Source organism: Scomber scombrus, chromosome 1 (genome assembly GCF_963691925.1).
Source record: "Scomber scombrus chromosome 1, fScoSco1.1, whole genome shotgun sequence".
NCBI lineage: Eukaryota > Metazoa > Chordata > Actinopteri > Scombriformes > Scombridae > Scomber > Scomber scombrus.
Genome location: NC_084970.1, coordinates 4,045,273 through 4,169,375, shown reverse-complemented (window position 1 = coordinate 4,169,375; position 124,103 = coordinate 4,045,273). Strand labels below are relative to the sequence as shown.

General features: G+C 39.2%; 7 protein-coding genes across 9 annotated transcripts; 2 read left to right on the top strand and 5 right to left on the bottom strand.

The window, feature by feature from the left end:
- The first annotated feature begins 4,215 nt into the window (after positions 1 to 4,215).
- LOC133980689 (plakophilin-3-like) lies at positions 4,216 to 39,835 on the top strand. 2 transcript variants are annotated; one of them, XR_009925182.1, is made up of 14 exons: positions 4,216 to 4,493; positions 15,552 to 15,640; positions 19,214 to 19,827; positions 20,615 to 20,738; positions 20,872 to 21,076; positions 21,161 to 21,320; positions 22,335 to 22,443; positions 24,100 to 24,264; positions 27,222 to 27,404; positions 27,637 to 27,790; positions 29,098 to 29,293; positions 29,671 to 29,758; positions 35,716 to 37,380; positions 37,438 to 39,835. XR_009925182.1 is itself a non-coding variant. In XM_062419465.1 (13 exons), the coding sequence occupies exons 1-13, from the start codon at positions 4,289 to 4,291 to the stop codon at positions 35,755 to 35,757; spliced, it is 2,334 nt and encodes a 777-aa protein (XP_062275449.1). In that variant the 5' UTR covers positions 4,216 to 4,288; the 3' UTR covers positions 35,758 to 39,835. The 2 variants fall into 2 exon arrangements, 1 of the variants encoding a protein (XP_062275449.1); XM_062419465.1 differs by having other exon boundaries at positions 35,716 to 39,835.
- Positions 39,836 to 43,389: 3,554 nt separating this feature from the next.
- Positions 43,390 to 65,417, bottom strand: LOC133979381 (anoctamin-9-like). Its single transcript, XM_062417897.1, has 23 exons — positions 65,400 to 65,417; positions 59,454 to 59,579; positions 59,236 to 59,375; positions 56,924 to 56,973; positions 56,717 to 56,775; positions 55,957 to 56,036; positions 53,970 to 54,104; positions 53,546 to 53,639; positions 51,743 to 51,803; positions 51,575 to 51,657; positions 51,243 to 51,347; positions 50,482 to 50,646; positions 49,627 to 49,663; positions 49,344 to 49,455; positions 47,422 to 47,476; positions 47,226 to 47,323; positions 46,881 to 47,050; positions 46,316 to 46,468; positions 45,643 to 45,796; positions 45,415 to 45,537; positions 45,213 to 45,306; positions 44,990 to 45,102; positions 43,390 to 43,423 (listed from the first exon to the last, which is right to left on the bottom strand). The coding sequence occupies exons 1-23, from the start codon at positions 65,415 to 65,417 to the stop codon at positions 43,390 to 43,392; spliced, it is 2,259 nt and encodes a 752-aa protein (XP_062273881.1).
- Positions 65,418 to 70,315: 4,898 nt separating this feature from the next.
- Positions 70,316 to 88,781, bottom strand: LOC133979370 (anoctamin-9-like). The gene is made up of 22 exons (XM_062417885.1): positions 88,761 to 88,781; positions 83,012 to 83,134; positions 82,736 to 82,875; positions 80,334 to 80,383; positions 80,190 to 80,248; positions 79,628 to 79,707; positions 78,106 to 78,240; positions 77,708 to 77,801; positions 76,383 to 76,443; positions 76,222 to 76,304; positions 75,966 to 76,070; positions 74,507 to 74,671; positions 73,565 to 73,601; positions 73,309 to 73,420; positions 72,782 to 72,836; positions 72,558 to 72,655; positions 72,183 to 72,379; positions 71,542 to 71,694; positions 70,980 to 71,124; positions 70,743 to 70,865; positions 70,542 to 70,635; positions 70,316 to 70,432 (listed from the first exon to the last, which is right to left on the bottom strand). The coding sequence occupies exons 1-22, from the start codon at positions 88,779 to 88,781 to the stop codon at positions 70,316 to 70,318; spliced, it is 2,247 nt and encodes a 748-aa protein (XP_062273869.1).
- Positions 88,782 to 93,149: 4,368 nt separating this feature from the next.
- On the bottom strand, positions 93,150 to 95,329 carry LOC133979359 (piggyBac transposable element-derived protein 4-like). Its single transcript, XM_062417874.1, has 2 exons — positions 95,307 to 95,329; positions 93,150 to 94,734 (listed from the first exon to the last, which is right to left on the bottom strand). The coding sequence occupies exons 1-2, from the start codon at positions 95,327 to 95,329 to the stop codon at positions 93,150 to 93,152; spliced, it is 1,608 nt and encodes a 535-aa protein (XP_062273858.1).
- On the bottom strand, positions 94,854 to 101,210 carry tssc4 (tumor suppressing subtransferable candidate 4). Its single transcript, XM_062415784.1, has 3 exons — positions 101,140 to 101,210; positions 99,759 to 99,873; positions 94,854 to 96,432 (listed from the first exon to the last, which is right to left on the bottom strand). The coding sequence occupies exons 2-3, from the start codon at positions 99,759 to 99,761 to the stop codon at positions 95,404 to 95,406; spliced, it is 1,032 nt and encodes a 343-aa protein (XP_062271768.1). The 5' UTR covers positions 99,762 to 99,873; positions 101,140 to 101,210; the 3' UTR covers positions 94,854 to 95,403.
- A 1,520-nt stretch (positions 101,211 to 102,730) lies between these two features.
- shcbp1 (SHC SH2-domain binding protein 1) lies at positions 102,731 to 110,711 on the top strand. Its single transcript, XM_062417015.1, has 13 exons — positions 102,731 to 102,856; positions 106,164 to 106,382; positions 106,468 to 106,583; positions 106,690 to 106,898; positions 106,997 to 107,092; positions 107,181 to 107,411; positions 107,501 to 107,678; positions 108,467 to 108,587; positions 108,682 to 108,813; positions 108,894 to 109,012; positions 109,613 to 109,699; positions 109,867 to 110,005; positions 110,106 to 110,711. Exons 1-13 carry the CDS (start codon positions 102,757 to 102,759, stop codon positions 110,402 to 110,404), a joined length of 2,046 nt encoding a protein of 681 aa, XP_062272999.1. The 5' UTR covers positions 102,731 to 102,756; the 3' UTR covers positions 110,405 to 110,711.
- A 1,415-nt stretch (positions 110,712 to 112,126) lies between these two features.
- Positions 112,127 to 123,390, bottom strand: spg21 (SPG21 abhydrolase domain containing, maspardin). Of its 2 annotated transcripts, none has more exons than XM_062415575.1 (9): positions 123,192 to 123,390; positions 122,839 to 122,901; positions 118,091 to 118,252; positions 116,337 to 116,417; positions 116,112 to 116,257; positions 115,915 to 116,023; positions 114,540 to 114,647; positions 114,312 to 114,452; positions 112,127 to 113,129 (listed from the first exon to the last, which is right to left on the bottom strand). In XM_062415575.1, the coding sequence occupies exons 2-9, from the start codon at positions 122,899 to 122,901 to the stop codon at positions 113,004 to 113,006; spliced, it is 936 nt and encodes a 311-aa protein (XP_062271559.1). In that variant the 5' UTR covers positions 123,192 to 123,390; the 3' UTR covers positions 112,127 to 113,003. The 2 variants fall into 2 exon arrangements, with proteins under 2 accessions (XP_062271559.1, XP_062271568.1); XM_062415584.1 differs by having other exon boundaries at positions 123,216 to 123,390.
- Positions 123,391 to 124,103: the final 713 nt, after the last annotated feature.

The following is a 124,103-nucleotide window of genomic DNA, read 5'->3' as shown; positions in this document are numbered from 1 at the left end:
GTATGTATGGTTTTATTATTATTATTATTATTATTATTATTATTATTATTATTATTATTATTATTATTATTATTATCATCATTAGTAGTAGTAGTAGTAGTAGTAGTAGTAGTGTTACACACTTTATTTCTATAGCACAAATCATGTATAAAATTCAACCATAAAGCAAAGTATTATAACATTCACAATGAAACAAGAATAAATACTTATAAATAGTATAAAGTTAAATTAAAAAAACAAGATAAAATAATAATAATAACGATGATTTCATGTCAAAGTGATATTACAGATTTAGAACTTTAGACTTTATGAGTTTTTGCTTACTTATGCTCAAATTACCTTTTCCATCTTATATATATATATATATTTATTTTTTAATGTAATATTTTTGTTGTTAGGTAAATAAAGTTATTATCATTATTATTATTGTTATTATTATGACTTTTCCAACCAGTTGCAATGTAGTTGTCTTTCCAGGTTTCCACATGGAGCATTGACGTATCTGAGACAGACCTGTTGACCTACCTTTGCTCTTTATAACCATGGACAATATGATCCAGATGAGCTTCTACAATGCATCTGGTGATAGGAATGCCTTTGAAGTCACACACCCTAACAACCATTCTTTGGTGAACACACTGATCTTTCAAATACATTATACTGACTTCTGTACAAGCAGGGCAAGATAATGACTTTTCATTCTTCTATGATGTAAATCAACATCTTGATAGTTGTAATTGCAGTTGTGTCTGTGCCAAGTATTTGGCTGAGTTCAGAGCCAGCACAGCATTATCTTTCCAGAATCATTAGGGATATCCTCTTGTATTGTTTTTCTTTCCATAGGCCTATGCAGCCACATTTCACACTGTCCCTCCCCCTAGCCCCACCCTCTCTGTCTGCTGCAAGTTTATCTCGACACATACACGCTAATTTCTCACTGCCTGTCTGTGTGATTCATTGCTGACTGTGGTAGTTCTGGAGTCTCTGAATTCCAACACAATAACTCTCTAACCCACTCACTCTCTAACCTATTAGCAGTGAAAACAAAAACAAGATGTTTAAAACTAATCTGAAAAGATTGCCTTACAAAAATACTTTTTTTTATAAATAAAGACTGTAATTACTCAAAAAAATAAAAGCCATATACTGTAAGTTGCTGCTTATTTTTCCCTGCAAGGAAATCTCTGTTTTAAAAGGACTCATAACGTCAGGTAATATCCATACATCGCTATAACTGCTGGTGAATAACCGGCCATGTCACCCTTTATCAAAAAATCTGAACTATCCCTTTGATTTGTCTTTCCTGATCTGTTGATCTGTTGATCTGCTATTGTTGCAGAAGTATATGGAAGTCTGTGACTGCCACATTTAAAATTAAATCGCTTAACCAGTTTTAAAAAATGTTTCATATGTTTGATGTATGTGTATGAGTATGATGACAAAGAGGAAGTTAACATTGCAGTTTTATAATCAAATAATTATTTTGTTATTTTTTTCATTATGTTAAAAATACTTTCAATTTGAACTAAAACTGTTAACAGAAAAAATGATAAAACTCTGTTCTCCAGAGTGTAACACTGCTGTAATGATTATCAATCAATTAATCAATCAATCAATCAAACTTATATAGCAACTTTCATAATGCTTTACAGATGATTGACAAGCTGATAATAAGACAGAGCAAGTGACAACATAAAAAAGGAATAAAAATGATGAGGAAACAGAGACAAACAACAAAATAAAAGATACAAACTGAGAGTAAGGAAGTAAGGAAAAGTACATTTTACATTTAATTTGGCATTGTTATGCTTGGGAGTATACTGATCTTTTCATTTTCATACATATAGTTTTTTTTACATCAAAACAACATTTACTAAACATTAATTCTACAAAACAATTTTATATTGGCAGCCACAGACTTCCATACAAAAAGGCATAAAGCAAAAATTAAAAGATGGTTGCATTTAGTGTATGTGTCAAAACTAATTCTTGGACACCCAAGAACTCAAGAACATAAGATCAAAACCATATAAGGAAGTTGTAATTTGTGGCCTACTGATAATTAAAACACTGCCTGTAATTAGTCCAATAAGTACTCATCATTGGAAATTCAGCTGCACTGAATTTTCTCGACATTTTTATGTAGCTTAATGATACATGAGAACAAAATCATCTAAGTTTGACTTCCATACCAGACCACAGACCCTTTAGCACACATTCCTGGGTTCACGTAGTAACAATAAGAGGTCTTGACCCCTGTGTTAGTAAGAATGTGTGTGTGCAGTTGCTAAAAACTCCAGTTACACGTACTCCTCCTCACATCCACACCCTAACTGAGAGTCAGTGGTTTCTCTGTAGGTTTGTGTGTAAGCTTCTGCTCTGAGTACTGGCAGGATTGTTTCTGAGACAGGCTCTAAGAATCCCTCCCTGAGCCTCTCTGTTCCTGACATATTACTGCCCTCAGACTCAGGCTAAGCTTCCCAGACCTCCCCCAAGGACTTCTCATGTTAGCTTTGGAGTATGAGGTTATTTCCACATTCCTGGGCTTTTAAACAAGCAGCCCATCAACAGGAAAACTTGTGCTTATTTTGCAATCCTGTCATGAATTCTCATTTGAAATGTTGGTAATAAAACAAGAATCTGAAGCCAGAGGGAAGAACTTCACTATTTGTCTCATTCTATATTTGGAAACACGTATCTCTCCTTTCTAACAAACTTGTACTCACCTTGTGATTCACCTCTGTGAACTTTTGGGAGGACTGTGAGATGACATCAGGTCCTAGTTGTTTATCTGAAACGTCATTTCGAGCAGGGAGCGCTGGCTAAACTTAATCATCTGACCCTGACTCCACCTACCATCCCTGTCCCTCCTGCTGGCTCCACTCAGCAATACGGTTTTGCTGCTCACATTTGGTGTGCAGCATTCAAGATATTGCATAATATACAGGCCTACAAGATGACGCCACATTGATAATTAATACATGATTGTCTTACATCAGAATGGGTGAAGTATTCCTGGTACAGTGTTAGATATCTCCACACTACAGCTACAAGTAGACTCCCATAAAATCCCAATCAATATAGTATCTGTTGAGCAGGTGAACAGTATCTTCTGTGCTGCTGCACTCAAATTTCAATCAATTCACTGTTTTAAAACTATTTTATGACTCTTCCAGCATAAAGTGTCTTTACCAGTAACTTTAAATAGCTTTAAATAAGATGATAGTACTTATTTCTATGGATATCATCATGGATGATGGAGGAAATCAGCCAAAATGATCCTATTCCAATGCGTCAGTATACAATTGGTTTATTATGAAGTCTGTGATGGGCTGGGGACTCGTAGCAGGGGGTTTGGGTTGGGCTTTTTTTCTTTTTGTACACCACCTTGACTCATCATGTCAAGGGTGATTGAAGGGAAACTAAGGGTAAGGGGAGAAACATGATGATTTGTCCACTTTGCTATATGTCATATATATATCATAAATTATAAACAAATTAATTTTAAAAAATCATCACAAAAGAAATGTTTTTCTTATGGCACACACCTTCAGACCCTCTATCCATGACCTGTGTACAGTAGATACACAAAGCATGAAGATGATAAAAAAATTCATATCTATCATGGCTCCACTAACATCCACAAATTGACAATATTTCACTGGGACAAAGAACTGAATCATATCTATTCATTAGAGAATACTGTTACCACATGCAATACAGCCTTTATACTAAACTCTACTCTTTTGGAATCAAACTAAACAAACTACTGATAAAGGCAGAAATTGTATAAATATTGGGATCGATTTAAGCTTGTCCTTTAAAACATACACAGTCTAAATTGGAGGAGGTTTTCTTTTTATTTATTAAAACGTTACTCTTGTATTTATGAAGTAATAAGTTATTATTTTCATTTGTATCATGTGATTTGTGTTATGACCAGAACCAGTTAATTGTTACCATGGAATTGTTATCAGAGACAGAAATGAGACAGAAACTCTGGTGAGTTTTTTTATTCTACTTGAACTATTATCATATGGTATCTTCTGCTTCATGAGGTGATTCCTGTTTCTTTTATGAATCATGCTCTTCTTTCTGCTATTTGGTCCTGGTAGTAAGCAGGTGGATTGTGATGCCCCCCCCCCTCCACAATGCAGGACCCGCCTCCTGGCTGTGGGCTGTTCTCCATTTCGTAGCGGACCTTCAGTCACCGGACGAGCCGTGCATGCAGGCGGACTCACAGTCTTTCTCTCTGCCTGGTAAAGTGCTTGATTCCTCGCTGTGAGTTATGAGTGTCGCGGTGGTGGATGGCTGCTTTCTGTCCGCCCTACAGCCCAACTCTTCCTGCACTGCTTATTTGATCCCCTCGGATGACCTGTCTCCAGACCCTGTGGCTAAGGCCAGGAGGGTCCGGGAGCAGGTTCGGATGCGGTTGGCCGAGAAGAAATCCTCCTCCTTAACCAGACTGGACGACTCACAGCTGGGAGCAACAGGTGAGCCTCATCTCAGCCTCTCCACGGGCTCCAGGTGGCGCTGTGAAGACCTGACATTTACTTTTCTTCTCATTTTACACTGCAATTCATTTGAGTATTTTTTATTACGAAGTAAGAATTGTGATTCATTGAAAGAAAGTAAACATATCATACTTATAAAGCCAAAGTCAAGTCAGTTCTATTTAGTCTAGATAACCTAAAATCATGAGTTTGCTTCAGAGGACTTTGCAGTGTGTGGAGCATAGGGTGGATTAGGGTAATGTGGGACACTTTTTGCAATTCTGACTTGTTCACCATATTTAAATATGAATCCAATACATTATATCAACACCTAATATCATTATGAAAACCCTGAGATGTTTCCTTGTTTAATCAGAGGACCGTTTGGCATATATATTAATGTTCCTTGTGTCAAATCGTTTCAGAATCAGTAGATGTTGTAATCTGGGACACTATGTTTTAGGCTTAGAAATACTTTAGCCGTATCTGACAAAACTTTCTGATTTTGAACTTTTATACCTGTGTGTTGTTTTTTTTCTCATCAGAAAGGTTAAAAAAAACTAGTAGCCTGTATGTTTGTATGAAAAAGTGATAAATGCACTGGAGTCTGTTTGTCCCACATTAGTCAGTGTCCCACATTACCCTAATCCACCCTATGTAGACCTCCTGATTCAGATAAAGAAAGTTAACCTAAAATAACATAGTACAGCCCAGCCTACACTATAGCGTATAGACTAATTAATGAATAAATCAATATATATTCTATATTCTAAAACAATCTAATGAGGTCAGCCAGAGGTCTGTTTTGTGTGTCAGTCATGTGTAAGTGTGTGCACAAGTTGCTGTGACACTAATAGAGATACATGTTCCAGTTGATAAACTAAACAGGTTCAAGGACCAACTGCTGCTGTGACACTGTTAAATGAATGTTACGCAATAACATTGGAAGGGTCAATACAAAAAAAGACGTACTGATTAGACACGAATAGGCAGAGTTAACTGTGCATAGAGCTGGTTAAATAATAATCATGTTCACACCGGGTTGTGGAGTGTAGTGGAAATCGGAAAGTGTGTCAGTTTTTTCACGAGTGGGTTGTGGTTTTGTTTGTCTTTTGGACTATTCCATTGATCTACTGATTGTTAATGTAACTTTTTCTCATTTACAAGAAACCACCCTTAGGGCTGCAATTAATGATTATTGTCATCATTGATTAATCTGTCAATTGTTTTCTCAATTAATTGATTAGTTGTTTGGTCTTAAATGATAGAAGATGGTGAAAATGTCCACACTGTTTCCCAGAGCATGAAGTAAGTTGTCTCGTGAAGCAGCTGGATTCATAAGATCATGTGAGAATCCATTTTGTCAGAAAAGTTATGTGTTTGTGGACCAATCAGCATCATTCATCCAATCACCTGCCAAGTGTTTTTTTTTTTAAAGTGCCTGCCTTCTTCCAAACAGATGGTTCTGTGTAACAGACCATCTGGTGCGTCAGGACTATCAAAGAGGACTAAAGAAAACACAAAATATTTTGAGAAGCTGGAATCAATGAATTTGGACTTTTTTTTCCCGGAAAATGACTCAATTGAACAAATGGATTATCAAAATACTTGGCAATTGATTCAATAGTTGGAAACTATTAAGTGTTTTCAGGTCATTGCAACTATGTTTGAGTATTCAATCAGTTTCAGTGGTGGAATATAGGGTTAAATCTGCATTCATTGACATTTCTGGCCACTTGGGGACATAGGGTTAGGGTTAGGTGTTTCACTATGTTCACAAGCTAGTCATCTGCTTTGTCTGTCTGGTGTTTGGTGCTGGACAGTAGTGTGTGATGGGTTTATCAGGACTTTGTCACTGAAAATAGTTTCCTGTTGAGTGTGACTAAAAGGGTTGTTGTCATTGACTCATTTTTCTATCAGTCAATCTATCACTTACAAAATGAATTGTTAAGCACTAGTCCAGAATTAACGGATGGAGGTTTGGTGAACCAGCTTTATGCAATTTCTATTTCACATGACATCACCAGTGTTCCTGCATTGTCCCAGTACCTGATGGGATGTCACTATGCTTACCTGACACCTGAGTTCAATATAACCTTATACATGATAACATTGTTTAATATCCTGTAGATCTGGCTGTAATTCATACTGATCTCCTTACACTATAATGTGTGTGTGGCATGTTGATACATAGTGTAGATAGTGTTATTTATACAATGGGGTATTTTTAATCATAATGTCTTACATTCTTACATGTATGTTTTGGGGTCGTGGTTTGTTACAGCATGACTAAAAAAACCTGCACATTCGGCGAATACTCTCGGACTCACCGTGCACAATGAATTGAGCTTTGACAAACACCCCCACTGACATCCACAAACGCTGCCAGCAAAGATTCTTTGCCACCCGCAAAGTCAAAGCACTTTATGTTGCCCCCCCCCCCCCCCCCCCCCCCCACCTTCTGTTGTTGCTCTACAAAAGTGTAATTTAACCTATTCTCTTCTACTGTCCCGCCCCGTTTCTTCACCGTGTTAACTGCCTCCAATAGGAACAAACTCACACACACACACACTTCTTAAAATGCCACAAAATGATTGGCCTCCCCCACCCCAACCTCTCAGACCTCAGCAGCAAAGCCATTATACTCAGAACACGCACCATAGCACATGACCCCAGGCACCCCTCTACCCATTCCTCACACTGCTTCCATCCGGTCCCAAATACAGCTGGCCTGGAAACATGCAGGCGTTTTGTCCTCTCTGCCATAGCATCACTAAACAAAATACCCTGCTATCTATCTATATTGTAAACTTAAAAAAAAAAAAAAAAAAAAAAAGTTGTTATCTTTAAAGGGGCAGTCCACTCTTGAAGTTCATAAAGTTCAGTTTACTCATCGTGAGAGGTATTTCTCAGTCTGTGAAAACGGCTGTATAATGTTTTATATGTGGCTGTGGAGGAGGTTTCTAAAATTTGAAGAAATAACCCTGGTGATGTCATAAGGGGTTATCTCAGCTTGGACCCACCTGAGATGTAACATGTTTGACTGAAAGCCTGGGTTACAACCTGAAGTAGAGCAGCTTGTAGTGAGGGTAGACCTAGTTGAAGAGAATCTTTAGGGTGTCACAATTTTCATACTGGCCACCATCAGCCCAAAAACTGCTTATTGCTGATATATTCACACTGGTGTGCAACTCAGAAGTCAGACATTTCTCTATTCTCTGTTTAGTAGCAGCTGAGAGATTGTCATGAAAAATGAGAATAGCCAGTTCACCATAAAGGTCAGTCCACCTTAAGTGAGACTGCTCAGGTTAGGCCAGGGATGTCCATACTCTTCCATAAAGGGTCATGTGTCTGCACGTCTTCATTCCAACCAAGCAGGAGAACAGACAGTTCAGACAGTTCATTGGTCAAATTGTGTGCTCTTGATTGGTTGGAACAAAAACCTGCAGGCATGCAGCTCTTTATGGAATAGTTTGGACATGCCTGGGTTAAGCTAACCCATTGTCGCTGACTTCAGGGCTAACCCACGCCACGCTTTTAGAAGGTGGAAAGCAAGACACAGGAACTTGGCTTGGGTTTTGAGGAGTTGTAGCATTTATTCACTGACAAATAACCTAAACTGTTCACAGCTATACTGCTAGTGTCATGCTGTCTGTTCCGATCTCCAGCCGCACTATGCACTGAGCTATCACTTATAAAAGCTACACCACTCGTATAACACTATAGTAAGTAAAAAATCACTCAAAAATCTGCCAAAAAACAAGTCTCAGCCAATCGCCAACTGTCAATATATTCGTCCAATCACCCAAGCCTATATGGCACACTGAACTAAATAAAGTTGCACACCGAACTCTAATCTTATATCAGACAGATCAGAAAAAAATACACATAATTTTACACTGATATCAGTCCTACAGGCAGTTCTTTCAAAGCCTCAACACAAAACAATAAACAGATGTGAAACCAGGTTACTATGCAACCAAGATGGGAAATATGTAACACAAAATACATGCAGGAAATGGATTATGTGGAATTTTGAAACAGGATGACTTTTTTTCTGCTCTTACAGTCATTTGAATCCCTCAGCAGTCAAATAGAAACTGCCACGCATCATTTCAGTGACGCAGTAAAGGAGCTTTAGCATCCCTGTGTTAAAGCATGCAGATGGGTGTGTACTTGTTATTGTGATCCAGTTCTATCAAAGCCTGCTCAGAGGATTGATGTCAGAGGACTGTAATGGCCAGACCATGAAGTCATTTCTCCTGAATTTCAGCTTTATAAAAAACATTTCATTCACTATTTATTTAAACAGTAGATGACAGACGCATTAAAGTAACAAAACATAAAAAAAAAAGATGAATATGAAAATACAGGTGAATGAGAACAGAAAAGTTGTTTGTCTTGTATTGTTCTCCACTAATACACAGATTCCTATTAGTGCATTATGGGAAACTGTAAGGGTGTTATTTCCTGGTCATTTCCTGTTTTTTCTCTCACTATGGAAACTTTAAATCATGACATCACGGGATCCAGTTGGTATGTTTGAGAGTTGTAAATGCTCTTGGGTCGAACAATAGCTGCTTTTCATTTAATTAAGAAGTAGGAACCAAAAGTGATTATTAAGCATACAGATCCAAGACCACCTCAGGGGTTTTGTCTTGACATGTGCAAGTTTACAGTATTAGCCGCTCAGACCGGGAAGTCCCACATCTGTTTCATCACCGGCCGGTTACTGACCTTGCATCAGTCATTCCAGAAGGAAAGTACAGGAGAGGAAGGAGAAGTCCCTCCTCCTTTACTACTGCTACCCCCTCCTCCTGTCTGATAAGAGAGCAGGGCCTCTGTGTGGACGATGACGGGGGTCAGGATGTTGTTTGGGAGTTGCTCGTGTGAAACCCCTCTTCTAAGAGTATAATTACTGACTGCATATCTCAAAGTCAATACAGACCCTCCCTCATTAAACTGGATCATCTATTTTTGTCAGATAACAGTGAAATTTCAATTAAGCGTATATTATCAACATTTTTTGGCACTAGACACACATAGATTTACACCATTGATTTCCATGTTCTCTGTACAGTATTAAGGTCAGTTAGTGGACTTTGAAACTGAGCATCAACTTTGCATTCTTTTTTGTCAATGTTGTAGTCTCATTGTTTGGTAAGTCACTCTAATGGCAGAGGTATGTGAAAGGTGTGCACTGCATTGCATTTCTTCACAACCATAATGTAGTTTTAATGGAAATGAATGCAAATTTGACCCTACGATTGCCTGCTGGTTAAGAGCCACATTATCATGTTGTACCTATCTATCTCCACTCATTTCTCTGTCATTTACTATCATCTCTCTGTTTTCACCAGAATGAAGGTGCTGTACGTAATTGCTCCATAAAATATTTGAAAAGATATGAATACATGATCAATGTATCAATAAAAGCATAGAACAGTTAGACAACCCATTTCACTTTTTAACCTCAAAATGATGATTACCAAAGCACAACAGAGATTTCGCAAACCCAAACCAGTTAGATTGTTTTTTATTTCTTTATCCTCGTCAAACCTGAGGACCCGATGAGACCATTCTTTGCTATGTAAAGAAACAATAGCATTAGGATTTTAATTCTTTACTCAAAATGGAAACTTCTCAAATACTGCGCTAAATCTGATCCAAAATACACGATTGGACAACACAAACAACCCAACCCATAGAACAACAAGGGTGATGGAACAATCTGACGTCATCATGAAGAGAAAGTAGCTGTAACATTGTGAATGCAACTTTTGATTGTCAGGAAGCATTTTATATACATTCACATCATATTTTGGAACTTTGACCGTGTTTAACATAGATATCCAACATTATAACAGTGTCAAAATGACAGAAAATCACAAAAAGCATATTAGGTCCCCTTTAAAAAACATAGCAATGTATGGTTTGCAAGATGAAGCTAAGTTTATAAGATGCTTTATCTTCCATTTGGAGTTGAATGAGTCACAGAGGTTTGACAGAAACTGATAAAGTTCACCCACTGTGGCCTGAAATCAACATCATCCAGATGCAATCCAGCCACAGGCAAAATGCAAGCAGAGGAAACAGATGGAGGGGGGGGGGGGGGGGGGGGGGGGGGGGGGCTGAGCAAAATAATGCAGACTTGGATGGAAACAGGAGTTACAGGAGATGCGTAACAGCCATTATCATGCCAAGTGTGTTTGAATGGGGAGTTTGACTCCAGACTTTTAAGCCTGTTGAAAGAAAAATGTAATGTAGGTGATGTCTGGTTCAACACCCCATTAACCTGACTGACCACTAAGAGTGTGGAACATTCCTTTCCAATCTCCTCTTCACTGGATGTTATCACGGTCTATTTTAAACAGGCCTGTACGTGGTCAGCGAGGTTAGGCCTGCTCTCATACTTCATCTCTGATATTTGCCACTGAGCTATAACACTTCACGGCTAGATGTCTCATGCTGTACCTAATACATGAGTTATGTTCAGGTTTTTTTTCTTCTTTTCAAACATCGCACTAAATTGTATGTACCATATTCACTTCCAGCCTTTCAGATTTGTAGGTTGTATGAGACTAAAAATAAAATAAACTATATATCCAGCTAGAAACTCGAGCCTTGTCGTTTAACCATGTAGTCTAACTAACTAACTAACTCTCCAAATGATAGTCAAAAAATTTGGGTGAGTTTTTATTTCATCCCCTGAAGAAATACTGCAAAGTTGTTAAGACTGGGAAAACATTTAAACCATTACATCCACAACTGTCATTGTTAGACTTATAGTTAAGCAAGATAAGAAGAATAGATTGTGAGTAAGGAATCTAAAGCTGCCTCTAATCATTTCTGTAACTTTCTAAAACCAACAATCCAAGATTCACACTAGTGGTGAGGCCTTTGGATGCTGAGATTTGTTGGTATGTTAACCAGTGCTGACGATGTACGGACTGAGCCTGATTTTAGAAGATAGGAACTCTATTTAGAATTAGGATGAATTGTCTTTGACATTCAGTTTGAGGTCTGAATGATCAACAGCGATTGGTTGGACTTCTGACAGGTCATAAATTTGGGTTGGCTGTGTGCAGTTTGAGGAGTTCTATGGTCCGATTTCTCACGACTGGTTTCACGAGATGAGGTTCAAACTGCAGAGAGTCATCTTATCCCAATCACATTCTGTTCATTGTAAAATCTCATAAAGTAATGCTGCCTTTCTCTCTCTCTTTCTCTCTTTTCTCTCACAAGATACCTCGTTGTCTAGTAGACAGAAAGTTGCCCTGAAGGTTTCTTAGCACATTCATGCTCTCTGCTGTGTATTTGTCTTTATCACTGTAGTGTTTGTTTTGGCCTATAATTTAGTATTGTAAAAAAACAAAAAAAACAGAGGGCTTTAAGACTCTGGGCACTGGGAGTAGAGTTTGGAGGTAGGATAACGGGGTGTTGCTGGATATTATTGGATACAGCTGGAGCTTCCGTAGAAGATGGATTTATGGAAAAGATGGAGAGTATTGCAAAAAACACAGTGTTGAGAAAGGCTTGGCTATCTACTACTACATTTGTGGCTTATGGTGAAAGAGTGGAGCTGCACTTTCAGTCTCATTTTGGAGGATTGACTTAATTATAGTTATAAACCTTTGAGAGTAGAGCTGATTAAAAACATACTCAAACTTCAGATAGCAGCATTCCCGTACTCTGAATATCTCATGGAATGTGAGTGTGATTTTTCTCAGCAGCAACATTGCATTAACCTACTTCTATTTGTCTGTATGTCTTAGTTGTTTGTCTCTCCCCTTACAACACGATACACGTGGACATGTGATGCACATGCCTTCAGTGAAGAGCTACAGTCATATCTAGGGTAGAATAGAAACTATTTCACAGACCCTGACATCAAGGTGTGGATATTTGCAAGGCCATGGGATCAAGAAAGGAGAGTTGCAAAATATCCACCACTGGTACTCCCACTCTCCCTTATCATCACCAAGACAGATAAATAGCTAGTTCATGAACATGCACAGTAAATAGTCTACTGCTGTCTATCAACATTGGTTAATGTTCAGAGAACATACCCCACCACTACAATAGTGTGGGTAATTTAATTAGACAAAAAGAGGAGCTCTGCTACTGGTACTACCACTGTTTGGTGCCAGCAGCAGCTTTTTTCATCTCTGCCTTATCTTTTGACTTTAATAGCTGTTGGACTTCCCCGGCTGTTTGTCATTCTGACTGCTGGTACCAGTGATTAATTGGTTAGGTTAGCCTGCGCTGAAGATAAACAAAAGGTAACTAAGGCAGGCAGGAAGATGTGCATGGCTAACTCTGTTTCTGCAACCTAACACCAACCTAAACTTTAAGAGTTGCTGTCCAGTGTAAATTCACATTTGAAAGTGAACTATAGCCTACGAATACCCTTGATGTTCCTCAATATAGGAGTGGGACTCCTGGATGGCTTAACAATGGGTTATTTTACAGCAACAAAGTACCATGAGTCTAGAGTGAGTCATTTGTATGGTATAGAAACCAACCAGCAGTGCAAATCAGAACTATACTATAGCAAATTAGGAAGACTTGGGGTCGAGAACAAAATATTGCACCATAGCTGCAGACTGTTCAGAATTGTGTGAACTCATTGAAACTGCTGGTGATCAGCTGATTTTCTGATCAGGCTGAAATATACTGTAATTATCCTTTTAACTCTAACAGCACACAATTGTCGTAATGTCAAAAAATCTGTTAAATGCTATTTTACACTATGTTTAATGTAACGGTTCCGTTTTTGATCATTTACAGGGTTAGGGTTAGGTAGGATAAGTAAATCTGTGTTTGCGATTGTAAAAAACACAAACAAAAGAGTGATGTATGAGACATCTTATAGTTTCCTTTCATAAGCAGTGATTAAGGCAAACCGGCAGTTTGGCTGCTACAACAAAATCACCATACCTGTTCCTGTCCTGACTTGACTGGAATTTTAGATAAGCTTTATTGCTTTTTTGTTGAAAAGCAGAACCCTGTGTCCTGAGGCAGAGCAATTGGTCAATTAATTGATTAATCAATAGACAGAATTTTAATCTGCAACTATTTGGATAACGGATTAATTGCTTATGTCATTTTTTAAGCAAAAATTCCAAAGAATTGCTGGTTCCAGATGTGTTGTAATTGACAGTAAACGGCATAGGTTTGTATTTTGGACTGATGGTTTGGCAAAAGTGTTCACAATTTCATAGTCAAAAAGATTTGTTAATTAATCTATAAATTAAGGTAGATTAAGAAACAGTATAGACTGAATTTAAACCATGTATTAATCCCACTGTTGAATGAGATGAACACATGGTTTGAAAACAGTGCAGCATTCCTTTAAATATTGCATCATTGAAGCTGATAGATTGCAGATTGTGAGCTAAAAGGCTGGATGAGTGTAGATAGATAGAGGCTATGTATGTAATGGCTTTAGGAGTCTCTGTGGTTGTGTAGCTATGTATAGAAAGACCATATATTACTGATTATATGCTGTTGGGGCTCTGTCCACTATGGATTGTGGTGGTCTTGTATGAGCATACCTTCCCTGACATCTGACCTGGTGATGCTTACATTCAGGCATGCAGCCCAGCTCCCCTCCCGACAGCGTCTCCTCCCTCCTTCCTTCCGTCCTGCTGGAGTGGACGATGTGTGTTGTTTTCTTCAAGTCATTAAGTTCAGGCAAAGCGCCCCTTCCTCTCTCTGTTCAGCTCACTTCAAGTTTCTTAGGGTAGTCCGTCAGTACATAAAATGTTCATGCATGTGGTTACAGTGTGTATTAAATTCCTTCAATAAATGTCTCGATGTCTATGTACAATATTTCCATCTGTGAGGTTAAGTGAATCCATCTGCTATCCGCCCAACCCCCATTACACAAAGACCTTTAAATGTGTAGACTGTCCTGTTTACATGATAGTAATCTTTCATACTGCACGCTGATATTTCACAACAAATACAGCTATTTTTTACTATCCATTGTGTGGTAATTTGATTCAGTTCCAACACTGAACTGATCCCCCACTTTGGTTCAGACAGAAATATCTCAAAAACTATTAGATGGACAGACATAGAATTTTGTAGAGACATTCATGATCCCCCAAGGATGACCTGGACTTTGAACTGTAATAGATGAATTGCTGGAAACCTTTGTACAGACATTCACGGTTCCCCCGATGATGTGTTTTATGACTGTGGTAGATTCCCTGCCTTTTCCTTTAATGCTACTAGTACATTGAATTTGACAACTGCAATGGACTACCATGAAATTGGGTACACATGTTAAATAAGTCACAAAACTAATATGGTGAACTTGTAAACATTGGCATATTAGCATTGTAAAGATGCGCAATAGCATCCCAATGTTAGCTTTTAGCTCAAAGTGTTGTACGCTTAAGTACAGCTGCACAGTGCCACTAGTGTACTACCTCCGACAAAAATGGAAAGGCTTTCCGTGGATACAATTCAGCACACTCTGAACAATGGTTGAGAATGATGTTAAATAAACACTGATTATGGTTAGCACACACCCATCTCAATCTTAAGAGTTCTTTAAAAAGTCTGCCATACAAGCCGCATATATTTTACCACTAAAGGCAGAATCTCCAATAAATGATATACTGTATAATCTGCACTCCATTGCTTTTGTATTCTTTTTTTTCTTTAGACTAAAGCTTGGCTGTCAAATTGTTGATAGCAGTTACAATTTGCACAGTGTCATCACTGCTAGATGTTAGGATAATCTCAATCCATCAATTAAACATTTTCCAAACAACTCAGACTATCCCTGAATCACGCTTTGTTGCAGAATGTGTTGTATTTGTGTATCGTAAGACCCTCAACAACATTAAAATGCTTTATACAGGTGAATGATATCATACTGCAGATGATTATCTCCTGCTCAAATGCAATTAACTGCATTATTTATTGTTGCACTAAGCTAGGTTTCACAGCAGATTTTCATGAGGAGTGTTGTCCTTATCTGTCCCTGATTGTTGCTTGTCTCTTTCATCACACTAACATTTTATCTTTCTTCTCTTTGTCCAGAGTACAGTTTCCCTGCAGGAAAGAGCTACACTCACAGCCATGGCTTCAGTTCCAGATCCATGATACACACACCCAGCCGCATCATAGCGGTGAGCACAACAATTCTGCATTATATTATAATAAATGCTGATATATTTCAAGAAACAGCCTGTCACTGCACTGAGATTCTGTAGGTCCAGAATATGTTTAGTGAAGCCTAGCCCTAGCCTATAAGTCATCTGGTTCATAGATTGTAAGACCACCCATACAGTAGGCATGAGTCTGGACTGCATTATTATAAATTCATGAAATTACAAATCAATTACATCATTGAGTGTTATAAGATAATTCTGTTTTATTATACAATGTAATGTATTTTTTTGGTAGTTTTGGTCATCATTTGGGTCTGTAAAAATGACACTGATAATAGTTCATTGTTGAGATCAGGATCATCCTATCAAGAGGCCCTATAGTGGTTTCTTTCATTCAGGTAACTATTAATGGCTGGCCTGGCAATGCTGCTGCAACTATGTCCCCCAGCTGTGTTATCTAACTTGTATCAAATGTATTTCAAAGAAGCACATCTAAATGCTCTTTCAGAACCCTCAAAGTGCCAGGAATGAAATTCTGGTGAAGAAATAATGAGTCCTTCATTGAGCTGGTCAGCAAACCTCAATATCGTATTTTTTATTCCAGACCAAAATGTGTTTGTGGCACTAAATGATTATGGAAAGCTTTAGAGAAAATAGGCCACATATGTTTGTATTCACCAAAATAAGGTATCTTACAGGCACCAATACTGATAGCCATCTTAGGTCAATGTATTTGTTCTTGGCCTAAAAGAGTCTAAACATACATAATGAGATTCATGCGTTATTGTCCTCTGTAGAAGACAAGAAGACTCTGTCTGTACACAAGTAACAAGTTACAAAACAGGGTATAAACAGACGTGAACATCACATAACTACAAGTCGGTTACACTGTACACAAACTATTTTAAATAGGATAGCTGAAGGCACAAAACTATTCCCAAAGTGTGTTTTTTGGGTGAGTGGTTGTCTTTATCAGCAGCCAGAGGAGAGAAGGGCGAAGCATGTGGGTGAGGCTGTGGCAGGGATCATGTGCTATGGTCAGGTCTGCGAGTGGTTGCAGTGTCAATGAGGGCTGGCAAGTTGGGGATTATTTTAGAAGATATGATAGTGACTTTGAGGGGCTTGATTCTGTTGGTGTGGATGACCATGGTGAAATAGCAGGACGTGCAGTAGAGGGGGATAGGTTCAATAATGCCTTGGTACAGAAAAAGCAGGAGGTGTGGTTTGACCGAGAGAGTCCTACGTTTGCAGATAGCATACAGTCTTTGTTGGCGCCATTTATGGATGTCCGTGATGTGGTGATCAAAGTCAGTTTATTGTCCAGGATGGTCCTTAAAGTTCTCCACTATCTCCACTGGCTAGCCGCTGATAGAAGTTTGGTTGTAAGGGGTAGTGAGTCTATTGTGGGTGTTAAAGATGAGCTCTTTCATCTTGGTGACATTGATTTGGATGTAACTGCGTACCAATGGGTAAAGTGAACAACAGATTGTTGGTAGGTGTGACAGACTATCTGTCTGTGAGGAGGAGGGGCTGGTTTAGAGTGTGTATAGGAAGAATCTCAGAACACTGCCTTGAGAGGGTTCAGTGGTGACGGTGATGATGGGGGATGTAGTGGTACTCTGACTGCTGAGGGTCTGTCACTGAGGACACTGTGAATCCAACGGATAAGGAGAGGTGGAATATGGAGATTTAGGAGTCTGCTGATCATCAGATGCTATTGAATGGTGTTAAAGGTGGAGTTAAAATCTATAAAGAGTACCCTAGTATAGTGGCTGGGGAGTCCAGGTGTTGGAGGGGCCTCTTTTAGACCCGCTGAGTCCCACCTTCTGAAAGGCTGGCCTGGTATTCATGCTGCTAAGTCCTCTTCTAATTTGTCCTTATATGTGACTTTTGCTTTCTGGATTTCATGTCTCACAGAGAGGTTAACGGCTTTGAGGGAAAACAGTCCGTGTTTTATTTGAGGGATCATCCATTGTCTGGAGTTAGGGCATTTTTTAAACTTTGGCTTTAAGTTTTGGCTGGGATGGTAGTCGCTTTACAAAGCATGATGACCTCAACCCTCACATTCAAATTGCTTTAAAATACAGTCCAGTTGGTGCATTGCAAGGGATCCCTGTAGCTGTGCAGTTGCATCCTCCACTGGTAGATGCTGTAGGTGAGTGGTTTATGGCGTTTCAGTACTTGTGTGTATTGTGGAAGCAGAAGGACAATGTTATGGTGTGCTGAATCCAGCAGTGGTTTAAGAATTGTGTATATTCCCATAACACAAGTCAAAAACATTTTATTTCCTTGCAGAAGTATCAGAATTCTGTTTAAATGATGAGAACACATGGTCCAGCCTGTAACTGATAAAAAATTCCCTGTAATGAATACTGGAGCATCTGGGTATTTTCCTAGCATAGCATTGGCACTCTTGGCACAGTTTTGGTATTAACACCAGGCAGGATGTACGCACAGCTGATGACCATAGTGGGAAATTCCCACCATGGGCAGGAGTTTGACTGATGAACATGAATTCATTTCACGCTGCTTAAACAGCCACCTCACTGCTAGTGTTTCTTGCCCTGTCAGACATTGTTGTGGTGATGTTACCATGTCTCCAACTGGGATCTTGGGTGAGTGCAGGGTTTGAACATGAAATTTAATTCTTGATTTTGCATAACATGGTGATCAAAATGACACAGATAATGACCATGTTGAAATACACTAAATATATGAAACATTATTTTACAATTTCTAAAACTTTTGGACAGTGTTTGTCTCTGAACATTTCTTAACTGTAGACTTGTCTGCAGTGTGGGTGCTGGATACATGCGCACGCGCGCACACACACACACACACACACACACACACACACACACACACACACACACACACACACACACACACACTTGAAAGCAATGAGCCAGTATCTTGCATGAACATTGTTTCCTCCTGTTACTCCTGGTCTAATTGTCTATGAGAAGGAAAATGGAAGTCCTGCCGTGCTGACCGCATTCAGAACAATGACCAGACAAAAGATAAATATAAACAGGACATTTGTCTGTTTTTTTTTTTTAGTAAGCAATCCAATAGTGAGACGACCACAGTGAGCTTCCTGTAGCTTCCAGCAGTTTTTAATGAAGGAGGTGTTGAATATGGAAAAATGGATGAATTTCTCCAGCCTCAGCTATTGTTTCTTCTGTAAGCTGTGCCAATGTTTCTGCTTGCTTGTACTGTAAGATAAACCCTCAGTATTAAGGGAGTTATGTTGAAAATGTGCCTTTTCATACAAGAACTTTAGAAAAGTGTATTTATCTCTGCTTGCTGGGCTGTTTATCCATGACATTAAAAGGTGGTAGATGTGTGGTAGACGCACACATCCAGAACAAAAAACTAAAGAACCAAAAGTACAAAAGGACGAAGAAACTAGCTGCTCTTCTTCAGACCCAGAAGAAGAAGCAATTTGCCTGCAATGTCACTCACCTGGTTATCCCATAAAACCAGTATTTGCAAGCAGATTTTAATGTGTGTGGACTTTCTTCTTTCTTTTGAGCTGTTTAGCCAGCCATGTGTCTGCTAACCATTGATTTATCTCCACACTTCCTGCAGGTACCCACAGTGCCCCTGCGCTCCTCTGGCTACTCCTCTCGCTCTGCTGTGGAAAACACTTCCAAGCTGAACCATTCAGGAGCCAGCATGGTCCATAGCAGCTACCAGGCCACCCAATCACAGAGCAGAAGCAGACGATCGAAGTCGCTGTGCCAGGCAGACCAGGAGGCACTTCCTCTGACTGTGTTGGCTCCCCCAGAGAACACCTTCTACCCAGAGCCTTCCCCCGGTGCCCTAAGGCGCAGCCTCAGTGGAACACTGGCCCAGGGAAGAGGGTACTGGCAGGAAGAGGAGATACCAAACCAGTATACCTACAAAGGCCCCTCTCACCGTACCATCAGCCGCATCACCAACCGCCAGCAGCACTACCAGCAGCACAACTCTGGTTATGGCCAGGACTGCATGGTGGGGCCTGGCAGGGGGGTCCCCATGGCAGGGGATGGCTGGGGGACACAGTGGAAGCAGCATGTGTCCAGGGCCAGCCATGGTTTGGGGACAGGGCAGTACCAAGCCTCCCTGCACCGGGCAGCCTCACTGCGCAGTGTGAGGAGTGTTGGGAAAGGAGCGGATGTTTTGGATGGAGCATCGATACATAGCAACGACCCACTGGGAGGGTGAGACATAATTCACCAGTTAACCCTAACCCTAACCCTCCACTGAACTGAATCAGGCTTTTTTTATAACCACCAAATGTATGAATTTCTTAGAAAGGGTATGCTGCTGCCTGAGAATGTGAGTAGATCTCTTAAAAGTGTAAAGCACAGCTGTGAGAGTCTACTACAGAGACAGCACAAGCTCAAATCTGTAGTGGTGTGAAGATGGATTTATAGTATGTCTGGGGTTAACTAGAGTAAAAACGGAATCCATGACCTAGATTTAGATTTTTAGTTGACCGGTTGACAAACACTTGATGTGTGTTCATTGTACATGATATGGTCCACTTGGGCTTTAATTATTTTCCCTAAACTAACTGTGTGTACATTATTTAATTCACTATGTGCAACATTAGGAAGGTTCATGACTCAATATGAGATCATTTCTTGCAGTCAGCATGCATGCATTCTTTCATTCATAGTGAGAGACCTAACCATATGAGCATGTGTTTCAAAGGCATTTTAAGCTGCCTGAGTCAGAATAGAGTAAACATCAACTTTCCCTGCTGGAAAAGAAAGAAAAAACTAAAAGTAAATATTTGAAAGCCAGTCTAGCTCCCACAGCTTCCATATGACCAGCTGGCAGCACGTTATTGGTATGACATGTTTTTGTGTGACAGGATGTTATACCTAGACAATAAACACCCAATGTGTGTGTGTGTGTGTGTGTGTGTGTGTGTGTGTGTGTGTGTGTGTGTGTGTGTGTGTGTGTGTGTGTGTGTGTGTGTGTGTGTGTGTGTGTGTGTAGGATGCATGGTCTGGATATGCCTACAGCTGTCAGGTATCTGTCTGAGTCGGACACTGCCTTACAAGTTCTGGGAGCTGCATATATACAACACCAGTGTTACCATAGCAATGATGCTAAAAAACAGGTAACTATTTTACATTCGGTTATCTGTAATTATATGTATTTATTCGTTTTATGTGGTTATATACTCCCCATCAGCACATCTTATATGTGTGTATTAAGAGCATGTTGTGTTTCTTGTTTCTGTATCACCTCAGGTTCGGGTTCTACACGGTGTTCCAGCTCTGGTTGAGCTTTTCTCCAGTGACAACCAGGAAGTGCAACGCTTTGCCACTGGCGCCACGCGGAACCTCATCTATGAAAACGTTGACAACAAGGTGGCTCTCATAGAAGCCGGTGGAGTGGCACGTCTCGTCAGCATCCTGAGCGTACCCGACGATGAGCTTCGAAAGAACATCACTGGTAATAATAGTCTAACTTACAATTCAACCACATAATGCAGGTGTTGTTTATGACAACTTACTGACACTGCTGTTGTGGCTGCAGGTGTACTGTGGAATCTGTCCTCCAGAGACAACCTGAAGGAGAAGCTGTCCAAAGAAGCTTTATCGGATCTGACAGAGAAAGTACTGATTCCTCTGAGCGGCAGCATCCCACTCAGCCCGTCTGAGAGAGACATCTTTAACAACACCACTGGCTGCCTCAGGTAACACAACAGAAGACCCCACTCCTCCCTCTACCGTGTGTCTTTTTCTGGTTTTGATATTATGTATGAGTTAGACAGTTTGAATTGTCACAAATGTTCTGGAAATTCTTTTGGGATACCACAGAAAGCAAAAGAAGAGTACAGCCTACAACAACCATGCAAGCAGCTGTGTTTGGCTTCACCTCAGGGCCATAGTCAGGATTTTACAAATACTGAGGTCACCAGTCCAAATTTCCCCAGCAAAACCCCAACCACCAAGGACATCCTTTTACTGTTCAACTAAACCCTACAGAGTATTTTGAGTATTTGTTTAAGTTTGTATCTTCTGTACACTATACCATTTATCCATGACCACTGTACCCTCACTGGTAGCTTTGACCCTGCTCTATATGGGCACAGCGGCATTGTGAATGTAGCTAGCGTCAGCATGACAACATGGTCACAATTACATGTCAATATGCTAACTTTTGCTAATTAGCACTAAACACAGAAGTAGAGATGAGGCTGATTGGAATGTTACTTCCTCTGCAGAGTAGGAAACAGAAGATAGAAGCTGGTTGTGAGCAATGTTTCCTACTGTCTATAACCTGTTATGCTGGGGTCCTCTAGATAATTTCACTTTACATTTTGCTACTGCTAAATATTGCTACTCTCCTTACCTTTGGTTAAAGAGCAATTTGTTCCACACACCGGCATCCAAGTTACTTGTAGGTTACACCTCGTAAAGCTTGTCGGAGCCTCTCAGAGGTTTCAGATCAGAGGTACAGTTACATGCAAGTCTAATAAGCTTCCAAAAAACTGCTTTCAAGCTAGTAATTTGACACTGAGTTGAAGGTGCTACTGAAGCGACCTAACAGAGCTTCAAGTGTGTGTTAAAATCGCTGAATGGCCAGAGATTCCTTTTGGTAGAAAATGGTAAATAACATGCGCCTAAGACAGTTTCATTACCTTCTGCATTAGACCTGACTGGGTTTGACTCTATCTGTATGTTTGTGTGTGTGTATTTGTGTGTAGGAACTTGAGCTCAGTGAATGAGAGGACGAGACAGAAGATGAGAGATATGCGAGGCCTGGTGGACTCCTTGGTTTTATACATTCAACAAGAAGACAGGGCAGATGACAAGGTAACTCGATTGAACATCTCTATCATCAATTTGCTACGCTACATCGGGCAAGAAACTGGCAGACCCATTAAAACCTAAACAGCTGTGAGCTCTGATACCAAAGCTGGAGGTAACAAGACAAAAAGGCTTGTAAGGAGCTACACTAGTGGATGAATCACTTGGTAATGTTAGTGTGTTAACCAGTTCAGTACTTGGTACATGAGCTCTAAGATGTGTCACTTAGTATGCATCCCATGGCGTGAATATTTGCTCCTCCAACAGCAGCACCACAGCGATGGCTGCTTAGCACCAGCACACAACAGCAGAAAATGTTCAGCACCACAGCTGTAAATGACACATCAGTGACAGAATGCCAGCCTTGCAAACCAGCCCGCATTCTTCTTCACTTGTCTGGCACATCGCAACAGGGGCTATTTTCGAAAAAGGAGCTCTGCCAACAGACGACAGACTCAAATGACTTTTTAGACATGTGGATAAACCTTTAACCAACTGGTAAATGATTGACAAATGTACCGCTTCTCTGCTAGATCAACATGAACCCCTCCTGCATCTGATTGGACGGACATGCCTCACTTTCCTTGGTTTTCAGACGGAAAATATATAGTGACTGTGGTGGAAATGTCCCACTTGATCTAAGCCATCCACCAAAATCAGGTTCTGAATAAATGGTAGATCTTACTGTTAACATTTTGTGGCATTAAATGTCAAAATGATTTAAGAGCAGCAAAAATATCGGAAGGGACAATTCAGCAACATCTTGGTATTGGTAGGGACAAGTCCTTACCATGACTATGATTTTAGACAACACTGCTCATAGTTGTCAGCAGCTCCGTCTTGGCAGATCTACTTTCAATATCTTCACCTTAATTCCTCCATCAATTCCCAGGATATGTTTACAAATTTTACAAAATTGAGTTATCAATGCCCCCGATGCTGTATCCAGTTCACTTCATACATTCATGGGTTGTGGACTATTCATCCGCATTCAGGCTGACATTAACCCTGTGTGAAAAAACACCGCCTGTCCATTCATTTGTAACATGAAATGTTTACCTCATGTTGCTTTTGTTGTATTTCAACTCTAAAAACTAAGAAATGTTGTTTGGATGCCTTTTCTTTACTACCCATCTTTGACCCAATTTTGATTTATCTTTGCATATTACTGTACATTTTCCATTAATTAACTATAAAAGTTTCAATTGCTCAATGTATGAGTTTATTTTTTGGGTCACTGGGAGTATTGAACCCTCTCAGTTAGCATCCTTCCCCTCCACTCATTGAGCAATAGTGACCTTTGAGATTAATTCAGGATTCCATTACAAGTGTGTATTGCATACTGCTTTGTGTTTTTTATAAGTATCAAAAATGTTGCCATAGTTTTAGTTTGAGTTTGACAAAGCAAAAGTGAAAGCAGGGAGATGTCTCTGCACCTCAGGAACTTGTTAAATATTAAAAGACAACTGGCATTCAGATCAGGTTTCATATTATCATTGAATGAGCTTACCAGCTTATTTTACCCTGTGTAAATGTAATGCTGTGTACATGTGTCAGCCTCCACTCAGGATAGTTATTTACTACCAATTTTAATAGAAACTCTCCACTTTCTCTCTCTACTTCTTCTCAAACCTCCATTCATATCTCTCTCTCTGTGTGTAGGGTGTGGAGAACTCACTGTGTGTGTTGAGGAATCTGTCCTACCAGTTGTACTCGGAGCTTCCTCCCTCAGTACGACACCGCCTGGAGGGCCCGACAAGAGACTCTGCATCCAGGGACAGCGAGGCTATCGGCTGCTTCACCTTGTATAACAAAAAAAACAGCGAGGTAAAATTTATCACAAATGTTGCAAATCCTTCATCCCAGTTGTGTATATCCAGCCAGATAATGAATTCCAGGATATTACGCCCCACAATGTTACTGTTTTGGTTAGGTCTCCCAGCACTCAGCAGCCTTGTGTCCAGCAGCAGCAGGAAGCTGCTTGCTGTGTAAAAGGTCTTATAAACCTCCTGCCTGAGGCAAAGAAAGTCAGCAAAGCATTCGATCACTGTTGTTTAGCTCGTTGCTGAGTGTATTATTGAAGGCAGCTCATGAAGAGGACAATGTTCAGAGAGATTTTACTAAGGAAATCAAGCAGAGCTGTAGCGAGTGGGCTCGGGATTTGTCTTTGGCCTGGGTTTCATCTGTCAGGCATCATATGTGCTGCCCTATCCCTTTAGTGGTCCCCACCCCATTTGCATTTTCAGGCAAAAGACATCTGTTTTAATTTACAGACCATTCTCCTAAACAGATACAAAAATCGATGACAATACAGTAAAAGGCTTTATCTTTGTAGTAAAACTGTAAATAAAAAGTAAATAAATAATAAAAAGTAGTAAAAAGTTCATTTGAAATAGTCGTTTGAAAGTTTTGTTAAAATATTTTTTATATAAAATATTGTTTATCATAGTACCAGCTCTTCATTCAAGGAAACTATAGGTGATTGTATGGTTAATGCATTATTATACACTATAATTCACGTGTCTGTTAAATTATTTATGCTGTATATTTTATTCTGTTTTTAGGAGGATGTATTGTATGTCTGAGTTTGGATGCTGAGCCACTTCTAAGATAATTTTCTGTCACAACAGACAAAGTTTCTGAATCTGAATCTGCATGCACTGACATAAAATCATCACTTAGAACACTTAGTTTTCTATTGTTAATTTACCCAGTGTTAGTTCGGTAGTGGCCTAAATGTCAAGGATGCAGGTTTGTAACTGGAGGGTCAACTCTAGAATGCTTGAGACCAGCATTATAGACACACTAGAGTCCATTGATGTGACTTATGTTGATATAAAATATTGAAAACAGGAAGACTCTTTCCTGATGATTTTATATCATTTGATTCTTTTGGAGTCCTACAGACAACAACACCATCCATCCCTCCATTTTCCATCATGCTCTCAGTTGCTGGCTCAATAACATACTCATTGTTTAGAAGTCAAGGGAGCAACCCATTTTGCGGGTGGGTAGCTGCCTGTGTTGTATACAGGCTGTGTGTATCATATAATGACCTGCTTTGGATAAATGATACTGCCACTCACTGCAACTCACACAGTCAGATTCACCACCCTTATTTTGAAATTTTAATGCACATGAGTCATTTTTACACAAGGGATTTATGCTTTCACACAAAATGTTTTATTTATCAAGCCTCAAAAAGTCAATCTTTAGGTCATACTGTTGATATAGAACAGGTCAGGCTTCTCTCAGGTGTCTCAGTCAGAGCTGATAGACTGATAATAAGTGGCCAAGCAGATAGAAACTCTAGAAGCGGCCTCAGGTCCACAGGGAGGATCTGTTTTCAATACAACACATAGAAACCAGCAGATCACATTACTCTTTTCAATAGCAGGCACTGGAGACTAATGGAGACCCACAGTTTCATGTATGTTCACATAGCATCCTTTAGAGGGAGTTATATGATTTTTTTATACCTCTTTTCACATATGAAACCTCTTGCTTAGAGATCATCAGAAGAGTTACTTGAAGAGCAAACAGGGAGGATTTCCACCCAACTAATAGATGTCTCTGGACCACATTCATTCAACTCTGTGGTCCAGAGAAAGAGATATTTGACAACTCCTGCTTAGATTGCAATGTGATCCACATGAAAATTCAGGCTTTCCAAAGGATGATGCCTAATGACCCCTTGACCTTTTAAGTTAGTGCCACTGACAGGTTCAACTATTGGTCCAAAAGATGAATATCTTCAAAACCAATGACCACATTGTCATGACATCTTGGAGATGTTCATGGTCTCCAGAGGATGAATCATACAGTTTTTGGCGATAATTTGATCTGTGACACCACAATCAGCCAAATTCAGTTGTACCAAAAACTGAAAAAATACAGTATATTGGTCAGACTTGGCTTTAGACTTTATGATGTTTTGGTGGTAAACTGACAGTGATGGCCATTTAATTAACTAGTTTAAGTAGCTGCATTTGATTGTACGATATGGAAATACAACACGATGAATCAAGACTAAGGAAAACATGTCATAAACTTATAAATTCTATACTAATGACATGATATCATAGGATTACTTTGAAATATTATGGTGACATTGGAAATGACATCCAAGAATCAAAATATTGTAAAGGAATAGTTTGACATTTTTTGTAATAATTTGCTTTCTTGCTAACAGATGAGAACATAAATAGCACTCTTATGTCTGTGGGTCAAGTGAATGGTCAATGAACCAATGTAAGACATGTTAATTTTGCACTTTGACTTTGTGCTTTGGACAAAGGCAGGCAAACGCTCTCCAGTCTTTATTCTAAGGTCACACTCCAGCTTCATATTTAACAGAGAGTATTGTTGATCTTCTTAATAGGGAAAACAAATAAGTGTATTTCCCAAAAGTACTTGTTGATAGTGATTCCCATCCACATATTGCGTCTATGTTTTTTTGTCCAGGCTTAAAGAATAATAAGAACAGCTCCTGCTCATGTCATGAAATATTTTTGACATAATCAGTAACAAATCTTACATTTAGGCTTGTTATTTTAATGCACACACAATTGTAAGTAAGCTGTTTAGGAGGTGAGATACTATGGCAGTGTAGAGGAAAGGTCCTAATTTGTATAGAAATGTAATGTTTCTCTTCAGATTTCTGGAGGTAATAGTTCTAAAATTTCGTGATACAATACAAAGACATGATTAATGTTATCTCTGTCTTTCTACCAGTGTCACTAGCCCTCACCCAGACTTTTCTCTGTCTTTTACCTCCTCCACAGCAGCGAAACCAGAATCTGACCATACTTTCTGAGGTGTCCCGTCAGCCTAAGGGGGCTGAGTGGCTCTGGCACCCTAAGATAGTTACACTGTACAAGCTTGTTCTGCAAAACAGCGACAGCAGCTCCACCAGCCGCGAGGCCGCCATAGGGGCCCTGCAAAATATTACTGCAGGAGATGCCAGGGTAGGATCACACACACACACACACACACACACACACACACACACACACACACACACACACACACACACACACACACACACACACACAGAAATATAAACTATTCATGTATGTTCTTATTCCAAAATGCACTGGCTGTGTGCCTTTTGGTTGCTGTGGATTATTCAGCAAGAAAAACAACAGTTGCACATAATTGTGATTTGAGGCTCATGTGCTCTCTGCCTCTCTCTGTCAGTGGGCATCAGTGCTGGGTGGTGTGATTTTGGAGCAGGAGAGGATGCTGCCCATCCTGCTGGAACAGTTAGACAATGATAATGAAACTGAGCTGAAACCTCTGACTGGACTGCTGAGAAACCTGGCCAAACATTCCAACAACAAGGACCACATAGGTAAGACGCAAATTAGGACCCGTGACAGCCATGATGAAAATGCACTGAAGGTATTCTAGTCCTCTCAGGGCTGGGCTTTCTGTGTTTTAACTTATTTAAAGAGGTGCAGTAACAACCTGTGATGCTGTTGTCGTTTAGGAGTATGAGTACCTTATTGCATACATTACAATCACTTAATGCCACAGTAATGTTAAAAACATGCTTATGTACAGTGTCCCTGCTGGAAAGCATTGTCTGCTGCAGTGCCTTTATTGATATTACCACTGGGGGGTGCTAAAGTGAGAGTTTTGTATTATATTATCTATTTATTTATGTTAAGACAACACTTTAAAGAAGTTTAGTTGATATTAAGATATTTTAAAAAGTATTGGTATTGGTTCTTGTAATTTTGGGACTGATTCCAACCAGAAGGAGCAGTATGCTTAAACACACTTTATCCCAATTCAGTACAGGCTTTGGGGGCAGTTAGTAGGAGTAAGTCTTGGGAGCAAAAAAAATTTTGTAGGAAGTTGATAGGTAGCAAGGAAGCAGTCAAATAAGAATATATATACAAATAAGAATATGCCGATGGTTGCCAGCCAGCCCGAGCATACAACGAGCAATGGGGAGTAAGGTCTTTGACATTTGTAATAAAATTATTGTTAAGCACAGAAATAAAGGTGGCAGCAACAAGTCTCCTTTCTGGCCTCAAAGGAAAAGGAAGACTATTTGAAACACAATTTCAACTTTATTATATTTATTATAACATAATGATTTTTGTCTTGTCAGCATTCAAAACAAGTTTTATATTACACATACATACATTGTACAATGTTAAGTAACAATATTAAGCAAGTTGTAGAACCTGGTTTAATGTAAACACAGAGCAGTATATCACAGTATCATCAGCATATAGGTGGACATTTGCATTGGAAACATTTTGATCTGGTTTGTTCATTAAGACATCTTTGATTATTGATTATTGCATTAAGAGCTCAAAGACAACATTCTATAATATGTTAAATTGTTTTAATTTTCTTAATCTTTTATTTGCATACAACCCTCATTATGCAATTTTAAATTCACTCGTAGTTAAATTGGAAAATTCGTAGCACAGAGTAGTTTTGGAGTAGTCTAGTATTGGACTTCCATAAAATTGAAGTTAAAAAAAGGAATTTAAAATTGGCCAAATTCAGTGCAGCAGAGGTATAGATATCCAGACTTGTATTCCCTTGTATGGACCAAGTAAATCACTGCACAGTCAGAACATATACTTACTTTACACAAACTATTCTGTACGACATTCACTCTCATCTCGGTCCTTGCAGCTAAGAACATGGTGAACGTGCTGGTGGCCAAGCTGCCGAGTGATGGCCATCAGAAAACGCCATCCAGTGAGGTGGTGGTCAACATCTGTGGAGCCCTCAATCACCTAGTCACCTGTAGTTCCCTGGCAGCTCGTGACATTGCATACTTCAACGGCCTGCCCAAACTGATGGGCATCAAAACGTCCCACGATCATAGGTAGGATGAGCTTTCACTGGAATCGTCAACTATTAGCATAGAGCGAGGAAACAGAAAGCAGGATGAAGGCATTATCATTAACACAATAATAATGTTAAATCCATGAAAACAACTGTAGCCAAACATTTTCTTTATCAGTATTATCAATCAGACCAAAGCTGTGACCTCTCAGTGACTTTGTTTCCTGTTTATGGTTTCACTACATATTCTGGAGCTGTCACAACCTTCTCCATTGGCCAGTCTGAAATAGAACCTTTCATTTGCAGGTCATATTAAAGTGTTTATCACTGTGTTTCATCTTGTGGTGTTGCTCTGGTATTTCCTCCCTATTAGTCCTGCTTGTTTTTTAACAGTCTGTCTCTATATCTTGGGTTTAGCTCTGGGAGTCTAAAAGCTGCCAGAGCAGCATCAACTGTCCTCAGCAACATGTTCCAGTACAACAAACTGCACAGAGACTTCAAACAGGTGAGAAACACAACTGATGATACTTTGAGACATACAACATATACAATCATTAAAATCATCCAAATGTCCAGTCCAAAACTAACTAAACTAATTTACTCCAATTTAATCCTAGTCCAGTCTGAACACAGATTTCTACAAAAACTGGTCAGACTTCACTTCTGTCGGAGCTCTAATCTTGTCTGAAGAACTTTGATAGCCCTCTGAGCATTCATATAGTACCACCATACATATAATACCAAACCAACACTTTAAATATGAATTGGAACAAGTAAACAATAAGCTAAGTGTAAAACTTGTTCCACATTCATATATTTGTGGCCATTAGGGGCAGCAGATTAAGCTGAAAACACAATTTTGTAATGCTGTCATGTCATTCATGTGGAATGTTGTGTGCACATGACAAACTGAAGTATTATCTTCACTCTCCTTTTAGCTCTGTTTTGGTCAGAGAAATGTCTAAACTGGATTGAACTTTGTGGGCAGAAACTAAAACAATGAGCTGAAAGATACTGAAATGGATTGGTAGAGTTTGGAGATAATTCTGTGTAGGTTCTTCTCTGTGAGCTTCACCTTTCTCATTACACGTAGTTATTTGCCTCATTGTAAATATAGAAATATTGAATTGCTTTAACAAAGTCCTACTTCAACTCAACCCTTGAAAGGGAAGTTCAAACCATTACTCATTACAATCAACAGAACAAAATGTCATCATAACAAACCTTCCTTCATTTAGAGGCAGGGCTTCTTGCCATAGAACACCTGCAGCGTCCAATCCATGTGACCTCACACTGCAGGGAATTATTTGATGTCAGAAGTATTTTCTCTCTCTTTCTGACAATGAACCAACCACAGGAACTAACCAGCCTGAAGAGAACCGAAGGGTTCCTGTCAGGCAGCAGCAGGGAGGGTTGTTGGTTGCCTAAGTGCCTCCGTATCTCACACTAGAGATTTGACTGAGGTTTTCTTTTTTACAACATTTTGAGAAAAGGACTGCATTCTATCATCACTCAGTGTTCTTATCTTATCTCCACAGTGCTGTCACTGTCTGGTCCTGCTATCTCACTGTGCGGCTACACTTTAGTTTAGACTGAACAACTACTTCACACAAATCCCTTCAGTGTTTGCACTGTGGTTCAGGCTTTCAGGACACAAACTTCAGTGTGATATGCCAGGGCTCCTGTTTTTAATGTTTTTTCTTCCTTAGATTATGCCTCACTCTCACTTGTTCTATTTTCTACAGGGTGAAAGAATCTGATATTGTAGTCATTCAGGACATATGAGCATGAGCTCTCCTGACAGCTAAAATCCAGAGATGGTAAAAATAGTCAATTTTAGTTGTGGAGCCCAATATTACATATCATAACTTTACCTCAGAGTGTTTTACAGTCCGGACAGCCATACAACATCATCTGTCCTCGGACCCTTGTTTTGAATACGGAAACACTCCCTAAAAATGGGGCGGGGGAGTAGAAGAAACCTCAGGAAGAACAACAGAGGAGGAAAAATAGAAGACAGACAAATTACAAAAATACAGCATGGAACAGAATAACAACATTATAAGGGATTTATAATACATATGAAGATTGTGATGAAGAGGATGCCAAGTGCCACTAGAACAGAATAGGACTTGAGCGACCTCCATCACCATGGAGACCTGGCAGGACCAACTACCCATGTACACAAAAGAGACTTACATCAAACCACTCAAAAACAGGAGAAGAGACTTTATTCACACAGGAGACAGAGAAGGATAGAGACAAAGGCCAGAGATCTTTGAAAGGCTTTGCTGGTAAAGGTTCAAGTAAGCAAGTAGTTGGTTTAGAAGCTGGCATAAGCTTAGTTTCAGTTTTTGGATAACTGTGTTCCTTTGGGGCTGTTTCTTATGCTTTTTGGGGGGGGGGTGCCTTGAAATCCCAATGGGTCCAGAGCTTTTGTTCAAATACAAAAAGTGCAGACCTCATAAATCAGGATTACTGCCCATGAGAAGGGGGTGGGTCTAGGTATTACTCAGTACGGTTTTCCAGCCTCTTCATTAGTTCTGCTCTGTGAAACATTCCTTTTGAATTTGAGCTGTAAGATGGACAAATAGCTCATGTATAAGCTAAGTTATCTAAATTACAATCATGTTTAAAGGCAGTGTATGCTCACAAGGAATTGCAAGGGATCATAATGACAGGTGACTGCTCAGGGTGCTTACATGTAGTGAAAGAGCAAACATACAGAACATGACTGAGTGATATAGCAAAACATTTAATCAGGATAATTATTTGTCAAATCACTTAATATTGGTATATATGATTTCATATATTAAAGCACATGGTGATAATACAGTTTGTTTTGGAGTACACTTCCTGTTCTAGTGGGAAACTTTTAATTACCTGATGATGGATGATGGATGTTTCAAATTTTCTTATCAGGGATAAGGTTTTCTGCTGTTATGAATTGCAAAGTAAAGCCTGTAATGTGAGTAACAATGATACATGTTACAGTAAGTGGAGGTGTACAGGTCCTGGTGGGTGGAGCAGACTGACTGTTAATTATTTCCGGCTTCCTGATTTTCCACTGTAGTGTTCTTGTGCAGTGGGCAGGCTGTGATTTATGTGCAACAAGCAGTCTCAGTGATTGCCGTGAATAATAGTATCAGCTGCTCCTGAGTCAGGGTGAACTTCCTGAGCTGCTGCAGGAAATATCCTACATCCTCTGCTAAGTCTATGTTACTCTCTTACTTGAGGTCTTAGGATTCATTTTGAAGTTTGACAGGGGTGTGTTCAGGGACCCAGCTTCAGGTTGTCGTGACTGCACCACAAAGCCTATTGTTTACCCCCATCATATACTGGGCCATAAAGCTAAACATGCAAAAACTGCATATAAAGTCCAAAGTTGGACTTTTGAATTTTGTTTACCAAATAAAATATGAATATTAGCCATGAAAGCAGCATGAAACATTTCCAGTAACACCAAAAATAAAATGAAACAAACAAAGCCAAGCTGCAGTAACTTTCTGGCTTCTTCTCTTTTGCTTAGAAAGATACAGCTAAAGCAAGACCTTTATACCAAGTGCATACTAGCTGGAGAGATAGCTACATGCTAGCCTTAGCCGAATATAACTTAAATTACAAATACATTTAAGATGTAGAATGAAACACACTGTTACCATGGTATTTATATAACTGTATGTGTGTAAAGTCTGAAGACAAATGAAAGCAGAATGTGTGGGTGTTGGCTGACATTGTGCTTTCAACTTCTGTCTCCACCAGATGGTTTTCTAGTTTATATCTGCCCACATCCGCTTTTTATCCTACTTGACCTCCACTCCTCTCCTCCCATTGGTCTCCTCTTCCTCCACTCCTTTGCTCTGTTCTGAAATCTTGTTAGGCTCCCTTATCTGAGGGGAGTCAATTCTGCAAAATGTAATATTCTCTCTGTAGCTGACAGCAATTATTTCTGAGTTACGTTCCTCTCTGTGTGACTCAATCTTTTCTGTCATGTCACACATTGGGAAATCAACGGTGACACAATTTGTTCTTTAAACACTGATTTTTTTATTCATGACTATTATTTCTGCCAAAATACACATTAGAAACCCATGAGCATCCAGTTTGTCCAATATTCACTTTCTGGCTCTTCAGCTGCTAAATGATCCACTACATTCACCAGTGAGTTGCTAACTGCGTCTGTCTGCAGTTTGGTGTTGGGCAGGAGTAACTTAACAACCCCTGAACATCTTGTCTTTGTTGACCTCCAATAGTTTAACTTCAAATTCAGTTGGTTGCAATCTGCAACCTCACCACTAGATGTCATTAAATGCTACGCCCTGGTCCTTTAAGTTACAAAACAATTATGTTAGTGTGATATAATTACAAGAAAGACAATCAAATCATTAAACTCAACCTCAAATTGCTTTTAGAGAAAAAGCAAAAATCAAAATCAAACACAACTTTCTTTGGCTGATATTGCCACAGCAACACACAATTAGAACTTGGAAAATGTTTCACTGGGTCTTTAAGGCTTCTCACTGAAAACAGTGGCCTGGTACAGCTGGAAACAACACTGATAAGAGCAGTGAAACTGATCCAAAACAGTAAAGTCGCAGGCCAGAAAACCAGAAAAATTAGTGACTGTGCCACAGAGTTGAACAAATGCTTTCAGTTGATAATTCTCTGTGAGTGTGTCACTATGATTGACTCTTTTCACATAACAGGTTGAAATGTTTCCAGTTTAATGTTGCTACCTGAGTGCAATGTAGCTCTATAACTGTGTAGGATAGGCAACAATTTAGAGTTTATTATTTAGCTGTTAAGTTCATGAAGAAGACAAAACAACATGCTGTGCTTAATGATTTTGAAATCTGTTAAAATAACTATGAGAACAAACTGGATATCCTCAGTTTACGAAGTTGATAAAGATTCAAAGTGAGTGGCTAACAGGATTACAGGAGCCTGGGCACGAACAGGAGAAGCAGCTCCTTTTATAGATGGATCACTTTGCTGTGGAATGCTAAACTGATTCTATTGGATAACACCCTCTAATGCCTGCTGTGCATTAGAGGAATTATTATAACTGGAAATAACATGAGAAAACTTACTTCCTAACTACAGTTGAATAATTGTACAGGTCCTGAATTTCTTTGAGTTAAAAAAACAAAAACATTATAATTGTACTCCAACTTTCTACATTCTGCTATACCTCCTAAATACTTTACTTGTGTCTATCACTGCCGTTGTTTGGCCTGTGTATTGTTGAGTTCTAGCTCTTGAGTGATCCCTCTCAGCAAGAATGCAGAGAATCTGGCTGAGTGATTTTGGGTTTGTCTCCTTTGTGCCTTCTGGGATGAATAAAAGAGAGCTTGGTTAGGTGGACTTGGCAGCTGCTGAACTCTGTTATGTTCTTCCCGTATAACCCCCCCCCCCGCCCGCTGCCCCCAAACACACACACATACACCGGCCCCACCAAACTGAACTTGACACAGCAAACAAAAGCTGCATGTTTATCCATCTGCTGGGTGGCCATGGTGAAATTAGTACATTTGATAGATATCCTGTTGTGTGTGTGTGTCCTCAACCAATCTCATGCAGTTTGCACACAGCTTGTTGTACACGACAGGCTGTCCTCATGAGTTACAATAAAAACAAACTGACCCCAGCAGAGATATCTGGAAAACTGCTGAACAGATCAACATGTAATGTGCCTTAGTGTTTCTTGGTTCCCAGAGGGTGAAGATTTATACATTTGGACACCCCATGAGCTTTCCTCAGGACAAAATATGTGAGCACAACCAACTATGATGTACTACTATGCTTTTATAAAATATTAAGGCACAAATTCCCCACTAGATGGCAGTGCGAGAAAGAATTTTCAGGGTGTACTTACTTTTCAAAGTTGCACTAATGGATGTTTTACATTTACAATTCTTTTAATCACTGTGTTTAATGTGGAAGGTGTTGCTCAACTCACAGATAATGATCTCGCCTCAGCTCTACAAATCACTGTCGTGTCTTTCAACTCATTATTTTGGTTTTACAGTCTTACCACTTTAGTTTGGAATCCCTGCCAAAGAGCCAGATACAGTATTTTCCTCAGGAGTTGGTGGGGACCAAACCAGAGCTGTAAGGACAGTGAATATTGGACATGTCCACAAATATGACTCCAAAAAAAGTTAATGTTGCTACATGTCTGCTGAATGTGTAATCGATGACTGTTTGCTAACTTTATATGGACAGTATCTTGTTCAGCTTCCTCCAAGTGGCCAAAAAAATCAATGAATACTGCTCAGTCAATTAAAACAAAAACTGCCAGTAGAAAGAAATATAATGACAAAATTATTATTGCATTCAAAAGTTCATATGATAAAAGGATCACAACAAAATAATTGGAAGACACTGGTCCGACTGCAGACATTGTGAAAGTTATTATGGCATTTTTTCACACTGTTTCTATTGTGTCTTCATGTCTTTCAGAAAGGATTCACCCGTCGAGATTTCACAGATATCACCATCTAAGCTGCAGGACATTACATGATTAATTCCAAGCGTTGGACCTCAAGGGTCAATGTTGCTGTGAGGAATAGAAGAGGAACAAAAGGATATAATGTGCAGATGATCTTACTCTGATGGACTTCTAGGATGGAATGGAGCAAGTGGAGCGAAAGGTCCTATCTCTGGTGGTTTTGTGGTTAACCTGGCTTGACTTACAGCAAATAGACTGTGGTGAAGTGAATTCTCTGCTAATGCCCAAAGACACACAGTGGACTTAACCCTCCAAAAATTGTTACATGCTCTGTGTGTATATTTAGATTTTGACTGATGTTTTTCTTCTTACACTGACCCTATTTCCATTTATTTGGGACTTTTGCTGGTAGCTGATAAAATAAATTATGTTCTAAATTTCAGTTATATTTTAAAGTGTTGGGTGCAGAAAGCGGTGATTCTCCCCTGTTCACTTGGATTTGCCAGCAAGCCTCACAGGGAGGGTGTGATGTGTGCTGAAGTTGGTAGTACCCCTTCATACTTACCAATCAGGGAGATGATCCTTTACCGGCTTCCCACCCACAAACACCTCTGTGTTAGATGGACACAGCCATGTTAACTTCACCCTGTATATCAGCAAACTAATACATCAGCCTGACTATATTGTTTGTGTGCAATTGTGGCTGTGAATGTGGTGTAGTTTGTGTAGTCATAACATGTTATTAGGTGCTTTCGGACCAAACGGGTCTGGAGGCTCCCAGAGAGGAACTATTCACTAGGGAGCTCCCCCAAGAACTACATACCTTAAAGGGCTTTTTTTCTGTTTGCATTTGCACCGCCAAAGTAACGTAAGCTGGGTGGTTGATGGAATAGCAACGTCACTTCTTCACATGATACAACTATAAGAAGATCTTCACATATAGGCTCAATATAGCTTGGACTTCACTGTCGGTCGATTTGTCCATGTTTTGTTTCATATTTTAAGGCTAATGTTAAGAGCTGTTGTTTACATGGCTAATGTTTTACACAGGTTTTTAAAAATGGCGGTTGCTGATGCTGCAGTGGCTCATGTGTTCGACCAATGAATGTACATTTATGTCACTCGAGGTTCCTCTTGAAGTAGGGGCTTATAAAGTCCCTCAAAACAGCGTTCTAAGAACTACAATTGCTCCCAGTTGCTGCAGTGCGGACACAATAAAAAGGGGATAGTTCCTCCAACAGTTCTTAGAACTATAAAAAGTTCCTGCGGTCCGAAAGCACCTAGTCTTGTCTTTGTACAGAAAGCTTTCAAATCAAGCCAAGGTCGGAGATGGGGTGAAAAAGACTTATTATGATTAGAACAAGCCTGCAGTTATACAAATAGGAATAGAGCCAGAAGATCATGAGACTGTCCAACTTGGACCATAGGTCACTTGAAAAAATGTAGGTTTACTTAACTATCATGATACCATCTCTGGCTTCATTTCATTTTGCTTTGTAGCAAGAAAGTGTGATGTTGTGTTCATGTCACGTTAGATTTACTATAAATACAAGTCGTCATTAACATCAGCCTTATAGTTTTAAGTAAGTGTTTAGTCAGGGAAGACACAAGTGATGCAGCATACAGATTATAACAGTTTATGAAAACAGTTTTTCATTCTATAAAGGATATTTGGTGTTGATGAAATCTACTTGAGGAACTGTAGACAGGTTCTTGACAGCAGAACAGCAAAGATGTAGTTCAAATTTGCCTCAGCAAGCATGTTCATGTCCTGTACACATAATCCAGTTCATTTACTGGATGGTGTTTGTGAGGCAGAGACCTGGAGTTTTAAAATACATTTTGAAGAAAAAAACACAAAAAGCTTCAATAGGATGAAAGAATTTTTTTGTGTTTTATGTTGTCTGACATTTCTTGTCCATATGAATACCAAACATGGCGGAATGACGTAAAGGGATGGATATTAATAGTCTATGGTAATAAAAGTAAAAATTGACTTACTTGCTTATTAATAAAATCAAAACTATTGACACAGTTTGTCTGCATAGTGGAGTTTGTTGACTTTGTGATACTCCAATTTGGAGTTTAGAATGGCATGGTGTTGCAGGGAGGGGGATGGTTTTCTAAATCTGAATGATTTGTTCACGACTGTAACTTCATTTATATGCAATGCATCTATCTGACTGAGCTATCCACACACACTGATTGACTTTGGAATCACAAAAATGTTTAGCAAATAAATAATTGTATGGTAATTTCAGTAAGATTATAAAACATACTCACTATACTGTATATACTCGTATTTTCAACATGACAAACAAATTCAAAGGACATTACAACCAAACCTGTGGTGTAGTGTGTGTAGTTAGCTGTCCAACAAGACTAGAAGTCTACAGCTAAAGCTACAACTAGCAGCTCTGTGAGACTGTACACAGCTGTGCATTACGTTACATGTTGACATCAGTGTGCTAACATGCTCACAATAACAATGCTAACATGCTGATATTTAGCAGGTATAGGCTACTGTTAACCATGTTCACCAGGTTAGTTCAGCATGTAAGCATGGCCATACTGAGTTCAATTCAATTTTATTTTTATAGCGCCAAATCACAACGAAAGTTATCTTAAGGCACTTTTTACACAGACTGTACTCTTTAATTTAATTTAAAGACACCCAACATTCTCCACATATGCTAATTAGCACAGAACACAAAGTACGACCGACAAGAACATAGCAAAAAGTTTGTCCGATAGTTGTGGAGACATTTCACATAAACACAAAAATGTGGACCTCATGGTGGGTATCAGGTATCATCAAAGTCACCTAGATTTCATCCTTTAAATACAAAATGTTTGGTTTCGAGAGTATTGTCTGTCTGTTATGAAAGTTTAAAAAAAGCCACCATTGCAGACAAAGGAAGCAGACTTCACCAAACATCAGATGAGTTACGCATGTGATCTCAGGGGAGAGCTGTGGAGGAACACCAGCAGCACTAAATGCAGAGTTGAAATAAATTAGAAACAGGGAGCTCAGGGTGCAGCACCATAATGAAGCTTAGCACAAACCATAATATAACAGTGCCACAAATGAACCAAAACACAGCAATTAGCCTGTCTTCACGTGCACACAGTGAGGAAAATCACGGCCTTGAAAAATAAACAGTATGCGCTGTGTAGTCGAATATGATCAATGATGTCAGCATATAGTGTGTCATTAAAGAAAAAAATCTACTTTTGATTCTCTTACACAGTTCTTTATAATCACTGAAATCTTGCACAATGTAAGTGAAAGGCAAAGAAAACAAACCTCTCAAGTCTCAAGTGGAGTGACAGATGTGAAGGTTTTCTCTAAAAAGGCATGTGGGAGAAAGTGCTGTAACTTTCAATCCAGGTCTGGAGGATGATGCAGACCAGCAGGAACCTCGCAGCACTTATCTAGAAGTGGGAGGAAGGGAGGGGTCAGGTCTTATTGGGGAATGACAGGTCGTCTACAGTGGGAAAAACTGGAGAGAGGAGTTTCAGCATGAGCACAACAGAGCTTTAAAGGCTTTTAAATGTGTCATGTGGTATGCTGATGATTAATGAACATTCATTGGAAAAAAAATGTTGAAGTTCATATCAGTTTAAAAAAGCAATAATCCCAGAGAACTCAAATTAAAACAGGATCTGACTCAAAGCTCCACTCTTTTTAACAATCAATCAAATGACTAGATGTGTAATGTTAAAGTTTTTGCGAATAATGAGGCTACTGACTGCTGACTCTGATCATCCTCTCAACTATACAGAGACTTTTAAATGTTTTTCAGTCCACTGTTTTAGTTTTTCGGCCTGCTTCTTTACTGTTTTGGTTCAGTCTTACAGCTCTCATCAACCTTGTTTCCAGGCAGGAAGGAAGCTGACTTCAGCAAAACAACCCCAATAAACCAACTGTACACTACTAGCCCAGCACCAAACAGCAGACAGACAGAGTCAGGGACTAAATGGTGAACATAGTGGAACATTTAGCTGCTTAAGAGTCAGATATTTCCCTCAGGAGTTGAAGCAGAGCTCAACAGAGCTAAAAGACAACTAAACCTTCAATTTACATCTGTCAGGTCGCCTGAAACATAAATTAAATGAATGTTAACTTTGTTATGTGTCTGCTTGATGTGTAAATAAGAGCACTTTCGCCACAATGATATGACTGTGGAGTGTGGAGGTAAACTATGGTTGCAATGACCCAATCTCCACTCCAGGAGCTTCAAATTTTCACTCAGTTTAATCATAGAGGTTACAGAGCAGCCATGTGGACTCTTCTCTTTCCTCCAACCTCAAAAACCTCAACCTCAGACTGAGCATCCTGAGTTGACCTCAGTCACACATACCAGCAGGACTTCCAAACATGCTTTTGTCCTCTGTAAATTCTGCCCTAACTATGACTCATAAATGTAATCAATGATATCATATCTACACATAATCTAATTTAAATATCCTCACATTGCAGAGTTTACAGTTTGAAGTTATTCCAGAGTAAATATCTGACTTTTTCAAAGTGGATTTCAGGATGGGCGATTGATGCTACGTAGATGGAGCTTCACTGCCCTCTTGTGGCTGAACTGACCTACAGTGGATGATTCATATACTGTAGTTGTCCTGATGTTTCCTGGGGTTTAAGCCATGCAGCTGTAACATCCGCAGCTGACTTCAAGCCAGGATTTGGATCACTCATTGATTTAATATAATGCTGGTTGGTTCCACAGTAGATGAGGCTACAGGAAGCAAAAATAAAGAAAGGAAGGAAAAAGAAAAAACATCCTGAGGACAGTCCCCACTCTGAATGATGTGAGCAGATCACTAAAGTGTACATAAGCAAAGACGATCATGATCGGGATGATCCTGCATACATTAAGGAAACATTAAGATGCAGAAGCAGTGCTCATACCTCAATGCTAATTAAGGACTTACAAACAGTTGGGAATGATAATATTGGTAAGAATCAGACAATCTAACACAGTACAGAGAGGGGCTCCGGCTCCCTCTGTCAGATTGGCCATATAGCAGCCCTGGAAGAGCTGACATTCAGACTTATGAACAAAGTAGACCTGTACATGTTGAAATGGAATAATTGGGGCTTTCATTAGTTATGGGTTTACTCAATTTAATGTATTATTCTCATGTATTGTCTGACTTTGTAATGCATTGATTAAAATTCTAATTAAACTATAAATATAAAAAAAATGTAACCTAGACATAAACTTTCACTTTGCAACCAAAAAAAAAGATTGTTGTCTGTGACACCCTGACCTGAAGAGAAAACCTTTGTATTTTGTTAGATTTATTTCAAGTATTAGTTTAGTGTATGAAAGGTTTTTGTATTTCAGTTATGTTAGGTTGCCTTGTCTTACTTGCATGGTTACATGTACTGATTAATGGATATTATTATACCAACGTTTTGCTGTTGGGCAACAGCTCTGCATGGCTCAGATACAGTGTTGGGAATGTTTATGCAATAAAACCTGACTCATATGGGACTGTAAACATTTAACTTTCCATCTCCTAATAATGCTGCTGACATTACAGGATTTAGATGATCAAGACAATGGACTTTAAACATTTGATTTAGAGTCCTGGGATCTCTAATAAGAGTTCAGGAAATAGATCTGCATCAACAAAGATTCTGTATTTTACAGATCGCCAAAGTGTAGAAATACAGTACACTGAAGATGGAGTGTAAACTCCTGAAGCAGTTTGTAACATTGAATCAGTGAAATTAAATAACAAAAAAACAATAATGATCAAATGTTTCGGGCAACAGCTGGTGGAATCAACGAAACTAAAAGGTTTCCTTATGCTTGTTTCCTCCCTTCCCTTACCACCCCATGTCCTCTAACTTAGAGAAAACAGGAAAGGAAGGAGAGGACAGAAGGTTTTATTTATTTACATTACTTTAGGGGCATTTCTGTGTCTTTACTTGATAGCTGAAAGATGACAGCAAATGAGTGGAGAGAGAGGGCACCAGATGGCTTAAGACAGAGGCAAAGAGGTGAGACAGTAGTTTGTATAAACGTCCATAGTGGTTCAATCACAAACTGGAATCAAACAGCCAGTCATAAAACGTTACTCAAGTCATTTTCTTTCTCTTATTTGTTTCTGAATATGAAATGGCAGAATTGGTCTGAGCATTAAACTTTATCATTCTACCTTGAAGATAGAGAAGAAGACAGAGTGACGCCTGGATACTGTCAAATACTTTGATGCCCAGGACAAAGCTAACATACAGACACAACACATTTCATATGAACAATTTAAAGTCTCAGGAGATCATAGAAACAGGCAAACTCAATACCAGGAGGTGTCCCCTGAAAAGCTTTTGAAGATAAGATAGTGCTCATGTTGCTTATTTAACAGTACAAAATCACATGTATGAAAGATAATACAGGGGTTTCACAGATCAGTAAATGGTACAGATAGCCTATCCTGGTGTGGTGCTGAAAAGAAGCTCAATAACTTACTTAGTAAAACACAGAACAGCTGTTCTAGATCAATCCATGTTTCAGATTAAAAGTAATTCTAAGACAATTTAGAATAAAATACACTGGAAGTTAGCTGAAAAGATTGATACCCGTCTCATATTAGTGTCAAGTACAGAGCTGGTGCCAAGGCCAGGATGTTATTAGCTTATCTTAGCATCAAGACTGGAAACAGGAAGCAGCTAGCCTTACTCGTGGTCATCCCTATGTTCCCACAGCCCTATGTTCCCCCATTTCTAAGAAATGTTCCTCCCATCAAAATTAAGCCCTTTGTTTCCACATCCCTTTGTTCCCCCAGCCTTATGTTCCAAATTAGGCCTCATTTTTCCTCAGGCCTGCATTCCCACAGCACAGGTATGGCCATTCCCTAATGCACATTGTTGTTGCCCCCCCTTAACCTGTTTTGTCATTTATGAAAATGCTTGAAAGACAGGTGAAATTCTTTATTTTATTCCCGCCTTACTCTCTTCACAAGTTCAAAAATAAGCCTACCAACTCTCTCTAAAGTTGCAGCTCTAAAACTTACAAACATAAAATATCTTGTTTGTTTTATAAAACAAAATGTTAATTTGATAATTTTTCTTGCATGAGACTACTTTATTTGAGCAAGCAAAACTGCTCTAAAATACACTGCACACTAGCTGTGTCCTGTACTTAACAGCAGACAGGCTGTTTGCTAAAGAGACAAAAAAAAAAAAAATTCAGGATATGGTAGAAACACAACTACAAATGAATGCTAATGTTGCTCTGTATCCACTCAATATGAAAATGGGCTAACGTTTCCCCTCACTCCCAATGATAGCCTACCTTAGTTTAGCCAATCAAGATAGGCTAACCACTACTGGCTCAAGCTCCACACTTAATGTGCAGACATAGAATACTAAATTAATGCAACAACTTTTTAGTCTTCCAAAGTGGAAATGTATCTTTGGTCTATCTGGTGGTATATTAAAATATTAAAGCATAATATGTTCACAGCATACTGTAATAACGATAATGACACTATGAATACCCCCAAGTCATAAATACAATCAGAGTTGGTGACTTGACTTGGACATGCCCCTAAAGATATGAGACTTGACTCAAACTTGCCCTCAATGACTTTAGACTTGACTGTGACAAAGATTTGAGACCTGACTCTGATTTGCCTTCAAAGACTTCACTTGGACTTGCCCCTCAAAGACTTGAGACATGAGGCAGACTCTCAGATCTGAGGAACAGCAGATGTTAAGGTTCTTCTGTGATACACAGAACTTTCATGCTTAACCTCTGGTCGTAGTAGCTGGCGATATTGACAAACCTTGCCTCCATGCATCTGTATTTACTGTTCAGGTTGTTCAGCACTATGAATGGGAGATTTAAAGACTACTTGCACTAATTTGTGGGCTTACTCAATTGTTTAAACTAGTAGTATCAATCTTCTCACACATTTCTCAAACAATTCCTTTAAGGTTCTGCCTTATCTAGATAATTCATAGATTATGCTTCTTCAAACAGGTCCCAGACCATAACAACAACATTATCATTTGTTTGCAAAACTTCCATGTTAATGTATATTAATATAACAAATATATAATTTTTCTTATATTTCAATATAAATTATATAAAAATCACATTCATGTGGAATTCCCGTGGAGTTACTGTACAACAATATATATATATGTAGTGTTATGGTTGATCATGACATGCCAGTAGGACTAATTAAAAGTCCAATAATATTATTCCAGATAAATCTCACGACTTGAAAACATACAAAAAAGCCTACAATATTGTACAGCAGTTGAGGGCAGAGGTGACATCAGTCCAGCCTCAACACGGAATATAAATTATAAAAGCAAGGCACGATCATTCCCTTCAGACGTCTATAAGTGGAGGTTTGTGAAATGATGCACATCTGAGGGCAGCTCAGGAGCAAGGATGTTAGACTTCTGTTGAATTTCTGCATTTCCTTTCCCTGCAAGGGGAAAAAAACAAACCATACATCACAACTCCCATTATGAAATAACAATGGGTCTGCAAGACTGTGATGTCATTGTAAAGAAGCCACATTATTACATGGGTAGAGGTTGAGGTCCAACCCAAGTCTGAGCCAAAGTGCTGGACCAACTGATGGACATTGCCATTATCTGTGATTCTGAATAGCATTTACCTGGTTATCCAAGGTATGTTGACTCAAGGGAACTGGACTTGGTTTTAAATACATAAAGAAGTTTCGCCCCTCAACCAAGGGGCTTCTTTAGTTCTAACTGACTGGTGGAGAATGCCAGGTATTTAACCTCTGTGTGATCGTTATCAAGACCATTGATACCACATAGTTGGTTAGTGCTCCCGACTGTTTTAACAACCATTGTTAGAGTCGTCGGAGTCATCTCAGGCCAAATGTAAATGACTAATGTATAATGTGAATGAATGTTAAATCTCCTGGGAAGGGATGAAAGCAAAGCATTTTAGGTAGAGGAAATGTGGCGTTGTAGACCTCCTCCACTGTTGGGAGATGGTTTCTCTACTTCGACGGAGATGGCCTCCTTCACACCATCTGTCCTCCCTATCCAAAATATGTATGATGTTGTCCTTGAAAGAGCGTCCCCTATCTTTAACGGTTCTTAAGCTTCCCTGATATACAAGTGTATGCATTCCTCACTGTATTGGAATGCATACACTCGATTTCTTTTCTCGTGTTTGGGTGGTAGGGTACATTGTTTAACTTTTTCCTGAATGTGTTACCACAGCATTATTGTGTATTTTCAGGGATTTAGGTAAATATATCAATATGTACCGTAGCTCCTTCTTCAGCCGTGACAATTTGTCATACAGTCGATCATTCTTAACCTTCATTGGATTGTCCGGGACGAACCAGGCAGCTATAAACTTACACACCACCACAACGTGCTGCAGAAAAACATCGACATGAAAGAGACACGAAAAAAACAATTCAAAATAGGTATATAAATTTAAATGTGCAACAGTATCTAACCCAAATCTATCTAACCAAAATGCACCTCAAACAGAATGACGAAGGCAAAGCGCACAGCCAAGACCAACCAGAACTGAGCGGTCAGAGAGTAGTCCTCATTGGTCCTGTAGTCTCTATAGCTGCACAGACATGAGACATACAATTATAGTACATTTTTGTCCTGTTCATACAAATCTGAGTGATTTCTGTGTATGTTTGGACTGTGTAGAGTAAGCTGCTCTCCCCACCTGCACTCTGTGATGTTAATTTTGTTGTCGAGCTTCATCTGTTCAAAACCAAAGTCCTTCTCAACTGCTTCATGTGACATGTAGGCCATGGACAGAGTGTCATTAATGTAGCCCTCCATACAGCTGTACAAAAGAGAAAAAGCTGAATTATGGATATGGCACATGCCAGCCTCTTGAGGTGTTTTATATACAGTATTAATGGGGTATTTGTACTGTAACAGCTGAAACGCCACTGACTGTGTGTTTGTGATTCCATTAGCACAGGGTCCGTAGTAGTAGCGGTAGACAAGGCGTGGAATGAAGTCTGACGAGACCCCGATGACCAGGCCGTTGGCTATCACTGCCAACACACCGATGAACTCCAAAACCTTTGTCCATACACCTGCAGGCAGAACATATGTAGAGGTGACATATGTGGAGGTGGAACAAGAAACAACAAAACTAGAGTCGATTGTCAACTTGTCAATTAAGCAGACAAAAAAAACACTTGTCTCTTATCTTTAAAGGAGACAGGAAGTGACAAAAGCTAGCAACATATTTTCAGAGAAACCGGAAGAGCACTGACTGCATTTTGTCTGTCTAAATGTTGTATGTACTAATTGTAGTTCATATTGGTTAGAATTATGATGTAAGAGTGGTAAAAAAGCACTCCAAGTAATGAAGTCCTTATTGCTTCAACATTTTAACCATTCTGCAACTAAGCATCATAAAAACAGCAGTTTTAAAAATGACCACATGGTGGTGCTATTTATTTATTTATATCAAAAAAACGAATTTTTTTTTTTTTTGTTATTTTACCAATAGCCCAACTTCTCTCGACACACACATGTTCACACCACAACACACACAATTTCTCAAGGCAAGACTCTGACTTATTAAAATAACCATACACACAGCTCACCAATGTCATTGGTTTTCCTGGGAACCACCCGACGTTCCAAGTGGACCATCTTAATGGCGTCCAGGCGGATCTCAAAGATGTTGTTGATGAGAGCCAGCAGAGGGGCCAGAGGGAATGCCGCCACAAATATGGTGGTAAAACTGAACTGGACCACTAGAGTATGGAAACAGTAGTAAGTAACATAACAAAATTATATTACACATGCTTTTATATTTGGGACAATTTTACAAAAGATTGGGCATTCAGTTTTTTCTTTTCTTGGTGCCAAAATTATAATACTACATCACCCACCATCAAATTACTCATTTTGTATGACCAAAGGTCCTAAGCCTAAATATATTCAGTTAAAAGTTCTATAAAACAGACAAAAAGCAGCAATATCTAAAAAGCTGGAGGCAGAATATGTTTATATATGGCATTAGGCTGTGCTGTGCTGACATTGCTTAGTCAGGGCTTTGAGCGTGGGTACAATGGACCAAGCAAATTCAACTTAAAACTAGTTAGTTGCTGATTTAAAAAAAGGTTTGAACCACTTTGAAGTGAGATAGCTAACTGTGGGACCTACCCATTTCAAGGAACTCATTAAATAGGCTGAAAGCATTAGTGGGGGCCAGGTGGTAATTACGCAGCCAGTCCTGAAGTTCGTAATTGTTGTATGGTTTGTCAAGTCCATCTTCATTCCCGTTACAGCGACTGCACTTAATATTGCTTCTGCTAAAACAGTTCTTCAGCCAGCTGAAAAACAGATGGAAAAGTTTATTAGCTCATATAGTACCAAAGTGACGATTTAAAGCAGCATGCAGAGAAGCACTCAGAAAACATGGCACCTGTGTTTTCTGCATCAAAATGAATACAACTCTGGATAGTTTAATATTACCTCACAATGTAACAGAATGAAAATCATACTCACGGTACAGTGAACTCAAAGATGTTGTTGAGAGTCTGTTTGAGTATCATGATAATAGCCATCTGGATAAAGAGGTCTGTCAAACAACCACTAGGGTGGCACTAAAGGACACACAGGCAGGAAAAACAGCATTACAAAAAAAGACACTAGTGCCAAATGAAAAAAGTTGAATACCTGAAAAGTAACTGAATCTACTCACCTCCTCCAGTCTCCACCCGGCTATACGCACATAGTTTCCTGGATGGCCATTTATCCTGTCAGAAGACAACAAGAATTTTAAATCTATTTGACATCGCAAAGAGAGTAAAAAGATGCACATAGAGTTGTTATTCTAAAAGCGGGAGAGACTCTGCATACAACAACTGTTACTTTATGGGAGAGTGGCAAAGAGAAAGCCACTGTTGAAGAAAACTCATTAAATCTTGATTAGAGTTTACCAGAATAAAAAGGCATGTGGGAGACTCCTAGGTCAACTGAAAGAAGGTTCTTTGGTCTGATGAGACCAAAATGGAGCTTTTTGGCCATCATACTAGATGCTATGTTTGGCGGATACTAAACACTGCTCAAAGAAACCACACGCCGTGAAGTATCCCCACAGCATGATGCTGCCACAACCATGCTTCACGGCTACAGGACCTGGAATGCTTGTAAAGGTAGAGGGTAAAATGAATACAGCAAAATATAGCTAGGGAAATCCTGGAGGACAATCTGATTCAGTCTGCAAGAGAATTGCGGCATGGAAGAAGATTTATTTTCCAGCAAGACCATGACCTGAAGCATACAGCGAAAGCTACACAGAAATGTTTTAAAGACAACAAGGTGTTCAATGTCTAGGAGTGGCCGAGACAGAGCCAGACCTTAATACAATAGAGAATTTGTGACTGGACTTGAAAAACGCTGTTCACGTCTGATCCCCCAGAGTTCCCCAGTAGGTTCTATCATGGCCTTAGCTACCATTGAGGACACCGAGGTCATGTCCTCGGTATTTTTTTCTTGAAGTTTTGTTTAATTGTGAAGTGAAAATAGCCGACGAGACAATTATCCTTGCATCAACGGACCGTCATGTGACACGTACTTGAAGATTCCCCTGCCATGTCAAAACGAAAGTATCCGGCTATAGCCAGCGGTGGAGTGAAGCCTTGAAATCGCCAGAAATATGTTGTCTACATTTGTGAATTGGACTTGACCCGATTTTGCAAACTGTTCATTCATTGGATGAGCCCTTTTCTCCCTTTCCCAGCAGGCCGTGCTCCATTCCACATTTTAAGAATAAACAAAGAAAATAATATATTGCAGTTATAATTTTTAAATATACAACCATGGAAGTTGTAGAATACTGAAATAGGAGTTGATTAAAGTTGCACAATTGGAAATGATAAGAACTGGACCACAAGAATGACCATGATTGAGAAATGCACAGCAAGAAAGCAGTATAAATACATCATGGATTAAACCAAACAGTCTCAATAAATTGTAGTCTCATTTTTGACCTAGGTATTTGAAAAATCCTGGCTACGGCCTTGGGTTCTATTGAGACCTATGCACACAGACTCAGTGCTGTCATTGCGGCCACATGTGCATCTACTAAATACTGACTTGAAGGGGGTGAATATTTATGCAATCACTTATTTTACATTATATATTTTTAATGAATTGACATTACTTTGTAGAAATCTGTTCTCACTTTGACATTAAAGAGTACATTTTTTTGTAAATTCTTAAAAATCTCCATCTTTAGTTAATGAAAAATACACAATTCTAGAGTGTAAATTATTTAATTCATAGTTCAGTCAGAGACACAATTGGACTGTACACACTGCAGTGTTTAGTGCAAAAAGGCCTATATACAGTAAGTATTTTAAGTATTACTCCACCTGTAAACGCTCAAAGTAAATTTAACTTTTGTTTGTTATGAGAAAACTGCAGGCCACCTCTATGCTAATGCTAAAAAAAGCTCAAGTAAAGTCTTCATTCAGGGTCCAAATACAGATACAGATCAAATTCCAAGACGAGATGGAAATGGTATAGAACCCAAAGACTATGAAATATTTCATACTTGTTCCTATTTGAAAGTCTTCACCAATATACATCAATAATTTCCCCTTTGCAGACACACAGTACCTGCCCATGAAGAAGGCCACATAGAAGAGTGAGGAGAAGAGAGTGAAGAACTGGAAGGTGAACATTTTGATTGTGAAGCTTTTCTCTGTGGCAGCGAATGAATTTGTCTTTTCTGCAAACAGACGAAACACAGACTTGCAACAAGATTCCCAGCAATGCATATGGATATATACATTTCAACATGTACTAAATAAAAATGTATCCTTTTACATTTTTTGGGAAACAACATGTTAAAAACATTTATACTTATTTCTATTATACTTTTTCAAAAGGTAGTTCTCACCTATTTGACACAGCTTTAAGGACACCCATCTGTTTACCTACAGGAACATAAAGAGAGACACCCACAAACACACTATTTTATATTACTTGTACATATTAGATTTTTGGGAGCAGGACCTCGGTCAGCTTTCTTTCTATTTTCTCAGGTCAAATTGTGAAGACAAATGCATTGTCTTCACAATTGCAATTGGAAATGCATTGTGTGCTTATGCACAAGGCAGTGAGGTAAAAGTCAAACAAGCTATGGAGTCTGATGGTCCAACAGCACCATGATGCCATGACGAATCCCACTTTCCTTCATCATGCCATCACCTGACCCTATCCAAGAATGTGAACAATTTTAAAGTGCTAGAATACCTGATAGACTGCACAATACAGAGATCTTTATTATGGATTTTCTGGCCAGGTGACTTTACACTCTTTACACTCTTTTGTGGCCATATTGGAGTGACTCCTCAACTCTAGGACTCTAGGCACAACTAATCCTCCAGTAAAGCTCTGTCAGGGTGCCAGATGTGCTTCCTTGATGATTTGTTTCTTCAAGCAACCAAGCAGAGACTTGTTTTCTTTTCTTTTTTTTCACTATGCATTCCTGTGACATAAAGGCCTGCATTAAGTTTAGCCTACAGTAAGTTCTCAGCTCAGTGTTGATACAACTCAGTGTATTTCTGCCATTACATTTGTTTCTCTCTGGGTTCAGGTCGTGGGTTGGAGGTTGGAGTTCATGTGATTTGGGGTGGCACTTTCAGGCTGTGTGTACCCGCAAACTACACTTGAGAGTGTGGTTGGGTGTAATAAAGGGTCCAGGTTGTGGATCTGAGGCTCTTTGGTGGGTTCACAGGTGAAGAAAACTTACCCGGGTCATGATCTGAATGGTGACGTAGTGCAGGATAGCTCCCAGTATCAAAGCCACAGTGTTGGCATGGTCTTTGATAAACTCCGATTTGCCCTCAGACAATAAGGGTGCCGCCACCACTCGAAACACCACCAGGGCATGAGCGAGACCGATGATCAGCATCAGCTGGAACGCAGACACACCAAGATGTTACGTGACACAGCCTCTGTTAATCTTTTTACTGTATTTTCTTTCCACACAATTTGAATCTTTTTTTGAATCAGCAAGAATCTGAGATTGTGAAACTGACTGACATTATGTCACTCCTGGAAGATTAATTAATTAAGGAACTTTTATGGGGATGAAGGGGGCACAGTTTTAGCACATGATGTCCAATTTTCTTAATATATCCATGGTCAACTGTTTTAGTTTTCTCTTTCATACACGTTAATCTGGAGTTGTTTAAAGCCTGTCTGATCTTCAAACTGCTCCTGTTCTTTCCCACATCAGACTTCCTTCTAGTGATGTCACTGTGTTTCCTGATCTCAACCATTAACCCGCTGAGTACAATGTTAATATTACAGACAGGAATAATGGCCGAAAGTATATGAACATAAGATTCAAGTTGCAATAAACTGGTATAAATGTAGATGCTGTGTGTGTGCGTGTGCGTGTGCGTGTGTGTGTGTGTGTGTGTGTGTGTGTGTGTGTGTGTGTGTGTGTGTGTGTGTGTGTGTGATAGAGAGAGAGTGTGAGTGTGAGTGTGTGTATAGCATCTTTACCATGAGTGTAACCAGTATGAGGACCAAAATGCTGCGGAAGTACGAGTGTCTGAACTCGTTGGCTTGACAGTCTGGATTACTCATTATTTCCAGAATCAGTTCTTCCTGTAAACACACACACACAGACAGAGATTCACCACTCAACTCATACATCACGTTCTATTAGCCTACAAGGAATTTTGTGTCTAGAAATTGTGTATCTTGTGTCTTGCAGAGTGAACTGCTATAAGAAAGTAACTTCAATTATTGAGCAAACTGTCTCACATTAGTTTTACTTTCAGAATGCAGATTCCTCTTTAGTCAAAGCGTGACACAGTACAGAAAAGCAGTACCTCCTCTTCACACCAGTCATACACCTTCCACTTGGAAACATATTTGGCCCTGGTTCTCTTCCACAACTCCAGGAACAGAGTAGCTGTGAACACAGAGAGGACAAATCAAAGAGAGCCCATCAGAGGGAACATCAGATCAGAAATGATCAGATCAGATCACAGACTTACCCCAGATTGCCATAAACATAGCAAAAAACACAGTTCCCTCATTGTCAAACAGATGGCTGACCTGTGTGGACAAAAATCAGCATTGCACGTAGGAGCAACATAGAGTCTTTAGGTGACTCTTATATTTCAGTTATAAGAAACAAATGCAGCAGTTGTGTGTGGAACAAAGTACGAAGGCTGGCTTGTGTTAGTTGGTTTGTGGTAATGTAATTAATTAGCTGTTCACTCAACCTCTTCCCTGAACAACCATTGTCTAATCTTAGCTCACCGGGAGCGTGTCTATATTCCCACAGCCCTATGTTCCCACAGCACCTTTGTTCCCACAGCCCTATGTTCCCACAGCACCTTTGTTCCCACAGCCCTATGTTCCCACGTTTCTAAGAGAGAGATTATTAAAATTTAGACCCTATGTTCCCACAGCCTCCGTCCCACAGACATGTGGGGTTTCCTGGTACCTCTGTGAGGCTACGAGTGAAAGTCCCTCATGAGCAATGATTTACAAATTCAGCACTGGGGCGGGCACAACGCTGTCCTGATTGGGCCATCTTTTTGCGCTCGCAAGATCAAGTAGACCAGGCTTTTCTCCTCATTGGGTTGACCAATCCATCTGATACAGCACAGCGCACGGGCTTTAAGCATTGGCATAACCAGGGACTTATGGAGCCGAATTTTCAAATTTCACAAATTTAAAACATTTAAATGTTGAAGTTCTATCCAATCTGCTGATGCCTGACTATCATGCTGGAGACTGGGGTTTGTTTCCCACTTGGGCCGAAAAGATTCACATGTGACACTGGGTGCCGTAGACCCGGACGAGTGTGGGGAACATGTTCGGGGGGTGAATGTAATGGATGCAGTTGTAAAATATAACCCTAACCCTGTGGGAACATAAGGGCCTAATTTTGGAGAAGAAAAAAAAGTCTAAGTAATGTGGGAACATAGTGATAAAATCTTGTACTGACTATTTCAGCTAAATCAACAGTTGGCAGCTACAAATGTCACCAAAGACCCATTGTTCAAAAATTACTAAAAAAACAAATGATAAATCTGCCGTTGTTATCGCAGTAAACTTGCTAAACTAATTTGTGCCATGCTAACACCAACAGCTAGACAGATGTAGCAGAAGTATGCAGGGCTTAGCTAAGGTTCAACTGCAAATGAATTCAGAAACATGCAACAATAAAGCCCATTATAAACACACAGTATGTCTTGTCTCTGTCAAAATGTACATGCATGTTCCTAAAAATAATGCATTTAACCCAATTATAGCAAACAGGTGGTAGTGTACATACTGCTAATTTTTGCCCTAGCCCTAACATTACCTGCAAATAGCCTTAAGTGAAGTGATACTGATTTAGGAGGAAGACCTGAACTAAAATTAAAACTTTATCAACCTTTGGTTTGGTTTCACCCCCAACTCCCAACACTAAACAAGACAACTGACAATATAGGATACCACCTCAATAAACCATATGATTTAAAATACATAAATACTGTAAAAATAGTTAAAAAGCAAAACAGTACAGTAGAAAATACAGTACAATAATATAAAATGAGAGATATAGGCTATGTTTAAGTTATTATCATGTGGGAGCGGGGTCTATAAATACAGTTTATCCCAAATATTAAGCTTAATCATACAAACTCATAATGTGATTGTTATATTTTTTACCTAATAGCTGGTAGGTGGGAATATTTAGCCACAACTTATCTTTTAATTCACAACTAGTTTGAACTCATAAGCAGCTTGCGCAAGAGAAAAGTAAACAGTAAACTACAGCGACACAGATTAGATCAGTTTACCTTGGCATAAGTGCAAGTGTCTGACAGCTTCCACACTGTACACCTCTTGTCACAGCGAGGACACATTGTGATGTTGGACTCACATACTTCCTTACTGAGGACAGACAGAAAAAGACAATACTCACAGAATGTAATATGTGCAGTGAAAACTGAATGAAAAGGTCATTGTCTTTAATAAGAGTCATGCTGTGGCAGTGATTCAGCTGGTGCTTTTATACAGAAACATGTGTAACAGGAAGGACTGGCTTCCAATGGCTTTACTAAATTCTTATTTAAGAAATTCTCCGCTCATCAAATAAAGGCTTGCTGCAAGTGCTACAAAACCATCTCAAATCCTACAGTTTAAAAATCTAAATGATGATAAAAGGACACGTTCTGCATGTTGTAGACCATTTAACACAAATCTCTTAGACATTAAACTCACATGAGAGGACTGGTCTTGAAAAAGGCCAGCCCGTACAGGAACAGTACAATACCCAGTACAGCAGCTGGTATCAGCATCTTGGTGTACCAGCTCAGCCACAGGTAGTACAGAGCCACCTTCTCCCCAAAGTAACACCTGGAGGGACCAAACACAGAGAGAGACATAGACATACCAGTCTCTTTAAGAAACATTCATCTAACTTAAACTTTTCATAATTTGTTTGGATTACAAATTATATCATTAAGACAAAGCAACATCTCAGACAAATCCAAGACAAAGTGATTAAAAAGTAAATGTCAGGTCACATGAATTGGTCACAAGTAACTGCAACATTTATTTTTGGTTCTAGCCAGGTAACTTTAATGCCGGACTGTCAGCACAATAACCTACCAAACAAAACTGGCTTTAAAACAACAATGTTGATGCACTGGACTCTAACTTGGTCTCACTAAGACAATAATACGGATCTATGTGGCCACAGTCTAGTCTAAATCAGAGTCTAATCCTCAATCCACAATTTGTTGCACTTTGCAAAATAAGTTTGGGTCAATTAGAGTTGAGATTTGGAAAACTTATACAAACCTATTTGCATCAACTCAATTCTGTAACTGCTGCCCAAGCTTCCTTTGCTAAATATTGGCTTGACAGGGATAATGCCATATTTCGTTTTGTGATTTGTATACATATTTAAAGGTTCTCAGAGGAGTTTTCTTGTAAACAAACAAAATGTTTAAATTTAAAGTCTGTATTTCTCACCAAAACCTTCCTTTGCGTATCTTTGAGGTCTAACAAATGTACTGAATGCATTTCCTTCATCTGAAACATTTGTTAAGCAGATTTTTCTTCTAAGTTTTAAAGCTGCATTGTTTATGTCCAGGTTTATTGGCTTGTAGTCTTCTTAACTGCATTTATTGGCACATTGCTATGCTTGTATCTTGGTGCATTCCTCCCACCAACAGATAAGTGGAATTGCTACTACAGGAAGGAATCTATCTGTGTGTATGTATGTCCTTCATGTATCTCTTGAACCATTCACCTGATTGACTCCACACTTGGTGGGTGCATTGCAAGGGAACAAAGGGAGTGCTGTGTCAAATTTGATGCAATTGCTTGCAGCACAATTAATAATAATAAACTTAAACTCTGAATGAGAAAAGCATTCAGCATTCCGCCCTGTAACGGCGGGGCTTCTGGGCTCTGAGACTGCATATCATGATCAGAGCTGTACAACCCTGCCATAAGAGAGAGGAAGGGACAACTCTCTTATGAGTCCGTATGATAACGTTAAAAGTTGGACTTTTTGTAGGTTTACCGACTCATTTTGAAAAAGACAAAAGAAAAAAAACAGAGAGAGAGGGCAATCAAATTTAGAACATGGGCAAGTGACAGAAAGACTGTGCTGGACATCTTTCTAGCACAAATGAACAACCCTCAAACACTCAGGTGTATGGGACACATTTAATATTAATAAGCTTTGAATAAACAAGCAAGCTGCTCAGCCCTGTGTGCAGCAGTGGGGGCTGTTTGATAAAAATGTCACATTACAGAACGGCGGGGCTCATGGGCTCTGATTGCACTAGTAGCATTAATGTGGTCAGTAGCTTCACATGGTATCTTAATGCAGGTCACAAGGTAGAGACTGATTATCCACTCTGACCAAGTTTCTGTTAATCAGTTCTAGAAACCTGTCATTACTGTGCATGTGATAAAACAATAAAAATGTGAAAAAGTCCAAGGAGTGCTTTTATAGCTATTGAACATACACTACAATACAAATACTTCAAGCTAAAACAATTTCAACAGTTTTTTATAATTATTATTATGCATTTTCAAATTATAGTTTTCAAACTACATGAACCGTCCTTCATTTTTGACATTTGACAAAATAAATGCCACTGGTTTTCCTTAATCCATTATGCTGACATCAACAGCGACAGACATACAGATGTACAGACAGACAGATGTACAGACAGACAGGTGGACTGACTTGACATCACTGAATGGCTGATGTTTAAACAGAGCCGACCATCGAGCCCACTTCTCGGTCAGGTTCTTCTGCTCTGTCTCCTGGAAATCATGAGGGAAAATCAACATAAAGACATCAGGTTTTACACACACACATATATATATATGTGTGTGTGTGTGTGTGCGTGTGTGTGTGTGTGTATCTTGTGTGGGGTCCCACAGGGCTCAGTTCTAGGCCCTCTTCTCTTCTCTCTCTATTTGCTCCCGCTTGGTTCCATACTATGCGGACCGCAGTCAGATTTATGTGCCTCTTAAAAAGAATGAAGCATACTCTGTCACACTGTTGCCTTGACGACATAAAGACCTGGATGGCTCTTAACTTTTTTAATTTTAATGAAAAAAAGACAGAAGTGATTTATTTTTTCTCTGTACAGCACTTTGGTCAACTGTGGTTGTTTTAAAGTGCTTTACAAATAAAGTTGGATTGGATTGGATTATGTTTTCCATGAATTATTCTGCTGCTGCTGCTACAGAGTAAAAATTAATTGATGAGATGTTTCTGTAATTTTCAGTGGTTACCATAGTCTTTTCCACTTCATATGTCCAGCTTTACTTTACACCAAGTAAGTCCAAGTTCTGATGCTGCATTTCAACAACAGATGTATTCACACAGACTCTGAAGCTGCTTCGGACTCATCATATAGTTTTTATAGATGTTTAAAGATGACAGTATGGAATAACAACAGCAGTAGTTTAATCAGATGAGTGAAAGATTTTCTCACCTCATGGAGGCAGAACTTGGTGTCAAACACACCCTTCTCCATCAGTTTATGCAGGTTCTCTGACAGAATAAAACACAACATTACAACATTAAAAGATGCTGTTTTTTAATGATACAATATGTTCCACATTTATTTGCGATGTTACATTGTTATAGTTAAGTCCTACTTGTTGCTGTCACAGATTACCTCCTTATTAATCACACTCACCTCCTGTGTTGATGAAGGTATTTCTAAGAATTAAATCGACAATTCGGATCCTGAAAGAAACAATGCAAGGTTCAGACATAGTGAAGAAAGTCTATGTGCAGGACTGGATTATAAAGGTCAAACTGAGTAGGTTCATATTAGCTGTGTATTTTTAACTTTTGAGGTGTTGGTATATGGCATACACTCACCGGCCACTTTATTAGGTACACCTGTTCAACTGCTTGTGTACTTAAATATCTAGCAACTCAATGCATTTAGGCATGTAGACATGGTCAAGACAACCTGCTGAAGTTCAAACCGAGCATAAGAATGGGGAAGAATGTTTATTAAAGTGACTTTAAACATGGCATAGTTGTTGGTGTCAGATGGGCTGGTATTTCAGAAACTGCTGATCTACTGGGATTTTTCATTTACAACCATCTCTAGCGTTTTACAGAGAATGGTCCAAAAAAGAGAAAATATCCAGTGAGCGAAAGTTCTCTGGGCGAAAATGCCTTGTTGATGCCAGAGGTCAGAGGAGAATGGCCAGACTGGTTTGAGATGATAGAAAACCAACAGTAACTCAAATAACCACTCATTAAAACCAAGGTATGCAGAAGACTATATCAGAACACAAAGCATGTCAAACCTTGAAGCAGATGGGCTTCAACAGAAGACACCGACAACACCGGGTGCCACTCCTACCAGCTAATAACAGGAAACTGAGGCTGCAATTTGCACGATTTTGCACAAAGTAATTTGATATTCAGATGTTCGGGTCAGAATTTGTTGTAAACAACATGAAAGCATGGATCCATCCTGGGCGCACATTAATGGTCAGGGGTTTTGGAATTGGACAGTTTTTCTCCAATAGACCTTCCTGAACTAACTCCAATAATATTTTAAATCTAAACAATCAACCTGTCTCTTAGAAGCCATCCCAACTAGGCTACTTAAGGAAGTCTTACCCTTAGTTAGCACTTCTTTACTAAATATGATCAATGTCTGAAAGTGGCTGGAATGAAACCTCTTCTTAAAAAGCATATTCTAGATTTAGGCATTTTAGCCAACTATAAATCTATATCTAACCTTCCCTTTCTCTCTAAGATCCTTGAGAAAGTAGTTGCCAATCATAAAATTAGTTTATTTGAGGATTTTTCATCAGGATTTAGAGCCCATCAGTACAGACTGTACTGGTAAAAGTTACCACCTAAAGGGCCTCTCTCTTTACTTGTCTTTTTAGATCTTAGTGCTGAATTTGACACCATTGACCATCACATCCTATTACAGAGAATGGAACATATAATTGGCATTGACGAAGCTTATAATTAGGGCTGACCAGGCTTACGCTGGACCAGCCCCTAGTTATGCTGCTATAGGCCTAGACTGCCTGGGGTTTCCCATGATACACTGAGCTCCTCCCTTCCCCTCTGTCTCTGTTCACATTCAGGTACCATTAATGCATGTTACTAACTTGACTTCTTCCCCAGAGTTTTGAGCTTTGTCATTTCGCAGGTGACCTTTGGCTGTGGAATGCCTGCTGTCCAGCATAATGCCCACTGCTGCAGCTATTATTAGACATATTTCTATTATTATTATTATTATTATTATTACGTTTTTTCTATTGTTATAATTGTGTTGTTATTGTTGCTATTGTGCTTCTCTGTGTCTCTCTCTCCTCTCTCCTTCCTTCTTTGTATCTTAACCCAACCTGTCAAGACAGATGGTCGCCCACCTAGGGCGATTATGCTTCAGGTTTCTTCTCATTAAAGGGAAGTTTTGGCATCAATTGCTGCTCATGGGGGTAATGTTGGGTCTCTGTAAATTAAAGAGTACAGTCTAGACCTGCTCTATGTGAAAGTGCCTAGAAATAACCTGTGATTTGGCATTATATAATCAAAATTGACTTGACATGTATTGGCTAAAGTCCTACTCCCAAACCCAGTTGGCCAGACATTAATCGTTAGTTTCAACAATAAGAAACTGTGTTTGTCGATAACACAATCATGTCCCTGATCATTGCTATAAGAAGCGTTCAACCACTGAGCTTAAAATTCTGTTGCCACATAGCCAATAGATCTGTGTTTTATGTGCAATTTGCATTTGTATTAATTTTTTCTTTCTGTTCGTCTTTCTCACTCACACACAATGTGTACAAAGGTGAGATTAAAAGAAATGTACTTAATATGAAATGAAATGCAGTTATGTAACTGTAGCATTTGCTGGAAACAGCACATATTTGTCAGACCAGAATTTTCTGGAACCACCTTTTCCCCATTGTGTGTAGTGGTGACAGTTGTGTAAATATGTGGGTATTTGTGTGTTTGAGGCACCTTGTAGCTTGAGTGATATTACTCTTTTCATCTCCACAGCAGTTACAGGAATCAGAGACTTTGAGCAGGTACGTGTAGTCTTCAAATATTTCCCTGGGTGCACGTAGGCCGAAAAACAGCTTGTCATCATTTTCGATTGTCTAACAAACAAACAAGACAAGTGTGAGTAGGACAAGTACTTGGGAAGTGCTTTGGAAAGGTGAAGGAATGAAACTCACAGTGACTTCAATATTTTTCTTTTCTAGGACCTGGATGAAGGCTTTCTGCTTCCGAACCCTTATGTCATCATCATCATCATCAGCTTTGTCAGCCACCAGTACATAGTCAAATGTCCTTTGGGTGGCCTGTTTAAAGACAAGATACATCCAGTGAGAATGGAGACTTAAGACAGGAACACACAAGAAAGAAATCAAAACTGATGTGACTTTTGCAGATCTCAGTCATCTTCTTTCATACTTGTTATTAAGAAGCTCAAAAATAAAGTCATTCATTCTAAAATAAATAATGATGAAATTGTGATGGCTTTATCTTTCAGACCAGTGCAGACTCACAGTCTGGGTCAAACCTGGACTACACACTTGGGTAACTAAACTTTGTGGTGTAGCACAAGATGTAATAACCCAATATCTGAAATAGCTTTTACAATCTGTACAACAATAAAACATCTCCTACCATTAGACCCTCAATTTGAATATGAAAAACCCATTAAAAAAAACACCTTTTAATGGGGAAAATATGGAAAAAACCTCAAGAGGAGCAACAAAGGAGGGATCACTTCCAATCCAACAGAGTAGTGGTTCTATAATAAATCCCAGCTTAGTGAAACTATATGTTTTGTTTGTGTTGTTATCATCAGAAAGGAGTTGATGAACCTCTTTTCATTTGGAGGTAATGGTCACATTGTAATACGCTGTGTGTACATATATTTACATATAAACAAGGATATGGACACTATCTACTGAGCACTTTTAGTTGGAGGTTGTTTTTTGACTAGATACCTTCATTAAAGTAAATGTTTCCCACAGTTTGGTGTGGAAAAACTTGACAAGCCTGAACAAAGCCACGACCCCAACCCGTCCAACAACTGTGGAATGAATTGGAATGCTAACAAGTAGTCAGGCCTTATCACCCAACATCAGAGCTTGACCTCACTAAAGATCTTGTGGCTGAGTGGGAACAAATTCCTGTAGCCAAGATCCAACATCTACTGGAGACCCCTGCCAGGCGACTGGAGGCCAGTAAAACAGCAGTCTGGTATCTTGGCTTTGGAATGACAGGTTCAACAATTGTTAGGTGTGGGAGTTTGTTTAGATGTCCCATATAGATTTGGTCATATTGGTGTATATGGAGGAAAACAAACAATATTACAATACAAGTCTCATCCAATATGTTTGAATCGCCCTGAGAAGTAGACCACACCAGCTGATGAACGATTCAACCTCTCCTTTTGTAGGTGGGGTCATTACCTTGAGTAAGCAGACCCACCATAGCGGTGTCATCTGAAAACTACATCTGAAGTAGACATGATGCCTGACTGTGCCCATGGTCAGTGGCATGAAGTGTGAATAAAAAAGGAGATAAAACTGTACCCTGTGGAGCTCCTGTGTTGGTTAAAATAATGTTTGTTATCAAGTGTGACATACTGAGGATAATATCCAAGCCGTAGTTGTTTTATGTAATTTAAAATGTATTTAAAAAGCACTAAAAAAATCTAAAAACATAATCCTAACAGAACTAGCTGTAGTTTCCAGATGGTTATAGATGTTATGCAGCATGTACAGTAAAGGATGCTTTCAGGAGAAGCAGAAAAAATCTAATTCAATAAACCTGGCAAAGAACTGGTTAGATTACATCTATTGCTGAACCAGCGACACTAGAATTACTGGTCCCATAGCCAGTAATTGCTTTCATACCTTTCCAAAGACCCTTAGTGTTCCTATTAGACATCTGTCCTTCAACTTTCTCCTATTTGATGATTGCTTTTTTTCCTAGTAATAGCGGCTTCCACCTCCCATGTCACCTAGGGGTTATTATTAGGGCAGAATTTCATATGTTTGCAGGGATGTGCAGATATTCCACTTGTTTGCATGATTTGATACAAAGCTGACAGATGAAGTCATGCAGAACCTGGAGGACTCTTACCGTGGGAGGAAGAAGAGGCTGTGTGTGGTTGTCATCCTTCCTTCTCTCCCCCAGCTCAATGTTTTCCTTTATCACACACACACACACACACACACACACACACACACACACACACACACACACACACACACACACACACACACACACACACACACACACACACACACACACACACACACAGGTTAGAGATAAAACAATACACACAGGTATACTTTATGGCAAGTTGTTTCATTATATTACCCTGAAGGTTTCATATTACCAATGCCTGTAATTCATTTATGACTGGTCAATGGTCAAGCAATAAAATGCCTGACTTGAGTGAAATTTGTTACATTCAATTAATTCATCATCAAAATTGATGCAGATACAGTTTCTGTGAATCATTAACTGATTAATTGTGTCAGAGCAAAGGCACATAGTGAGTGTTTATCTTGAAAGCTGCTTAAAGATTCCCTCCAGACATGTTTTAAGAAGTAGTACTCTTCATGATGAAACTGGTAAACCGGTCTTCAAGTCTAAAATTGCATGAACGGTTTTGCAACTGATGACAATTAGCTTCAACAGCCTCATTCGCCGTTAGATGTTATAAACGTATGATATTTGGACAGTAAACCAGTAACCTCAGTAGTCAACCAGCCTAGTTTAACACAGACTGAATTCTGGCAAAACCTGAGATAAAAATATTCTTGGACCCACTACAAAGCTTATCTTATTTACCCTACATGTTGTATCACGGAGGTTTACGAGCTAGTCACTCATTCATGCGATGAGTCAACTGGGTTCTGACTGATGAAGCAGGTTTACACCTGTGCTGAGTAAAACTCAGAGCAAGTGTTTCAGTCAGTTCCAGACTTTGGCAGCTTTTGGGTTTTATTCAGAAAACACTTGTTAAAACATGCAGGAGTTCCTACACTGAGCAAACCTGACAACCCCATGAGAGGACAGAACATAATGTTGATGAGCTCATACCTCCGATACGTCTTCGCATTTGCATTTTTGTGCGAATAAGACAGCAGGGAGGCCATAGAAGGAGCTTTCAAGGCAACTAATCCATTCCTCCAGTCCACATGTGGAAGTGTGCTTGGACAAGATACTGAACTTCAAATTGATCTTGATCTCGTGTGTGTGTGTGTGTGTGTGTGTGAGAGAGAGAGAGAGAGAGAGAGAAAGGTTAAATGAGGGCGTGCAGTGTAAAAGGGCTATATAAGTGCAGCCCATCCCACTTACATAATATGTATTGGCTTATTTGGTATTGATTTAATGTGGAGATATTGAGTTGACTTTACAGTGAAGTTGTACAGGTTTGATGCAGCTTACCTGGTAGGTAACAGCTTAGAATAATAAATCATATGCATTAGACTACTGTGATGAAAGAAAACTGACTGCTGGGAGACAATATGACTTGACATAGTTACTTTTTGTTTATCCCAGATGGAAAGTAAGACATTTCATGATACAAGTGCACCAATTTGTTTTATAAAAAGTTATGTATGATTTAAGGAAACTCTTACTTACTAAGTGTTGGGTCCTCTGTAGGATTACTACTTTTGATTCCTACCTTACTTCTTTTGTGTTTTGTCCATCATTTATATATTTTCCTTTTGTGTTAATGCTGAATGACATTTATATATTTGTGTTTTTGTTTGTGTTATTGTGACTTTGATACTTGTTGAATATGAATTAATGGATTTTGTTCTTTAGGGAAAGAATCAAACAAAAGAAAGAAAAAAACTATTTATTCTGCATTTGCTGGTTGTTATTCATTACTTGTTTATTTATTACTTAGTGTGATGCAAGATCACATTTTGCAAACATATTTGATGACGATGACTTTTATACTACCACTGAACTGACTCATGATCATTATTTAGTCTGGTAATTTTTTATCTTTTAATGAGACTAAATATTCTGCTGGATTCTAACAGTTTTAACACGTAAAAATACAACCATGGACTAACTAGCCTCTCATAATGAACAAGTGGTGGAAGAAGTATTCAGGTCCTTAGCTCAGTAAAACATTTGATCTATGCTTACTTCAAACCACTATGTTGCTACAACTAACTTAACAATGGCTGACAGGGGGTGGGATGGTTGAAACACCTTTAAAGAAAGTGTTACAACCATCCCTGTAATCACAAGTCACAGATTTTGCTCTATCCTACTCCCTTTTGTCAGTATGCCCAGACAGTGTGAGAGGAAAACGCATAGGCATGTGTCTGCACATGTACTTAAGGCTGCATCATTTGTTACTTCTAGGCTGGATTATTGTAATTCATTATTATCAGGCTGCCCTAACAAGTCTCTAAAGACTCTCCAACTGGTCCAGAATGCAGCTGCACGCGCTCTGACAAAAACTAGAAAGAGAGATCACATTACTCCTATTTTAGCTTCACTGCATTGGCTTCCCATAAAATCAAGAATAGAATTTAAAATCCTTCTCCTCACTTTTAAAGCTCTTACTGGTCAGGCTCCATCATACCTTAAAGAGCTCATAGTACCTTATGTACCTACCAGAACACTGCGCTCCCAGAACGCAGGCCTACTTGTGGTACCTAGTATCTCTAAAAGTAGAATGGGAGGCAGAGCCTTCAGTTTTCAGGCCCCTCTCCTGTGGAACCATCTCCCAGATTCGGTCCGGAGGGCAGACACCCTCTCTACTTTTAAGAGTAGGCTTAAAACTTTCCTTTTTGATAGAGCTTATAGTTAGCAAGCTCCTAGTTTATGCTGCTATAGGCTTAGACTGCCGGGGGACTCCTACCTCCATGATGCACTGAGCTCCTCTCTCCTCCTCTCTCTCTCTCTATCCATCCATCTATATCCAATAACATTCATGTACTATTAATGCATTCAGTAACCTACACTTCTTCCCCGGAGTTGTCTGTGCTTTCTCATCTCACAGGCAATCTGGGCCTGTAGACGTCCGGATGACAGATTCCAGTCCCGGACCTTCTAGCTTCAATGTTTATTTTCAATGTGCTACTTTCTCTCTCTCCTATTCTTCCTCTCACTCCCCTCTACCCCAACCGGTCGAGGCAGATGGCCGCCCACTTTGAGCCTGGTTCTGCCTGAGGTTTCTTCCTGTTAAAAGGGAGTTTTTTCTTGCCATTGTCGCTAAATGCTTGCTCATGTGGGAATGTTGGGTCTCTTTAAAATTAAAACTTGAAGAGTACGGTTTAGAACCTGCTCTATGTGTAAAGTGCCTTGAGATAACTTTGTTGTGATTTGGCGCTATACAAATAAAGATTGATTGATTGATTGATTGATTGATCAAACGATGTGAGGCAGGGAAAGTCAGTGAGGTCAATCACCTAAGACTACTCTGTCTGGCATGTGACAATGAGCACTGCAAGAAATAGGCGAAACCTCAGAGAACAAGGTTCGAGAAAGCTGCCAGCGTGTATAGTACAATCATTAACTCAGCCATAATTAAGTGTGATAGTGTGGGCTATCACAACAGTCAAAAAATCTTCAATGCACAGCAAGTTGAGATATTGACTGGTTACTTGATTGAGGCAGCAGACTTGTGCTATTGACCCACTCCACACTGGGTAGGCCCACTGAGCATCTGACAGGTGCACATTAGTGTGTCCTAAATAGGAATTGGTTAGTTCTGTCTGTATCGGTTCCACTGCAACACTAATTACTCTGATTAGATAACACACACACAGATTCAGATAAGTATAGTAACAATGGCATTCCTTGTATTTGACAAAATATTGAATTCGATGATATAGTGGGAAAAGTTGAAAACATTGCTTTTTGTAGTATACAAGTGAAGGTAATCTGTGTTGAAATTCGAGTGCTCCATCACAAAATTCCGCAAGTTATAGGTGCTGAGACAAAACCATCCCCAGTCTCCCTTACGCATTTATAAACGTACCTGCATTTGTGTACTACACCAGTGTAGTTAGTTTAAACTGGGAATAGTCCAGTAAAGTAGACCTACTTGGAAACTGAAACATTAGTTGGCATGAGACAGTAAACAACACGGTTCACTGCAGAGGAGATACAACACTTCTTACCTCCACTGTCTTATACATGTTAGAAGTTGTCCCGGTGTTGCTGTTGTTGAAGTGTGACAACTAACTACATCCACTAGAAAAACACATGTACATCCCTCCAGCTGTCCGTCCTCATGATTGCTTAAAATGATCCAGTCGCTCTTCACAATACATTTCTCTCTGTATAACTATGCATAGAACGTCGTTTCCGCATTTCTGAGCGCCAGCTATCAACAGGTGAGTGTGCGCCTGTTTATGCAGAGAGGTAACCAGATAAGAAAATCAGATTGAATTTGTTGATTGTTTCAATCTATGTATGACACCTGACACTGAGACCAAATTGAAAGCGCTCGTTATGTTTAACATTGAATAAACGTCGGATTTTCAACCAAAACTGACACTGATAATATTGATTACATGGTCATCTACAGAGTTCATTTCAGCTACATTTAAGTTTATTCTATATCCATCCATCCATCCATCAACCTTCAACCGCTTATCCGGGGTCGGGTCGCGGATTGATATTGATTCGTTGAGCTTCAACGTTTCATCCAGTTTAATCACAGAGGTTACAGAGCAGCCATGTGGACTCTTCTCTTCCCTCCAACCTCAGACTGAGCATCCTGACCTCACATACAAGCAGGACTTCCAAACCTACTTTTGTCCTCTGTAAACTCTGCCTAACTATGACTCATACATTTAATCAATGGCATTATATCTACACATTATCTAACTTAGTATCCTCACATTGCAGTTTACAGTTTGAAGTCTTATTCCAGAATATATGTCTATATATATATGACTTTTGTGGATCTCAGGATGCCGGGTAATTGATGCTACGTAGATGGAGCTTCACTGCCCTCTTGTGGCTGAACTGACCTACAGCGGATGATTCATATACTGTAGTTGTCCTGATGTTTCCTGGGGTTTAAGCCATGCAGCTGTAACATCCGCAGCTGACTTCAAGCCAGGATTTGGATCACTCATTGATTTAATATAATGCTGGTTGGTTCCACAGTAGATGAGGCTACAGGAAGCAAAAAGAAAAAAAGGAAGGAAAAAAGAAAAAAAACATCCTGAGGACAGTCCCCACTCTGAATGATGTAAGCAGATCAACATGGAATCACCAAAGTGTACAAAATGGACTTCATACATCCTACAAATAGTCATGAATGATAATATTGGTAAATATCAAACATTATTCTATCACAGTGCAGAGTCTTAACTCCATCTGCTGCAGTCAGTAATGCTTGATCATTAGTAATAAAATCTAGTTGGTTTTATTTGTACAAATTTAACCTTTGAGTCTTCTATTCAATTTTTGAAGTTTATTGAATGTCTATCCAACACCAACTCTATAAATGTAACTTTGTGATTTAACAGCTGTAATCCAGAATCGGGGTCATTAAGTGACTGTATTTCAATGATGAGATATATGCTGGTGAAGCAAAAGTTTAAAAGTAACCTAGACATAAACTTTCACTTTACAACCAAAATAAATGGTTTGTTGTCTGTGACACCCTGACCTGAAGAGAAAACCTTTATATTTTGTTAGATTTACTTCAAGTATTAGTTTAGTTTATCAAAGGTTTTTGTGTTTCAGTTGTGTTAGGTTGCCTTGTATTGCTTGCTAATTGTACTAAATAATGTATATTATTACGATAGTTTTGCTGTTTCCTGTTGCTCTGCATGGCTCAGGCACTGTGTTGAGAATGTTTATGCAATAAAACCTGACTCATATGGGACTGTAAACATTTAACTTTCCATTTCCTAATAAACCTGCTGACAGCACATAATTTATTTGGATGATCCGGACAATGGACTTTAAAGACTTGATTTAGAGTCCCTCTGATAAGAGTTCAGAAAAATAGATCTGGAGCAACATGGAGTTTTATACATCACCAAAGTGTAGAAATACACTGAAGATGAAGGAGAATTAAATCCTGAAGCAGTTTGTAACATTGAATCAGTAAAACGAAACAATGAAAAACAATTATGATCAAATTTCACTGGCAACAGCTGGTGGAATCAACGAAACCCCCTACCACCCCATGTCCTCTAACTTAGAGAAAACAGGAAAGGAAGGAGAGGACAGTAGGTTTTATTTATTTACATTACTTTAGGGGCATTTCTATGTCTTTACTTGATAGCTGAAAGATGACAGCAAATGAGTGGAGATAGAGGGCACCAGGTGGCTTAAGACAGAGGCAAAGAGGTGAGACAGTAGTTTGTATAAACGTCCATAGTGGTTCAATCACAAACTGGAATTAAACAGCCAGTCATAAAACGTTACTCAAGTCATTTTCTTTCTTTTATTTGTTTCTGAATATGAAATGGCAGAATTGGTCTGAGCATTAAACTTTATCATTCTACCTTGAAGATAGAGAAGAAGACAGAGTGACGCCTGGATACTGTCAAATACTTTGATGCCCAGGACAAAGCTAACATACAGACACAACACATTTCATATGAACAATTTAAAGTCTCAGGAGATCATAGAAACAGGCAAACTCAATACCAGGAGGTGTCCCCTGAAAAGCTTTTGAAGGTAAGATAGTGCTCATGTTGCTTATTTAACAGTACAAAATCACATGTATGAAAGATAATACAGGGGCTTGAATAATTTAAGGTTTCACAGATCAGTAAATGGTACAGATAGCCTCTCCTGTTGCCGAAAGAAGCTCAATAACCTAGTAAAACACAGAACAGCTGTTTCTAGATCAATCTATGTTTCAGATTAAAAGGAATGCTAAGACATTTAGAATAAAATACACTACTTCACTCTTGCTGGAAGTTAGCTGAAAAGATTGATACCCGTCTCATATTAGTGTCAAGTACAGAACTGGTGCCAAGGCCAGGATGTTATTAGCTTATCTTAGCATCAAGACTGGAAACAGGAAGCAGCTAGCCTTACTCTCTCTAAAATTCAAAAATAAGATCAACAGCTATTTTAATCTGGAGACAAGCCAACATGTTAATATTATCATTTCTTACACTATACTACTTTATTTTAGCAAGCAAAAAGGCTCTGAAATCCACTGCACACTAGCTGTGTCCTGTATTTAACAGCAACAAGGCGATGCTTGCAGTTGCTAAAGAGATATTTTTATCAGGATATGGTGGAAACCATCAGGTAGACAGAAACACAACTACAAATGAATGCTAATGTTGCTCTGTATCCACTCAATATGTAAATGAGTTGGCAGCTTCCCTTAACTTCCAATGATAGCCTAGCTTAGTTTAGCTAAATAAGATAGGTTAATCACTACTGGTTCAAGCTCCACACTTAATGCAGACATAGAATACTAAATGAATGCAACAACTTTTTGGTCCTCCAAGGTGAAAATGTATCTTTGGTGTATCTGGCAGTATATAAAAATATTAAAGCACAATATGTTCACAGCCTACTGTAACAATGACACTACGAATACTCTCAAGTCATAAATACAATCAGAGCTGGTGACTTCCTGGACCTGGACCAAAATGCTGGAGACTTGACTCAGAGTTGTCCTAAAAGACTTGACTCAGACTTAGACCTGGACCAAAAGACTTGAGACTTGACTTACCCTACAAGACTTGATTTGGACTTGCCCTAAAAGATTCACGACTTGACTTGAACTTGCTCTCGAAAGACTTGAGACTTGAAGGTTCCTCTGTGATACACAGAACTTTCATGCACAACCTCCAGTCTTAGTAGCTGGCCACATTGACAAACCTTTCCTTCATGCATCTGTATTTACTGCTAAAGTTGCCATACCATGCAGACATATTGTATGATAAAACACTATGAATGGGAGATTTAAAGACTAATTGTACTACTTTGTGGGCTTACTCAATTGTTTAGACTTGAGAGTAGTATCAATCTTCTCACACATTTCTCAGACAATTCCTTTAAGGTTCTGCCTGAGATAAAATAACTTATACATTATGCTTCTTCAAACAGGCCCCAGACCATTTGTTTGCAAAACTTCCATGTTAATGTGTATCAACGTAACAAATATACACACACTATATTTGAACATATATTTTTAAAAAGTCACATTCATGTGGAGTTCACGTGGACTTACTGGACAACAATGTATATGTAGTGTAACGGTTGGACATGACATGCCAGTAGGACTAAATAAAAGTCAAGTAATATTATGCCAGATAAATCTCACATGACTTGAAAACATACAAAACAATAGGGCAGAGGTGACATCAGTCCAGCCTCAACACGGAATATAAATTATAAAAGCAAGGCATGATCATTCCCTTCAGACGTCTATAAGTTGAGGTTTGTGTAATGATGCAGATCTGAGGGCAGGTCAGGAACAAGGATGTTAGACTTCTGTTGAATTTCTGCGTTTCTTTTGCCTGCAAAGGAAAAACAAAACAAAACCATATATATCACAACTATGAAATAACAACAAGGGGTGCAAGACTGTGATGTCATTGTAGAGAAGCCACATTATTACAGGTTGAGGTCCAACTCATAAGTCTGAGCCAAAGTGCTGGACCAACTGATGGACATTGCCATTATCTGTGATTCTGAATAGCATTTATTCATGGTTATCCAAGGTATGTTGAGTCAAAGGGAACTGGACTTGGTTGTAAACACCTGCAGAAGTTTCGCCCCTCAACCAAGGGGCTTCTTCAGTTCTAACTGTCTGGTGGAGAATGCCAGGTATTTAACCTCTGTGTGATCGTTATCAAGACCATTGATACCACATAGCTGGTTAGGCTTCCCTGATATATGAAGTGTATGCATTCCTCACTGTATTGGAATGCATCTACTCGATTTCTTTTCTCGTGTTTGGGTGATAGGGTACATTTTTTAACTTTTTCCTGAATGTGTTACCACAGCATTATTGTGTATTTTCAGAGATTTAGGTAAATATATTATGATGCCAGTATTTTGATGTGTTAAATGTTTTCTCTTCGACAGACAGCTCCACTTACCGTAGCTCCTCCTTCAGCCGTGACAATTTGTCATACAGTCGATCATTCTTCACCCGAATGGGATTGTTGGGGACGAACCAGGCGGCTATAAACTTACACACCACCACAACGTGCTGCAGAAAAACATCGACGTGAAAGAGACACCCAAAAACTATTTAAAATACGTAAATAAATTTAAATGTGCAACAGTATCTAACCCAAATCTATCTAACCAAAATGCACCTCAAACAGAATGACGAAGGCAAAGCGCACAGCCAAGACCAACCAGAACTGAGCGGTCAGAGAGTAGTCCTCATTGGTCCTGTAGTCTCTATAGCTGCACAGACATGAGACATACAATTGTAGTACAATCTGTCCTTTTCATGCAAATATGAGTGATTTCTGTGTATGTTTGGACTGTGTAGAGTAAGCTGCTCTCCCCACCTGCACTCTGTGATGTTAATTTTATTGTCGAGCTCCATCTGTTTAGAACCAAAGTCCTTCTCAACTGCTTCATGTGACATGTAGGCCATGGACAGAGTGTCATTAATGTAGCCCTCCATACAGCTGTACAAAAGAGAAAAAGCTGAATTATGGATATGGCACATGCCAGCCTCTTGAGGTGTTTTATATACGGTATTAATGGGGTATTTGTACTGTAACAGCTGAAACGCCACTGACTGTGTGTTTGTGATTCCATTAGCACAGGGTCCGTAGTGGTAGCGGTAGACAAGGCGTGGAATGAAGTCTGACGAGACCCCGATGACCAGGCCGTTGGCTATCACTGCCAACACACCGATGGCCTCCAAAACCTTTGTCCATACACCTGCAGGCAGAACATATGTAGAGGTGACATATGTGGAGGTGGAACAAGAAACAAAAAAATCGTCAACCTGTCAATCAACCTGTCTTATCTTTAAAGGAAACAGGAAGTGACAAAAGCTAGCAACATATTTTCAGACAAATTGGAAGGGCACTGACTGCATTTTGTCTGTCTAAATGTTGTATGTACTAATTGTAGTTCATATTCTTCAACATTTTAACCATTCTGCAATTAAGCATCATAAAAACAGCAGTTTTATAAATGACCACATGGTGGTGCTATTTGCAAAAAACGAATTTTTTTGTCAATTTAACCAATAGCCCAACTTCTCTCTACACACAAATGTACACAACACCACAACACACACAATTTCTCAAGGCAAGACTCTGACTTATTAAAATAACCATACACACAGCTCACCAATGTCATTGGTTTTCCTGGGAACCAGCCGACGTTCCAAGTGGACCATCTTAATGGCGTCCAGGCGGATCTCAAAGATGTTGTTGATGAGAGCCAGCAGAGGGGCCAGAGGGAATGCCGCCACAAATATGGTGGTGAAACTGAACTGGACCACTAGAGGATGGAAACAGTAGTAAGTAACATAAAAGCTAAATTATATTACACATACTTTTATTATCTGGGACAATTTTACAAAAGATTCAGCATTCCGTTTTTTCTTTTCTTGGTGCCAAAATTATAATACTACATCATCAAAGACACCATCAAATTGCTAATTTTGTATGACCAAAGGTCTTAAGCCTAAATATACTGTTAACAGTCCTATAAAACTGACAAAAGCAGCAATATCTATATCTAAAAAGCTGGAACCAGAGTATGTTTGGCATTTATGTTTAAAATATTAGACTATGTTATGACATTTCTTAGTCAGGGCTTTGTGCATGGGTACAATGAACCAAGCAAATTCAATTTAAAACAATTTAGTTGCTGATTAAAATATAGATTTTTAACCACTTCAGATATGCTACATATCAGTTAAGATGAGGTTTGGATCATATTTGTCCGGAGTGGGGGTTAGAGAGATGGCTAACTGTGGGACCTACCCATCTCCAGGAACTCATTAAATAGGCTGAAAGCATCAGTGGGGGCCAGGTGGTAATTACGCAGCCAGTCCCTAAGTTTACAATTGTCACATGGTTCGACAAGTCCATCCGCATCCCTGCAGGCCTTCCTGTAACAATGACCACACTTCCTCTGCAGCTTCTTTGCAGTCCTTCTCCTGACACAGTTCTTCAGCCAGCTGAAAAACACAGATGGAAAACTTTATTAGCTCATATAGTACCAAAGTGACGATTTAAAGCAGCATGCAGAAAAGCACTCAGTAAACAAAGCATCTGTGTTGTCTGCATCAAAATGAATAAAACTCTGGATAGTTTAATATTACTTCACAATATGACAGAGAAAAAAATCATACTCACGGTACAGTGAACTCAAAGATGTTGTTGAGAGTCTGTTTGAGTATCATGATAATAGCCATCTGGATAAAGAGGTCTGTCAAACAACCACTAGGGTGGCACTAAAGGACACACAGGCAGGAAAAAATATTTATAAAAAAAGACAAAAAACATTTTTTTTAAATAAAAAAAGACACTAGTGCCGAATCACAAACTTGAATACCTGAAAAGTAACTGAATCTACTCACCTCCTCTAGTCTCCACCCGGCTATACGCACATAGTTTCCTGGATGGCCATTTATCCTGTCAGAAGACAACAAGAATTTTAAATCTATTTGACATCACAAAGAGTAAAAAGATGCAGATATATCTGTGATATTTTTTTTTTTTTACAACATACACCTTCCTCCAAACTCCATCTTCAGTTAATAAACATCCAAAATTTTAGGGTGTAAATTATTCAATCAGAGACACAATTTGGACTTTACACACTGCAGTGTTTGGTGGAAAACACCTATAAGAGTATTTCAATATTATTCTACTAGTAAACACTCAAAGTAAACTTAACTTTTGTTTGTCTAAGAGTAAACTCCATAGGACAAGACCAGATAGAAATGGTGTAGTAAAATATTTGTATGTAGGATGCAGGACTATGAAATATTTCATACTTGGAAAAAAAGATGAACCAAGCAGGCAAAATAAATGTAACTGTTCCTATTTGAAAGTCTTCACCAATATATATATCAATAATTTCCCCTCCGCAGACACACAGTACCTGCCCAGGAAGAAGGCCACATAGAAGAGTGAAGAGAAGAGAGTGAAGAACTGGAAGGTGAACATTTTGATTGTGAAGCTTCTCTCTGTGGCAGCGAATGAATTTAGCTTCTCTGCAAACACACGAAACACAAAGATTTGCAACACCATATGGAAATATACATTTTAGCATGACTCACTAACAATTTAGTTGTATATATTTGAGAATCAACATGTTAAAAACATTCATACTTAAAAAAAAAAAAAAAAGTTCTTACCTAAGAGACACAGCTTGAAGGACACCCATTTGTTTACCTACAGAAATGTAAAGAGAGACACCCACAAACAGACAGAGACATGTAGAAAAATATGAATTACTTTACTTTATTATATATATGTTAGATTTTTGGGAACAGGACCTCAGTTAGATCCAACATTTGTACATTTGTTAAGTTGCTTGGTCAGCTTTCTTTCTATTTTCTCAGGTCAAACTGTGAAGACAACTCCATCTGAAGAGACCGTCAATCAAATGCAATTTTAAAAACACGGGGAAATGCATTGTGTGCTTATGTACAAGGCAGTGAGGTAAAAGTCAAACAAGCTATGGAGTCTGATGGTCCAACAGCACCATTATACCATGACTAGTTCCACTTTCTTCTTCATGGCAACACCTGACCCTACCTAAGAATGTAAATTAATGCTAGAAAGTGTTAGAATACCTGATAGACTGCACAATACAGAGATCTTTATTATGGATTTTCTGGCCAGGTGACTTTACACTCTTTTGTGGCCATATTGGAGTGACTCCTCAACTCTAGGACTCTAGGCACAACTAATCCTCCAGTAAAGCTCTGTCAGGGTGCCAGATGTGCTTCCTTGATGATTTGTTTCTTCAAGCAACCAAGCAGAGACTTGTTTTCTTTTCTTTTCTTCACTATGCATTCCTGTGACATAAAGGCCTGAGTTAAGTTTAGCCTACAGTAAGTTCTCAGCTCAGTGTTGATACAACACAGTGTATTTCTGTCATCACATTTTTTTTCTCTCTGAGTCCAGGTCCTAGGTTGGAGGCTGGAGTTCATGTGAGCTAGACAAGATTCAGAGTGGCACTTTTAGTCAGTGTGTACCTGAAAAGTACACTTCAGGGTGTGGGTGGGTGTAAAAAAGGGTCCAGGTTGTGGATCTGAGGCTCTTTGGTGGGTTCACATGTAAAGAAAACTTACCCGGGTCATGATCTGAATGGTGACGTAGTGCAGGATAGCTCCCAGTATCATAGCCACAATGTTGGCATGGTCTTTGATAAACTCCAATTTGCCCTCAGACAATAAGGGTGCCGCCACCACTCGAAACACCACCAGGGCATGAGCGAGACCGATGATCAGCATCAGCTGGAACGCAGACACACCAAGATGTTACGTGATACAGCTTTTTACTTTGATTTTTTTTCCGTGTCTTTGTGTTTCCAACTTGCGCTCATGGTTATAAATCAGCAAGAATCTGAGATTGTGAAACTGACTGACATTATGTTTCATTTTGGCAGGTAAACATGTGAGCCCTTTGTGAGTGTTCCTAAAATATACCAGTGATGAGTGCAGATCCCTCCCCCTAAAGATACATTTCTAGAGAAGCATTCTTGTCTTGAATCAAGCCAAGTCTATCAGATAATGCTGCATCCTACACCCAACAAACTCAACAAATTCGTCTGGCACTTCAACAGAGTAGAAAGTCCATTTCAAAGAACAGAAGAAAAGCTGTAAAGCACTTTGTGTTGAAGCCAAGCTTTGTTTAGTCTTGATGTGTAACACTGGCACTGGATAAGATGCTTTAATGTGGAAATATCAGAGACTAATCAAAACTGCAAGCATTCTAGCACCAGTTTTATCATTTGTAGCAGAAATACTGCGATGACAGAACAGAACTCCAGTCCATATGTCGATGAAATTGCTGAAATTACTCTCAATGGCTGCACCAATGGTGTATGAATATATGTGTGAATGTTAGATTGCTCCTGATGAGCAGGTTGGCACCGTGCGTGGTAGCATCAGTGTATGAATGTGTGTGAATGGGTGAATGTGACATTTGGTGTAAAAGTGCTTTGAGTAGCCAAAAGACTATAAATGCACTGTGTAAATACAGTCCATTTGCCATTAACTGCTATCAGCATAGACACTCTGTATTGCAGTGTCACATGACACACATTGTCACTTACACAATCATTACAAAAGGAACTGCTGGAAATAGGTAAATAAACTTTTAAGAACAAGCACCCTGAAATGGCTCTTTGTTTTATGAGAGTTTAATCAATTAAGTCCAACAAAATTTGGGAATTCTTGAAGAGCATTATGATTAAATTATTATTTCTCTTTCATACACGTTAATCTGGAGTTGTTTAAAGCCTGTCTGATCTTCAAACTGCTCCTGTTCTTTCCCACATCAGACTTCCTTCTAGTGATATCACTGTGTTTCCCGATCTCAACCATTAACCCGCTGAGTACAATGTTAATGTTACAGACAGGAATAATGGCCGAAAGTATATGAAAATAAGATTCAAGTTGCAATAAACTGGAATGAATGTAGAAGCCCTCTAGAGTGTGTGTGTGTGTGTGTGTGTGTGTGTATGTGTGTGTGTGTGTGTGCGTTCGTGTGCGTGTCTGTGTGTGTGTATGTGTATAACATCCTTACCATGAGTGTAACCAGTATGAGAACCAGAGTGCTGCGGAAGTACGAGTGTCTGAACTGTTTGGCTTGACAGTCTGGATCATTCATTATTTCCAGAATCAGTTCTTCCTGTCAACACACACACACAGACAGAGATTCACCACTCAACTCATATAAATCACATTCTATTACCCAACAAGGGATTTTGTGTCTAAAAATCGTGTATCTTGCAGATATTTTCTCTCTAGTCAAAGCGTGACACAGTACAGAAAAGCAGTACCTCCTCTTCACACCAGTCATACACCTTCCACTTGGAAACATATTTGGCCCTGGTTCTCTTCCACAACTCCAGGAACAGTGTAGCTGTGAACACAGAGAGGACAAAGGGTTCATCAGAGGGAACATCAGATCAGATTTGATCAGTTCAGATCACAGACTTACCCCAGATTGCCATAAACATAGCAAAAGCCACAGTTCCCTCATTGTCAAACAGATGGCTGACCTGTGTGGACAAAAATACATCATTTCATGTATCTCCTATAGTGTTAACATATAAATCTTGGTCCATAGGTGACAGTTCAGAGAATGTCTTAGCTAATAAAGCTCTTACATCCCAGTTATAAGAAACAAAAAGCAGTTATGTGTGGAACAAAGTACAAAGGCTGGCTTGTGTTAGTTGGTTTGTGGTAATGTAATTAATTAGCTGTTCACTCAACCTCTCCCCTGAACAACCATTGTCTAATCTTAGCTCACCAACCATAACTACAGGTGATACAATGAAATGTTGAAGTGACTGTTATTTCAGCTAAATCAACAGTTGGCAGCTAGAATTGAGAAATCTGTTTATGTCTACCTCTGTCTGTCACCAAGGACCCCGTGTTTCTAAAAATGAGTAAGAAATTCAAATGATAAATCTGCCGCTGTTAGCACAGTTAACTTGTTAACCTAATTTGTTTCAGCTTGACAGATGTAGCAAAAGTATGCAGGGCTTAGCTAAGGTTAAACAAATTAGTTCAGAAACATGCAAAAATAAAGTCCATTATACACTCACAGTATAATTTACTTATTATTAAAAAATCATGCATTTAACCAATAAAACAAACAGGTGGTAGTATAGCCACTGCTCATTTTTCTGCCCTCATGCTAACATGCCCTACAATTAGCCTTAGTGAAGTGACATTGATTTAGGAGGAAGGACAGATGCAACTTCCTCTTATCTTTGGTTTTACCACCAAGTGTTGATTAGGCAACACTGAACAGGACAATTGACAATACAGGACACCACCTCAACAAACAATATCATTTAACCCTCCTGTTGTCCCCGGATCAATTTTGACCTGGGAGGACAAAAGGCATTAACTAAAAAATGAGGTTTAGTTTCCTTTAAATGATGCCTATTGACCATCATTTCCAAACAATACGTATAAAATTTGTGGTAATAAGTTCAAATGAAGTAAATCAAACCGGATCAAAAAGCAAAACGGTACAGTGTACAATACAGTACAATAATATAAAATGAGAGATAGGCTATGTTTAAGTTATTATCATGTGGGAGCGGGGTCTATAAATACAGTTTACCCCAAATATTAAGCTTAATCATACAAACTCATAATGTGATTGTTATATTTTTTACCTAATAGCTGGTAGGTGGGAATATTTAGCCACAACTTCTCTTTTAATTCACAACTAGTTTGAACTCATAAGCAGCTTGCGCAAGAGAAAAGTAAACGGAGTAAACTAGAGCGACACAGATTAGATCAGTTTACCTTGGCATAAGTGCAAGTGTCTGACAGCTTCCACACTGTACACCTCTTGTCACAGCGAGGACACATTGTGATGTTGGACTCACATACTTCCTTACTGAGGACAGACAGAAAAAGACAATACTCACAGAATGTAATATGTGCAGTGAAAACTGAAGGAAAAGGTCATTGTCTTTAATAAGAGTCATGCTGTGGCAGTGATTCAGCTGGTGCTTTTATACAGAAACATGTGTAACAGGAAGGACTGGCTTCCAATGGCTTTACTAAATGCTTATTTAAGAAATTCTCCGCTCATCAAATAAAGGCTTGCTGTGTGTTTAAAAATCTAAATGATGATAAAAGGACAAGTGTTCTGCATGTTGTAGACCATTTAACACAAATCTCTTAGACATAAGACTCACATGAGAGGACTGGTCTTGAAAAAGGCCAGCCCGTACAGGAACACTACAATACCCAGTACAGCAGCCGGTATCAGCATCTTGGTGTACCAGCTCAGCCACATGTAGTACAGAGCCACCTTCTCCCCAAAGTAACACCTGGAGGGACCAAACACAGAGAGGGACATAAACATACCAGTCTCTTTAAGAAACATTCATCTAACTTAAACATTTTCATGTTTTATTGTTTGGATCACAAATTATATCATTAAGACAAAGCAACATCTCAGACAAATCCAGGACCAGGTGACTAAAAAGTACATATCAGATCATGAATTGGTCACATATAACTGAAACATTCGGTTTTGGTTCTAGCAAGGTAACTTTATTGCTTGTCACACATCCCTCAATCTCTCTCCTTGTTTCCTGTCAGTGTCAACTATCAGCCATCTGATAGAAGCAAAAAAATGCCATACTGCCAGCACTGGACTCTGACTTAGCCTCTCAAAGACACTAATAAGGTTATTAGTGTCTTTGAGAGGCCAAGTCAGAGTCTAAGGCCTAGTTTGACCCAGTGCATATTAGTTATGGAAAATTCCCTAACAGTCCTCAATCCACAATTTGTTGCACTTCAACTTTGCAAAATAAGTTTGGGGAAATTAGAGTTGAGATGTGGAAAACTTATACCGACTTAATCGCATCGACTCAAGGCTGTAACCACTGCCAAAGCTTCCTCTGCTAAACATTGACTTTACAGGGCTAAAGCCATCATTCACTTTGTGAATTGTATAAACGTTTAAAGGGTGCTCTAAGGAGTTTGCATTGCCCCCTTACAGTCTTCTTAATTCTATTTCTTGGCACATTGCTGCGTATCTTGGAGAATTACTGCCACCAACAGATCAGTGGAATGGTAGGAAACATTGCTCCATCTATCTACTACAGGATGGAATCTCTCTCTGTGTGTATGTATGTCCTTCATGTATCTCTTGAACCATTCACCCGATGGACTCCACACTTGGTGGGTGCATTGCGAGGGAACAAAGGGAGTGCTGTGTCAAATTTGGACACTCTGTAGCAGTGAGGCGGGGCTTCTGGGCTCTGACACCGCATCCTGACATACAGCGAGCGAGCGAGCGAACCGGTGACAAAATCTTGCGCGAAACTGTCCTGATAGCGTGATGATTTTTAGTGCGAGTATATTCCAAACCAATCAAACCCTCTCTCTGCTAGCTAGCTTGTCAACAGGAAGCAGCGTGTACATTTCAACCAATAAGAAGTATTTAGGGGCGGGACACGGCCCCGAAATTTCGTCCAGATAGAGACAGAGCGAGCGATTTTTTGTGGGTTGGGCATCATCGCTGGACACGGCGATGTCGCTCGTGGCATGTCAGGCAAGGCTGATTGAAAACTCATGTATTTTAAATTACTTTTTCTCGCTCGCACTGGTTTTCCTTAATCCATTATGCTGACATCAACAGCGACAGACATACAGATGTACAGACATACAGATGTACAGACAGACAAATGGACAGACAGGTGGACTGACTTGACATCACTGAATGGCTGAGGTTTAAACAGAGCCGACCATTGAGCCCACTTCTTGGACAGTGTTTTCTGCTCTTTCTTCTGGAAATCAGGAGGGAAAAATCAACATAAAGACGTCAGGTTTGTAGCCTTACAAGAGTCATATCAAGAAACAAGTTTTACCAGGAAATATTTGGAGTCAGCAAGTGAACATTATACATTAATTACAACATTATATTTTCCATGAATTATTCTTTTAAACACAATTAAACACACTTTTGCTACTCAGTATTAATCACAATATATTAAACCATGAGGATGGTTTAATGAGTCTTTCCTACTTCTGCTGCTGCTACAGAGTAAAAATGAACAGCTTTGTAGTCGTTCCATAGTTCCTTTATATATCCAGCTTTACTTTACACCAAGTAAGTCCCAATTCTGATGCTGCATTTCAACTAGAAATGTATTCACACAGACTCTGAAGCTGCTTCGGACTCATCATATAGTTTTTATAGATGTTTAAAGATGACAGTATGGAATAACAGCAGCAGTAGTTTAATCAGATGAGCGAAAGGTTTTCTCACCTCATGGAGGCAGAACGTGGTGTCAAACACACCCTTGATCATCAGCTCATCCAGGTTCTCTGACAGAATAAAACACAACAATGTAACTATAGTTAAGTTCTGATGGTTGCTGTCACAGATTACCTCCTTATTAATCACACTCACCTCCTGTGTTGATGAAGGTATTTTTAAGAATGAAACTGACAATTCGGATCCTGAAAGAAACAATGCAAGGTTCAGACATAGTGAAGAAAGTGTAGGACTGGATTATAAAGGTCAAACTGAGTAGGTTCATATTAGATCACAAGATCACATAATGATATATACACACATATATATATATAGTATTACTCATCATTAATAGAGGAGAATAAAAACTGCAATGCATTCATTTTCAGCACTTTGGCTGACAAGAGTCATAACTCACCAACCTCATGAGCTTATTTAATGATAAAATTCTACCTATTAGAGACAAAATTCATCTCCTACCCTCAACAGGTACAGATTTATCCCCAAACACAGAAACGGATGTAAAACTGATATATATTAAGACGGTTTTTTCCCCCTCTAATTCACCTTCCAGAACTAATTTAAACAATTTCTTCACCAACCTGTCTCTTCGACCCCATCCCATTTAGGCTACTTAAAGGAAGTCTTAGCCTTAGTTACCACTTCTTTCCTAGATATGATCAATCTGTCTTTGGTAACAGGATATGTACCACAGTCATATTAACTAGTAGCTGTAATTAAACCTCTTCTTAAAAAGTGCACCCTTGATTCAGGCATTTTAGTGAACTATAGATCTATATCTAACTTTCCCTTTCTCTCTAAGATCCTTGAAACAGTAGTCAACAATCATGAAATGAGTTTATTTGTGGCCTTCCACTCAGGACTTAGAGCTCATCATAACACAGAGACAGCACTGGTGAAAGTTACCAATGACCTCCTACAGGCCTTATCGTAATAATGAATTTGACACAATTGACCATCACATTACAGAGACTGGAACATTTAAAAGTAATTTGCATTATAAAGCCATTAATGGTCAGGCACCATCATATCTTAAAGAGCTTACCATATTACTCCACTAGAACACTGCAAGCTTATTTATTACTAGAGTCTCCAAAAGTAGAATGAGAGGCAGAGCCTTCATCTATCAGGCTCCTCTCCTGTGGAACCATCTTCCAGTTCCAGCAGACACCCTCTCTACATTTAAGAGTAGGCTTAAAACTATCCTTTTGATAAAGATTATGGTTCGGGTCGGCCAGGCTTACCTTGGACCAGCCTCTAGTTACGCTGCTGTAGGCCTCGACAGCTCAAGGTTTGGGGTAAGGGTTAGGGTATCTCTCTCCTCTCTGCTCCCTTCTTTCTCTTTCAACTCAACGAGTCAAGGAGTCGAGGCAGGTGGTTGCCCAATTAGATCCTGGTTCTGCTGAAGGTTTCTTCTCATTAAAGGAGAGTTTTTTCTCGCGGATGTCATCAAGTGCCTTGAAATGACTTCTATTGTGATTTAGCGCTATATCGTTACAATTGACTTGACTTGCATTGACTAAGGTGCACTTCCAGCTCTTGGCCGGACATGAATAGTCAGTTTCAACAATGAGAAACTGTGTTTGTCAATAATACAATTATGTCCTTGATCATTGCTGTAAGAAACGTCCAACCACTGAGCTTAAAATTCTGTTGCAACACTGCCAGTAGTGAGGTCAATAGTGAAGCAGCAGTTGCAGTCATCCATCAGTGACTTCATGCCCAGTTTGAGTGTAGATCACATTTGTTTTGATGGCTCTCTGAGCCAAACACACAATTTCTGTTGTTACACATGTAAAACTAAAAAAAATAGTAAAGACTGTTGAGCTGTTATAGGGCCTGTGTAGACGGCTGTAATGATCAAAATAGGGGCTATACAGCATTTGCTTTGCCTGATGCACATGATGGATGACTAAAATATGTCTGAAACACCTTTGTAGACAAGCTATGACAGGCTGCCCCCAGACATTACATTTCAGACTTAGTTTCCTCTGCCATAGTGTTCCGTCTGTAAAGATATATTATGAGCTGAGGATGTATCTTTTTTTAAATTTCCATTCCCACCTCCCATATTTTGTGCCTATAAAGCGGAACAGGAATGCTTTGGTTAAGATGTAAGAGTGGTATTAATCTTTTCATCTGACTCTCAAAAAAACAAATGAGGATATTTTAGATCAAACTGCTCTTTTAAGTGAAAGAAATCATTTGAGAGGAAATAAGTTGGAGGTATTCATAGCCAAGAGCAATTACATAAACCTGTACTGTTGTTAAATTACCCAGGATCTTTCCCTTCCTGTCACTGTGTCAAAGTACATGTTATTATTAAAAACAACCTTTTAAATGATATAACCTTACAGTAACTTCCGTGTATCAGTATCACAGATAAAAAATGATCTCATCACTTAATATGAAACTGCAGCATTTGCTTGAAACAACACGCCAATTGTCAGACCAGCATTTTCTGGAACCACCTTTCCACCATTGTGTGTAGTGGTGACAGTTGTGTAAATATGTGTGTATTTGTGTGTTCGAGGCACCTTGTAGCTTGAGGGACGTTGCCCTTTACATCTCCACACCAGTTACAGGAATCAGAGACTTTGAGCAGGTACATGTAGTCTTCAAATATTTCCCTGGGTGCACGTAGGCCGAAAAACAGCTTGTCATCATTGTCGATTTTCTAGCAAACAAACAAGACAAGTGTGAGTAGGACAAGTAAACCCTTTTATTCATACCCTCATGCACACAGCATTACATCTCAGTTCAGGGGACAGTGTTTTGTAGATGGTTTGGAAAGGTGAAGGAATGAGACTCACGGTGACTTTGATATTTTTCTTTTCTAGGAGCTTGATGAAGGCTTTCTGCTTCTGAGCCTTCTGGTCGTCGTCATCGTCGACTTTGTCGGCCACCAGTACATAGTCAAATGTCCTTCGGGTGGCCTGTTTAAAGACAAGATACATCCAGTGAGAATGGAGACTTTGATTTGAACAATGCAGACTCACAGTCTGGGTCATACTTAGACTACAGTCTTGGGTAACTAAGGTATGTGGTGTAACACAGGATTTAATAACCCAATATCTGAAATAGATTTACTATCTATACACCAGTACAACATTTCCTACCATTAGACCCACAATTTAAATATGAAAAACCCATTAAAAAACACCTTTTAATGGGGAAAATATGGAAGAAACCACAAGGGATTATTTTCCCACCTCTGTATGAAAGAAACAATCCAATAGAGTGATGCTACAGTAGTTCTATAATCAATCCCAGCTTAGTGAAACTATATGTTTTGTTTGTGTTGTTATCATCAGAAAGGAGTTGATGAACCTCTTTTTTCATTTGGAGGTAATGGTCACATTGTAATACGCTGTGTGTACATATATTTACATATAAACAAGGATATGGACACTATCTACTGAGCACTTTTAGTTGGAGGTTTTTTTTTTGACAAGGTACCTTCTTTCAAATAAATCTCAACGCTACGGCATGCAATGACATTTTTCGGGAAGACCCTTCTCAGCTTCATCAAGAAATGTTTTCTCCCAGTTTGGTGTGGAAAAACTTGACAAGCCTGAACAGAGCCCTGATCCCAACCCATCCAACAAATGTGGGATGAACTGGAATGCTAACAAGAAGCAATGCTTTATCACCCAACATCAGAGCTCCACCTCATGCTCTTGTGATTGAATGGGAATGATTTCCTGCAGCCAGGTTCCAAAATATGCTGGCGACCCCTCCCAGACGACTGGAGGCCATTACAACAGCAGTCTAGTATATTGATTTTGGAATGACAATTGTTAGGTTTGGGAGTTTGTTTAGATGTCCTCATACATTTGGTCATATTGTTGCATATGAAGGAAAACAAATGATATCACAATATAATTCTTATCCAATATGTTTGAATTTTCCTGAAGAGTAGAAGCTTGTGGGGCTCTTAAATTGTTGATTGCCATTATAAATAGATGGAAACAAGGGCCCAACCGATAATGATATTAGGAAGTTAAAAAAGTCAGATAATGGTATATTGACTGATAATATTATACAGAATATATACATAAACACATGTTTTGCAATGTTTCCTCGAATGTAGTTATCAAACACTTGTAAATATGGTATTTACTCACTTTTCAAAATAAGCGCACAGAAACAGTAAAGTTCACTGGGAATTCAATAATTATAATTAGCTGCGAATAAAAAATGGTGCATATTGGACAGCATGTTCACCAATACATATATATATATATATATATATATATATATATCGGTGATAGGTCAAAATTGGCCGATAACATTGGCTGACCAATATATCTACGGGCTCTAATGGAAACTTAGTTGTGCTCTCCATAGATATAGTTTTGCCCTTTCATGAAACAGATTAAAAGAGAATGAGTAACCTTCAAAAAGGCTAGATCCTACACTTCCAATAATGCAACTTGATAGCATTTAATGTCCCTGCCTGGTAAGTGTTCACGTCTTTCAAATTCCATGCCCGGGTTTATAATGCAAACTTTCTCAAGTCTAATCCATGATGACATCATCAGGGCTGTTTTAGTAGTGAGTAGTACTCCTCATGATGAAACTGGTAAACCGGTCTTCAAGTGTGAAATTGCATAAGAGTCTATGTAAAACGGTTTTGCAACTGATGACAATTAGCTTCAACAGCCTCATTCGCCGTTAGATGTTATAAACGTATGATATTTGGACAGTAAACCAGTAACCTCAGTAGTCAACCAGCCTAGTTTAACACAGACTGAATTCTGGCAAAACCTGAGTTAAAACTATTCTTGGACCCACTACAAAGCTCATCTTATTTACCCTACATGTTGTATCACGGAGGTTTACGAGCTAGTCACTCATTCATGCGATGAGTCAACTGGGTTCTGACTGATGAAGCAGGTTTACACCTGTGCTGAGTAAAACTCAGAGCAAGTGTTTCAGTCAGATCAGACTTTGGCAGCTTTTGGGTTTAATTCAGAAAAGACTTGTTAAAAAATGCAGGAGGTTCCTACACTGAGCAAACCTGACAACACCATGAGAGGACAGAACTTAATGTTGGTGAGCTCATACCTCCGATACATCTTCTACATCTGTTTTGTGCAAATGAGACAGGAGTAAGGCCATAGAAGGACATTTTGAGAGAGCCTGTTTATCTCTGAAGCACACGTCTGATAGCGACCAGCCTCACTTTTCCAATACAGAATCCTTTCATAGCCATGTGCAGATATTCCCCCTTTTTGCATGATTTGATACAGAGTCGACTGATGAAGTCATGCAGAACCTGCAGTTATCTTGTTGATGTAGGAAAAGAACAGATGGGAGGAGCGGTGAGACAGGAGGACTCTTACCGTGGGATAAAGTAGAGGCTGTGTGAGGTAGCCATCCTTCCCTCTCTCCCCCAGCTCAATGTTTTCCTTTAATACACACAAACACACACACACACACACACACACACACACACACACACACACACACACACACACACACACACACACACACACACACACACACACACACACACACACACACACACACTTTGGTTAGAGATAAAACAATACACACAGGTATACTTTATGGCAAGTTGTTTCATCATATTACCCTGAAGGTTTCATATTACCAATGCCTGTAATTCATTTATGACTGGTCAAGCAATAAAATGCCTGACTAAAGTGAAATCTGTAACATTCAATTAATTCATCATCAAAATTGTTGCAGATACAATTTCTGTGAATCATTAACTGATTAATTGTGTCAGAGCAAAGGCACATAGTGAGTGTTTATTTTGAAAGCTGCTTAAAGATTCCCTCCAGACATGTTTTAATTTGTGTCTGATTTGGTTTTCCCACAAAAAAATATAATCCTTCTCCTTCCTGAGAGGAAAATTCTCAACTCAGGTATTGTGTAAATGCATTTGCTGTGTGATTGAACCAGGCAGTGCAAATAATCGACAGGCGCGAATATCCATTGATCAATTGTTTCCTCAGTAGGTCAGATGTGAAACCTGTTACCCGTTTACCTGGAGCAGTAGGGGTCACACCCAAAGCTACAGGTTTCACTATGTGAACAGATTTTACCGCTCTCCCAGAATAGTATCAGCTCAGTTTATCTTGGACTGTAAAAGACATGATGGCATTAAAAAAAACAATTGTAAATTCTTTTATAGTATTGACTGCTGGTGTGAAAATACAACAATAAGTGAGAAAGAGGGCAGAACAAAATGAAAAGCTGAGCAATGACGGTGGTTTCAATGGCAGGCAGGTTGGGACCTGCAAGTTATACAATGTCAGTTGGGGAGGAGGACAAAAGCTAGACTGCGGAACTGCATGCTGGTTTATTAAGTAATGCAGATTGTAGTGTCATAATACACGTGCAAAGAATCAGAGGGATACTTTAAGATATCTACATTTACAATAAGGCCTGTAAGAATCTAACTAAATGTAATGCCATTACACTGGCCATACATAACGATTGAAAATTGGAGATTACACATAAGTAAAAATAATGCAGTAAAACGCTGAAGGATTATTAACAAATTTAAAACTGAGGCATGAATATTATTGTATTTATAAACGTACTAAATATGTGTATATATGTGCATATTTTCACTGTAATATTATATGTGCATTATATATATAGCCAATTATTATAAATGTTTTGTGTTTGTTATGTACATAGGAATCTATTGAATGACTTCAAGCAAATGCTTCAGCCTACATCTTTTTAGTCAGAAGCTGCTTTATTTATTTTATAATTTTATAAAAGAGTTTCATTTAATTGGCCTCGGCTAAAGACATACAGTGGTAATAAAGTGACCATCCAGAAATAATGATTAATACTAAACCTAACAGTAACAGAATTAACAAGAGTCATCAAGTCAGCAGATATATCAGCTACAGGATAAATGCTAACATTGGGCCCCATAAGCTCCTGGTCACACCAGACCAGCTGTGGAAGTAAAAACACAGTGTAGTGAATGGATTAAGGATGCATTTCATTTCTTATGGATTCTTATTTTGCATTTAGAACAGAATATGTGATTTTCTTCTTTCAAAATCAAACTAAAATAAAGATCTTTGGGATTTGGACACACAGAATTTGACAAGACATTTGAGAACATCACCTTAGACAATCCTCACTATTTTCTGACATTTTTTACACTAAATGATTCATCAATTAAGATTAATCAAGAATTTAATCAGCAGATGAATCAATAATTAAACTAATCCATTCCATACCTCCATTCCACATGTGGAAGTGTGTTTGGACAAGATACAGAACCTCAAACTGGTCCTGACGGCTGTGCTACGAGTGTGTGTGTGTCTGTGAATGATTAAACACCTCCCGATGAGCATGTGGGCACCTTGCATGGCATCTTCTGCCATCAGTGTATGAAAGTGTGTGTGAATGGGTTGAATGAGCGTAAAGTGCTATATAAATGCAACCCATCCCATTGAAACTTCTAAATATAATATGGCTTATTTGGTATTGATGTAATGTGGAGATATTGAGTTGTCTTTAGAGTGAAGTTGTACTGGTTTGAAGCGGTGAGTCTGGCAGGTAATCCATCATTCAGATGCATTAGACTGCTGTATGTATGATTTAAGGAAACTCTTACTTATTAAGAGTGGGTTCCTATGTTAGACTACTACTTTTGTGTTTTGTCCATCATTTATATATGTTCACTTTGTGTTAATGCTGAATGACATTTATATACAGTATTTGTGTTTTGGTTTGTCTGTTATTGTGACTTGGATACTTGCTAAATATGAATTAATGGAGTTTTGTTCTTTGGGGAAACAATTAGAAAAAAGAAAGGAAAAACTTTTAGTTAGTCTGCATTTGCTGGTTGTTATTCATGTATTACTTGTTTATTTATTACTTACAATGTGATGAATATGCAACCTATTTGATAATGTACTTTTATCATTTTCTAACCTGTCAGTTCATCCACTGAACTGACTCGTGATAGTTATTTATTTGCATTTTGTTTTTCTCTTTTAATGAGACTAAATATTACAACCACGAACTTGCAGCCTCTCATAATGAACAAGTGGTGGAACAAGTATTCTAGTCCTTATCTCATTAAAAGTAACAATACAGTGTCAAAATACTCATTATATAACTTTAATTTGATTAAAATACTGCAGTTTTATCAGCAAAATGTACTTTGTGGAAAGGTTGTTTTTTGGCGGTAGAACAGTTCTCCTGTTATTTCATGTTATTTTTCTGGATCAATACAGTGTTACTGATGCATTCACAAGAAAACACTATTTCAATTTAATTTTTTTATATAATGTAATAAAAATGTGTCACTCATCAAGTGTTTTGTATGTAAAACCTTAAACCACACAGCAGTATATAAATATGCATTTATGCGTGTTTGTATTACACCATCTACACAGTAACTAGTAACCATATAAAGTAAAACACACCATAAGCATATTGTAGTGTAGTTAGTTTAAACTGGGAATATTCCAGAAGAGTAGTTTGAAACTGAAACATTAGTTGGCATGAGACAGTAAACAACACGGTTCACTGCAGAGGAGATAGAACACTTCTTACCTCCACTGTCTTGTAATACATGTTAGAAGTTGTCCCGGTGTTGCTGTTGTTGAAGTTCGACAACTAACTACATCCACCAGAAAAACACATGTACATCCCTCCAGCTGTCCGTCCTCATGACTGCATCACTCATAAAATGACCCAGTCGCTCTTCGCAATACATTTCTCTCCGTATAACTATGCGTAGAACGTCGTTTCCGCATTTCTGAGCGCCAGCTATCAACAGGTGAGTGTGCGCGCGCGTGTGTGTGCAGGGCGCAGGGAGGTACAGGTGTGCACTCACCTGGCCAGACCTGCTGACGTCACATCTTACACAGACTGAACGGCAAGACGCATTCAAGAACCGCGGGAAAGATGAGAGATACAGCTAAACTGGTGAGAGATGTGTACTGTAGATTGTAATACTGGATGAATATTTTCTCTTCTTCTCAGTTTTCAGATTTCAGCAAGACTAAACACTCAATAAGTATTTACATTCACAGGCCTTCATATCAATGCTGATTTATCAATAAGGAAGAAAGAGAGAAAAAAAAGATTAGATCACTATTTAGATCATGCTTCTCCAAATGAAAAAACAAAAATGTAATTTATTTATGTCATTCTTAGGAAACAGAATGACCAATTTCTGAAATAAATGTACATCAAAATGGACAAAAGAGATGATATATTCCCTGAAATGTTGTGTTTATTTTTATGCATTTCTTTCCTAAATCCAGTTACCTATTTGTTTAGTTATATTTTTCCAGTTAAGAACTATTAACCCTTTTTGCTAAATGTACATATTTACAGCTATCTGTCTATTTTTCAAATATTCTAAAAAAAATCAAATATGGGTTATAGTACTACCATTCTGCATTTATGTACATAGATTGTTCTTTTTCTTTTTACATTCTTTATTTGCACACCTGTAAAGTATTAAGTGGGATTGACACATCATGTGACCATGGCCTTTTGTGTATTTAAGATGGTTATGTTCTAGTTGATTTCTAGTCTGAAGAAGAGCATTGTGCTCCAAGCGTCATGCTGGTGATATCCAAATAAATACCTGCATTGGGAGCTGCAGTGTGTTGACTTTTTTTCTTGCTGTTCTATATCAGTATATCAGTAAATACAAACTGGCTCTGTTTGAACGCTGGGTTAACATGTCAACTAGAAAAACATACTTGGAGGAAATCAAACCTTTGCCATCACAAATTTTTAATATCACTTCTTTAACATCTTCCAAACAGAAAAAGATGAGATGATCACAGTTTTGTTTTTAGCACTAATTAAAAAACACTGAAGACCAGTTCTGTTAAATTAAGGTGAAAGTGCCCAAACATAAATCTTTAAAACAAAAGAAATGTGACTTTACACACTTCACACTATTGTAGTGTTGTATAAAGGCATTTAGGTGTTGCTTTCAAATAGACAACATTAAATACAGTGTTGACTTTCTATTTTGCTTAGATTTCACTAACTACTGAAATATATCACATGTTGAAAGTAGCCACTGAATGCTGTTTATTAGATAGGGCAGGCTAAACAACACCACACTTGCTTGTAATGAAATGATACCTTACTTGTTTGTTTTCTTATTCTGAGGTCTTAGCAATGGCTTTCTTGCTGCAACTTGACCTGTCAGACCTGCAACCCGAAGTCTTCTCTTCACAGTTGAAACTGAGACTTGCTTACTACGACCACTATGAAGCTGTGCTTGAAGCTGTTGTCCTGTGAGCCGCCTATCACACAAGCTGTTGGACACTTTCAGAGTGTCCTCCAGTTTCTGAGTGCTTTGTGATGGTGAAGGAAACTGTACTCACTGACACCTTGACTTTCTTCGCAATTTCTCTGTAGGAAAGACCTACATTTTTAAGTGTTTTTGTATAATTTTCAGTTTTGGGTAACCTTACCTTTTTTTTTTTTTTTTTTTAAACCTCTGGCAGTTCACCACTTACCTTTGTACCATTTCAAGCTATTCATTGGACTTGAACTGCTTGAATTTCAATTAAAAACTGGAAAAATTGGGTTGTTCTAAAACTTTTGACCGGTAGTGTATTATCTATATATATATATTACACATTTACATTATCTGGTGACCCAATCACAACAAATACTAAATGCAGACAGAATAATGGTTCTTACCATCAGAGGTTCTTCTTTCTTGTCTTTTCCTTAGTCAGTGATCAGGTGCTAAAAGTCCAGCTCCTTCACAAACTCACACTGATGGCAATCAAAGAGAGCGCAGAAAGCCTATGACTTTATTCACTGGACTTCTCTTTTTATTGCAGCCGCTTCTTTCTCTTCCCATTTGTTCTTACTGTTTGTTTCCCCTCTGGGCCTTTGGTTACAGCCGTGCTGTCCATTTTCTGCAAGTGATCAGTTTTCCTGTCCACTAGTTGATACAAACTAGCCACAGTGCATTGTGACATGCTGACCAATCATCACTTGCCAAGACCTCAAACTAAGAAATGAAACAGTCAATCATGAGACTTGATTTTGTTAGCACGAAAGAGACAATAACTATCAACATCAAGAGATTGTATTTATTTCTGTGGAGCCCGACCAAAAAAAGAAAAACAAAAAAAAAGAAAAGGAAAAAAAAGAAAAACATTTCTCCCATCATTGAGGGCCCCTTCCTATTCAAGGGCCCCTGGGCCAATAATGCTTGTATGGTAGATCCAGCCAGCTTTGAACGACATCATTATCTGATTTTTCAGGTAAATTCCCCACATAGGGCTGAATTGGAGGCAAGAATGTATGAATGTCACGATTTCGGACAAAAATGATCTTTATCCAGCACATAGGTAATTAACCACAATAAGCTACCTAAGGCACATTTTAAAACCTAGCTTTTTCATCACCTTGAAATAGACACAACACATACCTTTATGAGAAACTGGGCATGCAGATGAAGCATGCCATCGCTAAGTGAGACCTGGAGCAGATGGTTTCCAGGTTCCAGATTTGTGAGGTTTTTCTTATATACAGTCAATGGGTTTTACTTAGCAACCAAGATGCAGGCAGTTCATCAAAAATGCTTCTTGGGACAAGTAGCTGAACAATCTTTACACATTGTTTTAGTTATTCTACATCTTGATGTGTAACCATGACACCCAGCAGCAGTTTTTCCCCCCCATCTGACAAGAATGAACCACAAAAACCACACCTTCATTTTCTCATTGTTGGCTTACAGCCAGAAAAAAATGAGGCAACTTCACCGTTTTTTCAGTATCATTTGCACTGACCTCACCGTCCTCTGCAGCCACCATGCAAAACTCTCTATTCAAACAGATAGAGCACAGCATCTGAATAACATGAGCATTTACAGCCTGTAAGTATGCAAACAGTGATGGTTAAACACTTGATAAAACTGGCCACTTAACCAGGCTGACTTTGTTCAGTTGGCTTTAGTGGATCAACCTATGTCTGCTTTTCATTCTTGATAACGTGTTCCCTTTGTCCCACTCTGACCAACTATCACATCATTTATCATTCACCTGACATCATAGGCATTAGTCTATGGAGGAAACATAATGTTTACTTTAGTGCCCTTGGGACATTTATTGACACTGATAAAAGACTGATATCCACCATTATGAATCCACTCCTTTTCCATCTACTCTAATGCAGCCTGAATGCTGCTGAAAACATTTGGTTGGATCTGGTTTGAAGTTTCTGGAGGTGTCTTTAATATTCTGTTCCCATTAACCTCTTAATACACGCCCCTATTTTTATGTTTTTTGCCTAAACGACATGCCCAAGTTGTGAGCAGCACAGATCTCACATAGTTTGAGACTCAGAGATGTGTTTGGTATCATTGGAAAGGTAACCCTCTCGAGATTCTTGTAAAGGTGTGATTCTGTAACTTACTGACAAAGAGTGGCAGAGGTTAGAATGATGGGGTTGTTTCCCCGCCCATACAGTAGGTTTGCCTATACAATGACATGGGTACAGACATTCAGGGACCTCTAGGCAGGATATAGACATAATTAGGCCACAGCCACAGGTCTTGGCTTCATGCAGTCCAAATTTGGAGTCAAAAGTTATTTTTCAACAGGTATGTCCATGCGTTCTCCTTAGGTCCTTTTTGGAGACTCCAAAAGGACACTTGGTTACCAAAGCTGTATAACCACAATCAAACACCTAACCACCTAACCCTAACCCTAACCCTTTGCCTACATACAAAATCTTGGTCTCTAATGAAAGCTGACACCTTGAGGTTCCCTGCTACTATTTGGATTTGGATGTCTGTCAATCTGGATAGGATGACAGAAGCATTATCACAATAACCATCTTTTTTTTTTGTTTGGCCTAAAAGGGCAAAATTGAATAAAACATGACTAAGAACAATTGAACAGAACAAACCTCAACACAACCAACACAGAACATGGCTCACTGTAAAACTATTTACAGAGTATTTACATTGTGCCACTCATTGTAGCAGTCCCTGGAGACCGTGAAGCAGAGTGCTACACTGCATGATGTGCACTCCACAGTTGTCTTCATGCTACAGTGCACACACCGCCGTCTCCCTGCACTGCCATCCAGGGTGAAGTGTCGAAGCTTGTGAGGTACACCAGAGGGAGCACGAGGGGGTGCCTGTCGGGGGGCTGTGGAGGGGGAGCCAGCTGCCTTCAGCTCCAGCACCAGGGCTTCGCGGAACTCCTTTTGTGTGATAGGGACCCGCTGCCTCTCCTTGGCCAGCTCCTGGTGCAGAATGAAGGCATTCACAATGGCGATGTCCAGGAAATGGTAGAACATTTTTTTGTACCACTTCCTGGTTTTGTGTAGCGTGTTGTAATAGCCAATCATGGCATCTGAGAGGTCAACCCCACCCATATGTTTGTTATAATCAGACACCCCTGGTGGGGCAGGGATCTCCTGCTCTACCCACTGCCCATCTGCCTTTACCCTTCTCTGCACCGTATTGTCACTGTGTGCCGGGTGGATGGTGGAGCAGATGCTGATATCCCTTGTGTCTCTCCACTGCACGAAGACCAGTGGACCCTCTCTGATCCAGCGGATGGTGCCCCGTGGAGACTTGTTGTCCAGTAGGTCCAGGAATAGGGCAGGGCTGGTGTAGAAGTTATCTATGTACAGTTTATAGCCCCGCCCCAGCACTGGCACGTCAATAAGATTCATTACTGAATCGTAACTCATTCCTTTGTTGATTGGTGCTCCTTTGCCCTCATAAATGAAAAAATCCCAGGTATAACCTGTAGAGGAGTCAGCCAGCACAAAAAGTTTGTAACCCCATTTTGTGGGCTTGTCCTTCATGTACTGGGGAAGGGTTATTCGGGCCTTTGACTTCACCATCCTCTCGTCGATGGAGATGTTCTGTCTGGGATGGAAGTAGGCCCTGCACATCTCCCTGATTTGATGGTACATGGGCTTCACCTTGCACAGTCGGTCATAGCCAGCTGTGCCCTTTTTCCTGTCGTTGGCCTCATCATCATCAGGGGAGCTGAGGTGAAGGCTGCGGGAGATGGCCATGAATTTCCGGCCGGAGATGACTGAGGCAGGGAATGGAAAATTATAAAGGTCCGACTTCTTCCAGTAGTCCCGGATCGTTTTGATCTCCACCAGGCCCATATATATGACAATGGCCATGTAGGAATACATATCCTCCAGGCTAATCGCCTGCCATGCCTGAGGATGCATTCTCTCTCCATATGTGTTGGAGTTGCGAACAATCCCCTGCAACATGGTTTTAGAGATGAAAAGGTGGAAGAGGTCGAGGTTAGAGTAATCGACTCCACCCAAGAGCTGCGGTCCAGGAGTGCGCGCAGGGCGGAAGACTGGCTGTGGAGGTGTGATGTCCTCCACATCAATCCCCAGCCACGGCTCTCCTGAGAGGTCCCTACTCACCTCCACATCATCATCATCTATATCCAGCTCAGGGTCAAAGGATGCACTGCAGGGTGGTTCTTCAGGGTCAGATTCATCACTGGCTGAGAGGTCGTCGACATCATCAAAATTGTTCAGCCCCAGCCTTCAGTATCCATGTGGATATTGTACATACTGACCATTTTGCTCATTCATTTTCTACTTTTCAGTTTTAACCAAAGCAAGAATCCTTAAACATGTTTGAAAGAAATACAGTAGAAATAATACAAATCAATATTTTTTATTAAAGATTCAGGGTATTCCAAAAATCAAAATATGCAACGAGAAATAAAAATCAAGTACAAGTAAAGACCAACAGTGTTAAAACTCCTATACTGGTTCAAAGCCCCCTCCCCAGTTTCACCAAGTGAGGTTGGTTCCTCCACTAAAAATCAAAACTAAACAGCTCTAATATCCAAAATGTCTCTTCAGTCCATCAATGTAAACCAAATAGTTTAACACTGTAGGAAGGATACTAAGGTACTGAAGGATTTGTTTCAACACAGATAAATGGACACCCTTGTAAATCAAATCTGAAGCTTTCTAATTCATAATGATGATGATGAAATACAACCTTGCAGAGTTTGTATTTATGAAATGACACAATTATTTAATTTCAGTGATGCTGTATGAGTACAGTACAGTAATGCTACAACATTTTCTAAATTGGACTTCTACGATTTGATGGGTTTTTCAAACATGGAGTAGTTGTGTGATGAGAGGCATAGAAGAAGAAGAAGAAGAAATCACAGTCATGTCTTGGTGTCTGCTGTCCTCAGTCCTCCTGCTGTGAGCTTCGCCTGTAGTTCTTCTGGTGCCTCTTTCTAAAGGAGGCAAAGCTGGGGTTGGCCTGTTCTTTCTTCTCTTCCACGTCCTCTTCCTCCTCAACCACGCCTCTTTCTTTTTGTTTCTTTTCCTTTTCCTCGGCCTCTGGTTGACTGATGACTGCTGTGGTCTGTTTAACCTCTTCCTTCCCTGTATCCTCTGTCTTTTTTACACTATCCTCTTTGCGCTCATCTATTCTCCGTCCTACACCCTTCTTTTTCTCCTTCCCCACTGTGCACTCGTCTACCTCTTCGACCAGGTGACTGAGGCGCATCTTTTTATCCTGGCCTCTACCAGCTGACGGCTCATCGGCAGGCTTCTTGGCCAGAAGGCTGGGCTTGGAGAAGATGATCTTCTGTTTGGTGCTACAGGAGGCATCACCCTGGCTGTCGGGCTCCGGCTCTTCTTTCTTCGGTTGCAGGCTGGCCAGGTACTGGAGGGCTGCCCTGCTGTTGCCTCGGTCGCTGGTCTCAGCCACATCCTCCAGGCTGTAGTGGGTCCAGCGATCCGGGTGCACCATGTAGTCTGGTACCCCTCTCTTCTTTGCTGGTGTGGAGCCGCTCGGTGGAGGCTGGCTTGTCTTGCGGCTGGGGGCTGGAGGCAGAGGCCGAGCAAACACTCCGTCTATCACGTTGTCCTGGCCTAATGTTGAAGAGGCCAGTTTGGCGACACTGTCCAGACATTCAAAGATGCTGTGGCTGCGGTTTGAGAATCCCGAGCTCCCTCCCCTCAGACTGAAGGGGCTCCGGACTTTCTGTCCAGCAACTGGAACAGCAGCCCTCACCTCCACATCATCATCATCTATATCCAGCTCAGGGTCAAAGGATGCACTGCAGGGTTGTTCTTCAGGGTCAGATTCATCACTGGCTGAGAGGTCGTCGACATCATCAACATTAGCTTTTAGAATCTTGCTGAGCTCACTGGCATGTTCCTGATCACACATTGTAACACGATTGAGAAGACGAGCTAAATCAAGAACCTGGAAAGAGTAGGAGAAGATTACTGTAGGTTGACCTGAGAAACTGAGAAAGATAATCAAAAATCAAGCATGAAGATCAATGCATGATATTAAATTGTCATCTAGTCATAACTCTATATCCACATAGTAAAAGTTTCATTTTTTAACTGCAGAGCTGTGTGAGTATGAGCCGGTTGACTGAACATATCTGGTCACACCTGAACGTTTCACTGTCCTTAAGAACCCTTCATATATTTTCACCCTAACATCAAAGTGCTTAGACTGTAAACAAAGTCAAAGTGTCTCATGGATACTATAGACTATAAGCAAAAGGACAAATGTATGACAAGTTAAAAGTGTCGTATTTGTCCTTTCACTTAATTTACTACAACTGCTACCGTGACCAGGTCTGTCTTGTAAAAGATTTGTTATTTTTTGTAAAATAATAGAAGATTTTCTGACTGTAAACACTATATGTGGTTACAGGCTTATGAATCTGGGTGCTCCTCAATTGATATATGGTGCTCTGGCAGTATTTAGGTGATAGTACAGACATTTTGGTGAGAGTCAAAATGTTTGGCCACAAAAGACATTTTGACACGTCACAGAAGAAAAAGCATTGCTGTAGACAAAAATTAATGATTGCTAGCTGCTGCAGTTTCAGGGTCCTGGTAGAGGGATTTTGAAGACATTTTGACTTGTCACAGCAGGAAAAGTACAGGTGTTACTAATAACATCAACAATCTGTCCCATTTAAGTGTCCCAGAAAGTCAGCATGCAGAAAATGATACCTGCACACATGAATGGATTGCAGTCATGACACGCCATTAATTAAACCTGTACTTTTCCTGGTATAACAGATTAAAGTGCCTGCTGTGAAATATGTCTATTGTACATGCTGTCTCACTGTCATGGTTTATTGGGACACTTGAACACAAACACCTGTGCCTTTTCTACTATGACAAATGAATTATGCCTCTAAAAAAAAACCTACACCATCACAAGTACAAGCTTATCATGAAACTGATGCTTCCATGTAGGTGATATGATTCAATGATCCGCTAGAGGTCAGTAAAGTACAGCAGTGACAGATGAAATGTGACAAAGCTACCATTGCCTTCTTGTCTTTTATGAATGAGTCAGTCCTAATGCCCACACTTTATGTATCTGCCAGTAGTCAAGTGGCTACTTGTGTGAAGAATTTCCGATAACTGCCAGTGTTCAACTGTAAGAGTGTGCAGGTTTATCAAAGGACACTGAGACACACATGATTGAAGCCATCCAGAGGCTCTGACATAAAGTTAGGTCTACAAATATTTGGACAGTGACAGTTCTCATAATTTTGGCTTTGTACACCACCACAGTGGATTTGAAATAAAACAATCATGATGTGATTAAAGTACAGATTTTCCTATTTAATTCAAGGGGTTGAACAAAAATATCGTATGTGACGTTTAGGAATTGCAACCATTTTTATACACATTCCCCTCATTTCAGGGGCTCAAATGCAATTGGACTACTTAACATAATCATAAATAAAATGTTTAAAACCTTGTCAAGAATCTTTTGCAAGCAAAGACTGCCTGAAGTCTGGAAGCCATGGGCATTACCTGAGGGTTTCAGCCATATTCCCTAGTGATACTTTGCCAGGCCTTTATTGCATTAAGATGTTTGTTTGTGGGTCTTTCTGCCTTACGTTTTGTCTTCAGCATGCTCAATCGGGTTGAAAGATTGAATTGGGCATTGCAGAATATTCCATGTCTTTGCCTTAAAAAACTCCTGGGAAGCTTTCACAGTATATTTTGTGTCATTGTCCGTCTGTATTGTTAAGCATCACCCAATCAACTTTGCTGAATTTGGCTGATTCTGAGCAGACAGTATATATCCCTGTACAGTAGGGCTGGGCGATTATGACAAAAATCTAAATCACGATTAATTGAACTTTTAACCTCGATTACGATTAATGAACGGTTATCTCCACCCTTGATGAACAATTATGTATTTTCAGTTCAGTTTATTTAGTTTTGTATTTTAAACTGCTGCCCTCACACATGAGTATCTTTATGGGGTGAAAATAATGATGTTTTAAGGTGTGACGCTGTGGTTAATGTCTAGTTTACTTGATTAGAATTATGTAAAGATAATGGTCAAAGTTTTTAAATTCCTTAAAGATATGGAACCTTTACTGTCATGGCAACAGTGAACACCACGATTAATTGACATGAGCAAGATTAAGTCGATTAGAGTTTCTAATGTTCTTCACTTGGCTCTATGTTGTGAAGAGGTTTTTCTTTACTATGGAAAGGATCCTGTGATCATCACCACTGCTGTCTTCCATGGATGTCCAGGCCTTTTTGTGTATTTGTGTATTAAATCACATGTGAAAAACAAACACACATTCAGGAGCTGAGAGCAGTTACACAGTAAATAAAGCTATTAAATTATCTAGGGGCCTACTGAACATACAAGAGATATAACGTGATATTTGAATGATTTCTGTGTGATAAATGTTATGAGAGTGAAAGTCTTCCTAATATTATTATATATATATATCTCATATGTATGACTATACATACAATTTGTGTGTGTGTGTGTGTGTGTGTGTGTGCAAACTGAGGGTTTGGAAACATAGGTGTCATTTTTCTAGTATATCCTGCGTGTAATGTTACACTGACAGACTCTCACACACTGTTTACAGTCTGAGTGCTCTGCTCAATATTTGTATCACCATTTTTTTTTTTTATGGACCAAACAACTAACCAATTAATCCAGAGAATAATCAACAGATAAGATAATGAAAATAACTGTTAATTGCAGCTCTATATTTATTGATTTATTTATTGCCAACATCATACATCTCTCTGAGCCCTGAGTGCAGGACACTGTAGCCTGTCATAGCAGGAAAAACACATATCAACTTTGTATAATGTGTCCCAGTGAACCAGCACACACAACAGCAGGACCCTGCAACTGCCTAATTTAAATAGAAAGCAGCTGTTAATGTTTTTATTTACACATTTTTCTGCTGTGGCAAATCAAAATGTACGCTGTGGAAAAGGTAAATTATATTGACAGGATGGCTACCTAAGGAGCAAAAATGTGGAACTCTCTACCTGAACAATTGAAATTTCCTGCACACTTCAACACTTTTAAGAGACTCACCAAATCCTGGTTAATTCAGCAACAACATTTCAATCATGTCTAGTTTTATATGTATCTTATTGTATAACCCATAATAATAATCCCCAAATTCAGGTTTCTTTTGTTTCTCTTATCAGGTGATTTAAAGTGCCTTTGAACAGTCTAAGAAAATTGTTTATAATTCTGTGTTGAGTATGTGTGCGTACCATGTTTTTACTCCTGCTGAAGCGTCCATGATCTCTCCTGGCTTGTTCTTTATGATAAATTTAGGGAGATGTTGTTTGGCTCAGACATCAAACTGCCATTCTGTTGCTGTTCAATCTGAGATTTAAAGCAGGCACAAATTCACAAGTTTAATCATCTGAACAAACCAGACATAGAAGTGATTTAAAATTCAATAACGGGCAGCTGAGACAAACATAAAGCATGGAAAGGGGAGAGATCAATGATGATGTAATGACATGTGTAACAGTGATTTTAGGACATACAGTTCTCATTTGGACGGCTGAAGCTTCATATTAGCTTCAGATCAACTTTTAAATACATTTTTACACAGGAGGACTGTGGATTTTGTCCCCATCACTTACATTGTGATGGGGGATCTTCTAATTAGGGCCTGGATACTGGATTTTTGGGTCTGATGCCAAGACTGACATAAGGGAGTAAAAAAAATCCAATATCGATATATCAGCTGATAATCTTATATATACACATAAACACACATTTACTGCAATGGTCCCTCAAATTTGGTTACCAACACTTTCGTAAAATATATTTAATGGAGGCATATACAGTTTAATAATAAGATGTAATTTTCATAAAATAAAATCAGTGCACTGAAACAGTAAATTTCATTTGGAATAAATATGCATATATTAAAATAAGAAATTAAGGAAAAGGATGAAATATAGATAAAATGCAGCTTATGCATCTTTAAAAATAAAAAATCAGCACGTCAGACGGCATAAACACCGATACCAATATATCTGTGATAGGCCAATATCAGCCGATAATATCGGTTGGTTGGCTAATACATCGGTCGGGCTTCATACGGACCATTACAAGTTCTAATGGTCCGTATTAACAGTTTGAAGTCTGTGGGCCTGTCAATCATTATTTATGAACATCTGTTCTGATACACACGTCATTCTTTCTGATGGACTGTATAAAAAAAACATTTTTCTAAACACATGTGCGGTGCTTTTAAACACCTGCCTCCAGTTGTGTGTGACCTGTGTGTACCCGCAGTGTAGGTGACACAGTCCTGCATGGTTCCAATAGAGAACCTTTAGGAAGCTTAGACGCTAACTCATGTGGTGCAACGTCCAACAGAACAACACACAGTTAAAAGATAAATGTGAGAGATGAAGCCAGTTGTCGGTGTGATGGCGTATTAGCTAAAGATGCGCTAAATATTCCTCAGCATGCTAATGCTAATTGATGTGGTGGTGCGTCGGTTTAAAGCGAACAGCACAGCGGTTCCGTTCAACTGCTTCTCACAGCGGACACCGCACACTGTCCTTTTACACACAGTATCAAACACAGTTCTTAGTTTTGGGTCAACACGCCGCGGTTCTCCGGCTTTACCTTACTGCTGGCGCCACGACCCAACAATATTTGGTTCAAACAAATTCTTCTTCTCCTGCTTCTGCTGTCCGCCAGACTAAGCACGGTTTACACCATGCTGCCCCCTGCCGGTCACAGGCTGTATGAAACTATCATATACTTAAAGTAGCACCAGGGCTGTTTTAAAAACATTCTAATGGAAGTTTACTTTACCCTCACAGTCTGTCAATGCTATTAATTATTAATGCTATGAATATGCAAATATTTTTAATTTTAGAAATGTAACTGCTGGACATAAGATGTCTCCTGTTTCACTGTAGAGTCCATTCTCAATGTTTGTACACTGGAGGCTTCAAGTTACCACATCACACTTTGTGTAAGTTGCATATTGGGTCAGGATTGGCTGCAAACTTGTTGTGATGTCACTTATCATGCAGGTGTGACATGATTGTACAATCAATCCAACTCTTTGGGTTGATTGTACAACTGGATAAAAGTAACTTAGAATTGGGTTTGTCCATGTTTGACCCAGCATGTTTTCACAACCAAACTTATGGGTAGTGATCATTGTTTGCTGGATTGAAGATAAGGCATAATGTAAAGTGTGTTTTAAAAGACTATACTAATGTTTCTGATTTTTTTTTCTCTCCTATTATATCTCCTATGTACATTACATTACTGCTGACTCACTTATTTTGATTTTTCCCACCTTGTAGGCAACATTTCCTTTCCATTTATTTCTATATAGTACAGGACATTATTCAATTTACAGAACTTATACACTTACTTGAGTTAAAAGCATCAATAAAAGCAGACAGGTTAAATCTTTCCAAATGATCAGTATCTTATTTTAACTGAAAACAGCATAGCATTAAGCAAACTTAATGCAATGTACTGACCACAAGATTAACACAGTTCAAGCATGAGGACTGAGGCAGCAGTTATATTTAGAAATGTTAGGTTGTGACAGGATCACAGGTCACAGTTTTTTGTAGTGACAGGATGACTGGCAGGAGTATGAGGGACTTTCAGCATCTGGATGGATTCATTTTTGTTTAATTGTATTCTCTATATTGGTTTTATTGAAAACAATATTTACAAGCATTGTTATTCCAAGCTTTACCATGTTGAACAGAAGCTCCTTGCCCTACTCTTCTGGCAACTGTCTTTCTTTCTTTCTTTCTTAGTATTTATTCATTCTCTCCTCAGACCATTGCAATAAAATGCACATTTCTCCCATTGACTGTGGAACATATATTTATATACAGTCAGTGATTTGCCAGTTAGCAGACGAAGAAGACCTGCGCATGCTACGTTCTCCTTCTCTGCTCCCATTGGCTGACATGATTCAGGGGCGGGAGATCCTGCGGTTGTTTGTGTCTTGATTGGCTGCTGAGCTTCAGACCGGGGAAAGTTTGAAAGTAGCTGGGTGTGTGTGTGTGCGGTTCATTTTTGTTTGTGTGTCAAACTGACAAACCATTACAGCGTCACTGGCTTTTTTTTTTTTAGCACTTTGAAGTTAACCTGACAAAGTATTACGCAGTTAGTTTTTAATTCTTCATGGAGCAAGAAGCGCAGGAAAACACGACGGCTGCTGTAAGGGTTTCGTGCAGGACGACGAAAGAAAGTGGCGACGACATGACGGACATCGTCGTAGCTGATCTGGACTCGTACGTTAATGTTGAACTCAGCACAGAAAACAACGCAGCTGGACATAATGTGCTTGATATAACTCAAGGTTTGTGTCATGTTTTATCCTTGAATAATATTAAAACACGTAGGTAACGCCAACTATTCAGGTACTTCTTGCACGTATTGTCACCAGTTAACGAAGTTTGTTGTTTAAACACTTTAATATCCATCATTAAAATATTAAGTTTGTCTGTTTTCACTATTAAATCATTTAGACCCCAAACCACGTTACCAAACGCTGTTCAGTGAATGGCTGTCATGTCCATAAAAGGACAATGGAGGTGATAAAACTGACATTAGCATTACTGGTGTTAATGGTGAGGGCTATTAATGTACAATACTGTGCAGTTAAGAGTGACACTTCCCAGTATCTTAAACAGGGAGGCTGGACAGGTATTAAATAATGCTAAAATATCATGAGACTATCCCTCTGTGAGAACATGTAGCCAGGAGCGATCAATTCCATAATATTACAGTTGTCCAGCCCAGTGATGGTGTAGTATGATATATGTGTGTTTAACAATCCAAAGATGTGTGAAACAGCAGAATGTCAATTACTAAGTAGGACAAGCTGCAGCTCTCAGTGATACTGGTGGTACTGGTTTCACCTGTTGATGCATACCATGAGGTATGCATCAACATCTATTGAGACAGTGTTGGCCCTTAACTGTGTCACACAAATATGCCAATCAATAACTACATTAACTGCCCATTTTAAAGTTTAACTCAGTTTGGTTTCAGAGGTGTTAATTCTTGAGGTTGGCTGCTTAAATTTCACATTTCACAGTTCACAGAAGTACCCCTGCTGTCCTATCTGCACCTTGTTTAATGTTATTTCATGTTTTGTGTAATTTAACAGTATTTCTTCTAAGTGCACCACATGCATATCTATATGCAGATTTTGGAAAATAGTTCTAGATCAAGTTTCTGGTAGTTTTACCTCATCTGCAGCTGAAATTATTAGTAGATTTATCACAAGAATATCACAAGCAGTTTAGCTCATGGGTCAGTCAATTATCATACATGATGAACATCAGCTGGTTCCAGCCTCTTAAATGTGAGTATTAAGTAATCATTAGGGCCCGACCAATACTAGATTTTTGGGGCTGATATCAATATTAAGGAGTAAAAAAATTCCAATATCAGTATATCAACCAATCATTTTCTATATAAAGAATATATACATGCATACATTTTTTTTGCAATGATCCCTTAAAAACATGTGTAACAAAGATATGTAATGAAGGCATGATATTTTACCATCTAACAATAAACTTGATTATATAGAATGACGTCAGTGCTCAACTACACTGGGAATTTAATAATTATAAATAACTTTAACTAACCAAATAACAAAAAACACATATAACAAAAAAAAAAAGTATATTAAGCTTGAATTCAGAAAAGGATCGAATGTACATTAAATGCGGCCTATACAGCTTAAAAAAATATCTGCACATATCAGACAACATATAGACCGATATATCTGTGATAATATCGTTTGCTTTTGATTTATATTAAGAAAAACCTAGTTTATGGCAGCTATTAACTCATCAAAGTGTATATAAATGAAAATAAGTCCTTTTCACAGCAGACATTGAACACATCACAGCAGGAAAATTGCAGGTGTAAATAAACTTAATATTCTGACTGATGGCTGAATTCCATGTAGCTGCTTCAGTTTCAGGGTGTCACACTGTCATGACTTACTGAATATTACAGAATCAATTTGAGGTCATTAGGATTTTTTAATGTAATTAAACTGATGATACTCATATCAAACTCAAATTAACCATTTTATGTGTGTGCCACCAGACGGCACCAAAGCATCATCTATGAAGAGACCCCCCTCCCATTTCCCAATTATTTAACAGTAGACTCAAACAATGGGTTGCACACATAAACAGAAATGGTGCTGATGACATGATGGTGTAAACATGCTCATAAAGTTCTGCAGCTGACTGTAATTTGATCTTGTTTTGTGTCTGTTAGGCAGAGCAGTTTCCTGTGTTTCAGGCTTTTCTCCACATTTCGGCACACACATTGATCTATAATGAAACCTACAGAGAACAGAACAGAACAAATTGTATGTCCTAAATGTACAGAGGTGCACACAGACAGAGAGAGAGAGCTCTCCACTCTATCACAAAAAACACTTTCATGTGTTTGGCTTGTTTTGCTTCTCCAGTATTTCACATCTGTAACATAATCTACTGAAATGTCAGAATACAGCTTTTAATGTGACTCCAGTCTGAAACATGTTGGATTAATGTTTGAATCTTACAGTAATGTTGTTCAGTAACACTGGATCAGTCAGGATCTGACGGTAATGAATACTGTTTATCCTGCCTGTCATCTACACAGATCAGCTGTTACACTCAGATTCAGGATTTTTTTTTATAATAAAGCAGAACTTATGGATGAACTCTGAGCTCCATCACATCTGTCACAACTTGACTTTAAGTGGCTAAAAGTCTAAGATAAGCCTAAAACCCCCATACCCACTTGACCCCCCATGTGTCATTCAGTATCAGGTCAGTTTCATTCAAGACTCGCAAGTTTGAAGATTTGGAGAGAGAGAGGGAGGAGTGAGTGAGTTTTGGTTGCCACCAACTCTCTGAAGAAGCTAATGGTTTCATTTTAACTGTGTAACTGTGATTATTTTTGCATTGATTCTCCTTTGCACCTAATGTATGCATATGATCTCATTTACATATGTTCAAATTGCAAGGACCACCAAGACGCTTTTTGGGGTAGCGAGTACTTAATTCCACAGTTTCTTCTCGTCTCATGTGTGCAGGTTTAGCAGCTGCAGAAACTGCACAGTCCTTTTGTGAATTCAGCCCTCTGTTTGCTATCAGCAAGTGTTAACGGTCCATCAATATGCCTGATTTCTACCTAACTGCATGATAACTCAAAAATAATGTGCACAGTTTTACAATATTTTATTTTCATTTATAGTTGAAGAGGTTTTTTTTTTTTACAGTATTAGTTTTCCTCAGAAGCAGCAGTCTCAGCATCATGTTGTCTCTAAGGCAGCAGACAGACACAGTGAACTCTACATCTACTGAAATATCAGCAGTGTGCTCTATCTGTCTGCTGACTCTGCAGAGCCAGTATACACATGACAGCCAGCACTTTTATTCTGTAGTTTGACCAACTCACAGAAAAAACAACAACTCACTACAGCAGCCTTTTCACTGATAATTAACTGTCACTATCACTGTGTTCAGCAGCAGTAGTTCTACACTGTGGAGATGTAGAGAAGATCAGGCTCAGGTTTATAATCCTCTTCCATCATACTTTAAAAATCTACAACACAGTGTTTAAGCTACATTTCCTTTTTCTAACAGCTCTGTTTCAGAATGAAGACGAGGCACAGGAAGGAGAGAGTGATGATGATGAGGATGGGGACGACAGTGGCACAGACCACTTTAACGCTGATAAGTCAGGGACCCAGCTGCAGAGATGTGAGCGCCAAGGAGGGGCCAACTCAAACCTGCCCGACACCTTACAGACAGGACACCTGCTGTTCTACGAGAGGTTCAAAGCGTTCCAGGACTACATACTGGGTAAGAACACACACTGGAACACATGATGTACGTATATTTGTGTGTGTTTTTCTTTTGTCTGATTTAAGTGTGTTTGTGTGTGTAGGTGACTGTAAGCCCTCAGAAGTGAAGGACTTCACAGCAGACTACCTGGAGAAAGTTGTGGAGACGTGTGATTGGCAGGCTGTGTGGTCTACAGATGTGTTTGATGTTCTGGTGGAGGTGAGACAACCTTTCACACACTGCTGATATAAAACATTAAACATATTTTTATTTTAAATCCCCCCTTGACCCGTATTTCAATAAAGATCCCTTGTTGTCATTTCAGGTGTGTGATGTGGACTTTCCGGATCTGAAGGCGTGTGTGAAGCCGGTGCTGCCTCTGCAGTTTGAGGCCAGAGGCTGCGAGCTCAACGAGGAGACTATGAACACTCTGCTGGAGGCTACTCAACACAAGCTGCCCCTGCAGGAGCTCCAGGTGGTCTATGAGGAGTCTGGAGACTTTGACCAGACCGCCCTCGCCATTGAGCACCTCAGGTGACTTATTGAACCCTTCACGGAATTTCACTCTGATGAAGTTTACAGTGAAGTTTCTCTCATCTTTTTAACTGCTACTTCCTCTCCTCTGTTTGCAGATTTTTCTACAAGCACATCTGGAGGCAGTGGGACGAGGAAGATGAAGATGATGACTTTGACTACTTTGTTCGTTGTGTGGAGCCTCGTCTAAGGCTGTGAGTGCACTCTGTGTCACAGTGATCATCTGGCATGTTGTGTTAGTACCGCCATGTAAACCTTACCTCAACATGTTTTGTCTCTAAGCTACTACGACATGTTGGAGGACAGAGTCCCATCAGGCCTGGTGGTAGAGTACCAGTCCTTACTGGAAAACTGCCTCCAGTGCTTCCAGCAGTTCTTGGCGCTGCGCAGCTCCCTCAGCAGCGACTCTGACTCTGAGCCAGACAACGTGTCCATGGTGGAGGGCCTGAAGCTCTGCGATCAGCTGGAGACATTCAAACGCAAGCTGCACATAATCGAGAACCCCTTGTTGAGGTAGACCTGTTGTTGCAAAGGTCAACCACCATCTCCCAAAACCTCCTCCTCCTCTGTTTCAACCAGTTTCTACATCTCCTCCACTCCAGGTATGTGCTGGGCTACAAGGGTAACAACAGGCAGCAGAGTGTGCAGTGTCGTGGACTGAGAGCTTCAGGTATTAAGGTGGTCCATGTGGTCACAGCATCCTGCACCAGCTTTCAGCTCCAGTCCCTCCTCAATGACCGACTGCTGCCTCAGTGCTCCTCTGAGGACACTGAAATCCAGGTTAGTAGCTGACAGCTGAGTCCCTTCTCTTAATGAAAAGATAGATATGAATATAGAATGTTATTACAATGTAAAAGTAAATAGATTACACTTATTCTAGTGTGTCAGGTACATTTAACATTCATACATTCTGCTGTTACAAGTTGGTTGTGAACATTGTTTAGGTTCCTTCTCAAACAGCAGAAAGTGATAACAGGGCTCCAAAACATACAGTGAATGTATGTCAAAATGGGGTTGTTTTTTTTTGTTGCAAAGTTACCCATACGTCGTCCTCATGATTCTGCCTTCTCAACCCTTTGTGCAATAACCGCTGTCTGTACAGTCATTTTTATAGGGTTTAAATTAACTTATTCTTTCCTTTTATGTATATTTAAAAAATATATATATACACAGTATACTTTTTGTGATTTTCATATTTTTTATAGTTTATTTGTTTTGTATGTATTTACTCACTGTTTTTACTGTAATGGAGTATTTCACACAATTGTACTTGTATAACCAGAGTGACATTGAACATCTTGAATCTTGAATATATAAGTCCCCAGATTCTGTGCTGGGCTGTCAATCCAATACGACATAATGACTGAACCATGTAATTACAACTCCTAGATCCATCACCAGATACACACTGGCCCTAAAAGCATTGTTCATGCTCATAATCATTAGAAAAGTAGCATCTTTAAAAATGTGAATATATATTTCTGAGCCTCTCAAAGATGAAAGAGGGCTCAGTTCTTTGTGGTAGTAAACTGAATATATTAAGTTAAGGTGTGTGTGTGTATGTGTAGTTCCACAGAGACCCTGTATCAGCGGTGGATTCATGCTATCAGGGTGACGTGGTCATTATTCTGCCGGGGAACTACAGTGTTACCAGCTCCATCTTCCTGCCAGACTCCATCAGTATAGAAGGTATATGCTGTAGTCTAGATGGAGGATTTAAATGAAGTATTGTATTGTAATTAGAGAGAGAGTGTAATGATGATTTCATGTCTGTGTCTGCCAGGCTTCGGGCTCCCTGATGAAGTGGTGATAGAGAAGAAAAACAAAGGGGACTCTTTCGTCGAGTCCACGGGAGGTGACATCAGAATGTCCAACATCAAGTTCATCCAGCACGACGCCATCGAAGGCATTCTGTGTGAGTACAGCTGTGTGTGATAAACAATGACGGCTGATCGGTTACACACAATCTCTGAACGCTTCCTGTTTGGTGACTAGGTGTGCGTCAGGGGAATCTGACCATGGAGAACTGTGTGATGCAGTGTGAGACCACCGGAGTCATCGTCCGAGCATCTGCCCACCTCACTATGAACATGTGTGACCTTTATGGCTCCAAGGTGAGTGTGTCAAACAGGTGCTGAGACAGAACCCTTTTTCATTTCAGCATGTTTCCAGATGCTCTTTTCAAACTTATGCAAATTAAATTAAATTGAACCAAAACGCATCACTAAAAACCTCATGAAAGCATTCACTCATTGGTTAGATGTGTCAGGATGGAGCAAGAATGTAAACACAGGAAGAAGGTCCTAAAGATGTTCCCTTTATTGAAACTCTGAAAACATCTTTGAGGGCTGGACTTCATTTACAGTGAAAAAGATATAAAATAATACAAAATAAAAGAACACAATAAATTAAAACAGCAATATAAGTACAACAAATAAGATATAAAACAAATCAAATAAAACAGGTGCAAACACAAATTAAGTGGCTAGTGATCATTGATTGAAAATGTCTGTGTTACTGAATTATCAATTTTCAAAAACAACTACATTAATAAGATCTTATTTGTCATGTGTTCATATTAGAACATATGAGGTTTGCCTATGAGGTTTTCCTTTTATATCAGCCTTAAAAAGTCAGTGTTGGTGGGACTATGATTGTGTATATAAGTATGATGATTGTGTACATAGTTTGTAATGTTGCTGTGTTGTCTGCAGGGGGCTGGTATAGAGATTTACCCAGGCAGTGTATGCAGTCTGGTCGGCAACGGCATCCACCACTGTAAGGATGGGATCCTCATCAAGGTGAGAAATTAAATCATCAGCCTCATTAATACATGTCAGTGTTAGTCTGACTTTATACCTCAAGTCAGAACCACACTGATGTTCAGATTATTCCTGTTGAACTCTGTAAAGGTTAAAGCACACAGGTCAGAAACATGTTTTAAAGTGTGTGTCCTGTGTCTCTGCAGGACTTTGCTGATGAGCTGGACGTGATGCCGTCCATCACCATGGAGAACAACGTAATCCACAACAACGAAGGCTATGGGGTGATTCTAGTGAAAACAGGAAACGGCAAGGACCAAAAAGTTCCTCAAGACAAAAGTGAAGGTATGCAGAGTCCTCAGAGTCAGAGTATAGGAGCTTACATTACTGCATACTACATGTTTGTGTATACAATATCTTGTGTGTGTTGGTCTTTTCCCTCCAGAAGACCTTGCCAGAGAAGATGCTGGACAGACCGCCGAGCACCTCAGCAGCATATCAACAACCCCGAGCAGCAGCAGCAGCAGCTCAGTGTCCACAGAGAACAGCAACAACAGCGCAGACGGTGACGCAACCGCCACCTCAGGCAGGAAGTGGCAGTTCTGCCGGCAGCTGAGCAGAAACAAGGAGGCGTCCTGCAGCCGAGCCGTGCAGAACCTGATGGACCACGAGATATTCGTCTCTATCCAGGGAAACCAGTTCAGGCGCAACGGCATGGGCGACTTCGGCACTTTTTTCTGCTGAGAAACTATTTGAGACTGTCTGTAACTAACGTCTTTTTAAGAGCACCGAACAGCGACAGAGTATTTTTGAGCAATAGCTTAATATTTTAAAATGAAATGAATATTGCTGAAAAATATTTTCAGCTGTCGACTGAGCTGATTCAGAGTTTAGATGCTCTGTAAATGCAGTGAGCATGATGTGATGAGTTAAGCTGCTTACACACACACACACACACACTTCCTCTATTGAAGCAATGATGAATGACCCCCTCTCTTGAACTTGCACGAATGCTTTTATCTTATTTATTCCTCTGTGCTCTCAACTCAAGTGTGAAGCGTTTTTAATCTTTGTTTTTTTTTAATGCATTATTAGTTTCTGATACACTTGTCACTTTGAATGCAGTTTTGGTGGCGAGACTAAAATCTAATAAATTTGGGTTATCTTTAAGGTGGTTGCTTGTTGAAACCAGTGCACTGTTAAAAACACTGAGTTCTTTGTTCACAAAAATATGCTTTATTTCCACTGTTATGAGTTGTGTATATAATTTTCACTTGGTGCCTCAGGTGTTTTTAAAAGTTTGTATTTTATAGTAGCATGAAGTCTTAGAAATACTGATGTTGCTCTGAAACTAACAGCCAAGTGAAACTAAAGTGAGAGGTTCATATTTAGATCAATGCAACGGAGTTAGTCTTAGATTGAATTACTTCTGCCACTTCTGGAAATTGTTAAAATAATTAATTTCCTGGATTAAAAAGTGGCCTTTGATACCTGACATGTGTTGATGCAGTATGATTGATTACATCATATTCCTACAGTATGTATCTGTTATGATACTTGCTGTAAAACACATTTAATAATGTGAATAACACACACTAGCTGTCTGAATTTGTTTTAAAATGATTTGCACTAAAGTCATCAATCTAAAGAATTTAGATTTGACATCAATGACTCGTGACTTTACATGGACCTCTGCGTTGGAATCTCCTGATATCCTCCACAAGCCCAAAATATGACAAATTATGTTAAAAAAGCATCAAAATCCAAGTTAGATTTTTTCTGATAATCAGCATACTCAGCATCAACACTGTGACAAACATTTAGCTCAGAAACAGTTTCAAATAAATGTAACATAAATAAAAACTTGTCATAGGCTAATATTTCCATGTTGAGATGTTCTTTTCTGTAGCAGGAACACATGACTAATGAACAGTGTCATTTTACTCACCATCACTAAACAGCAGCCTTTATAACTGACTTGGCATTCATTTGGACAGCCTTTATCCAGGATGCACAAAACATATTCCTCTTGTTTATATTAATCAGGCTGCCGATTTCCTGTAGGTGGAGCTGTTCAGTCAGTGACTCAGCAGATCACTGATCAGATGCTGATGTTGCCTTCTACAGGCTGCAATTTTAACACCTGTACAAACTGATAATAAATATACCACTATATTCTTCTACCTGTAAAGCTGTAAACCAAAAACAAGCTGAAAGAGGCTAAAACGCTATTTGTCACTATCAGTGATACCTTCCACATTACATGCATTCATTTTCAGTAAAAAAAACATTGACCATCACAGCTAATACTCCAACAGCTTGTTGCTTTAAGACACTTGTCAGCTTAAGATAAGGAATGAATGCAATGGGAGATCCTGTAGACTTGGCTATGATAGAATTAGAGATAGAAACACAGTGTAAAAGACAGTGACATTATCTTATAAAAAGGAACAGTATGTTATTTTCTCTTTTTTAATTAAAAAAAAAACAAAAAACAAAATAACGCACCAGCAGAGCAGCAATGGAGCAAATGATACAGCTGCAAGGGCATTTTGATTGACAGCTCAACCCCAGTGTGGTGGTGTCACATGTCTGTAGAGCCGATCAACATTAGGACAGACATCCACCTTTTAAAGTTAAGCATACATTTCTGTTTTTCCAACCCCAAAACAGTGTTTGTGTGTAGTGGTTCAACAGATCCACTCACTTATGGAGCTGCTGCCTACTCAGTTCACAGGCTGGCTGAAAGCTATTACACACTCCTCACTGCTCATGTAAAAAAACAAAACAAACAGCACGACATGAGAAATCCAAAAAGTTAACTGTATTCCAAAACAAATGGAAAAAAATGTAACTTAATCTCATTTAATTACACAAAACATTTCAGGTACATGTTTTCATAACCAGTGTGTTAATCTGTTGATTTATGTTAACAGTAAACCAGTTCACTGCTGGTAGTGTTAACCACTATATATATATATATATTACACATACAAATGAACATTTGAGGCAAAACATTTCAGGCAATTTATGAGTGCAATAATTATCAAATTCATTTCACATAAGGCAAAGTGTCGTACGTTGTTTGTTTTTTTTAAAGCAAAAGCGGCCGAGTTCCATTTATGTACAAGTAATTATCAAAATATTGCTTCATCTGGAAAATAAAAATATACTCATTTTGACTAGCTGATTGAATATTGAGCTCCATAGTAAAAAACCTGCCACAGTGGTGATCTGGAGAACATCCTTCAGCCTCAGCAGACGAGTGAGAGGAAGTGTGTGAAATCTTTCAAAGAGTCAAAAAGAGACAGAGAGAGAGAGGGAGAGAGAGAGCGTCTCCGTCTCACTGCTCGTCATCAGAGTCTTGGTTTTTGCTCAGGTGGCTCTCCTGGACCTCTAGCTCCTCGGCGCTCACCATGGCGGGGTTGATGGCGGCGTAGCGTGTCCCGTGGAACTGACGCAAATGAATCTGTGGATGCAGAACAAGTAACATGAGAAACACTAGATACACCCTAAACATTATACAAGTAATAATACATTAGTGACTCACAGTGTTTCTTTGAGTTTAAGACCTGGAAGACAATTTAAATAATGCTGGTGTTGTTCTTCAATGCTTTCATTGTCAACAAATCCTATGAAAAGACCTGAAACAACGTAGTCGGCCTTTAAATACTTTCTGACACTTCTACATTAACTGTGGTGTTCATTCCAGCTGAATATGTAACTCTTTAAAGCTGCACTTACCAATATTTCTATATTACCAATGGGCCAAATGACTATGTATAATGTGAAAGGATTCATTAACAGTGATGAACCCACAGAAAATTATAAATGTTGACTTTATAGGTTTCCCTCAGCTGTACGCAGCATTTAAGCCTCTTTCTTTGTTTTGGTTCAGTCTCACAGCTCTCATCACTTGTTTCTAGCAGCAGCTGTTTGCATGGTAGCAGCTAAAGAATGAATGTTGTCTTCACAGGATGTTTCACTACCCACAAGTGACAAATGATGCTAAATTCTAAATACACAGCTGCTTCACACATGTTCAACCCAGCAGCACAGAAGATCTAAACAATCACAGTTTCAATGTGAGCACCAAAATGAGTGTCAACAACTCAGTGTCTAATTTAATGTGAAATACTATTTCCTTGTAAATAAGGCCAGAAAGGTGTTTTTGCTGAACATTATGATGTGACAGTGAAGTTGATCTTCTGAACAGTTTTACAGAAGGAAATGTGTACAATGTGTTGTATTAAGTATGATATGAATTTAAAACGGCTCTGGGCCTTAAATCACACATGTTGCCTGAGAAGTTTAAGCTCTGCATGTGTGTGAAACTTTGTCATAACTAGTGTATGAATTCTTGAGTTACAGCCAAAAAAAAGTGTTTTATAAGGTCTCAGTGAACTTGACCTCCTTGACCTTTGACAACCAAAATCTAACCGAGTGGAGGTTTCTGCCAAATATGTAGAAATTCCCTCAAGATGTTCCTGAGACATCGTGTTCTTGAGAATTGGACGAACAGACAACCCAAAAATATGACAGCTCTGGTCACAGCTGTCAGTGTGGAGGCGTAATAAAATGTCACAATCATAATCATGCAGTTCATAGAGTATCACCAGCATCTGTTCCTACAGCATTAGCTGAATCTTACTTGTATGTAGAGGTTGACTTCTGCACTCCTGCACAGGTAAGGAAAGTTTCCACCTGTCTTCAAATGAGCTCTTCTGGCATTAGGATAAAGTTTATACATCTCCTCCTTCGCCTCCAGCGAGAGTGCACTCTGATCAAAAACCTGAGAACAGATGAACAGCGTTTAACTTCAGCACAAATATAAACATGAATGATGATGGTATAACTCAGGAGTAATGCTAGCACTTACGTCTATAATGGTCACAGCAACTTCCTTTATTTTATGGGGCTCCACATAAGAGTTCTGACAGTTGAGTGTTAGCCGGGATGCTAGCTCGCTTTGGTTTAGCGTCTCCAACTACAGAGGACACAAGACATGGAGGGCAGAGACACATAAATACACATCACAGCTGGAGCTCCACATTACAGTAAAGACAGTGATGTATCATTTTGGTAATCTCTGTCTTCAGAAATCACAGAAATCAAAAAAGACTAAAATGATGAACAACTGAATAATCTGTTGTCATAAATATATACTGTTGATCATATTTATCTGACTCCTCCCTTGATGTATAGTGTAGATGGAGAGCTAAGGGAAATCCTAATGAACTAATCCAAACTCAACTAAACGAGGGTCAACTAAACTAAAAAAGCTAAGCTAGGTTCAACTAAGCAAAGGTAAGTAACTAAACTAAGCTAAGCTAAGCTAAACTAAACTATGCAACACTAAACTAAGGTCAACTAAGCTAAGTTATGGTAAACTAAACTAAACTAAACTAAGCAAAGCTAAGGAAAACTAAACTAAGCTAAACTAAACGTATCTTAACTAAGCTAAGCTAAGCTAAGCTAAGCCATTCATTCATATTTGAGACCAAAAAGAGAATCTTAACAAATAATCCCCAAATCACAATGTCAAGACAAGATGAAATGTACAGTATTTATTGGTATGTGAATGTAAACATACTACATTCAAATATTCTCACTTAAGAAACTAGGTTTCACTTTGTAGTTAAATTGGCATAAAGACTGGTAGCAGGGAGAAACAGTCAGGGTGGAAACATTAACATCTACCAACACCCTTAAAACTCACCAATTAGCATGTTGTAACTAGCAGTAATGCAAGATTGACTAGTACTTAAGCTATTTCAGTCACTGTGTGTCACATTTGTGCACCATCTCCTGTGAGTTTCCAGATGCAGTCAGTGAGCAGATGTTTCAGTCACTGCACCCAGCTGTTGTTCACACACAAACTGTTCCACAAAGAAACTCCCATAAAACCACTAAATATCATTTCTACATGTCTGTGTGAGTTTGGTTTTAACAACGTGCGAATACATGAACTCTTAAAAGGTGTAGTGTTTCACTTTAGGTAGAGCCAGACAATAAGCCTACCCCCCCACCTCCAGTCTTTATGCTAATCTATGCTAATAACATCCAGGCGCCAACTATGTACTTAACACACAGACAGTAATGTAAGCACTTGGGACACTTATGACTACCTATCATTAACGAAAAATCTAATTAAGTGGTGGTGTTTTTTTAATAATAGAATAGATATAGAATAATCTTTATTGTCATTGCACAAGTCAATGAAATTCTGTACTAGTACAATACTCAAGTCTTACCCTATCAACCATAAAGTCTATTGCATCGGCCATTTTAGGGTCCACAGGTCCTTTAGCAAAGTTCCCCAGGACAATCTTCTTCAACATGAAAGCTGGCATCAACCAAAAACTGAAGAACACAGAAATTAATTATTGTTAAAAAGAGGAAAAGGTGGTGTGTACTGACTGGAAACAAACCACTGTCATGAACACGCTACCTGTTTGATGTCCACGTCTGGTTAAAGATAGAGGTATCACTGAATGAATTACACAGTACCAGTGAGTGCACCCTGGGGGACTTGTGTGTGTATTCTGCAAACTTCTGGGCCAAGAATCCACCCAGTGATGCGCCGAAAAGATGAACCTGAGGCAAGTGAGAGAGGATCATCATTAGATTAACGTAATGAAAGACGAGATGAGATGATTAGAAAACACAAGCTTACTTTATCCAACTGCAGGTGATCAAGAAGCTTCCTGAAGCCATCACAGAACTCCATCAGGTCCCAGTACACCGGATACTGCAGCTGAGAGCAACAGGAACAACATCATCAGGGTGTAATAAGGTTTAATAATCAGGTCACATTAATAATCAGCAAGGTTGATACTGAACCTCAAAATGAGTCTGTAGCACTGAGTACCACAAACTGTCACATATCAAAATGTGTCAAAAAGTTGAATTTATTCCCTTTAAACTGTCTTTATGTAACCAAACTTCTTTCATAGCTGATTGTGTTTTACATATTTTGCTACTAACACTGTTTTGGTAACAGAACCTTACTGAAACAAACCAAACCCAAACTCAGTTCATGAAAAGTGAGCCACATCTTTTCATGTCTGATGGGGAATGCATTTATGATGTCTAAAGTAATGCCTGAAGAGTAAAGCTTCATGTCTTCATGTAAAAAAAAGTCGGTCTTGAGCCTAAAAAACTGAACCAGGCTTAAACTGTTTCATAAAGCTCACTCAGAGCTCATGAGATCAGACCAAAGCTCAAGTCTGGATTAAGAACTCCTTGTTCATGACTTAAAAACACAAACCTAAGACATTGAGAAAAATCAGTTCACGATGAAGTAAACTGACATGTAAAAAAAAACAGCCAGTTGTAGTAGCCTGGAGTCTTGATGTTCCATGATAACTTAAGTCAGACTTATTTAAACCTCCTTTATGAAACACAATTTACTAAAAATAATGCTTTCTTTATACAGAAAGTATTGCCTATGCTACTTCTTTGGCAGAAATATGATAAATATGACAGTCATTGTCACAAACTCAGTTTTGTGAGTTCAATCAGCCTCTAATGCAGGAAACAGCCGACGAATAGGCCTGTCACAATAACTACTTCTGTTGGACGATATATTGTCTCAGAAATAATCGCGATAAATAATATTATTGTCATTTGAAGATCATTTTATACCATAATGTAAGGGGGGGCGGGGGTGGGATTGGAGTGGTCCCTATTCTCTTTAATTCTTCTACAGCAGTGGTCTCCAACCCTGCTCCTGGAGAGCTACTGCCCTGCATGTTTTAGGTATCTCCTCACTCTAACTCGTTATCAAGCAGCTGAGGCTCGTCAAAGGGCTTGATAACGAGTTGATTATTAGAATCAGGTGTGTTAGAGTGAGGAGATACCTAAAACATGCAGGGCAGTAGCTCTCCAGGAGCAGGGGTTGGAGACCACTGTTCTACAGTCTCCACTCAGGACGTACACAGTGAGGAATGGAGGACACTACTTGTTTAGCCAATGTGACATGAATAGTCTCTTAGCTGCTAATGTGAAGTGTGGCAATATTAAGGTCAAAAAATGATCAAGCTCGGCGCGCAGGTGGTCGAGTGGTTAGAGCGCATGCCACGTACGCAGCCGACCCCGGTTCCAATCCCGGCCGGAGGTCCTTTGCTGCATGTCACACCCCCTCTCTCTCCCATGTTTCCTGTCTGTGTACTACTTAATAAAGGCGTCTATGCCGAAAAAAATCCCCCCCAAAAAAAAGTATTAAAAAAAAAAAAAAAAAAAAAAATGATCAAGCTCATGTCCAGGTATCATATGTAAGTCCATATATAGACATGAGGATGTCGATAATGATGTTATTGGATGATAAGTCCATAATTATTGTGACAGGGTTTGAACCACTGGTTTTATATTTAAAGACTAGATATTGATGTATTTACATTACAGTCACATTGTTTGTCATGAACTCACTGAGATGACTCTGTAGCCCCAGCCAGTCAGAGCCAGCACCTGCTGGAAGAACACCTCTGCGGTCCCGCTGACAGGAGGCAGAAGGATGATGGGACACCGGATGCTCTTTGGCCCTGCGTCATAGAGCGACCACACTTTGCTGTCGTCATCGTCAACGATAATCTGAAAACACAACAAGACAAGCAACGTGCTGTTATTAATACTGAATATGTGCTAATGTGGAAAACTGTTGAGTCAAAAATAATGTAAGGCTGCTTCTTCTACCCAAGCAGAGAGGAGACGTCTGTTAACATCCATCACATTTTTAATCTCCTGGGAGATAATGAACATGGATTTAAAACTAATGAAATGTTTGTGTTCTGAGCTGTGTTTAACTCAGTATTTATGTCCATATCGGCTGTTGACAGCTTTTTATCTGATCCTCTGAACTTGCTCCCGCAGCACTGGTTACCATGGCGATTTACACCAGTTGAACATGAGTCAGAAAACTGAATTGAGCACAGAGAGACAGCTGTAAAACACACTGTGCTTTTAATCTGAATTTAAACACAGAAGCAGAATCAAAGAGTACATATAATAAAATATACTTTATGATCACAAGGTGCAGCATACTGACTGATAATGTTTAATCCACATGATCGGGAAGACATAGAAACATGATGTAAAGAAGCTTATTTCATTGTTAAGACAGCTGTGCTTTTATTGTGATAGTTAATCATAAGGAAGATTCTATAATGTCAAGAATTCATCACATGCATTACTATTGATTGGATTATTGTCTGATCATGACTGTGCATCGATCACGGTGGTTAGAATTTTACATCCTGCTTCACTAATCTTCAACCAGCAGCACACAGTGACTCATGTGGCTCAAGTCATAACTAAATACAGCCTCTCTAAAATCACACCTACAGGCTATTAGCTGGATGTGATGTAGAACATGGTGAAAACTGATCCAACGCTGACTACAGTAGCTCACAGTGTATCAATATACTGTATCTGTACAACACAGCTGACCGTGCTGAGATGGAGAGATGTTATCCAGTGATATATAATACTGTAACACAACTTTAACTTTAAATGATTAGATTATTTATGCACTCATGAGCCTGTAGCACACCTGGCAGCTGCTTTATTGCTCTGGTTTTACTTCCCAACACATACACACACAGTTTGTGTTCATACAGCTACTATTTTTATACCTTCTGACACTTATTTTGAGGAAGTCTTACCCTACACATGATTTGTACATTCTGTATTTATAAAACTGGTGTGGGTTGCTATGATGGCAACCAATCAACAGCTTTTCGTTAACTATATCCTCATCATTTGTAACTGAGTGATAATGTCTCTGTACTATCTCAGTCATAAAACAAGTTATATCATGACTGGCTGAACACATTTTGAATAACAAATGAATGTTTGGCTGCTCCAAACACACACACAAACCTCAAGTGACTCCACTAATAATAAACAGCATCTGTGCTTTACGCTCACAAATCTCACATTAGAATCAGAATCTGATACTGCGGATGTTATTTTTCCAGTTATAACTTGATGCTCGTGCAATAAAGAGATGTAGACACACACACACACACACACACACACACACACACACACACACACACACACACACACACACACACACACACACACACACACACACACACACACACACACACACACACACACACACACACACACACACACACACACACACACACACACACACACACACACACACACACACTTTATATATAACAGGCTGTACTGTCAGCATGATTCAGCAACTCGTTACCATTTATGACTTAAAACTATGGAGAGACGTGTTTTTACTCTATAAAATGCACTTAACAGCATCACAGCATGAAGTCTTAAACATAAAAAAACATGTTTCTTAATACAGTCATCAAGACAGGAAGGAAAATATGCAAATGAAGATTGCTAAATTAGTTTTACACCACTTTTTCTTGTGAAATATTGGATGCTTTTACATCTTCAGGCTTCTCAAAATCATTCAAATAACACACAGCATACAAGTTGTGAGTCATCAGTAGATATTGTTTTATTAAAATTAAAAAAAAAAGGGGGGGGGGCTAACTGGCTAAAAGGTGTACACTGTGAAGACTGTGTCAAAGTTACTGTTAGCATGTGACAGCATGACTCAGTGACTGCTTAAGACAACTGTGCCTCCTGATCAACATGTGCCTTCAGTCTCACATGAATACATCATTCTAAAACACTTGTGAAACTCCACCTTAACGACTCATGGTCACTTGAACTGTCAGGAGCGATGTGATGACGATGTAGCGAGGCTCCGACAACAGTGAGGGAGAAAGGCGAGCTGCGATTGGTCTAAACGGCAGGTCGGCAGGTCAGCGACTCCACACAGAGAAAAACAGGGTCAGGAGGGGAAAGTGACTCAGTGTTAACTCTCTTGTTACTGTAGTTAAGCGGCTTAGCTTTTTGTCTTAATCCTGCTGGTTTAGTAGTCAAGTATTGTTGAAAAGGCAAGAATGTCTGATCAGCTCTACTTTAGTGTTCTGTATACTTCGCTTTGAAGCCATTTATCAAAAGCTCGATAAACACAGTATGTGGAGCTGCTTCAACACGTGGCGCGATCATAAACGCAGGCCTGCATCAGCATTTAACACGACAGACACGTGGAGCATGTTCTCATTTCCTAAAACCACTGGAACACGCTGATGGCTCAACGTGATATTTCTTTTCCTGACACTGCACACAGTAACAACATCAAACTAATGAAGACACGCTATAGGACATTAAACTAGTAAATGAACACATCACCATCTATTAAATATGAAAGAATAACCTCAGAAAATAAGGTTCATATAAATTTATGATCAATTATCCAAAGTTGAGCTTCAAAATCAGACTTCTTGGGAATCCCAGCAGAAAAGTGATAAATATCTATTACATTTCCATAAGCAGTGATGGAAAAACAGTCAGACACTTGACTTATGTAAAAGCAGAAATACCACAGTATTAAAATACTGCATTTAAAATCCTAATCAAGTGGAAATACTACACTAGTCGCAGCTAAATCTACTTAAAGTGCTCGTTTTGCAGAAAATATGGCTGTTATATATTAATATACAATATTAAATATGTTTCATAAAGTGCATTCTAAATACTGATGCATCAGCAACTAGTGGAGCTTGTTTAGACTTCGGTATAAGGACCACATGATTAATGTGAGGAGAATGATACTGTAGACCCCCCCCCCCCCCCCCCCCCCCCCCCCCCCCAGAGTCCACTTCAGCTTGAGGTTTCTTCCCATTAAAAGGGAGTTTTTCCTTGCTGCTGTCGCCAAGTGCTGCTCATGTGGGAATGTTGGGTCTCCTTAAATTAAATTAAAGAGTACAGTCTAGACCCACTCTATGTGTAAAGTGCTTTGAGATTACTTTTGTTGTGATTTGGCTTTATATAAATAAAGATTGATTGATACATTTGGATGAATTTTGTCAAAACTTCTCTCTATGTTTTTTGTGTGAAATATTGGAGCATTTTATCTCTTTGTTCCTTGTTTATCTGACACCATGTGAGACATTTAGAGAAGAAATATCTCTTGAGTGGAGCTGCTAACACACATCAGACATCTGAAAACACAACCGATTGTTGTGGGGGGGTTTTTTGTAATGGGCCACAAGCCAAAACGTTTGTGACACTACTGGTTTAATCTTAAACACAGCATCATTAATAAGCTTCTCATATGTTATATCATGTTCAAAATCGGATCTGAGACGATTAAAAAAACAACAACAACAACAGTAGCTTTTGAATTGTAGTGGAATAGAAGGGTCAAGTAGCATGGATGGAAACACTCAAGAAAAGTACAAAGTCATTGAGTAAATGTCCATCACTGTCCTTAAGATACTGCTGCACAAGATAACCTGAAAACTGTCTCGCTCACTGCTGAAATATTTATCATAACATTAACATTTTAGTCTATCAGACATTCACCAGGTATACTGGCAGCATCAAACGTCCATACATATGTACATAGGAGCTGATTAAGATCAAAAAGATACACAATGACAGTAAATCTTAAGCAACATCCATGTGACCCCAAAGCTGTCCAAAAGGTCAAAAAAAAAAAAAATTGATTGAAATGATTGAGGAAGCTACTATACACGTGGTCTGAGTAATGCTAACCATAAAGCACAAAGTAACCTTCGAAAAGAGCTACATTTTTGCTTTCACTTCAGTAGTCTACTACACAAGTTATCTGCGTTACGCTTGAGTAAAATTCATGTAGTGCTGCGTCTACTCAGGCATAACACTCACTCAATCTGTCCATCTCCGCAAGGAATGATGGCTCGCTGTATCTGTGACAACATCCTCAATATAACAAAGAAGAAGAAAAAACATACATTCCTCATACTGAACAACTCAAGCGTAAGAGCAAGACAAATATGCAAATCTAATCACTCTCTACGACAATGATGATGTGTTTAACACCAACCACACACATCGCTGAGTGACAGCTTCAGTATCATTAAGTGACCACTGAAATGATCCTATCAGTTAACACATCAAATAAGCAGGAAATGTGGTTTATTTAAAGAGCATAGTGTGATGATGTTATTTATATTTAGCACAAGCCAATTTATTCCACATCCCCATTATATGTATCATTTCAGGTATTGATCTATACTTATGTGTGTGCTGATGGTGCATGTTGGGGGCTCATCAGGCCACCATCACAGACCAGAAATGGTACTCACTCTCTTCAGCGGCACTGTGCTTCTGAACCAGTTGTAGTCAGGAGACACTTTAATCTCCTCCATCTGTGGGAACACATTCAGAAGGGAGAGAAAGCGTTAATTCATCATAAAACAAACCCAGTTAGTTCATTTAAACGAAGCTGCTACATAAACAACAAACACCTGGCTCCTCTCTGTTAGCTGCCCTTGCTAACGTTAACATTAGTCTGTATCGACGACCCATTGGAGGTAAATGTGTGTGGCCGTTACGGAGGAAACACTCGGGCTATTAAACGTTACCCTGGACGCTGAATGGCTAAATTTGACACACGCCACATTAACCGTGTCTAAATACGTAGCGTGGGTACAATTACCGTGTCGTTGTGGATGTTAGTCACCGTGTCGGTTGAATTTTATCCATATCTAGGTAGCATTTTCTCCGGCAGCCTGGTCATATGACTCTAGTTTCGCCGACTTCCGCAAAAGATTCAGCCTCCCGGTTGTGTTTGCCGCCGCCCACCGACCGCACACACACACCAGCTCCACACGGGACAGCGTTACTACACCACCATGTCGACTCGCCACAGTCTGTAAGAAGTAGTCTGCTGCTTTTATGTTATGGAGCTGCCACACGCACTTTGCGCGGCTCTTACGACAACGACTACGCATGCGTACACGCCCACCCATATTTAACACTATAGAGATAATGATAGTCATAATAACGCATTTCATTTAGACTGCACCTTATATTCACACTGCTACTGAGTTAAATATGTACAATACATAAACATACAAAAGAACAGAAAGGTTTTTAAGCCTGGTTAAAAGACTCATTGCTTCCTCATTCTCAGGGTTGGTTGGTTACAGATTACTAGTTACTCTATTTAAATGTAATAAGTAGCCTAATGTAACTATTTCAATGACCTAATCAAAGTAATGTAACTTATTACATTTGATTACTTTTTGATTATTTTTCTAATTTTCTAACCAATGTTTTCAGCTGTTAGGGTAAGTGTACCCATTAAGTATCAAAATCTAACTTGAGATGTTTTTCATGGATACTGATTTATAAGAGAGATCATTTCTTATAAAGAAAGAATTATCTCTCATTTGAAAATGTATTCATTAGTTCATGTAGATCTTTATTTGATAAAAAAAAAAAGTCAAAAGTCTGGCATGGGCTTAATTGGTACTGTGACACCATTTAAGCCCATGCATGCTCCAAATAAGCCTACGTCATGATTTATTAACTAAATATTAAAATATTTTGTTTTCGAAGAATTAAA

Coding starts and splice junctions, on each gene's coding strand:
- LOC133980689 (XM_062419465.1), top strand. CDS start 4,289: ATGAGTGTCGCGGTGGTGGATGGCTGCTTTCTGTCCGCCCTACAGCCC. Junction 19,828..20,614: donor AGCAACGACCCACTGGGAGG/GTGAGACATAAT, acceptor GTGTGTGTGTAG/GATGCATGGTCTGGATATGC. Junction 22,444..24,099: donor AAGACAGGGCAGATGACAAG/GTAACTCGATTG, acceptor CTCTGTGTGTAG/GGTGTGGAGAACTCACTGTG.
- LOC133979381 (XM_062417897.1), bottom strand. Junction 56,776..56,923: donor TACCTTCATCAACACAGGAG/GTGAGTGTGATT, acceptor TTATTCTGTCAG/AGAACCTGCATAAACTGATG. Junction 46,469..46,880: donor TAATGAGTTCCTTGAAATGG/GTAGGTCCCACA, acceptor TCCATACTCTAG/TGGTCCAGTTCAGTTTTACC.
- LOC133979370 (XM_062417885.1), bottom strand. CDS start 88,781: ATGTATTACAAGACAGTGGAG. Junction 83,135..88,760: donor TGTATTACAAGACAGTGGAG/GTAAGAAGTGTT, acceptor GTCTTTAAACAG/GCCACCCGAAGGACATTTGA. Junction 71,125..71,541: donor CAGGAAAACCAATGACATTG/GTGAGCTGTGTG, acceptor TTCTGCCTGCAG/GTGTATGGACAAAGGTTTTG.
- LOC133979359 (XM_062417874.1), bottom strand. CDS start 95,329: ATGTTTGAAAAACCCATCAAATC. Junction 94,735..95,306: donor TTTGAAAAACCCATCAAATC/GTAGAAGTCCAA, acceptor TGGATACTGAAG/GCTGGGGCTGAACAATTTTG.
- shcbp1 (XM_062417015.1), top strand. CDS start 102,757: ATGACGGACATCGTCGTAGCTGATCTGGACTCGTACGTTAATGTTGAA. Junction 108,814..108,893: donor CGCCATCGAAGGCATTCTGT/GTGAGTACAGCT, acceptor TTTGGTGACTAG/GTGTGCGTCAGGGGAATCTG. Junction 109,013..109,612: donor GTGACCTTTATGGCTCCAAG/GTGAGTGTGTCA, acceptor TGTTGTCTGCAG/GGGGCTGGTATAGAGATTTA.
- spg21 (XM_062415575.1), bottom strand. CDS start 122,901: ATGGAGGAGATTAAAGTGTCTCCTGACTACAACTGGTTCAGAAGCACA. Junction 118,253..122,838: donor GCACAGTGCCGCTGAAGAGA/GTGAGTACCATT, acceptor TTGTGTTTTCAG/ATTATCGTTGACGATGACGA. Junction 113,130..114,311: donor AAGTCAACCTCTACATACAA/GTAAGATTCAGC, acceptor CTGCATCCACAG/ATTCATTTGCGTCAGTTCCA.